At 59.7% G+C, this 129,061-nt stretch overlaps 2 protein-coding genes and 1 long non-coding RNA gene across 9 annotated transcripts in view; all 3 read right to left on the minus strand.

The window, feature by feature from the left end:
* The window catches only part of LOC141949234 (uncharacterized), a 3,884-nt gene extending 1,283 nt beyond the window's left edge, over positions 1-2,601 (minus strand). The window contains exons 1-5 of the mRNA XM_074882588.1: positions 2,250-2,601; positions 1,546-1,820; positions 1,255-1,371; positions 510-707; positions 67-214 (exon numbers count right to left, since the gene is read on the minus strand). Of these exons, the coding sequence (XP_074738689.1) occupies positions 67-214; positions 510-707; positions 1,255-1,371; positions 1,546-1,820; positions 2,250-2,283 (772 nt within the window). The 5' untranslated portion in view covers positions 2,284-2,601. The remainder of the gene's footprint in view (positions 1-66; positions 215-509; positions 708-1,254; positions 1,372-1,545; positions 1,821-2,249) is intronic.
* A 10,520-nt stretch (positions 2,602-13,121) lies between these two features.
* LOC141949235 (uncharacterized) lies at positions 13,122-95,902 on the minus strand. Of its 6 annotated transcripts, XM_074882589.1 has the most exons (15): positions 95,484-95,902; positions 95,240-95,330; positions 36,468-36,663; positions 19,241-19,303; positions 19,121-19,161; positions 18,965-19,028; positions 18,824-18,880; positions 18,700-18,740; positions 17,087-17,137; positions 16,942-17,004; positions 16,794-16,832; positions 16,668-16,695; positions 16,326-16,440; positions 15,978-16,004; positions 13,122-15,188 (listed from the first exon to the last, which is right to left on the minus strand). In XM_074882589.1, the coding sequence occupies exons 7-15, from the start codon at positions 18,845-18,847 to the stop codon at positions 15,145-15,147; spliced, it is 432 nt and encodes a 143-aa protein (XP_074738690.1). In that variant the 5' UTR covers positions 18,848-18,880; positions 18,965-19,028; positions 19,121-19,161; positions 19,241-19,303; positions 36,468-36,663; positions 95,240-95,330; positions 95,484-95,902; the 3' UTR covers positions 13,122-15,144. The 6 variants fall into 6 exon arrangements, 2 of the variants coding, with proteins under 2 accessions (XP_074738690.1, XP_074738691.1); XR_012630695.1 differs by lacking the exons at positions 13,122-15,188; positions 15,978-16,004; positions 16,326-16,440; ... (2 more) ...; positions 95,240-95,330; positions 95,484-95,902 and adding exons at positions 18,568-18,614; positions 20,374-20,466; positions 20,564-20,617; positions 22,923-23,005 and having other exon boundaries at positions 16,447-16,851; positions 17,087-18,475; XR_012630694.1 differs by lacking the exons at positions 13,122-15,188; positions 15,978-16,004; positions 16,326-16,440; ... (2 more) ...; positions 95,240-95,330; positions 95,484-95,902 and adding exons at positions 18,568-18,614; positions 20,374-20,466; positions 20,564-20,617; positions 20,697-21,601 and having other exon boundaries at positions 16,447-16,851; positions 17,087-18,475.
* A 13,257-nt stretch (positions 95,903-109,159) lies between these two features.
* LOC141949238 (uncharacterized) lies at positions 109,160-111,404 on the minus strand. Of its 2 annotated transcripts, none has more exons than XR_012630700.1 (2): positions 110,436-111,404; positions 109,160-110,258 (listed from the first exon to the last, which is right to left on the minus strand). It is a non-coding gene; the product is annotated as an uncharacterized LOC141949238 (long non-coding RNA). The 2 variants fall into 2 exon arrangements; XR_012630699.1 differs by having other exon boundaries at positions 109,160-110,261.
* Positions 111,405-129,061: the final 17,657 nt, after the last annotated feature.

Here is a 129,061-nt window from a genome sequence, read left to right on the forward strand (position 1 = left end):
AATGTGCTGGTGGTGTGCAAGCTTTGTGGAGAAATCCCCTTGCACCCCGGCTGGAGTAAAACATACCTGCTTTATAACTCCATTTCGAGTTGTAGAGTCTTTTTCCACGAATCAAAGGCCACTGCAGATCCATTGCAAGCAGCAGGGAAAACGACAGTACAGCGAGGCCTGTGCTGGTCATTATCAGCATCCCGTGGTGCTGACGGCTGCAGTCTCTGTTGTGGCATAACTTCGTCAGCCAGAGCTTTCTGGGGGGAGGCAGAGTAAAGTCCACGACCCCCACGGCTCCCGCAATGCCGACACAGCAGCTGAGGTACTGGCACCCACGGGCACACCGCCCCCCAGCCCGGGGCAGTCCCTTGCCAGCTCTAACCCGCCGCTTTCCTGCCTCCCTCCACCCTGCAAGGGCATTTCAGACACCTTCTCAGACTGTCCCTTCAAACCACCCAACCACGCAACCCACTGAGCACGACCACTGAGCCCTAAAAGCCCTGACCACTGCAAAATTATCTTCTCCTCTTCTTCAGGAGCGCTGCGGCCGGAGTAAAGCAGCAGGCGCTCGGGATGGCCTTGAAGCCTGGGGCAACTTTCTCACACCTGTGGTAGCTCACGGCCCTGGATGTGACAGTTGTGATTCCCGAACTGCAGAACGGTTTGAGGTGGGAAGGGAACTCTTGCAGGTCATCTGGTCCAACCATGCCCTGGAACTAAAAAGTAGCCACAGCGAACAAAAGAGGGGACGATTTAAAAAGACAGAGACGGCATTAAGGAAAGAGAATAACTCATTAAAAAGACACTGAAGGGAAAAAGAACATTTTAAAAGCAACAGGCATTGGTGAAATAAAGGAAAAAATGATCACACATGGACACCAAACTAGAACAGAGGTAGAAAAAAGAAAATTTAAAAAGTGACGGCCCTAAGGAAACACGAAATAACAACAGCAAACTAAAAGACGTAGAATGAAAATTTAAAAAGTGACGGCACTAAGCGCAGAGACAGAAGATGAAAAAAAGGAGGGAGAGGCAGGACAAAAGCGCAGAGAGAAATGAGAAAAGGGAGCAGTAGGACAAGAGAGAGAAAGTGAGAAAGGAAGGACGGAGGAGCAGGACAGAAGAATAAAGGAGAGGTATAGGAAAGGGGTGGGGGGGGGCAGAAATAACAGCAGCATGGAAAAGAGAGAGGTACAGGAGAGGGGCAGGAAGGGACCGGGACGCACAAGACGGGTGACAGGGCCCCGAAGGGCCAGGACTCACCGCAGCTCTCGCTCTCGGCACTGCCGGGAGAATTTGACGGGTCAGATGCTTCTTTCTCCTTCCTTCCTCCTGCCCCTCTTCTTCTTCTGAAAATCCAGTCGCCTGGCTGTCCTCCCCCTCAAAGAATACGCGGGTGTGTCTCACCTCTTACAAGACCAGCCTTCCGACACACGCAGCCTCGCTTGCTTGCGCACTACGCGGCCGTACTGCGCTTGGGGTGACGCACGCAGACCGTGGGTGCACGCTGGCGGCCTGGCCTGCTGCGGACTGTGAAGAGGGCTCCTTCCTCACCCAGAGAGGCAGGCTCTCTCTTCCTGCACTGGGAGGCAGGTGCTGCCCACATAGCCTTGATTTTCTCCTTCTTTCCCTTTCTCTGGCCTCTCCAGCTTCAGCTGCGGCAGCTCCTGGCCATGGTCCACAGCCGGGAAGGGCTCCGCCTGTCCCTTTTTGCCCCCGTGCTGTGAGAAGCACAAGGCCAGGCAGAGACACCCCACACAAGCCCGAGGTGGGTGCAGTAAACAGCATCCCCAGGACAGGAACAGACCAGCGCGGCCTCAGCACGGTCTCTGGAAGAGAGAAAGAAGCAGCACTGACCATTACTACCTTAGATCGCCCCCGGCCGGAGCCCCACCTTCCACAGAGGCTTCTGCAGGCGCACCGAGGACCAGCCTGCTGCCCTCACCACAGGGCTTGGCGGTGGCCTGGGGCTACGGGACAGGCTTCAGGGCAGGTGCTGGAGCTCGAGGCAGCTGCACTGGGTGAGCGGGGCCAAAGCCGGCTATGGGGGAGCTCTGGCGAGTTGCGGAGGCGCCCGGCAACTGCCCCTCTTCCCCTCTACCAGCTCTCGGGGAACTGCCCGGGGCTGCCCCGGCCCGCCTCACCTCCAGCGGAACAGGACCCTGCCGCAGCGGCGGAGTGAAGCTTCCCGTCCCGCCCCCACCAGGCGGCCGGCGGGCAGCAGACACCCCCGCCCCACCACTCCCCTCGGCCCTCACCCGCCGCCAGCAATCTCGCCCCTCCAGCCGCCATATTGCAGCGGCAGCACCGGGGCACCACTGCGCATGCGCACTGCTGGCGCACGGGCACACCGGTCCTCGGGGAGCCCCGGGCAGCCCGCGGGAAACCGCACGAACCCGCCACAAAACCGCCCCTCGCGCTGCGCCGCGGGGCCGCGCCGGTAGCGAGGACTGTGCCGTGCCGCGCGCGCCCGGCAGCGACGCAGCTGCCGGGCAGCAGAGTGCGCGAAAACTACAGCTCCCGCCGTGCCCCGGGGAGACAACATGGCCGACCGGAAGCCCCGATCACGTGACTACAGCACCCACACACACACCCCGCCACAGGCGGCCGTCCCGCCTTTCTGACCCTGCGGGGACACCGTCCTTCCCACCCCCCCCATCGCCCACGCACCCGGAAGCCCGGCCGAGCGCGGCCCCCGCGCGGCTCCGGGAAGCGCCGCTGCCGCCCGGCCCCGACCCGGAGCGGCTTCTGCCGCCGGTCCCGCCGCACCGCGCGGCCCCCCCGTCGCGGCTTTCCCCAGCAGCCGCCAGGCGAACGACCGCGCGGCCCCGCTCACCTTCTCTCTGCTGCTCCCTCGGCTCGCACCGGCTCCTCCTCCAGCACCGCCCGCTGGAGGTGGACAGGGAGGGGCCACTGCCCGCAGCCTCACTGCCCGCCCCGGGGGCTCCTCCAGCCCGGCCCACGCTCCCCCCCCCCCCGGTAACTATAGCGACCAGCACCGGGATTAACCGCGGCCGCTGGCAAGTGCAAAGCGCTTGGTAGCAATTCCCCCCCGAGAGGCTTACCCTGTTGTAAACAACGCAAGGCTCACACCGTTCTTTTCTAGGTTTTTTGTCTCCAAAGCGCCATACGCTGAATTAAGCAACAAGTTCCAATCACCAAGAACTGACGCTCAATACCATCTAATGGAAGCGCTCATAAACTTCCGAAGACTTTAATCTCCAACTCTGATGTCCATCCTTAGCACAGGTTAAATTCTCTGTACAAACAGGTTAATACGGCTATTCTCCCCACACTTGTAAGGATACAAACCAGAGATATTCCTTGTGTACAACCTAGATGAACCAATGTTTCAGCAGCATTGCAGGTGCGATTCGTTAACTGCATCTTAAAGTGAATTTCCAAGGTCCCTTAGGTACAGACGCCCCAGCCCAGGAGGTGTTTCCTTTACCCTCGTGTCATGGACCCAGGGTTCCACTCGTCCCAGCTTCACAGCAGCGCTCGCGGTTAGCAACACTCGATAGGGTCCCTTCCGCTGTTCATCAAGGGGATCGTCCTTCCACGTCCGTAGGCAGACCTGATCTCTGGCACAGAAAGAGTGTGCCGGGAAACCAAGGGGTACAGGTGCTCTTAAAAGGACACATTTGTGGATGGACCTCAATAACGTATTCGGTTCATACCTTTTCCCCTACGAGATGCAAGCGTTGGGGCCTCCCTGTCAGACTGACGTTAGAAGGTTTGCTGTATAGACTTTCACATGGGCTTATCCTTCCTCTAGTTCTAGGAGTCACTCTAATCCTCAGCAGGGCAAGTGGCAAAGCTTCAACCCATTTTCCTTGGACTTCCTGGCATAATTTAGCAATTTGTCAGTTTCGTGTTTGATTCATTCTTTCTACCTGTCCACTGGATTGGGGCCCCCAGGGGGTGTGTCGGTTCCACCCCATCCCTAGTATTTTGCTCATATTCTTGACAACCTCAGCTATAAAATGTGGACCTCTGTCAGAGGACATTCGTAAAGGAACCCCAAACCTTGGAATAATTTCTTTTAGTAAATGCTTTGTTACCTTGCTGGTTTGACATGGGAAAGCTTCAGGCCAACCGGAGAAGGCATCCACCAGTACCAATAAACATCAGTACTGGTTACACCTTGGCAATTCTGAAAAATCTACTTGCCAATACTCACTAGGAGTTATGCCTTTTCTTACCTCTCCCGGAGGGCGTCGGGCTTGTATCTTTGGATCGTTCCTAAAACAAATTTCACAGGGGTTACTCACACTTTTGGCAGTGAGCAACATTTTGACCCCGACTGCATAACGTCTTCCTGATCCGACCGCTGCTTCTGCTCCCACATGCGTTTCTTCACGGGTTTTAGTCGTTAACCTTTTCATGTTTTCAGGAGTCACTACGCATTGCCCGTGTGGGGTAATCTACCACCCTCCACCGTGCTTTTGTGCTTTAGTAACTCAGCCAATTTATTTTCTTTCTCTTTAGACCTCGGGGATTCTACTTGCATTTCCCTTGATGGAATTAGAACACAAGGAGCACTGAGCGTCACTGGTTTTGCAGCTTCATCTGCCCTCCGATTTCCTTTGATTACATCCGCATTTCCTCTCTGATGTGCTTTACAATGTATCACGGTGACTCCGGCTTCTGTACTGCTTCCAGCAAGTTTAAAATCTCTGCTCTGTGCTTTATAGGTGTGCCACTGGCAGATCAAAGTCCTCATTCTTTCCAAATAGCGCCATGGGCATGAACAACCCCAAAAGCATATTTAGAGTCTGTATAGATACTGACTCTTTTTCCTTTGGCTAATTCCAAAGGCCTGGTTGAGGCAATTATTTCAGCCTTTTGTGCAGAGGTATTTGGAGACAATGCTTTAGCTTCCCAATCCTCAGTTAGTGTCACCACAGCACAACCAGCCTTTCTTATTCCTTTCAAAACGCAACTGCTTCCATCAGTATATACAGTTCCTCAGCTGGAGTTTGGAGGGGAGCATCTCTCGGATCTGGTCTGCTGGCATATGCCTGTTCAATCACTTGTAAACAATCAAGGTTAGAGTCATTTTTCTTCTCTGTCGGCATTAAAGATGCAGGATTTAGTACCGTACTTTTTTCTAAGGTGATGTCGTCTTGCTCCAATAACAGGGCTTGATACCGTAACAAACGACTCGGCGCAAGCCAGTAACGTCCTTTGTGTTCCAGTGCAGTAAGTACAGCATGAGGGACGTGCATTGTTATCTTCTGCACCATAGTTAATTTTCTGGCTTCTTGCATAATGAGAACAGCAGCTGGGACTGCCCACAGACAGCCCGGCCATCCTGAACTCACCTGATCTAATCAGCTCCACATACAACACACCCTGGCAAGGCCGGAGCAATTTCAACTCCTCAAATCACCAGCAAGGCCAATCGATACGATCCCGAGCACATTCTGCCCATAAAAGCAAACGCTCTTGGTGGTGTTGGAATGTCTCATCCCGTCCTTACAGCAGGGCTGCAGGGAGGGAACCCTGTGAGGCTGCAGGACGAGGTCGTACCGTCATCACAACCTACAGCTGACGGATCCGCCGCGACAGCCGCAGCCCTTGCGCTGCTGCTGCTGCACATCCTGCTTGCTGGGTCAATAAAATCAGAAGTGAAGTGTAAAACTTTAAAGAGTAAAACAAACAATAAAGCTCAGTCCTTCACTCTTTAGTGTAAAGGTGGGCATACGCTTATAGAAGTGTTTTTATTAGATGTGTAAGTATTTGATTTTCCTTTTGCATTCCCTGAACTCGCCCAGCTGTGAGCTGATACCATTAGACTGTCTATCTCCAAAATACACCCGTACAACTTGACGGGGGGGGGGGGGGGTTTGGTGTGTTCCATAATTAGCAGGGATGTCGGGCCAGCTGCACCGCCCAAGAGTACTACTGCCAAATACATCATCTCTGAAGATCCACTCTGATGGAGAGTTCATAAAATGAAACTTCCTTGAGAAAGGTTTCCATTTTGTAAAGTCTCTTTATAACTGAAGTCAAGATTAGACACTGTAGGGCACTGGTCCCTCATCCCTCAACTCAGCTTTCAGAGGGCTGGGGGTCTGAATCCATCCTCAACAAAAACCACATCAGCTAACCGGGACATTCCTGCAGCTGCCAAGTTCCTCTTCATCATCTGCAAAAAAAACCAGTGCCAGCAGTCAGAATCACATCAGCTGACACACCTCTGCCACAACACCCTCCACCTCAACAGCCACGGGGCTTTCTGCTCAGCTGCTCTGCACAGAGTCCAGTGTTGGACGCTGCGGCCAGCGTGGCCCGTGGCACCTACGATACCAAAAGACACAGAGCTACCACTGTGCTTGTGAGAAATCACCAGCACCGTGCTCCTGCTCTCTACTACCCAGCTCACCTCAAACGCTCATCCGATTCCAAAGGCAGCCTGCCCGGCTCCTGCAAAACCAAAGAGAAATGCTTCATTGAGCTGCCACATGATTCTCTGCATGAAAACCCTGACCCAGCTGACAACCGCCTCATTGTCCTGGACTGCTCAGCGGCACACGGCTTCGCCCCTCCCAGCCTACATGTGGCACCTGCATAAACCAAAGCGAGAGGCACAAGCTGAACCTGCAGCCTGCCCACACCGACTGCCATCTCCTGCCCCGTTACCTTGGCCACTCACCCACCCTGCCTCTGACATTTACCGGTCGCCACGTCGAGGCCTGGGTACCACCTGTAAGACACAGACAACAGGAGATGCTTCTAGCTTCACCAACAGTACGACACATGAAAAATAACTGAAAAATAACTCAGCCGACTCATCTCACCTTGCCCGAGTCACCTCCGGTGCCGATATCCTGCTTTGCACCTTCAAAACAAAAAAACCCCCAAACCGATAAGCCAGTCATGTAGCAACCAGTCACGTCTTCTCCTCCGACACCACACGCTGACCCACCTTCTTACAGTGCCCTGCTCGCTGCCTCTGTCACTCTTCGGTGCATATATTGTCCCTCTGGATCTGAAAAAAACTTTTAAGCAAGTCACCTGGATGTTGAGTGACAGCTTAACAATTCCAGAGTTCTTGACTCCATGTAGGAACACCGTCTAGGGTGTCATTACAGCCTGCCATTAAAAAAAAACATAAAAATAAAACAGCATTAAGCCCTACACACAAGGAGCCTTAACACCTTTGAGATTCCATCTGTTCAACTACCACTCCCGCAGCCTCTCCCAGATAGCTCCTGTCATCCTCGTGACATCCTTGCCTGCTGCTGAGGGCTGCTTGCTGCGAGGGGGCTGTACGGGCTGTACCTAAACAGTCCAGGCAAATCAACATTAACTACAGACTCTTAGTGCTATTCTTCCCCTGACCGACATCGCTGTGCCCCCAGGCAGGGCAGTTCCAACCCACATACGTGTGCAGGCTGACACGCCAGAGAGTAAGAGTGCTCTGAACAGCGCCAAAAACCAAAATCCAAAGGGAGCTGAAGTGCCACAAGAGCGCGGTGGAGTACGCAAAAGGACTCGGAAGACACTGTTATACAGAATAGAGGAGTTAGGAGGAAGCACGGTAAGAAAAGAAGCCTTGCAGACACAGCGAGGGCCCTGGAGTCTCAGGAGGGCATCTGGGCAAACTACAGATGACTGAGAGAACAACCAAACGGAGACACCCTCGATGGCAGACAGAAAGAAAAAGGAGCGCTGCACAGCAAAGAAAGGAGGGAGGCTCTGACAGAACGAGAGAGAGAGAAAAGGAGATCGAGTGCCTCAAGGGGCTGCGGAGATCGAGGGAGGTCTCAGCAGGCACTGCGACTGTGAGGAGAGGGATCGTGGGGGCGGGGCTGATGGATAAACGAAGGCTGAGGGACAACCAGGAGGAACTCGGGTGATCACCTGAGCAGAGTACAGATGGTCTTGGGTGGCTGGGAACTAAACATGGGAATCCTGGCTAGCACAGAGGAACAAATGAGTTCGTGTGCGGCTCAAAGACGGCCCCACCTAAAGTGCTACAGGATGGAACCGGACCACAAGGAAGGTCTTGGGAGGCATCGTGACTGGGAGGAGAACTGTCCCAAGGGAGCCAGAGAGACAGAAAAAGGACTGGGGACATGACGATTAAATCCCGAGGGGATCTGAACCAAGTAAACACGTCATCAGAGGGCCAGGGAACGAACAGAGGCACGGCTAGAGGGAAGGGAGGACAGACTGACTGGGCTGGGTCACAGATAGCAGGAACACTCGGGAAGCCCTCTGAGGGAATGAGATGGCTGCGAGGTCTGCTACAAAGCTAGAAGTCTGCTAGGGGCATCCTTGAAGGCATCGATAGGCATCATGACACCCTTAGAGAGGTCCTGATTGGGCCAAAGACGCCAAAGAAGGCTCAGGGACATGAGAAAGGAAGTCTAGAGGGGATTTGAACAGTACAGATGTCATCGGGAGGCGGGGACCAAATGGAGACACCCTAGATGGCACAGAGAATGATTAAGAGTGCTCTGAGGTACAAACACACCTGAGGATGGGTTTCTGAGGGCATGAGAGAGAATCCAAGCCCGCTACAGAGCTAAAACAGGGCTGTGGTACACAAAGAAGGTCTGAGGAGGCATCCTAGGTGGCATAAAGAAGAAAAAGAATGCTCTTTTTTGGGAACAGAGATCTTAGGAGAGGTGCTATTGCGACAAAACAAGTCCAAAGGAGACTTACAGGGATAAAAGTGTGCTGCAGGGATCATCCAAGACCTCAGGAGGCATCGTGACAGCAGCAGAGGAGGACACCCAAAAGAATGCTCAAGGACATGATAAAGAAGCTCGGAGGGGATTTGAAGAAACTGCAGGTGTCCTCAGGGGACCAGGTAGGTATCCTAGCTAGCACAGAGGACAATGTGAGCGTTCTGCAGATGAAAGGTGGCATCAGGAAAGGGTCTCAGGGAGGAAGGAGGGTGCAGAGTGCGCCACGGTGCCAAAAGAGGGCTGCGGGGCACGAGGTTGGCCTCAGTAGGCGTGGTGACAGCAGGAGCAGGGTGCTGAGACTGAAAGAGAGACAGAAGGCGGCTCTGGGACACGGTGCAAAAGTCAAGGCGTTCCAGCAATGTACAGATGTCCCCAGGGGATGAGCGACTGAATGGAGACATCCAAGACAGCAGTGAAGACTGTGAGAGAGCTCAGGGGCACAGAGAAAGCCTGAGGAAGGGTTCTGTCTGAGTAAGAGAGACACCGAACCCCCAGCTGGGCTTCTTTTTAAACACAATTTTAAAAAAACATTTACTATCTCAACATTAAATACAACCTGAAATGAAAAAACCTTCACACGCACAAGGTTAGACACATTCAGAAACTGACGCTCATTCAACAGCCACTCGATCCACCCCTCACTCCAAACATCCGTTCCACTGCCTACCTGCCACAGTGGCAGATCACCCCCATTCTAAACCCACCCCTGGAACTGCCTCACCGTGCGCCTCGGCAGCGTCGCTGCTCCACACGCCCCCACGGTGTCAGCCTTCCTAACCAGGAGCCAAGGAAGATGTTTCGCAACGGGCCCCGCTCCCACTCCTCCTTCGCTTGCGTTTGTACGCTCCGGCAAACCTCGCTCAAGGATTTTCTCTGGGGATCCAGATGGCCCTGTGTCACCTGCAGAACACAAAGCCCTGCAAAGCAAGGCGTAGTCAAAACCGACAGCGAGTGCTGCAGTGCAATACACAACCAGAACAACCGACGTGGGAGGAGCCGGGCTTTAAGGCCGAGGCCCACAAGGACACGGGGGGTGAAGTGCTGTAGGGGAGGGACCTCTATGGAAACAGAACTCTGAAGAGCACAGCTGTCATTCTGGCCCAGATCTCCTCCACAAAGGCAACCCTCCACAAACATCTGTGATGCAAAAGACGCCGTAAGCTCCACTCACGAGACGGGGAGTGCTCAACGGGCTCTTTTCCAAAGCAGCAAGGCATCCGAGACCCTATGGACGCCTACCACGGTGCATGCGCCGTGCAGAGAGCCCGCGGGGCACCACAGAGACGTGGGGAAGGCACTGCATACAAGACAGAACACAGACACCACAAACGACACAAGTACACTGACACAGGCCAGAACATGCACGTCCTGTGCGACAGACCCTGCTCTCTTCCCACAGACTTAAGGAAGCTTAAATAGCCCTCTCCACAGCCCTGATGGTAGAGCCTCTGCTGGCCCCACCCTACCCACGGCTTTTGCCCCTTGACTTACCTTTCAGAGAGCATGCTCCAGAATCCATCCTCATCAGGAGCACGTCATCTCACTGGGATGCTCCCGCATTCACCAGGTTCCTCTCCATCACCTGCAAGACAGAGCGCCCCCAGTCACCGACATGCCAGCCAGCACTGACCTCTACTGCAACAGCACCCTCCTGGGAAGTGCTGTGCTGCCCCCAAAAAGCAGGTGTTGCAGCCGTCATCTCCCGTGGAAGCCAGAAAACCAGAGAGGTAAAGCATCCGTTGTACTCAGAAGCAATCACTTGCTCTGTGGCTCCTGCCCTACTGCTCCTCTCTCTCCCACCAACTCACCTCAAATCCTGCACTCTTTGAGAAGCCTCCGCCGTCGAGCCAAGGGGTGCTGCAGCCAGTCGGCAGTCCGGCTGCAGCTCCTGCTCCTCACAGCCGCAGAGAATCGTAGTTCTGGCTAATGCCGGCTCCAGACAGCGGACACCCTGTCTCATTCCAGCTCCTGCTGGCTACAGGTCTGGCTCGGTGACGCTTCAACTCTGCACTGAAACTCCGCTTGATTTCAGCTCTTTCTCCTCACAGGCTCCAGCTACCGGCAACAGCCTGAGCTTTTGACAAGGCTGTAAATCAATCACTGTCAGAGCTTGAGTATTAGGAGTAAACATCCACCTTGTACATTCTCTAAGCATTCATTACTTTGGATTATTAATCAGGTCATAATTATTCTAAGCAGCGTACAAATAATTGCTGAACTCAAAGAGGGCACGTAGGGTCTGAAAAGCGCGTTTCCCCCCCGAGACCACCTCAGACATGGAGTTTGGCCTGGTGCACGCCGGCCTCCCAAGCTTCGGGGTCCCATGCCACCCCAAACCCCACCCCCTCCTTTCCCCCGTAGCCCCCAGGGCCCTCCCACACCCCTCCGCCTCTCACCTGCCTGCAAAACCAGCCAAGCTGCATTCTGCTTTTGGCCCCCAAACCAGCTGCCTTAGTGCCTCTTTATGAGCCCAAAAACCTGCCTGCTGAGCCGCTTCTCAAGTCCCAAAAATTCACGACTTGACCTTTGTTTCTGAGCCAAAAGCCACACAACTCCGTCTGTTTCTGAGCCCCTCAATCAGCCACATGCGTCTGCTCTCAAGTCCCAGGAAGGCAAAACGTTGCCTCCATTTCTGGCCCACAGCACAGCTCACCCCGTCTGCTCTCTGACCCCCTCCGCAGTCCCCACGGGCGATGCCGAGGGTTGGGGGGGTGGGGTGAATGCAGCCACCCCACAGCCCTGCACTCCCAGAGCCCCACGGGCAGGTTTGGGGAGCGCTTGGGGATTGCAGCACTTCCGGGGGCCGCCACCGCGCATGCGCACTGCCGGGGCACGGGCACACCGGTCCTGGGAGAGCCGCGGGCAGCCCGCGGGAAACCGCACGAACCTGCCACAAAACCGCCCCTCGCGCTGCACCGCGGGGCCGCGCCGGTAGCGAGGACTGTGCCGTGCCGCGCGCGCCCCCGGGAGCGACGCAGCTGCCGGGCAGCCGAGTGCACAAAAACTACAGCTCCCGGCGTGCCCCGGGGAGCAAACATGGCCGACCGGAAGACCCGCTCACGTGACTACAGCACCTCCCACACCGCCACAGGCGGCCGTCCCGCCTTTCTGACCCTACGGGGACACCATTCTTCCCCCCCCCCACCCCGTCGCCCATGCACCCAGAAGCCCGGCCGAGCGCAGCGCCGCGCGGCTCCGGGAAGCGCCGCTGCCGCCCGGCCCCGACCCCGAGCGGCTTCTGCCGCCGGTCCCGCCGCAACGCGCGCCCCCACCCCGTGGCCGCTTTCCCCGGCAGCCGCCAGGCGAACGACCGCGCGGCCCCGCTCACCTTCTCTCTGCTGCTCCCTCGGCTCGCACCGGCTCCTCCTCCAGCACCGCCCGCTGGAGGTGGACAGGGAGGGGCCACTGCCCGCAGCCTCACAGCCCGCCCCGGGGGCTCCTCCAGCCCGGCCCACGCTCCCTCCCCCCTCCCCCCCCCCCCGGTAACTATAGCGACCAGCACCGGGATTAAGGCCAGGCAGCGTGTCCTCAGTGCAGCCTCTGGAAGAGGGCAAGAGGCAGAAGCACTGACCGTTATTGCCGTAGATCGGCACCGGCGCTGCCGTTCCGCGCTTTGCGCCCCGAGCACCCGCCGACAGCGCGCACGGGGGGGGGGGGGGGGGGGCGGCACTTCCCGAGCATGACCATCGGCACGGCCGTGCGCGGGGAAGGTGCAATTCCGAATAGGGTCCGGGCGGGAACAGTGACCCGCGGCAAGGTGCAATCCCGAATAGGGTCCGGGCGGAAACAGTGACCCGCGGCGAGGTGCAACCCCGAATAGGGTCCGGGCGGAAACAGTGACCCGCGGCGAGGTGCAACCCCGAATAGGGTCCGGGCGGAAACAGTGACCCGCGGCGAGGTGCAACCCCGAATAGGGTCCGGGCGGAAACAGTGACCCGCGGCGAGGTGCAACCCCGAATAGGGTCCGGGCGGAAACAGTGACCCGCGGCAAGGTGCAACCCCGAATAGGGACCGGGCGGAAACAGTGACCCGCAGCGAGGTGCAACCCCGAATAGGGTCCGGGCGGAAACAGTGACCCGCAGCGAGGTGCAACCCCGAATAGGGTCCGGGCGGGAACGGTGACCCGCGGCAGGTGCAACCGCGAATAGGGTCTGGGCGGGAACAGGGACCCGCAGCAAGGTGCAACTCCGAATACGGTCCGGGCGGAAACAGGGACTTGGGGGAGATAGTGTGGGAGGGGTGGGTGTAACTGATGTGGTGGGGTCGTGCGTGGGCGGTGAGGTTTCAGCTGTGAAGGGAGGTGAAGTTTTGTAGAGGGGGCTCGTTTGGGGGTGGTTCAGTGTGTAGTGGTGCAAGAGTTGTGTATGGAAAAGAATCAAAAATAGTAAGTCCCGAGCCATGGCCAAAATGCCTAGGACTAATCAGTTTTATTTTTTAAAACCAAAATTTTATTTATTTCATTACTCCCAGGCAACAACCATGTTACAGTGCTGCTAATTCCCTCTTAACTAAACAGACTGAAGGAGGCAGAGAGGGACTGAGGGAGGCAGATAGACAGAGAGGGACTGAAGGAGGCAGACAGACAGAGAGGGAGTGAGGGTCAAAGCGAGACAGAGAGATACAAATACAGACAAACACAAAGGCTAAGGCAGAGAGTCAAAGTCAGAGAGACTCTAAGACAAGAGTCAGACCTAGACAGAGAGAGAGTCAAACTCAGGCATAGAGGGGCAAAGTCAGACAAGGAGAAAGACAGAGGAGCAGAGTCAGACAGAGGTAGAGAGAGAGACCAAATCACACATCCAAAAAACCCACACTGGAGCCAACCCCAGCAACTACACCTTTTTTAAAGCTACATTACAAAACAGCTTTTACTTCTTTATTAGAGTTCGAACCAAGAGCACATACACTTTCATTGAGCCTACATTGCTCAAAACCCTTTATTTACTTTGGAAACCTTCCAAGCACTGCAAGCACCTTCGCTACATGCACATTACAAACCACCTTTTACATACTTATTAAACCTGGGAACCAACAGCAAATACACCTTTATTGAACCTACCTTACACAAAAACTTATGGACTTCAAAACCCCTACAACCATGATGAGTGCTTTACCTACCACTATTACCTCTCACAGCATTTATGGTCATTTCACACATGACCATTAGCATCATGTCTTTACTAACTAGATTCATAACTGTTTAGAGACTATGACATACATGACTCCAGCAACACCATTCCCAAGGACCACACAAAACCACCCTGCCTGCAAAAATGCCATCCCTAGACTGCTCCATGTCAAAACACGGGCAACAACTGTCACCTCGCTGAGTGGCTAGGACCCGGGTGAAAAATAAAATCCCCCAGTTAGGGTATTTTACTTTTTTCCTTAACTACTCAAAAAAACACCACCTGCAACAAAAAAACCCACATTACATTACGCAGTCATGCACAGGCAAACACATTCTAAACACACCATGCATTCACCTACCCCACTAACCCCCCCCTGCTCTCAGCAAAGCCATCCCCCTCCCTGACCGCCACAACACGCCCTCACCCCGTGGCTCCATGGCTCCTCAGGAATGCCGTTCCCAGGGGCCTCCAAAACCGCCCTGCCTGCAAAAACCCCATCCCTACACCGCTCTGCATCCAAACATTGGCGACGATCGTCACCTTGCAGAGTGGCCGGGACCGGGGAAAAAAAAAACCCAGCCAGGGGAAAAAAAAATCCCCCGGCTGGGGTTTTTTTATTCTGTTTTTTTGTTTTCTACCTACTCAAAAAACACCATCTGCAACAAAAAAAAACCCAGTTACATTAAACAGTCATGCACAGGCAGACACATTCTAAACACACCACTCATTCAGCTACCCCACTAACCACCCCCTGCTCTCAGCAAACCCACCCGGCCATCTGACCCCCACAACACTTCCTTGCCCCATTGCTGCGGCACTCCTCAGAACTTGCTTCCTGAAGGCCTCCAAAATCACCCTGCCTGCGAACACCACGGCCTGAGCCTAACCTCCACCCAAACGCTGGCCATGAACATCATCCGACAGAGCAGCCAGGACTAAGTGACAATAAACCAGGTCAGGGAGATAAAGAAGTCCCCCTGCTCAACAGTTTCTTCACTGTTTTTAAAAGACGCATTAACTCTCGCTACATTCAATATACCCTGAAATGAAAAACATCCTCACATACAAGGATAGACACCTTCTGAAACTAACACTCATTTAACATCTACTCTATCTAACCATCACCTGTCAGTGGGGCAGATCACCCCAATACCATAACCATGCTTGGAACCGCACCATCATACACCTCAAGCCATCACAACCGCTTCACGTGATTCCACACCACAGGCCCTCATAGCTGGAAGAAGAGGAATATGTTTCCCTCTGTGTACCCCTCCCGGTCCTTCTTTGCTTCATTTTGTACACTGCAGCAAACTTCATGGAAGGATTTGCTTCTGGAATCCCGGTGGCCCTATTGTACCTGCAAAAGACAAGAGAGGGAACTCTAGAGCCTGCTTACTGATAACTACTGGCCATCTCCAAAACCAACCTACACCACCTCCACCCCAACAGGCCACATTCACCAGCACATTATCATCCCCTTCTGGGACCTTTCCACCCCATCGAGAATGGCTACAAACACACAAATCAGCACCACCTCAAACACACACATCTACATGCTCACAAACATGGCCTAAGGATGCAACAGTACCACACAGGGTAGACTTAATGCCAGTCCAAAAGACACAGCCTGACAGTACACGCAACGATGCCGAGGTGACGTGACACAGACACCCCCGTGTGGCCTGCCGTGTGAGAATGCCAGAACACTGAATGATATATGGGCGATAACCCCCCAGTGAGCAGTCGAGACAAAATGCTGTGAAAGACTAAAGACTACAAAGACACAGGGAGGATTCCCTTGGAAGACCTCACAAGAAAGAGTCACAGAGGTGAGACCTGGTGGTTTAGTCTGAGACTAAGTTACATGAAAGACCAACCAAATACATCTACAATGCTGAACTGGATCAGTAACATTGAGCTTCTATATCACACTGACTACCAAGACAGAATGGGCACTGTGCCAATAACTCAAGGCTGCAAAATGCAATGGATGGTGACTGCACGCAGAGTAGGATGTGAGTATGCCAGAGGGTCCTCAACAGTGAAGGTCAAGACAAACATTGACACATCACATAACTAAGGCACACTAGGCATACTACACAACTCTACCAACTCATCTCAGAGCTGCTTTGCCAGTATCACTCACCATTTCTAGTTTCTTGCCACAAGGTGCCTGCAAGAAAAATATGAAAGCTATTGCTGATGTACAGGCTTCCCTCGTGCTACCTCACAATTCAGTTGAGATCTTCTCAGCTCCCACTCACATGAACACTGGCTTGACAAGGTCACACAATACAGATATAGAGCTACGCAATGCTCTTGCCACTTTAATGCCATACAGCGTAACACTCACATCAGACAAAACCAAACAGAACGCCCAGAGACGCACGCACTGCCATACACAGGCCCCAGGCCCACTATCTGCCCCCAATTTAACAAAACCTCAAGAGCCCTCCCACTGACCCTGATGTCCTACCCCCTCTTCTCACCCTACCCCACCCACTGAAAGGTAAGTCAAGGGACCAAAGCAGAGAGCACAGTCCGTAGTTCATCCTCATCAGCAGCACATTATCTAACTGGGGTTTCCCAGCATTCACCAGGTTCATCACCTGCAAGACAGAGCACCACGTGTCACCGACACGCCGACCTGTATCAACCTCTACCGCAATGACACCCTCCTCAGAAGAGCCGCACCGCTCCCAATAACTGTATGCTGCACCCCGCCCCATCTCTCATGAAAGCCACAAAACTGGAGAAATGCTGCCACCATCCTACTCAGAAGCAATTGCCCACTCGGCATCTCCGAGCCTGCTGCTCCTCTCTTCCACCAACTCACCTCAAATCCTCTGCTGTTTGAGCAGAGACTTCACAATGCATGCAAAAGCAAAGAAAATGGTCATTCCAATTGCCACGTGATCCTCAGCAATTCAGGTCTGATCAGACCGATTAACAACTCTCTCACCTTTTCTGAAACTGCCCTTGACTCTGCAACATCAACCCTCTGGGAACGAGAGTGGCACCTGCAAAATAAACAGACAAAAAAGCATGGAGTGAGATGCGGCCCGAATCCTCAGCTGGCTCACGGTGCTTCCTCTCCCCTGCTCATTTACCTCAGCCGCTCAGAGATGGATTCTTCCATCTGCTGTGCCAAGGCCTGATCACCATCGAAAGAACTAAAACAGGATATGATTTTAGCTACAATAATATTATGACACCTCAAAGAACTGCTGCATCAGCACACAGGTCATCACTCACCTTGCCAAACTCCAAGGGTGCAGGTATCCCACTTCGCACATTGATTCACACCTAGAAAATAAAACCCGAGTAAGCCCATCAGAGCCACCGGTCACACAGATGCTCTGTTATCTTCCACCACCCTCCAGGAAGCAGCTTCTCGCTTTGAGCCTAAACAACCCAAACAACATAAGGCAAGCCACCTCATTGTTAACCAAGACTTTTATGAGACCAAAGGTTTGTCCTCCATTTCTGTCTCCCTTCTAACTACTACCAAAATACCCGAAACCCTAAATATTGAGCCCCACATACAAGCTAAGAGTCATTCAATGTTCAACCCACTCAACTACTGCACAAACTGCCACTCCCAGCAAGTCCACCCTCCAGCACCTGCCAAACACAAGGAGATTAACTCTGTGGCAGCTGTCTACAGCTACTTGCCCGGAGATGGACTGTATGGATCTTTGCCAAAAGCATCTGGGCAGATCCAGGTTATTACTACACAACTACAAACCTACACTCCCCTCATCTTTACTACAGCTAAACTCCTGGGCAGGACAGCTGCACCCCTGGCACAGACCTACACCACACACAGACACCACAAGTGAAGCGACTGTGAGACACAAGAAGACCACAAGCGAGAAGAACGATGACTGTAGGGAAGATGCTGCCGGCAGAGAAGCCCTACAGCACCACGATAGCACAGACGCATTGAAGCGGCCCCAAAATGAGAGTCGACCGCTGCAGCCTGTGAGACAAAGCTACCATTGAAACCAGAACAACGGATACAGGAGAAGCCGGGCTTCAAGGCCTAAGACATGGGGATGAAATCCCAGAAGACTACCACGTGCCAAAAGAACTCTCAAAAACACACAGCTGCAGGTGCCATCTAGCTCGCCCACGCTAGAGACCACTGCTCAAGAACATCCTCGATGCAACACGCACCTGATGAATCCACGCTTCGAGTTACAATTGCAAGACAAGAAAGGCTCGACGGGCACTAAGCCGATGAGTTGATGCACGTGAGACTCTTGGGAGGGCTATTGAGATGCCAGCTGATCATAAAGAGCTACACAGACATCAAGACCTGAGGACTGCATGGTATAAGATACATAATACACAACACAGACACAGGCTGGAACTGCCCTGCCCAGCACACAGTATTCTGGTGCTGAGAATTAACTCGCTCCCTTTGTGGGCACAAAGGGCACTGCTCCTGCACAGTCCTCTCCCCTACGCTAACATGAGAAGGCCTCCCTGCAATTCCCAACCCTGTCCCTTCCACCCAGACCCTTCCCAACCCTGGACCCTCAACTTATCTTTCAGAGGACCAGGGGCCAGAGTCGTCTTCCACAATAACCACATGGGCTAACTGGGATGTTCCTGAGCCACCAGGTTCCTCTGCATCATCTGCAGGACACCCACAAAGAGTGCGACCAGTCAGCGTCATGCCAGCCGATGGCAACCTCTTTCATAACACCCTCCTCAGAAGCGCCGCTCGCCTCCTCGTTCCAGAGTCAGACACTGCAGCCATCATTGCTTGTGCTACCTAAGATACCAAGAGACACAAAATCACCGTTGCACTTCTGACAAGTCACCCGCCCCTGCTCCTCCTTGTTACCGCCCCACCTCACCTCAAATGCTCATCCGACTCCAAAGGCTGCCTGCACAGCACCTGCAAAACCAAAGAGAAACATTTTGCTTAGATGTCATGGGACGCTTTGCTCTTAAACGCAGACCCGGCCGATGCCGCCTCACCTTCTCAGACCGCTCGTCGAGCATGCGGCTTCACCCTTCCAAGGCTACGAATGTCACCTGCAAAAACCAAAGTAACACTTGGTGGGATGCTGCCCAAAACTACAGCCCACCCACACCAATAACCCTCTCCCACTCCTTCACCTTGTGTGCTCACCCACCCCACCTCTGCCAGTCACGGGTTCTCCTGTGGAGACTTGGATACCGCCTGTAAGACACAAACAGGGGATGCTTCTTACTTCACCAACAATACGATGCCTGAAAAATAACTGATATTTGAGCACACTGGTCATACCACACCTCATTCGACTCGCCTCTGGTGCCGCTGTCTTTCTTCACACCTTCAAAACAAGACATGCTTATAGCCTACTCACATAGACACCGGTCACGTCGTCCCTCTGACGCCACACATCGACCTACCTTCTCACGGTGCTCCGCTCACCTCCTCTGTCACCCTTTGTCCCACGGGTCACCCCTCTGCACCTGAAAAAATAGCATCGAACAAGTCACCTGCATGCCGAGTGACGGCTTAACAATTCCAGAGGTCTCCTTTAGGTATGCCATCTAGATTGTCATTGCAGCCTGCCATTAAACACAACCTGGTCATCCCCAGCATCTCTGCATAACACTACAGAGAAAAGTTTTACGCCTGCTGCATATATGGCTACTTGCTCTGAAACAGACTGCACACCTTGGCCTACAAAACCTAGCCTTATCACCCTATTAACTATAGATTCTTATTGCTATTCTTTTGTTGGCTATCACTGCTGTGCCCCCAGGCAGAGCAGCTCCAACCCAGACATAAACAGGCACAGACCAACACTGCACACATATAAGACAAATGCTGTGACCGACACATTAAAACAAGCTCTCTAAGAATGACCCCTCGGCCACAGACAGTGCCAGATGAGAAGACCTAGGGGGCCAAGAGGAAGAATCCATGGCAGGCTGAGAAGAGCCAAACACTGTGGCCCAAGACGAAAACAGACAGGAGCAACTGGGATGAGTCATATGCAAGACAGCTTACTTCAAGACCTAAGCATAGAAAGATGCAGGGAAGAACATCCAGAAAAGGTCTTTGCAATGATGGACCGCTCGAGATCAAAGATGTTAATACAGCCTAGAACAATGCTACAAAAGCAGACCGACCTGAAACTTCCGAGACCTATCCATGCTTTAGGCTTGTAACGCAATAAAAGAAGCACCTGACCGGCATTCTGCCGATGACTCCGGGCATTCTAGACCCTAGGGATGGTGCCTGAAGCGCACACTGCGCTACTTCGGCACAAAGAGCAACAAGGATGTCGTGACCTGAGGAAGCTCTAGGACACGTAAAACAGAAAACACAAACTACACAACAACATAGCCATAGGCTAGAACTGCCCTGCCTGGCACATGGCAGTCTTGGGCAGAAAGTTAACCTGCTCCCTTTCCCTGCCCAAAAGGCACTGTTCCTGGACGGTCCTCTCCCCTACGTTAACTTGAAAACCCCTCCCTCCCATTCCCAACCTTGGCTCGCCCCAGAGCCCTCTCCCAAACACCAGTCTCTCAACTTATCTGGGGGCTGGGGGTCTGAAGCCATCTTCAACAGCAACCGCATCCGCTATCCCAGATATTCCTATAGATGCCAGGTTCCTCTTCATCAGCTGCACAAAAACAGCACCAGGAGCGAACATCGTGGCAGCTGACGCGACCATCTCCCACAAAAAGCTCCTCCTCAAAAACATCGGACTTTCTGCTCACCTGCTCCATGCCAGTTTGGGTGTTGGACACTACGGCCATCATCACTTGTGACACCTATGACACCAAAAGACCAAACAGTCTAGTTGTGTTTCTGTGAAAACGCCTGGCCCTCCTCTCTGCTATCCTGACTCACCTCAAACACTCATCCTATTCCAAAGGCTGCCTAGACAGCACCTGCAAAACAATATGTTGCTCTGTGGACAATTAGGAAAACACTACCATCCCATATCCTGAAAGACACTGTGCCTTACATCCATGCTACTTTCTTAAGCAATGCTAAAACCCTATATACAGATACATACAAGATGCTCACTCTAACCCTTGCTCCATCACCTCAGCATTAGTCCTATTTAGACAGATAATATCAACGACTTCCAATGTATCCAGTAATACTAGGGAAAAAAACAAGATCCCCTCTTCATTAAAGACAGAAAAAGCCAGGAAAATGCAGTGCCTCTAGAAGGAAAAGAAAAACTGTAAGTGTACACTATTAAACCATTTTACCCACCCCACCCAATCAATACAAAAGTACTTACCTGAAAATAGACCTCTACAGACCAGTGTATTTCATATTATATACACTGCTGAACCTTAACTGATCCTGAAACTCTTATCTCACAGACATCTCTTTCTGTGATGATCAAAACACACCTACCTAAAGAGCTTCAACACCTCAAGATCTGCCACTAACTTAAGGAACACCAGAGCACTGACCTCAGAGATGCCCAAAAGCAGAATGACCTCGCTGAGGAGAGGCTGTGGCTCATATATGCCAGGCCCCACCCACCACCCTGACCACAATCACCTGGCAAAAGGGGAGGGGTGAACCACCAGAAGACATAAAAGCAGCCAGGGGAGCAGCAGCAAGTTTTCTCACCTGCCTTAAGTTTACAACCTGCAAAATACTGACTGAAGAAAGCAACCTTTATTGGAAACAACATCTGCTCTTTCACTACATCTATTGCATCAGTCACGTGACTACAGCACCCGCCACGCCGTCACAGGTGGCCGTCCCACCTTTCTGACCCTGCAGGGACACCGTCCTCCACCACACCCACCACCCCCCCACCACCCCCACACCCCCCCGTCACCCACCCACACCCCTCCGCCTCTCACCTGCCTGCAAAACCAGCCAAACTGCATTCTGCTTTTGGCCCCCAAACCAGCCGCCGTAGTGCCTCTTTCTGAGCCCAAAAACCTGCCTGCTGAGACTCTTCTCAAGTCCCAAAAATGCACAACTTGACCTCTGTTTCTGAGCCCAAAGCCACACAACTCCGTCTGTTTCTGAGCCCCTCAATCAGCCACACGCGTCTGTTCTCAAGCCCCAGGAACACAAAACATTGCCTCCATTTCTGGCCCACAGCACAGCTCACCCCGTCTGCTCTCTGACCCCCTCTGCAGTCCCCACGGGCGATGCCCAGGGGTGTGTGTGGGGGAATGCTGCCACCCAACAGCCCTGCACCCCCAGAGACCCACGTGCAGGTTTGGGGAGCGCTTGAGAATTGCAGAGGGCCCAGCCCCACCTCTCTGCGGGGCCGCACCAGCACAGGCAGGGCATCACTTCCTTAGTGCCGCTTCAGGTTTTCTTTCTCCAGCGCTGTCAGCACCACACCCCAAACCCCCCAGGCTGAAGGACTCCCGTGGGGAGCCGTGCCTGGCCACGTCCCCTCCAAGCACAGCACAGCCCGGCCCCTCTCCACGGCCATTTTCCCAGGGCCACGTTTCCATTTTTCCCACAGGCCGAGTTTCCCCTCGGTGCGCGGTCACCCCCGTTCCCTGCACAGTACAGCCCCCAACACGCGATCCCCCTACTCACGCAGCCTCGCTCACTCACTCACTACGCAGCCGCACCGCGCTGGAAGAGGAAAAGAGGCGGCAGCAGCACCGGCCATTGTTGCCGCAGATAGCACGCAACCGGAGCCCCACCGGCCACCTCCCACCGCTCATGCGCACTGCCGGGGCACGGGCACACCGGTCCCGGGAGAGCCGCGGGCAGCCCGCGGGAAACCGCACGAACCTGCCACAAAACCGCCCCTCGTCCTGCGCCGCGGGGCCGCGCCGGTAGCGAGGTCTGTGCCGTGCCGCGCGCGCCCGGCAGCGATGCAGCTGCCGGGCAGCAGAGTGCGCAAAAACTACAGCTCCCGCCGTGCCCCGGGGAGTCAACATGGCCGACAGGAAGCCCCGCTCACGTGACTACAGCGCCCGCCCGTCGCCCACGTACCCGGAAGCCCGGCCCCGCGCGGCTCCGGGAAGCGCCGCCGCCCGGCCCCGACCCGGAGCGGCTTCTGCCGCCGGTCCCGCCGCACCGCGCGGCTTTCCCCGGCAGCCACCAGGCGACCGACCGCGCGTCCCCACTCACCTTCTCTCTGCTGCTCCCTCGGCTCGCACCGGCTCCTCCTCTAGCACCTCCCCGGACAGGGAGGGGCCGCTGCCCGCAGCCTCACTGCCCGCCCCTGGCGCTCCTCCAGCCCGGCCCACGCTCCCCCCCCCCCCCCCCCCCCAGCGGTAACTATAGCTACCAGCACCGGGATTAACCGCCTGACATGCCCCTCAGGCCCCCGAACTTGCGCTCTATGAGCTGCCAGTCCTCCAGTCCCGGGACTGCCACCGCGCATGCGGGGGGGGGGGCGGGTGTGTGTGTGGCCAGCCGCAGCAAACAGGCGGAGGCGTGGCCAGCAGCCGCGAATGCGCGGTGGGCGGGGGCGAGGGTCTCCCCGCCAAGAGTCAGCCAGTCGCTCCAGACAGGGCGTTACAGCCGTCCCATCTGGGTCGCCAAAAAACTGTTATCCCAAAACAGGATTCCTGCCCGGCGTGCAATAAACCCATCTGAACACGCTCAGGAGAGATAGCGTATTTCTTCAGGCCTGGCTGCTTGGGGGACTTTTCCACAAATCACGTACACCAACAGCAGGTTTTCATGCTTCTCTTACACACAAAAATCAGATCTTAGTGCTTTTCCAAACACACCTATTAGATATTGATTGCTAGTGATTAACATGCATTTAGAATATGGCTTACGTAATGCTTCTATGACTACACATGCTCAGGGAAAGGGTCTTAACCTGGGCAGAGTTTTCATTCTTATAAGGAAGGTAGTTCACTGTCAGGACACTCAAAAATTAGTTTCATTGTCAAGTTAATTAATTGATTAGTCCGTTTGCCAGGTTGTCAAATAACTCATCCTCAAAAGTGCAGACAGAAAAAGAAAAGGGAACACCAGGATGAAAGAGTAAGGGGGAGCAGGACAGAATAATAGAAAGAAAAGGTATAGAGAAGAAAAAAAAATAAATCACAGAATGGGGAAGAGAGGGACAGGAAGGGACTGGGACATATAAGGGGGGCAACAGGGTCCCAAGGGCCTGGGACTCACTGCAGCTCTCGCTCTCAGCAGTGCCCGGAGAATTGGACAGGTCAGACGCTTCTTTCTCCTTCCTTCCTCCAGCCCCTCTTCTTCTCTCGAAACTCCAGTCGCCTGGCTGTCCTCCCCCTAAAAGAATAGGCGCACGATAGCGGACAACAGTGTGTGCTGCAGCCCGTTATTGGCGCATGCGCACTGGCGCCGCCACTTTCTTGCTCGCTGCTGCCGCCATCTGGCCAGAAGCCACTACTGCAGCCCGCGATTCGCACAAGCCCCAATCGTGGGCTGCAGTACCGGCTTTTGGCCACTTATCGGCAACAACGAGCACGGAAGCGGCGGCGACACTGCACATGCGCCAATAACGGGCTGCAGTACCCGTCTTTGGCCACAGGGCGGCAACAACGAGCACGAAAGCGACGGCACTAGTGCGCATGGGCCAATAACGGGCTGCAGTACCCGCTTTTAACCACAAGGCAGCAGCAGCGAGCAAGAAAGCGGTGGCGCTAATGCGCATGCACCAATAACGGGCTGCAGTACCTGCTTTTGGCCACAGGGCGGAAGAAACGAGCACGAAAGCGGCGGCCAGACTCCACATGAGCCAATAACGGGCTGCTATACCTCCTTTTGGCCGCCCTGTGGTCAAAAGCAGGTACTGCAGCCCGTTATTGAGCATGCGCACAGGCGCCGCCGCTTTCGTGCTCGTTGCTGCCGCCCTGTGGCCAAAAGCGTGTACTGCAGCCCTTTTTTCACGCATGCGCCCTGGCGCCGCCGCTTTCTTGCTCGCTGCTGCCGCCCTGTGGCCAGAATCGGGTACTGCAGCCCGTGATTGGCGCATGCGCATTGGCGACGCTGCCTTCGTGCTCGTTGCTGCCGCCCTGTGGCCAGTATCGGGTACTGCAGTCTGTGGATGGCGCATGCGCACTGGCGCCGCCGCTTTCCACCTCGTTGCTGCCGCCCTGTGGCCAAACACAGATACAGCAGTCCGTGATTGGCGCATGCGCACTGGCGCCGCCGCTTTCGTGCTCGCTGCTGCCGCCGTCTGGCCAGAAGCCGCTACTACAGCCCGCGATTGGCGCTTGTGCTAATCGCGGGCTGCAGTACCGGCTTTTGGCCACTTATCGGCAACAACGAGCACGGAAGCGGCGGCGACACTGCATATACGCCAATAACGGGCTGCAGTACCCACTTTTAACCACAGGGCGGCAGCAGCGAGCAAGAAAGCGACGGCACTAATGCGCATGAACCCATAACGGGCTGCAGTACCCACTTTTAACCACAGGGCGGCAGCAGCGAGCAAGAAAGCAGCGGCGCTACTCCCCATGTGCCAATAACGGGCTGCTGTACCTGCTTTTGACCGCCCTGTGGCCAAAAGCGTGTACTACAACCCGTTTTTCGCGCATGCGCACTGGCGCCGCCGCTTCCTTGCTCGCTGCTGCCGCCCTGTGGCCAGAATCGGGTACTGCAGTCCGTGATTGGCGCATGCGCATTGGCGGCGCCGCTTTCGTGCTCGTTGCTGCTGCCCTGTGGCCAGAATCAGGTACTGCAGTCTGTGATTGGCGCATGCGCAGCAGCGCCGCCGCTTTCTTGCTCGCTGCTGTCGCCCTGTGGCCACTATCGGGTACTGCAGCCCGTTATTGGCGCATGCGCACTGGCGCCGCCGCTTTCTTGCTCGTTGCTGCCGCCCTGTGGTCAAAAGCGTGTACTACAACCCGTTTTTCGCGCATGCGCACTGGCGCCGCCGCTTCCTTGCTCGCTGCTGCCGCCCTGTGGCCAAACACAGGTACAGCAGTCCGCGATTGGCGCATGCGCACTGGCGCCGCCGCTTTCGTGCTCGCTGCTGCCGCCGTCTGGCCAGAAGCCGCTACTGCAGCCCGCGATTGGCGCTTGTGCTAATCGCGGGCTGCAGTACCGGCTTTTGGCCACTTATCGGCAACAACGAGCACGGAAGCGGCGGCGAGACTGCATATACGCCAATAACGGGCTGCAGTACCCGCTTTTAACCACAGGATGGCAGCAGCGAGCAAGAAAGCGACGGCACTAATGCGCATGAACCCATAAGCGGGCTGCAGTACCCACTTTTAACCACAGGGCGGCAGCAGCGAGCAAGAAAGCAGCGGCGCTATACCCATGTGCCAATAACGTGCTGCTGTACCTGCTTTTGGCCGCCCTGTGGCCAAAAGCGTGTACTGCAGCCCTTTTTTCACGCATGCGCCCTGGCGCCGCCGCTTTCTTGCTCGCTGCTGCCGCCCTGTGGCCAGAATCGGGTACTACAGTCCGTGATTGGCGCATGCGCAGTAGCGCCGCCGCTTTCTTGCTCGCTGCTGCCGCCCTGTGGCCAGTATCGGGTACTGCAGCCCGTTATTGGCGCATGCGCACTGGCGCCGCCGCTTTCTTGCTCGTTGCTGCCGCCCTGTGGTCAAAAGCGTGTACTACAACCCGTTTTTCGCGCATGCGCACTGGCGCCGCCGCTTCCTTGCTCGCTGCTGCCGCCCTGTGGCCAAACACAGGTACAGCAGTCCGCGATTGGCGCATGCGCACTGGCGCCGCCGCTTTCGTGCTCGCTGCTGCCGCCGTCTGGCCAGAAGCCGCTACTGCAGCCCGCGATTGGCGCTTGTGCTAATCGCGGGCTGCAGTACCGGCTTTTGGCCACTTATCGGCAACAACGAGCACGGAAGCGGCGGCGAGACTGCATATACGCCAATAACGGGCTGCAGTACCCGCTATTAACCACAGGGCGGCAGCAGCGAGCAAGAAAGCGACGGCACTAATGCGCATGAACCCATAACGGGCTGCAGTACCCACTTTTAACCACAGGGCGGCAGCAGCGAGCAAGAAAGCAGCGGCGCTACTCCCCATGTGCCAATAACGGGCTGCTGTACCTGCTTTTGACCGCCCTGTGGCCAAAAGCGTGTACTACAACCCGTTTTTCGCGCATGCGCACTGGCGCCGCCGCTTTCTTGCTCGTTGCTGCCGCCCTGTGGCCAGAATCGGGTACTGCAGCCCGTCTTTAGCGCATGCGCACTGGCGCCGCCGCTTTCGTTCTCGTTGCTGCGCCATGTGGCCAAACACAGGTACAGCAGTCCGTGGTTGGCGCATGCGCACTGGCGCCGCCGCTTTCGTGCTCGCTGCTGCCGCCGTCTGACCAGAAGCCGCTACTGCAGCCCGCGATTAGCAGAAGCGCCAATCGCGGGCTGCAGTACCGGCTTTTGGCCACTTATCGGCAACAACGAGCACGGAAGCGGCGGCGAGACAGCACATACGCCAATAACGGGCTGCAGTACCCGCTTTTAACCACAGGGCGGCAGCAACGATCAAGAAAGCGACGGCACTAATGCGCATGAACCCATAAACGGGCTGCAGTACCCACTTTTAACCACAGGGCGGCAGCAGCGAGCAAGAAAGCAGCGGCGCTACTCCCCATGTGCCAATAACGGGCTGCTGTACCTGCTTTTGGACGCCCTGTGGCCAGAATCGGGTACTGCAGTCCGTGATTGGCGCATGCGCAGTAGCGCCGCCGCTTTCTTGCTCGTTGCTGCCGCCCTGTGGTGAAAAGCGTGTACTACAACCCGTTTTTCGCGCATGCGCACTGACGCCGCCGCTTTCTTGCTCGTTGCTGCCGCCCTGTGGCCAGAATCGGGTACTGCAGTCCGTGATAGGCGCATGCGCACTAGCGCCGCCGCTTTCTTGCTCGCTGCTGCCGCCCTGTGGCCAGTATCGGGTACTGCAGTCTGTGATTGGCGCATGCGCAGTAGCGCCGCCGCTTTCTTGCTCGCTGCTGCCGCCCTGTGGCCAGAATCGGGTACTGCAGTCTGTGATTGGCGCATGCGCAGTAGCGCCGCCGCTTTCTTGCTCGCTGCTGTCGCCCTGTGGCCAGAATCGGGTACTGCAGCCCGTTATTGGCGCATGCGCACTGGCGCCGCCGCTTTCGTGCTCGCTGCTGCCGCCGTCTGACCAGAAGCCGCTACTGCAGCCCGCGATTGGCGCTTGTGCTAATCGCGGGCTGCAGTACCGGCTTTTGGCCACTTATCGGCAACAACGAGCACGGAAGCGGCGGCGAGACAGCACATACGCCAATAACGGGCTGCAGTACCCGCTTTTAACCACAGGGCGGCAGCAACGATCAAGAAAGCGACGGCACTAATGCGCATGAACCCATAAGCGGGCTGCAGTACCCACTTTTAACCACAGGGCGGCAGCAGCGAGCAAGAAAGCAGCGGCGCTACTCCCCATGTGCCAATAACGGGCTGCTGTACCTGCTTTTGGACGCCCTGTGGCCAGAATCGGGTACTGCAGTCCGTGATTGGCGCATGCGCAGTAGCGCCGCCGCTTTCTTGCTCGCTGCTGCCGCCCTGTGGCCAGTATCGGGTACTGCAGCCCGTCTTTAGCGCATGCGCACTGGCGCCGCCGCTTTCGTTCTCGTTGCTGCGCCATGTGGCCAAACACAGGTACAGCAGTCCGTGGTTGGCGCATGCGCACTGGCGCCGCCGCTTTCGTGCTCGCTGCTGCCGCCGTCTGACCAGAAGCCGCTACTGCAGCCCGCGATTAGCAGAAGCGCCAATCGCGGGCTGCAGTACCGGCTTTTGGCCACTTATCGGCAACAACGAGCACGGAAGCGGCGGCGAGACAGCACATACGCCAATAACGGGCTGCAGTACCCGCTTTTAACCACAGGGCGGCAGCAACGATCAAGAAAGCGACGGCACTAATGCGCATGAACCCATAAACGGGCTGCAGTACCCGCTTTTAACCACAGGGCGGCAGCAGCGAGCAAGAAAGCAGCGGCGCTACTCCCCATGTGCCAATAACGGGCTGCTGTACCTGCTTTTGGACGCCCTGTGGCCAGAATCGGGTACTGCAGCCCGTGATTGGCGCATGCGCAGTAGCGCCGCCGCTTTCTTGCTCGTTGCTGCCGCCCTGTGGTGAAAAGCGTGTACTACAACCCGTTTTTCGCGCATGCGCACTGACGCCGCCGCTTTCTTGCTCGTTGCTGCCGCCCTGTGGCCAGAATCGGGTACTGCAGTCCGTGATAGGCGCATGCGCACTAGCGCCGCCGCTTTCTTGCTCGCTGCTGCCGCCCTGTGGCCAGTATCGGGTACTGCAGTCTGTGATTGGCGCATGCGCAGTAGCGCCGCCGCTTTCTTGCTCGCTGCTGCCGCCCTGTGGCCAGAATCGGGTACTGCAGTCTGTGATTGGCGCATGCGCAGTAGCGCCGCCGCTTTCTTGCTCGCTGCTGTCGCCCTGTGGCCAGAATCGGGTACTGCAGCCCGTTATTGGCGCATGCGCACTGGCGCCGCCGCTTTCGTGCTCGCTGCTGCCGCCGTCTGACCAGAAGCCGCTACTGCAGCCCGCGATTGGCGCTTGTGCTAATCGCGGGCTGCAGTACCGGCTTTTGGCCACTTATCGGCAACAACGAGCACGGAAGCGGCGGCGAGACAGCACATACGCCAATAACGGGCTGCAGTACCCGCTTTTAACCACAGGGCGGCAGCAACGATCAAGAAAGCGACGGCACTAATGCGCATGAACCCATAAGCGGGCTGCAGTACCCACTTTTAACCACAGGGCGGCAGCAGCGAGCAAGAAAGCAGCGGCGCTACTCCCCATGTGCCAATAACGGGCTGCTGTACCTGCTTTTGGACGCCCTGTGGCCAGAATCGGGTACTGCAGTCCGTGATTGGCGCATGCGCAGTAGCGCCGCCGCTTTCTTGCTCGCTGCTGCCGCCCTGTGGCCAGTATCGGGTACTGCAGTCTGTGATTGGCGCATGCGCAGTAGCGCCGCCGCTTTCTTGCTCGCTGCTGTCGCCCTGTGGCCAGAAGCGGGTACTGCAGCCCGTTATTGGCGCATGCGCACTGGCGCCGCCGATTTCTTCCTCGCTGCTGCCGTCGTATGGCCAGAAGCCGCTACTGCAGCCCGCGATTGGCGCTTGTGCTAATCGCGGGCTGCAGTACCGGCTTTTGGCCACTTATCGGCAACAACGAGCACGGAAGCGGCGGCGAGACAGCACATACGCCAATAACGGGCTGCAGTACCCACTTTTAACCACAGGGCGGCAGCAGCGAGCAAGAAAGCAGCGGCGCTATACCCATGTGCCAATAACGGGCTGCTGTACCTGCTTTTGACCGCCCTGTGGCCAAAAGCGTGTACTACAACCCGTTTTTCGCGCATGCGCACTGGCGCCGCCGCTTCCTTGCTCGGTGCTGCCGCCCTGTGGCCAGAATCGGGTACTGCAGCCCGTGATTGGCGCATGCGCAGTAGCGCCGCCGCTTTCTTGCTCGTTGCTACCGCCCTGTGGTCAAAAGCGTGTACTACAACCCGTTTTTCGCGCATGCGCACTGGCGCCGCCGCTTTCTTGCTCGTTGCTGCCGCCCTGTGGCCAGAATCGGGTACTGCAGCCCGTCTTTAGCGCATGCGCACTGGCGCCGCCGCTTTCGTTCTCGTTGCTGCGCCATGTGGCCAAACACAGGTACAGCAGTCCGTGGTTGGCGCATGCGCACTGGCGCCGCCGCTTTCGTGCTCGCTGCTGCCGCCGTCTGACCAGAAGCCGCTACTGCAGCCCGCGATTAGCAGAAGCGCCAATCGCGGGCTGCAGTACCGGCTTTTGGCCACTTATCGGCAACAACGAGCACGGAAGCGGCGGCGAGACAGCACATACGCCAATAACGGGCTGCAGTACCCGCTTTTAACCACAGGGCGGCAGCAACGATCAAGAAAGCGACGGCACTAATGCGCATGAACCCATAAACGGGCTGCAGTACCCACTTTTAACCACAGGGCGGCAGCAGCGAGCAAGAAAGCAGCGGCGCTACTCCCCATGTGCCAATAACGGGCTGCTGTACCTGCTTTTGGACGCCCTGTGGCCAGAATCGGGTACTGCAGCCCGTGATTGGCGCATGCGCAGTAGCGCCGCCGCTTTCTTGCTCGTTGCTGCCGCCCTGTGGTGAAAAGCGTGTACTACAACCCGTTTTTCGCGCATGCGCACTGGCGCCGCCGCTTTCTTGCTCGTTGCTGCCGCCCTGTGGCCAGAATCGGGTACTGCAGTCCGTGATAGGCGCATGCGCAGTAGCGCCGCCGCTTTCTTGCTCGCTGCTGCCGCCCTGTGGCCAGAATCGGGTACTGCAGCCCGTTATTGGCGCATGCGCACTGGCGCCGCCGATTTCTTCCTCGCTGCTGCCGCCATATGGCCAGAAGCCGCTACTGCAGCCCGCGATTGGCGCTTGTGCTAATCGCGGGCTGCAGTACCGGCTTTTGGCCACTTATCGGCAACAACGAGCACGGAAGCGGCGGCGAGACTGCATATACGCCAATAACGGGCTGCAGTACCCGCTTTTAACCACAGGGCGGCAGCAACGATCAAGAAAGCTACGGCACTAATGCGCATGAACACATAGCGGGCTGCAGTACCCACTTTTAACCACATGGCGGCAGCAGCGAGCAAGAAAGCAGCGGCGCTACTCTCCATGTGCCAATAACGGGCTGCTGTACCTGCTTTTGACCACAGGGCGGCAGCAGCGAGCACGAAAGCGGCGGCGCTAATGCGCATGCGCCAATAACGGGCTGCAGTACCTGCTTTTGGCCACAGGGCGGCAGAAACGAGCACGAAAGCGGCGGCCAGACTGCACATGCGCCAATAACGGGCTGCAGTACCCGTCTTTGGCCACACGGCGGCAGCAACGAGCACGAAAGCGGCGGCGCCAATACGCATGCACCAATAAAGGGCTGCAGTACCCCTTTTGGCTACACGGTGGCAGCAACAAGCACTACATTGCCGCCGCCAATGCGCATGCGACAATAACGGTCTGCAATAAGCCATTTTAACCACTCACCTGGGAGAACCCCAACAGATGATCCACTCTGGAGAACTGACCCTCACCGCATAATTCACACCAGAGAACCCCCAGCAATGCCCCTCAAACAGCCACCGTCTACACCCCAGATTTTCCCCAAATTGGGTCTGGGGTTTTTATTTCTGTAATAGAAACTGGAGGTTTTTGCTTTTCCAGAATACTCCACTTCGGTTTTTTTCAGCACTTCTCCACAACATCAAAATTGGTGATTTTTGGTTTTGTGCATGAAAAGGGTGGGTTTTCTGCTCTCCAGCTGCACCAAGCCAGGCAGGTTTGGCTTTCCCAGGAGCCCCAAATCGAAGTTTTTTTCCCCAAAAAACCCTGTATTTTTTTCCTCCCATTGCAGACCAGAATCAGGGTGCTTGGGGTATTTTTGTGCCGTGGCAGCGACACAGGGCTGGCCCCACGGTCAGGGGGTTAGCGGCTGCCAGGCAAACCTGGCCCGGGGGGACCTGTCGAGCATCAGAAGATGCTGACAACACACCTGAAAAACAAAAACCCCAAATCCTATTCCAGCATCTTGAAAAACTATCACAGAAGAAAGTTCTGTCAGAAGAAGGGACGGAATAGCAGTGGAGCTCAGGGAGGACTCTGCGTGAACAGGTCAGCTCCACATACAACACACCCTGGCAAGGCCGGAGCGATTTCAACTCCTCAAATCACCAGCAAGGCTGATCGATACGATCCCGAGCACATCGTGCCCATAAAAACAAACGCTCTTGCTGGTGTCGGAATGTCTCATCCCGTCCTTACAGCAGGGCTGCAGGGAGGGAACCCTGCGAGGCTGCAGGACGAGGTCGTACCGTCATCACAACCTGCGGCTGACGGATCCGCCGCGGCCCTTGCGCTGCTGCTGCTGCTGCTGCTGCTGCTGCTGCACATCCTGCTTGCTCGGTCAATAAAATCAGAAGTGAAGTGTAAAACTTTAAAGGCTAAAACAAAGAATAAAGAATAAAGCTCAGTCCTTCACTCTTTAGTGTAAAGGTGGGCATATGCTTATAGAAGCGTTTTTATTAGATGTGTAAGTATTTGATTTTCCTTTTGCATTCCCTGAACTCGCCCAGCTGTGAGCTGATACCATTAGACTGTCTATCTCCAAAATACACAAAGAAAACTTGACAAGGCGGGGGGCGGGTTTGGTGTGTTCCGTAATTAGCAGGGACGTCGGGCCAGCTGCACCGCCCAAGAGTACTACTGCCAAATACATCATCTCTGAAGATCCACTCTGATGGAGAGTTCATAAAATGAAACTTCCTTGAGAAAGGTTTCCATTTTGTAAAGTCTCTTTCTAACTGAAGTCAAGATTAGACACTGTAGGGCACCGGTCCCTCATCCCTCAACTTTCAGAGAGCCAGGGGTCTGAATCCATCCTCAACAAAAACCACATCAGCTAACCGGGACATTCCTGCAGCTGCCAGGTTCCTCTTCATCATCTGCAAAAAAAACCAGTGCCAACAGTCAGCATCACGTCAGCTGACACACCTCTGCCACAACACCCTCCACCTCAACAGCCACAGGGCTTTCCGCTCAGCTGCTCTGTGCAGGGTCCAGTGTCGGACGCTGCGGCCAGCGTGGCCCGTGGCACCTACGATACCAAAAGACACAGAGCTACCACTGTGCTTGCGAGAAATCACCAGCACCGTGCTCCTCCTCTCTAACACCCAGCTCACCTCAAACGCTCATCCGATTCCAAAGGCAGCCTGCCCGGCACCCGCAAAACCAAAGAGAAATGCTTCATCGAGCTGCCACGTGACTCTCTGCACAGAAACCCTGACCCAGCCGACAACTGCCTTGCTGTCCTGGACTGCTCAGCGGCACGCGGCTTCGCCCCTCCCAGCCTACATGTGGCACCTGCATAAACCAAAGCGAGAGGCACAAGCTGAACCTGCAGCCTGCCCACACCGACTGCCATCTCCTGTCCCGTTACCTTGGCCGCTCACCCACCCTGCCTCTGACATTTACTGGTCGCCCACGTCGAGGCCTGGGTACCACCTGTAAGACACAGACAACAGGAGATGCTTCTAGCTTCACCAACAGTACAACACATGAAAAATAACTGCTACTTCAGCCCACTCGTCTCACCTTGCCCGAGTCACCTCCGGTGCCGATATCCTGCTTTGCACCTTCAAAACAAAAAAAACCCCAAACCGATAAGCCAGTCATGTAGCAACCAGTCACGTCTTCTCCTCCGACACCACACGCTGACCCACCTTCTTACAGTGACCTGCTTGCTGCCTCTGTCACTCTTTGGTGCATATATTGTCCCTCTGGATCTGAAAAAAACTTTTAAGCAAGTCACCTAGATGCTGAGTGACAGCTTAACAATTCCAGAGTTCTTGACTCCATGTAGGAACACTGTCTAGGGTCTCATTACAGCCTGCCATTAAAAAAAACATAGAAACAAAACAGCATTAAGCCCTACACACACGAGCCTTAACACCTTTGAGATTCCATCTGTTCAACTACCACTCCCGCAGCCTCTCCCAGATAGCTCCGATCATCCCCGTGACATCCTTGCCTGCTGCTGAGGGCTGCTTGCTCTGAGGGGGCTGTACGGGCTGTACCTAAACAGTCCAGGCAAATCAACATTAACTACAGACTCTTAGTGCTATTCTTCCCCTGACCGACATCGCTGTGCCCCCAGGCAGGGCAGTTCCAACCCACATACGTGTGCAGGCTGACACGCCAGACAGTAAGAGAAGAGTGCTCTGAACAGCGCCAAAAACCAAAATCCAAAGGGAGCTGAAGTGCCACAAGAGTGGGGTGGCGTACGCAAAAGGACTCGGAAGACACTGTTATACAGAGTAGAGGAGTTAGGAGGAAGCACGGTAAGAAAAGAAGCCTTGCAGACACAGCGAGGGCCCTGGAGTCTCAGGAGGGCATCTGGGCAAACTACAGATGACTGAGAGAACAACCAAGCAGAGACACCCTCGATGGCAGAGAGAAAGAAAAAGGAGCGCTGCACAGCAAAGAAAGGAGGAGGCTCTGACAGAATGAGAGAGAGAGAAAAGGAGATCGAGTGCCTCAAGGTGCTGCGGAGATCGAGGGAGGTCTCAGCAGGCACTGCGACTGTGAGGAGAGGGATCGTGGGGGCAGGGTTGATGGATAAACGAAGGCTGAGGGACAACCAGGAGGAACTTGGGTGATCACCTGAGCAGAGTACAGATGGTCTTGGGTGGCTGGGAACTAAACATGGGAATCCTGGCTAGCACAGAGGAACAAATGAGTTCGTGTGCGGCTCAAAGACGGCCCCACCTAAAGTGCTACAGGATGGAACCGGACCACAAGGAAGGTCTTGGGAGGCATCGTGACTGGGAGGAGAACTGTCCCGAGGGAGCCAGAGAGACAGAAAAAGGACTGGGGACATGACGATTAAATCCCGAGGGGATCTGAACCAAGGAAACGCGTCATCAGAGGGCCAGGGAACGAACAGAGGCACGGCTAGAGGGAAGGGAGGACAGACTGACTGGGCTGGGTCACAGATAGCAGGAACACTCAGGAAGCCCTCTGAGGGAATGAGATGGCTGCGAAGTCTGCTACAAAGCTAGAAGTCTGCTAGGGGCATCCTTGAAGGCATCGATAGGCATCATGACACCCTTAGAGAGATCCTGATCGGGCCAAAGGCACCAAAGAAGGCTCAGGGACATGAGAAGGAAGTCTAGAGGGGATTTGAAAGGTATAGATGTCGTCAGGAGGCAGGGACCAAATGGAGACACCCTAGATGGCACAAAGGATGATTAAGAGTGCTCTGAGGTACAAACACACCTGAGGATGGGTTTCTGAGGGCATGAGAGAGAATCCAAGCCCGCTACAGAGCTAAAACAGGGCTGTGGTACACAAAGAAGGTCTGAGGAGGCATCCTAGGTGGCATAAAGAAGAAAAAGAATGCTCTTTTTTGGGAACAGAGATCTTAGGAGAGGTGCTATTGCGACAAAACAAGTCCAGAGGAGACTTACAGGGCTCAAAGTGTGCTGCAGGGATCATCTAAGACCTCAGGAGGCATCGTGACAGCAGCAGAGGAGGACAGCCAAAAGAATGCTCAAGGACATGACGAGGTTCAGAGGGGATTTGAAGAAACTGCAGGTGTCCTCAGGGGACCAGGTAGGTATCCTAGCTAGCACAGAGGACAACGCGAGCGTTCTGCAGATGAAAGGTGGCATCAGGAAAGGGTCTCAGGGAGGAAGGAGGGTGCAGAGTGCGCCACGGTGCCAAAAGAGGGCTGCGGGGCACAAGGTTGGCCTCAGTAGGCGTGGTGACAGCAGGAGCAGGGTGCTGAGACTGAAAGAGAGACAGAGGGCGGCTCTGGGACACAGTGCAAAAGTCAAGGCGTTCCAGCAACGTACAGATGTCCCCAGGGGATGAGCGACTGAATGGAGACATCCAAGACAACAGTGAAGACTGTGAGAGAGCTCAGGGGCACAGAGAAAGCCTGAGGAAGGGTTCTGTCTGAGTAAGAGAGACACCGAACCCCCAGCTAGGCTTTTATTTTAAACACAATTTTAAAAAAACATTTACTATCTCAACATTAAATACAACCTGAAATGAAAAAAACTTCACACACACAAGGTTAGACACATTCAGAAACTGACGCTCATTCAACAGCCACTCGATCCACCCCTCACTCCAAACATCCATTCCACTGCCCACCTGCCACAGTGGCAGATCACCCCCATTCTAAACCCACCCCTGGAACTGCCTCACCGTGCGCCTCGGCAGCATCGCTGCTCCACACGGCCCCACGGTGTCAGCCTTCCTAACCGGGAGCCAAGGAAGATGTTTCGCAACGGGCCCGGCTCCCACTCCTCCTTCGCTTGCGTTTGTACGCTCCAGCAAACCTCGCTCAAGGATTTTCTCTGGGGATCCAGATGGCCCTGTGTCACCTGCAGAACACAAAGCCCTGCAAAGCAAGGCGTAGTCAAAACCGACAGCGAGTGCTGCAGTGCAATACACAACCAGAACAACCGACGTGGGAGGAGCCAGGCTTTAAGGCCGAGGCCCACAAGGACACGGGGGGTGAAGTGCTGTAGGGGAGGGACCTCTATGGAAACAGAACTCTGAAGAGCAGAGCTGTCATTCTGGCCCAGATCTCCTCCACAAAGGCAACCCTCCACAAACATCTGTGATGCAAAAGACACCGTAAGCTCCACTCACGAGACGGGGAGTGCTCAACGGGCTCTTTTCCAAAGCAGCAAGGTATCCGAGACCCTATGGACGCCTACCAAGGTGCATGCGCCGTGCAGAGAGCCCACGGGGTACCACAGAGATGTGGGGAAGGCACCGCATACAAGACAGAACACAGACACCACAAATGACACGAGGACACTGACACAGGCCAGAACATGCACATCCTGTGGGACAGACCCTGCTCTCTTCCCACAGACTTAAGGAAGCCTAAATAGCCCTCTCCACAGCCCTGATGGTAGAGCCTCTGCTGGCCCCACCCTACCCACAGCTTTTGCCCCTTGACTTACCTTTCAGAGAGCACGCTCCAGAATCCATCCTCATCAGGAGCACATCATCTCACTGGGATGCTCCCGCATTCACCAGGTTCCTCTCCATCACCTGCAAGACAGTGTGCAGCCAGACACCGCAAACGTGGAGTTTGGTCTGGTGCACGCCGGCCTCCCAAGCTTCGGGGTCCCATGCCACCCCGACACCCACCCCCTCCTTTCCCCCGCAGCCCCCAGGGCCCTCCCACAACCCTCCGCCTCTCACCTGCCTGCAAAACCAGCCAAACTGCATTCTGCTTTTGGCCCCCAAACCAGCTGCCTTAGTGCCTCTTTATGAGCCCAAAAACCTGCCTGCTGAGACTCTTCTCAAGTCCCAAAAATGCACAACTTGACCTCTGTTTCTGAGCCCAAAGCCACACAACTCCGTCTGTTTCTGAGCCCCTCAATCAGCCACACGCGTCTGTTCTCAAGCCACAGGAAGGCAAAACGTTGCCTCCATTTCAGGCCCACAGCACAGCTCACCCCGTCTGCTCTCTGACCCCCTCCGCAGTCCCCACGGGCGATGCCGAGGGGTTGGGGGGGGAATGCAGCCACCCCACAGCCCTGCACTCCCAGAACCCCACGTGCAGGTTTGGGGAAGCGCTTGGGGATTGCAGCACTTCCGGGGGCCGCCACCGCGCATGCGCACTGCCGGGGCACGGGCACACCGGTCCTGGGGGAGCTGCGGGCAGCCCGCGGGAAACCGCACGAACCCGCCACAAAACCGCCCCTCGCGCAGCGCCGCGGGGCCGCGCCGGTAGCGAGGACTGTGCCGTGCCGCGCGCGCCCGGCAGCGACGCAGCTGCCGGGCAGCCAAGTGCCGACAAACTACAGCTCCCGGCGTGCCCCGGGGAGCCAACATGGCCGACCGGAAACTCCGATCACGTGACTACAGCGCCTCCCACACTGGCACAGGCGGCCGTCCCGGCTTTCTGACCCTACGGGGACACCGTGCTTTCCCACCCCCCCGTCGCCCATACACCCAGAAGCCCGGCCGAGCGCAGCCCCGCGCGTCTCCAGGAAGCGCCGCTGCCCCGCCTGGCCCCGACCCGGAGGGGCTTCTGCCGCCGGTCCCGCCACACCGCGCGGCACCCCCCGTTGCGGCTTTCCCCGGCAGCCGCCAGGCGACCGACCACGCGGCCCCGCTCACCTTCTCTCTGCTGCTCCCTCGGCTCGCACCGGCTCCTCCTCCAGCAGCGTCTCGGACAGGGAGGGGCCGCTGCCCGCAGCCTCACTGCCCGCCCCTGGGGCTCCTCCAGCCCGGCCCACGCTCCTCCCCCCCGCCCCCGCGGTAACTCTAGCGACCAGCACCGGGATTAAGGCCAGGCAGCGTGTCCTCAGTGCAGCCTCTGGAAGAGGGCAAGGGGCAGAAGCACTGACCGTTATTGCCGTAGATCGGCACCGGCGCTGCCGTTCCGCTCTTTACGCCCCGAGCACCCGCCGACAGCGCGGGGGGGGGCGGAATTATCCGAGCATGACCATCCGTACGGCCGTGCGCGGGGCAGGTGCAACACCGAATAGGGTCCGGGCGGGAACAGTGACCCGCGTCAAGGTGCAACCCCCAATAGGGTCCGTGCGGGAACAGTGACCCGCGGCGAGGTGCAACCCCGAATACGGTCCGGGCAGAAACAGTGACCAGGGAGAGCGTGCAACCTGGAATAGTGTCCGGGCGGAAACAGTGACCCGCGGCAAGGTGCAGTCCCGGAATAGGGTCCGGGCGGTGACAGTGACTTGGGGGAGATACTGGGGGGGGAGGGTGTAAGAGGTGTGTTTGGGTTGTGATTTTTCAGCTGTGAAGAAAGGTGAAGGTCACCTTCACACCACCCCCCCCTCCGTCGCACACGCACCTGGAAGCCCGGCCAAGCACGGCCCGGGGAAGCGACGCCGCCGACCGGCCCCGACCCGGAGCGGCTTCTGCTGTAGGTCCCGCCGCACCGCGCGGCACCCACCCCGTTGCGGCTTTACCCGGCAGCCGCCAGGCGACCGACCACGCGGCCCCGCTCACCTTCTCTCTGCTGCTCCCGCGCATCGCACCGGCTCCTCCTCCAGCACCTCCCAGGACACGGAGGGGCCGCTGCCCACAGCCTCACTGCCGCCGCTGGGGCTCATCCAGCCCGGCCCACGCTCCCACCCTCCCCCCTGCGGTAACTATAGCGACCAGCACCGGGTACTCGCGCTGTAGGAGCTGCCAGTCCGCCACTCCCAGGGCCACCGCGGCGCATGCGCAGACATGACTTTTTTCTTTCCCCAAAAGAGAATGAAATGCAGACATAGTATGAAGATCGTGAGCACTGCCAACTAACGAGGACAGTCCCTGCTCAGGCTGAACTGCCTCGACTGTTGTCAGTAACACGACAAGAAGCCATACGAGCATGTGATTTTGAACTGGGCAAAGACCCCAGAACTAGCGTGTGGCGACCACGAGTGCATGAACCTGAGAAAATACTTAAACAGAAATACAACAAACATGGGGAACCCGAGGGGTTACCTCAGGGATAAAGGACACTGTCGAACGCCTGCAAGGGGCAGAGGAAGAAACCAGAGAATACTGAAGAGCTGGTCGGAGCAGTGTAACCTTTACCACGGGAGCGCTAGTAACAGCACGCGCGCCTTTCTGCCTTGGCTCCCCAGCTGTCAAAAGGGTTTAACGACCCTTGTCTGGGTCTCGTGCATGTATGTCTTTAAGGACTTAGCACAGGGATGATCTCTGTAGGTGAGTCCATGTCAAATGGAACGTGGCACTGGTTTCCTCAGCGCTACCGCAATACGAATCGTAATTGGTATTTCTGAAGGGTAACTGAGTCTTCACCTGGGATTTTTAGCTACATACGAGATCTGAAGAAACTCTTGGAGAAAGACTGATCCTGGTGGAAGTGCAAGCTACTTCTCCACTGCGTTTGACATCATGAGGTGCTCGGGCGGCGGCCCGTCACTCACACCTGCAAGGCTTTCGGGAAAGAAGGAAAAAAGCCAGCCAGGCTCTGCAGCCTTTTAGGGAAAGAAAGCGTTAGCCTGACACGTGATTGTCGTTGGTTCCCGGGCATTCTCTGAGAGTTGCTCCCCGAGGGGGGATGTTGCCCCCCGAGGGGGGATACTGCCCCCGGCCACCTCCACTCCCACTCGCCAGCACTCACCTGCCAACACAACTTCTGAGCTGCAGATGAGCACAACGGGGCTCCGTTGCCTCAAGTTTGGGCACAGGCAGGGCAAACCCTTCCTGAACCGCTCAAGTTTTATTAGAGAAAGTTCAGGAGAAGGGGAGGGAGTGGAGGAAAACACTCCATGGTTGTGGAGTGGCAGCTGCTGCTGCTGCTTCACTTCCTTCACGGAGCTCACGGGTGTGCTGCACTTCTTGGCAACTCGCTCAGGCACGTTCCAGGGTCTGTCTCAAATTTAACGGCATTAAAATAGAAGGTTAAGAAGTGAAGCGGTCGTGCCGATCGTTTACACCTTTACCGGTAGCAGCACCTTGCATTTCTCAAAAGGAACCTTTCCTGCTTTTGCCCCCAACTGGGCAGCAATTTGACCCCAGTCCACTCCGACGAACACCTTCGCTGTGGAAGTGGCACTCAAACTCACAAGTTCGTGACGGTGACGCTTTCTTTTGACTTTCCTAAGGCGCAGGTTTGCAGCGCTTCTCGGAAGGAGATGGGAACACTGCAGTTACTGACGGCCTCCTCAGCCTCGAGATGCAGAAGGATGGAGGCCGAGACAGTCAGGGAAGGCCAGGGCCTTGTCCGCTCTCAGAAACCCTCCCCACTTTGCTCTGCACACCAGTCCCGTGCGGAACACGTGCAGCCGCGTCTCTGGCTGGCCCCGACAGCTCGCCCGTCCATCCCCTTGCCAGGAACTAGCGCCCCGCCGGCTACAGCTCAGCCCAAAGCCAAACCAACATAAAATCGCTCCTACGGCGACACCGTCCCACCACCAACCTCGTCTCTGGAAACCGCCACCTGATCTCCCCCTGTTTTGCTGATTAGGGGTATCAATTAAACTCAGACACCAGAATGAAAAGCGCAGGCATCTTTTACTAGAAATAACTAAATAATGTAACAGAATAATACAGAAAACATACAGTAAGAAAACACAGAATAGTGCACTCAAACAAACAGGAAAATACAGGGTAATGCATCAAATCATTACTACCCGAGAGAGAGGGAATAGCGATTAAGAAAGACCCATCACCACTTGCACCCGTTCCCATCATCCAGACCCGCAGGCGCTGGGCAGCCCCGGTTACAGCGAGGATTTGGAGAGCCTTTCCCGGCAAGTGGGAAGTCCTACGCGGTGCGTCCACCCGTAGGTGAGGCTTCCAAAGTCGCTGTGAGCGGGTCCAGCCTTATATACCCAAAAATCAGCAAGCCAGAATAGCTGGCACCTTTGATTTGAGCGGAAATATCTGGTTTCAATCTCACATTAGATTCCCCCAGAGCCTGGCCAGGGCTCAGGGGAGAAGCTAAGCGAGTTCCTCGGCTTATCTAATTCTAATTGCATTAGGCGCAAGGTCTCGCATCAGGCCACAGCGACAGACAACGGTCTCCATGACCCTGTTGTTTTATCCACACACAAAGAAAGATAAATATACATTCAAGATAGCTACGTCTTCCATACGTATCTCGCTAATGATTACATACTGAGTTAGCAGCTTCGGCTCAGGGCCTGCTGCTCAGGCTTCAACACTTCCACTTTTTACATCAGAACCGTGCAGGCGCTGAAAGAGAAGCATTCAGAACAGGGGAAACCACCTCCAAATCCCTGCTCCCGACTGCTCTTCCCCCGGCATGCCACACAGCCTCAAAGGACACTTCAGGTGGCTGCAGAGCCCTCCCTCTCCCCACAGCTGTTGCGGCCACAACAAACTAAAAAAAGGAGTTTCCTGACAACTTCAGGGAGTCGAGTCAACTTCAGGTGGATTTGGAGCAGTTTCTAAAACTCTGGGGAACTGCCAAGAACCAAGTACCTGCTTGAAAGGCACAGAAAACATCCCCAAACGGGCAGGGATGCTTGAGGAATTCTTTCTCTCGCTTCTTCGGCAGCTCGCTGCCGCTCATCCCCCCGCTCGCTCTTACCTTTGCAGGTCCTTCTGCACGCGAAGGTCATCTCTTCCTTGTTCACCACCAGCTGCTGCAACGGCAGAAGGACACCGGTCGGGTCTGAGAGGGACACCGGCCCCCGGACACAGCTCGCCACAGCACCACCCGAATCCCAGAGGCCCTCCCACCCGCAACCCCGTATAACCTAACACCACCACTCCCCCCCCCCCCCCCCAAAAAAAAAACCCTCACAGATCGGCTTTTCTCACCCGATCGACGCTCCGGGGCTGCCACGCGTGCAGTGCCGGCCGGCGCTGGAGCTGGGCTCGGAGTTGGGAACTCTGGACAAAGGGGAGCTGGGCACACAAAAGCGGCGGCCAAGGAAGCTGCGCCCCTCCTTACGGGGGGCTCGAGCCGCTGCCGGCACTGCAGAGTGCCCGGGCCTGCAGGTCACTCATTGGCCAGCCCCGGACTTACAGGGCAGCCTCTGCTGGCTGCCTACAGCAGCCCGCCCAGCCCTGATTACAGGGCGGCCGAGCGGCTCCTGGGGACAGAGGGCTCCACGGCTCGTGGCACTCGCCCCGAGTACGGGGCGGGCACGCTGGCAGGTCGCCAGCCAGGACAGGCGGCCACCCAGGCAGAGACCCGGGCCCTGAACACAGGCGGGTCGCACGCTGGCCGCGCTACAGCCACGGGGCTTCGCTCTCTCCTTCGAAAGGAGGGGCAAGGAGGGGCAAGCCGGGACTCGCCCTCCGCTCGCGGGCTCAGAGGGGACCGACCCCCTGTTGCTGCACAGAGCCCTTCTTTCCCTCCCGGGAAGTTTAAGCTAAGTACGCTGCAGTGATTTCAACAGGAGCCTAAACGAGAAGCTCATTCGCTCGCTCACTCACACCCACAGACACACACACACAGACACAGGCAGGCACACACAGACACACACACACACACAGACAGGGACAAACAAAACTTCCCGGAAGAGAGAGCGAGCTCTGTGCAGCCAGTGTCTGGGGAGCCATCCCTTCCCACGAGCAGGAGAGCAGAGCCCCAGACCTGCCCCCCAGGACGCACGCAGGCCACAGCGACTCAACGTGCCGCGGGGCTTCACGGGGTGGCCAAAGGACAAATGCCGTGACACGCCCCGACTCCAGGGGGTCACGCTGGCCAGGCCGCCAGCAGCCAGAAAGCCGCCGGGGCCGGGGAAACGGCCCTCCCCTGCTTACAGGGCGGGCGTGGGGTCCGGAGAGCCCCATTTCCCCCTCGGCGCGGAGACAGCGCCGCTCACTCTCCTGACAGGGCCGCCCTTCTCTCCGGGCAGCCAAACCGTGGGGCAAGGTGGCAAAAGACCAGAGACCCGAGCCCTGCTTACAGGGAGGTCACCCAGCGCAGCGCCGGCCAGGGCACCAGAAGTGCCGGCAACGGTCTCGTGCGACCGCAGCCCCGGTAACAGGGAGGTCCCCTTTGTCCAGAGCTTCCTTCTCTCGCCCCACTCCTCTCTTCAGCCCGCCGCTCCTCACGATGCCTCGCCTTTCTTCTCCAGGAGCTGCTGCTTGGAAGGGGGGCACAGTCAGGCGCCAGCTCCCCCACCCGGAGGATGGAGCAGAGGCCCCAGCCCTGCTTCCAGGGCGCTGGCCCAGCTCAAAGCACTGCCAGGCCTGCCCGGGCCGGACCTGGGCCCGGCTCGCAGGCACCGTTGCCTCCCAGCCTCCTGCCTTTCCCCGTGCCTCTCTTCCTCCCAAGCTGCTCCTGGGGCTGACAGCACACAGAAAGAGGGCTAGGGCAGGGCACGCCCAGCCCTGCACGTCTCAGCCCCACACCTCTGAAAGGCCGGGGCCAGGGACGCCGGCCTGCTCACAGGGGAGGGTCCCTCGTCCCTCCCAGCACCTCCCCTTAAGCACAGGGGATGCTCACGGCCTTCCTTACTTACAGGGGGTTCTCCCTTGGCTCGGCCCGCTCAACGAGCCCCGTGCACTTCAAGGCTCCCATCTACGCCCGAGTTATGGGCTGGCCGTCCTGACTGCAGCTCACCACCACGGTGGGCTTTAGGAGCCCCGCTTCCCGCCTCGGCTGTGGAGACGGTGCTGCTCACCCCCCTCAGACGCTTGCCACCTGCCCGGGCAGCCGAACCATGGGGCAACGTGGCAAAAGGCCGGCAAAAAAACAAAGACCCGAGCCCCGCTTACAGGGAGATCACCCGGCACAAAGCCGGCCAGGGCACAAAGCCGGCCAGGGCACCAAAGGTCCTGGTGACACCCTTGCACGACCAGAGCCCAGTGACAGGGTGGTCCTGTTGCCCAGAGCGCCCTTCTTTTGCCTCCACTTGTTGCCCAGACTTCCTCCGCTCCTCCCCCCGCTCTCTCTTGCCTTTGAAGGTCTTTCCGCACGCAATGTTTGGCTCTTCCTTCTTCTCCGCCAGCTCCTGTAATGGCAGAAGGACGCCGGTCGGGTCTGAGAGGGACACCGGCCCCCGGACAGAGCTCGCCACAGCACCACCCGAATCCCAGAGGCCCTCCCACCCGCAACCCCGTACAACCTAACACCACCACTCCCCCCCCCCCCCAAAAAAAAAACCCTCACAGATCGGCTTTTCACACCCGATCGACGCTCCGGGGCTGCCACGCGTGCAGTGCCGGCCGGCGCTGGAGCTGGGCTCGGAGTTGGGAACTCTGGACAAAGGGGAGCTGGGCACACAAAAGCGGCGGCCAAGGAAGCTGCGCCCCTCCTTACGGGGGGCTCGAGCCGCTGCCGGCACTGCAGAGTGCCCGGGCCTGCAGGTCACTCATTGGCCAGCCCCGGACTTACAGGGCAGCCTCTGCTGGCTGCCTACAGCAGCCCGCCCAGCCCTGATTACAGGGCGGCCGAGCGGCTCCTGGGGACAGAGGGCTCCACGGCTCGTGGCACTCGCCCCGAGTACGGGGCGGGCACGCTGGCAGGTCGCCAGCCAGGACAGGCGGCCACCCAGGCAGAGACCCGGGCCCTGAACACAGGCGGGTCGCACGCTGGCCGCGCTACAGCCACGGGGCTTCGCTCTCTCCTTCGAAAGGAGGGGCAAGGAGGGGCAAGCCGGGACTCGCCCTCCGCTCGCGGGCTCAGAGGGGACCGACCCCCTGTTGCTGCACAGAGCCCTTCTTTCCCTCCCGGGAAGTTTAAGCTAAGTACGCTGCAGTGATTTCAACAGGGGCCTAAACGAGAAGCTCATTCGCTCGCTCACTCACACCCACAGACACACACACAGACACAGGCAGGCACACACAGACACACACACACACACACACACAGGGACAAACAAAACTTCCCGCAAGAGAGAGCGAGCTCTGTGCAGCCAGTGTCTGGGGAGCCATCCCTTCCCACGAGCAGGAGAGCAGAGCCCCAGACCTGCCCCCCAGGACGCACGCAGGCCACAGCGACTCAACGTGCCGCGGGGCTTCACGGGGTGGCCAAAGGACAAATGCCGTGACACGCCCCGACTCCAGGGGGTCACGCTGGCCAGGCCGCCAGCAGCCAGAAAGCCGCCGGGGCCGGGGAAACGGCCCTCCCCTGCTTACAGGGCGGGCGTGGGGTCCGGAGAGCCCCATTTCCCCCTCGGCGCGGAGACAGCGCCGCTCACTCTCCTGACAGGGCCGCCCTTCTCTCCGGGCAGCCAAACCGTGGGGCAAGGTGGCAAAAGACCAGAGACCCGAGCCCTGCTTACAGGGAGGTCACCCAGCGCAGCGCCGGCCAGGGCACCAGAAGTGCCGGCAACGGTCTCGTGCGACCGCAGCCCCGGTAACAGGGAGGTCCCCTTTGTCCAGAGCTTCCTTCTCTCGCCCCACTCCTCTCTTCAGCCCGCCGCTCCTCACGATGCCTCGCCTTTCTTCTCCAGGAGCTGCTGCTTGGAAGGGGGGCACAGTCAGGCGCCAGCTCCCCCACCCGGAGGATGGAGCAGAGGCCCCAGCCCTGCTTCCAGGGCGCTGGCCCAGCTCAAAGCACTGCCAGGCCTGCCCGGGCCGGACCTGGGCCCGGCTCGCAGGCACCGTTGCCTCCCAGCCTCCTGCCTTTCCCCGTGCCTCTCTTCCTCCCAAGCTGCTCCTGGGGCTGACAGCACACAGAAAGAGGGCTAGGGCAGGGCACGCCCAGCCCTGCACGTCTCAGCCCCACGCCTCTGAAAGGCCGGGGCCAGGGACGCCGGCCTGCTCACAGGGGAGGGTCCCTCGTCCCTCCCAGCACCTCCCCTTAAGCACAGGGGATGCTCACGGCCTTCCTTACTTACAGGGGGTTCTCCCTTGGCTCGGCCCGCTCAACGAGCCCCGTGCACTTCAAGGCTCCCATCTACGCCCGAGTTATGGGCTGGCCGTCCTGACTGCAGCTCACCACCACGGTGGGCTTTAGGAGCCCCGCTTCCCGCCTCGGCTGCGGAGACGGTGCTGCTCCCCCCCCTCAGACGCTTGCCACCTGCCCGGGCAGCCGAACCATGGGGCAACGTGGCAAAAGGCCGGCAAAAAAACAAAGACCCGAGCCCCGCTTACAGGGAGATCACCCGGCACAAAGCCGGCCAGGGCACAAAGCCGGCCAGGGCACCAAAGGTCCTGGTGACACCCTTGCACGACCAGAGCCCAGTGACAGGGTGGTCCTGTTGCCCAGAGCGCCCTTCTTTTGCCCCCACTTGTTGCCCAGACTTCCTCCGCTCCTCTCCCTGCTCTCTCTTGCCTTTGAAGGTCTTTCCGCACGCAATGTTCGGCTCTTCCTTCTTCTCCGCCAGCTCCTGTAATGGCAGAAGGACGCCGGTCGGGTCTGAGAGGGACACCGGCCCCCGGACAGAGCTCGCCACAGCACCACCCGAATCCCAGAGGCCCTCCCACCCGCAACCCCGTATAACCTAACACCACCACTCCCCCCCCCCTCCAAAAAAAAAACCCTCACAGATCGGCTTTTCTCACCCGATCGACGCTCCGGGGCTGCCACGCGTGCAGTGCCGGCCGGCGCTGGAGCTGGGCTCGGAGTTGGGAACTCTGGACAAAGGGGAGCTGGGCACACAAAAGCGGCGGCCAAGGAAGCTGCGCCCCTCCTTACGGGGGGCTCGAGCCGCTGCCGGCACTGCAGAGTGCCCGGGCCTGCAGGTCACTCATTGGCCAGCCCCGGACTTACAGGGCAGCCTCTGCTGGCTGCCTACAGCAGCCCGCCCAGCCCTGATTACAGGGCGGCCGAGCGGCTCCTGGGGACAGAGGGCTCCACGGCTCGTGGCACTCGCCCCGAGTACGGGGCGGGCACGCTGGCAGGTCGCCAGCCAGGACAGGCGGCCACCCAGGCAGAGACCCGGGCCCTGAACACAGGCGGGTCGCACGCTGGCCGCGCTACAGCCACGGGGCTTCGCTCTCTCCTTCGAAAGGAGGGGCAAGGAGGGGCAAGCCGGGACTCGCCCTCCGCTCGCGGGCTCAGAGGGGACCGACCCCCTGTTGCTGCACAGAGCCCTTCTTTCCCTCCCGGGAAGTTTAAGCTAAGTACGCTGCAGTGATTTCAACAGGGGCCTAAACGAGAAGCTCATTCGCTCGCTCACTCACACCCACAGACACACACACAGACACAGGCAGGCACACACAGACACACACACACACACACACAGGGACAAACAAAACTTCCCGCAAGAGAGAGCGAGCTCTGTGCAGCCAGTGTCTGGGGAGCCATCCCTTCCCACGAGCAGGAGAGCAGAGCCCCAGACCTGCCCCCCAGGACGCACGCAGGCCACAGCGACTCAACGTGCCGCGGGGCTTCACGGGGTGGCCAAAGGACAAATGCCGTGACACGCCCCGACTCCAGGGGGTCACGCTGGCCAGGCCGCCAGCAGCCAGAAAGCCGCCGGGGCCGGGGAAACGGCCCTCCCCTGCTTACAGGGCGGGCGTGGGGTCCGGAGAGCCCCATTTCCCCCTCGGCGCGGAGACAGCGCCGCTCACTCTCCTGACAGGGCCGCCCTTCTCTCCGGGCAGCCAAACCGTGGGGCAAGGTGGCAAAAGACCAGAGACCCGAGCCCTGCTTACAGGGAGGTCACCCAGCGCAGCGCCGGCCAGGGCACCAGAAGTGCCGGCAACGGTCTCGTGCGACCGCAGCCCCGGTAACAGGGAGGTCCCCTTTGTCCAGAGCTTCCTTCTCTCGCCCCACTCCTCTCTTCAGCCCGCCGCTCCTCACGATGCCTCGCCTTTCTTCTCCAGGAGCTGCTGCTTGGAAGGGGGGCACAGTCAGGCGCCAGCTCCCCCACCCGGAGGATGGAGCAGAGGCCCCAGCCCTGCTTCCAGGGCGCTGGCCCAGCTCAAAGCACTGCCAGGCCTGCCCGGGCCGGACCTGGGCCCGGCTCGCAGGCACCGTTGCCTCCCAGCCTCCTGCCTTTCCCCGTGCCTCTCTTCCTCCCAAGCTGCTCCTAGGGCTGACAGCACACAGAAAGAGGGCTAGGGCAGGGCACGCCCAGCCCTGCACGTCTCAGCCCCACGCCTCTGAAAGGCCGGGGCCAGGGACGCCGGCCTGCTCACAGGGGAGGGTCCCTCGTCCCTCCCAGCACCTCCCCTTAAGCACAGGGGATGCTCACGGCCTTCCTTACTTACAGGGGGTTCTCCCTTGGCTCGGCCCGCTCAACGAGCCCCGTGCACTTCAAGGCTCCCATCTACGCCCGAGTTATGGGCTGGCCGTCCTGACTGCAGCTCACCACCACGGTGGGCTTTAGGAGCCCCGCTTCCCGCCTCGGCTGCGGAGACGGTGCTGCTCCCCCCCCTCAGACGCTTGCCACCTGCCCGGGCAGCCGAACCATGGGGCAACGTGGCAAAAGGCCGGCAAAAAAACAAAGACCCGAGCCCCGCTTACAGGGAGATCACCCGGCACAAAGCCGGCCAGGGCACAAAGCCGGCCAGGGCACCAAAGGTCCTGGTGACACCCTTGCACGACCAGAGCCCAGTGACAGGGTGGTCCTGTTGCCCAGAGCGCCCTTCTTTTGCCCCCACTTGTTGCCCAGACTTCCTCCGCTCCTCTCCCTGCTCTCTCTTGCCTTTGAAGGTCTTTCCGCACGCAATGTTCGGCTCTTCCTTCTTCTCTGCCAGCTCCTGTAATGGCAGAAGGACGCCGGTCGGGTCTGAGAGGGACACCGGCCCCCGGACAGAGCTCGCCACAGCACCACCCGAATCCCAGAGGCCCTCCCACCCGCAACCCCGTATAACCTAACACCACCACTCCCCCCCCCCCCCAAAAAAAAAACCCTCACAGATCGGCTTTTCTCACCCGATCGACGCTCCGGGGCTGCCACGCGTGCAGTGCCGGCCGGCGCTGGAGCTGGGCTCGGAGTTGGGAACTCTGGACAAAGGGGAGCTGGGCACACAAAAGCGGCGGCCAAGGAAGCTGCGCCCCTCCTTACGGGGGGCTCGAGCCGCTGCCGGCACTGCAGAGTGCCCGGGCCTGCAGGTCACTCATTGGCCAGCCCCGGACTTACAGGGCAGCCTCTGCTGGCTGCCTACAGCAGCCCGCCCAGCCCTGATTACAGGGCGGCCGAGCGGCTCCTGGGGACAGAGGGCTCCACGGCTCGTGGCACTCGCCCCGAGTACGGGGCGGGCACGCTGGCAGGTCGCCAGCCAGGACAGGCGGCCACCCAGGCAGAGACCCGGGCCCTGAACACAGGCGGGTCGCACGCTGGCCGCGCTACAGCCACGGGGCTTCGCTCTCTCCTTCGAAAGGAGGGGCAAGGAGGGGCAAGCCGGGACTCGCCCTCCGCTCGCGGGCTCAGAGGGGACCGACCCCCTGTTGCTGCACAGAGCCCTTCTTTCCCTCCCGGGAAGTTTAAGCTAAGTACGCTGCAGTGATTTCAACAGGGGCCTAAACGAGAAGCTCATTCGCTCGCTCACTCACACCCACAGACACACACACAGACACAGGCAGGCACACACAGACACACACACACACACACACACAGGGACAAACAAAACTTCCCGCAAGAGAGAGCGAGCTCTGTGCAGCCAGTGTCTGGGGAGCCATCCCTTCCCACGAGCAGGAGAGCAGAGCCCCAGACCTGCCCCCCAGGACGCACGCAGGCCACAGCGACTCAACGTGCCGCGGGGCTTCACGGGGTGGCCAAAGGACAAATGCCGTGACACGCCCCGACTCCAGGGGGTCACGCTGGCCAGGCCGCCAGCAGCCAGAAAGCCGCCGGGGCCGGGGAAACGGCCCTCCCCTGCTTACAGGGCGGGCGTGGGGTCCGGAGAGCCCCATTTCCCCCTCGGCGCGGAGACAGCGCCGCTCACTCTCCTGACAGGGCCGCCCTTCTCTCCGGGCAGCCAAACCGTGGGGCAAGGTGGCAAAAGACCAGAGACCCGAGCCCTGCTTACAGGGAGGTCACCCAGCGCAGCGCCGGCCAGGGCACCAGAAGTGCCGGCAACGGTCTCGTGCGACCGCAGCCCCGGTAACAGGGAGGTCCCCTTTGTCCAGAGCTTCCTTCTCTCGCCCCACTCCTCTCTTCAGCCCGCCGCTCCTCACGATGCCTCGCCTTTCTTCTCCAGGAGCTGCTGCTTGGAAGGGGGGCACAGTCAGGCGCCAGCTCCCCCACCCGGAGGATGGAGCAGAGGCCCCAGCCCTGCTTCCAGGGCGCTGGCCCAGCTCAAAGCACTGCCAGGCCTGCCCGGGCCGGACCTGGGCCCGGCTCGCAGGCACCGTTGCCTCCCAGCCTCCTGCCTTTCCCCGTGCCTCTCTTCCTCCCAAGCTGCTCCTGGGGCTGACAGCACACAGAAAGAGGGCTAGGGCAGGGCACGCCCAGCCCTGCACGTCTCAGCCCCACGCCTCTGAAAGGCCGGGGCCAGGGACGCCGGCCTGCTCACAGGGGAGGGTCCCTCGTCCCTCCCAGCACCTCCCCTTAAGCACAGGGGATGCTCACGGCCTTCCTTACTTACAGGGGGTTCTCCCTTGGCTCGGCCCGCTCAACGAGCCCCGTGCACTTCAAGGCTCCCATCTACGCCCGAGTTATGGGCTGGCCGTCCTGACTGCAGCTCACCACCACGGTGGGCTTTAGGAGCCCCGCTTCCCGCCTCGGCTGCGGAGACGGTGCTGCTCCCCCCCCTCAGACGCTTGCCACCTGCCCGGGCAGCCGAACCATGGGGCAACGTGGCAAAAGGCCGGCAAAAAAACAAAGACCCGAGCCCCGCTTACAGGGAGATCACCCGGCACAAAGCCGGCCAGGGCACAAAGCCGGCCAGGGCACCAAAGGTCCTGGTGACACCCTTGCACGACCAGAGCCCAGTGACAGGGTGGTCCTGTTGCCCAGAGCGCCCTTCTTTTGCCCCCACTTGTTGCCCAGACTTCCTCCGCTCCTCTCCCTGCTCTCTCTTGCCTTTGAAGGTCTTTCCGCACGCAATGTTCGGCTCTTCCTTCTTCTCCGCCAGCTCCTGTAATGGCAGAAGGACGCCGGTCGGGTCTGAGAGGGACACCGGCCCCCGGACAGAGCTCGCCACAGCACCACCCGAATCCCAGAGGCCCTCCCACCCGCAACCCCGTATAACCTAACACCACCACTCCCCCCCCCCTCCAAAAAAAAAACCCTCACAGATCGGCTTTTCTCACCCGATCGACGCTCCGGGGCTGCCACGCGTGCAGTGCCGGCCGGCGCTGGAGCTGGGCTCGGAGTTGGGAACTCTGGACAAAGGGGAGCTGGGCACACAAAAGCGGCGGCCAAGGAAGCTGCGCCCCTCCTTACGGGGGGCTCGAGCCGCTGCCGGCACTGCAGAGTGCCCGGGCCTGCAGGTCACTCATTGGCCAGCCCCGGACTTACAGGGCAGCCTCTGCTGGCTGCCTACAGCAGCCCGCCCAGCCCTGATTACAGGGCGGCCGAGCGGCTCCTGGGGACAGAGGGCTCCACGGCTCGTGGCACTCGCCCCGAGTACGGGGCGGGCACGCTGGCAGGTCGCCAGCCAGGACAGGCGGCCACCCAGGCAGAGACCCGGGCCCTGAACACAGGCGGGTCGCACGCTGGCCGCGCTACAGCCACGGGGCTTCGCTCTCTCCTTCGAAAGGAGGGGCAAGGAGGGGCAAGCCGGGACTCGCCCTCCGCTCGCGGGCTCAGAGGGGACCGACCCCCTGTTGCTGCACAGAGCCCTTCTTTCCCTCCCGGGAAGTTTAAGCTAAGTACGCTGCAGTGATTTCAACAGGGGCCTAAACGAGAAGCTCATTCGCTCGCTCACTCACACCCACAGACACACACACAGACACAGGCAGGCACACACAGACACACACACACACACACACAGGGACAAACAAAACTTCCCGCAAGAGAGAGCGAGCTCTGTGCAGCCAGTGTCTGGGGAGCCATCCCTTCCCACGAGCAGGAGAGCAGAGCCCCAGACCTGCCCCCCAGGACGCACGCAGGCCACAGCGACTCAACGTGCCGCGGGGCTTCACGGGGTGGCCAAAGGACAAATGCCGTGACACGCCCCGACTCCAGGGGGTCACGCTGGCCAGGCCGCCAGCAGCCAGAAAGCCGCCGGGGCCGGGGAAACGGCCCTCCCCTGCTTACAGGGCGGGCGTGGGGTCCGGAGAGCCCCATTTCCCCCTCGGCGCGGAGACAGCGCCGCTCACTCTCCTGACAGGGCCGCCCTTCTCTCCGGGCAGCCAAACCGTGGGGCAAGGTGGCAAAAGACCAGAGACCCGAGCCCTGCTTACAGGGAGGTCACCCAGCGCAGCGCCGGCCAGGGCACCAGAAGTGCCGGCAACGGTCTCGTGCGACCGCAGCCCCGGTAACAGGGAGGTCCCCTTTGTCCAGAGCTTCCTTCTCTCGCCCCAATCCTCTCTTCAGCCCGCCGCTCCTCACGATGCCTCGCCTTTCTTCTCCAGGAGCTGCTGCTTGGAAGGGGGGCACAGTCAGGCGCCAGCTCCCCCACCCGGAGGATGGAGCAGAGGCCCCAGCCCTGCTTCCAGGGCGCTGGCCCAGCTCAAAGCACTGCCAGGCCTGCCCGGGCCGGACCTGGGCCCGGCTCGCAGGCACCGTTGCCTCCCAGCCTCCTGCCTTTCCCCGTGCCTCTCTTCCTCCCAAGCTGCTCCTGGGGCTGACAGCACACAGAAAGAGGGCTAGGGCAGGGCACGCCCAGCCCTGCACGTCTCAGCCCCACGCCTCTGAAAGGCCGGGGCCAGGGACGCCGGCCTGCTCACAGGGGAGGGTCCCTCGTCCCTCCCAGCACCTCCCCTTAAGCACAGGGGATGCTCACGGCCTTCCTTACTTACAGGGGGTTCTCCCTTGGCTCGGCCCGCTCAACGAGCCCCGTGCACTTCAAGGCTCCCATCTACGCCCGAGTTATGGGCTGGCCGTCCTGACTGCAGCTCACCACCACGGTGGGCTTTAGGAGCCCCGCTTCCCGCCTCGGCTGCGGAGACGGTGCTGCTCACCCCCCTCAGACGCTTGCCACCTGCCCGGGCAGCCGAACCATGGGGCAACGTGGCAAAAGGCCGGCAAAAAAACAAAGACCCGAGCCCCGCTTACAGGGAGATCACCCGGCACAAAGCCGGCCAGGGCACAAAGCCGGCCAGGGCACCAAAGGTCCTGGTGACACCCTTGCACGACCAGAGCCCAGTGACAGGGTGGTCCTGTTGCCCAGAGCGCCCTTCTTTTGCCCCCACTTGTTGCCCAGACTTCCTCCGCTCCTCTCCCTGCTCTCTCTTGCCTTTGAAGGTCTTTCCGCACGCAATGTTCGGCTCTTCCTTCTTCTCCGCCAGCTCCTGTAATGGCAGAAGGACGCCGGTCGGGTCTGAGAGGGACACCGGCCCCCGGACAGAGCTCGCCACAGCACCACCCGAATCCCAGAGGCCCTCCCACCCGCAACCCCGTATAACCTAACACCACCACTCCCCCCCCCCTCCAAAAAAAAAACCCTCACAGATCGGCTTTTCTCACCCGATCGACGCTCCGGGGCTGCCACGCGTGCAGTGCCGGCCGGCGCTGGAGCTGGGCTCGGAGTTGGGAACTCTGGACAAAGGGGAGCTGGGCACACAAAAGCGGCGGCCAAGGAAGCTGCGCCCCTCCTTACGGGGGGCTCGAGCCGCTGCCGGCACTGCAGAGTGCCCGGGCCTGCAGGTCACTCATTGGCCAGCCCCGGACTTACAGGGCAGCCTCTGCTGGCTGCCTACAGCAGCCCGCCCAGCCCTGATTACAGGGCGGCCGAGCGGCTCCTGGGGACAGAGGGCTCCACGGCTCGTGGCACTCGCCCCGAGTACGGGGCGGGCACGCTGGCAGGTCGCCAGCCAGGACAGGCGGCCACCCAGGCAGAGACCCGGGCCCTGAACACAGGCGGGTCGCACGCTGGCCGCGCTACAGCCACGGGGCTTCGCTCTCTCCTTCGAAAGGAGGGGCAAGGAGGGGCAAGCCGGGACTCGCCCTCCGCTCGCGGGCTCAGAGGGGACCGACCCCCTGTTGCTGCACAGAGCCCTTCTTTCCCTCCCGGGAAGTTTAAGCTAAGTACGCTGCAGTGATTTCAACAGGGGCCTAAACGAGAAGCTCATTCGCTCGCTCACTCACACCCACAGACACACACACAGACACAGGCAGGCACACACAGACACACACACACACACACACACAGGGACAAACAAAACTTCCCGCAAGAGAGAGCGAGCTCTGTGCAGCCAGTGTCTGGGGAGCCATCCCTTCCCACGAGCAGGAGAGCAGAGCCCCAGACCTGCCCCCCAGGACGCACGCAGGCCACAGCGACTCAACGTGCCGCGGGGCTTCACGGGGTGGCCAAAGGACAAATGCCGTGACACGCCCCGACTCCAGGGGGTCACGCTGGCCAGGCCGCCAGCAGCCAGAAAGCCGCCGGGGCCGGGGAAACGGCCCTCCCCTGCTTACAGGGCGGGCGTGGGGTCCGGAGAGCCCCATTTCCCCCTCGGCGCGGAGACAGCGCCGCTCACTCTCCTGACAGGGCCGCCCTTCTCTCCGGGCAGCCAAACCGTGGGGCAAGGTGGCAAAAGACCAGAGACCCGAGCCCTGCTTACAGGGAGGTCACCCAGCGCAGCGCCGGCCAGGGCACCAGAAGTGCCGGCAACGGTCTCGTGCGACCGCAGCCCCGGTAACAGGGAGGTCCCCTTTGTCCAGAGCTTCCTTCTCTCGCCCCACTCCTCTCTTCAGCCCGCCGCTCCTCACGATGCCTCGCCTTTCTTCTCCAGGAGCTGCTGCTTGGAAGGGGGGCACAGTCAGGCGCCAGCTCCCCCACCCGGAGGATGGAGCAGAGGCCCCAGCCCTGCTTCCAGGGCGCTGGCCCAGCTCAAAGCACTGCCAGGCCTGCCCGGGCCGGACCTGGGCCCGGCTCGCAGGCACCGTTGCCTCCCAGCCTCCTGCCTTTCCCCGTGCCTCTCTTCCTCCCAAGCTGCTCCTGGGGCTGACAGCACACAGAAAGAGGGCTAGGGCAGGGCACGCCCAGCCCTGCACGTCTCAGCCCCACGCCTCTGAAAGGCCGGGGCCAGGGACGCCGGCCTGCTCACAGGGGAGGGTCCCTCGTCCCTCCCAGCACCTCCCCTTAAGCACAGGGGATGCTCACGGCCTTCCTTACTTACAGGGGGTTCTCCCTTGGCTCGGCCCGCTCAACGAGCCCCGTGCACTTCAAGGCTCCCATCTACGCCCGAGTTATGGGCTGGCCGTCCTGACTGCAGCTCACCACCACGGTGGGCTTTAGGAGCCCCGCTTCCCGCCTCGGCTGCGGAGACGGTGCTGCTCCCCCCCCTCAGACGCTTGCCACCTGCCCGGGCAGCCGAACCATGGGGCAACGTGGCAAAAGGCCGGCAAAAAAACAAAGACCCGAGCCCCGCTTACAGGGAGATCACCCGGCACAAAGCCGGCCAGGGCACAAAGCCGGCCAGGGCACCAAAGGTCCTGGTGACACCCTTGCACGACCAGAGCCCAGTGACAGGGTGGTCCTGTTGCCCAGAGCGCCCTTCTTTTGCCTCCACTTGTTGCCCAGACTTCCTCCGCTCCTCCCCCCGCTCTCTCTTGCCTTTGAAGGTCTTTCCGCACGCAATGTTTGGCTCTTCCTTCTTCTCCGCCAGCTCCTGTAATGGCAGAAGGACGCCGGTCGGGTCTGAGAGGGACACCGGCCCCCGGACAGAGCTCGCCACAGCACCACCCGAATCCCAGAGGCCCTCCCACCCGCAACCCCGTATAACCTAACACCACCACTCCCCCCCCCCTCCAAAAAAAAAACCCTCACAGATCGGCTTTTCTCACCCGATCGACGCTCCGGGGCTGCCACGCGTGCAGTGCCGGCCGGCGCTGGAGCTGGGCTCGGAGTTGGGAACTCTGGACAAAGGGGAGCTGGGCACACAAAAGCGGCGGCCAAGGAAGCTGCGCCCCTCCTTACGGGGGGCTCGAGCCGCTGCCGGCACTGCAGAGTGCCCGGGCCTGCAGGTCACTCATTGGCCAGCCCCGGACTTACAGGGCAGCCTCTGCTGGCTGCCTACAGCAGCCCGCCCAGCCCTGATTACAGGGCGGCCGAGCGGCTCCTGGGGACAGAGGGCTCCACGGCTCGTGGCACTCGCCCCGAGTACGGGGCGGGCACGCTGGCAGGTCGCCAGCCAGGACAGGCGGCCACCCAGGCAGAGACCCGGGCCCTGAACACAGGCGGGTCGCACGCTGGCCGCGCTACAGCCACGGGGCTTCGCTCTCTCCTTCGAAAGGAGGGGCAAGGAGGGGCAAGCCGGGACTCGCCCTCCGCTCGCGGGCTCAGAGGGGACCGACCCCCTGTTGCTGCACAGAGCCCTTCTTTCCCTCCCGGGAAGTTTAAGCTAAGTACGCTGCAGTGATTTCAACAGGGGCCTAAACGAGAAGCTCATTCGCTCGCTCACTCACACCCACAGACACACACACAGACACAGGCAGGCACACACAGACACACACACACACACACACAGGGACAAACAAAACTTCCCGCAAGAGAGAGCGAGCTCTGTGCAGCCAGTGTCTGGGGAGCCATCCCTTCCCACGAGCAGGAGAGCAGAGCCCCAGACCTGCCCCCCAGGACGCACGCAGGCCACAGCGACTCAACGTGCCGCGGGGCTTCACGGGGTGGCCAAAGGACAAATGCCGTGACACGCCCCGACTCCAGGGGGTCACGCTGGCCAGGCCGCCAGCAGCCAGAAAGCCGCCGGGGCCGGGGAAACGGCCCTCCCCTGCTTACAGGGCGGGCGTGGGGTCCGGAGAGCCCCATTTCCCCCTCGGCGCGGAGACAGCGCCGCTCACTCTCCTGACAGGGCCGCCCTTCTCTCCGGGCAGCCAAACCGTGGGGCAAGGTGGCAAAAGACCAGAGACCCGAGCCCTGCTTACAGGGAGGTCACCCAGCGCAGCGCCGGCCAGGGCACCAGAAGTGCCGGCAACGGTCTCGTGCGACCGCAGCCCCGGTAACAGGGAGGTCCCCTTTGTCCAGAGCTTCCTTCTCTCGCCCCACTCCTCTCTTCAGCCCGCCGCTCCTCACGATGCCTCGCCTTTCTTCTCCAGGAGCTGCTGCTTGGAAGGGGGGCACAGTCAGGCGCCAGCTCCCCCACCCGGAGGATGGAGCAGAGGCCCCAGCCCTGCTTCCAGGGCGCTGGCCCAGCTCAAAGCACTGCCAGGCCTGCCCGGGCCGGACCTGGGCCCGGCTCGCAGGCACCGTTGCCTCCCAGCCTCCTGCCTTTCCCCGTGCCTCTCTTCCTCCCAAGCTGCTCCTGGGGCTGACAGCACACAGAAAGAGGGCTAGGGCAGGGCACGCCCAGCCCTGCACGTCTCAGCCCCACGCCTCTGAAAGGCCGGGGCCAGGGACGCCGGCCTGCTCACAGGGGAGGGTCCCTCGTCCCTCCCAGCACCTCCCCTTAAGCACAGGGGATGCTCACGGCCTTCCTTACTTACAGGGGGTTCTCCCTTGGCTCGGCCCGCTCAACGAGCCCCGTGCACTTCAAGGCTCCCATCTACGCCCGAGTTATGGGCTGGCCGTCCTGACTGCAGCTCACCACCACGGTGGGCTTTAGGAGCCCCGCTTCCCGCCTCGGCTGCGGAGACGGTGCTGCTCCCCCCCCTCAGACGCTTGCCACCTGCCCGGGCAGCCGAACCATGGGGCAACGTGGCAAAAGGCCGGCAAAAAAACAAAGACCCGAGCCCCGCTTACAGGGAGATCACCCGGCACAAAGCCGGCCAGGGCACAAAGCCGGCCAGGGCACCAAAGGTCCTGGTGACACCCTTGCACGACCAGAGCCCAGTGACAGGGTGGTCCTGTTGCCCAGAGCGCCCTTCTTTTGCCTCCACTTGTTGCCCAGACTTCCTCCGCTCCTCCCCCCGCTCTCTCTTGCCTTTGAAGGTCTTTCCGCACGCAATGTTTGGCTCTTCCTTCTTCTCCGCCAGCTCCTGTAATGGCAGAAGGACGCCGGTCGGGTCTGAGAGGGACACCGGCCCCCGGACAGAGCTCGCCACAGCACCACCCGAATCCCAGAGGCCCTCCCACCCGCAACCCCGTATAACCTAACACCACCACTCCCCCCCCCCCCCAAAAAAAAAACCCTCACAGATCGGCTTTTCTCACCCGATCGACGCTCCGGGGCTGCCACGCGTGCAGTGCCGGCCGGCGCTGGAGCTGGGCTCGGAGTTGGGAACTCTGGACAAAGGGGAGCTGGGCACACAAAAGCGGCGGCCAAGGAAGCTGCGCCCCTCCTTACGGGGGGCTCGAGCCGCTGCCGGCACTGCAGAGTGCCCGGGCCTGCAGGTCACTCATTGGCCAGCCCCGGACTTACAGGGCAGCCTCTGCTGGCTGCCTACAGCAGCCCGCCCAGCCCTGATTACAGGGCGGCCGAGCGGCTCCTGGGGACAGAGGGCTCCACGGCTCGTGGCACTCGCCCCGAGTACGGGGCGGGCACGCTGGCAGGTCGCCAGCCAGGACAGGCGGCCACCCAGGCAGAGACCCGGGCCCTGAACACAGGCGGGTCGCACGCTGGCCGCGCTACAGCCACGGGGCTTCGCTCTCTCCTTCGAAAGGAGGGGCAAGGAGGGGCAAGCCGGGACTCGCCCTCCGCTCGCGGGCTCAGAGGGGACCGACCCCCTGTTGCTGCACAGAGCCCTTCTTTCCCTCCCGGGAAGTTTAAGCTAAGTACGCTGCAGTGATTTCAACAGGGGCCTAAACGAGAAGCTCATTCGCTCGCTCACTCACACCCACAGACACACACACAGACACAGGCAGGCACACACAGACACACACACACACACACACAGGGACAAACAAAACTTCCCGCAAGAGAGAGCGAGCTCTGTGCAGCCAGTGTCTGGGGAGCCATCCCTTCCCACGAGCAGGAGAGCAGAGCCCCAGACCTGCCCCCCAGGACGCACGCAGGCCACAGCGACTCAACGTGCCGCGGGGCTTCACGGGGTGGCCAAAGGACAAATGCCGTGACACGCCCCGACTCCAGGGGGTCACGCTGGCCAGGCCGCCAGCAGCCAGAAAGCCGCCGGGGCCGGGGAAACGGCCCTCCCCTGCTTACAGGGCGGGCGTGGGGTCCGGAGAGCCCCATTTCCCCCTCGGCACGGAGACAGCGCCGCTCACTCTCCTGACAGGGCCGCCCTTCTCTCCGGGCAGCCAAACCGTGGGGCAAGGTGGCAAAAGACCAGAGACCCGAGCCCTGCTTACAGGGAGGTCACCCAGCGCAGCGCCGGCCAGGGCACCAGAAGTGCCGGCAACGGTCTCGTGCGACCGCAGCCCCGGTAACAGGGAGGTCCCCTTTGTCCAGAGCTTCCTTCTCTCGCCCCAATCCTCTCTTCAGCCCGCCGCTCCTCACGATGCCTCGCCTTTCTTCTCCAGGAGCTGCTGCTTGGAAGGGGGGCACAGTCAGGCGCCAGCTCCCCCACCCGGAGGATGGAGCAGAGGCCCCAGCCCTGCTTCCAGGGCGCTGGCCCAGCTCAAAGCACTGCCAGGCCTGCCCGGGCCGGACCTGGGCCCGGCTCGCAGGCACCGTTGCCTCCCAGCCTCCTGCCTTTCCCCGTGCCTCTCTTCCTCCCAAGCTGCTCCTGGGGCTGACAGCACACAGAAAGAGGGCTAGGGCAGGGCACGCCCAGCCCTGCACGTCTCAGCCCCACGCCTCTGAAAGGCCGGGGCCAGGGACGCCGGCCTGCTCACAGGGGAGGGTCCCTCGTCCCTCCCAGCACCTCCCCTTAAGCACAGGGGATGCTCACGGCCTTCCTTACTTACAGGGGGTTCTCCCTTGGCTCGGCCCGCTCAACGAGCCCCGTGCACTTCAAGGCTCCCATCTACGCCCGAGTTATGGGCTGGCCGTCCTGACTGCAGCTCACCACCACGGTGGGCTTTAGGAGCCCCGCTTCCCGCCTCGGCTGCGGAGACGGTGCTGCTCACCCCCCTCAGACGCTTGCCACCTGCCCGGGCAGCCGAACCATGGGGCAACGTGGCAAAAGGCCGGCAAAAAAACAAAGACCCGAGCCCCGCTTACAGGGAGATCACCCGGCACAAAGCCGGCCAGGGCACAAAGCCGGCCAGGGCACCAAAGGTCCTGGTGACACCCTTGCACGACCAGAGCCCAGTGACAGGGTGGTCCTGTTGCCCAGAGCGCCCTTCTTTTGCCCCCACTTGTTGCCCAGACTTCCTCCGCTCCTCTCCCTGCTCTCTCTTGCCTTTGAAGGTCTTTCCGCACGCAATGTTCGGCTCTTCCTTCTTCTCCGCCAGCTCCTGTAATGGCAGAAGGACGCCGGTCGGGTCTGAGAGGGACACCGGCCCCCGGACAGAGCTCGCCACAGCACCACCCGAATCCCAGAGGCCCTCCCACCCGCAACCCCGTATAACCTAACACCACCACTCCCCCCCCCCTCCAAAAAAAAAACCCTCACAGATCGGCTTTTCTCACCCGATCGACGCTCCGGGGCTGCCACGCGTGCAGTGCCGGCCGGCGCTGGAGCTGGGCTCGGAGTTGGGAACTCTGGACAAAGGGGAGCTGGGCACACAAAAGCGGCGGCCAAGGAAGCTGCGCCCCTCCTTACGGGGGGCTCGAGCCGCTGCCGGCACTGCAGAGTGCCCGGGCCTGCAGGTCACTCATTGGCCAGCCCCGGACTTACAGGGCAGCCTCTGCTGGCTGCCTACAGCAGCCCGCCCAGCCCTGATTACAGGGCGGCCGAGCGGCTCCTGGGGACAGAGGGCTCCACGGCTCGTGGCACTCGCCCCGAGTACGGGGCGGGCACGCTGGCAGGTCGCCAGCCAGGACAGGCGGCCACCCAGGCAGAGACCCGGGCCCTGAACACAGGCGGGTCGCACGCTGGCCGCGCTACAGCCACGGGGCTTCGCTCTCTCCTTCGAAAGGAGGGGCAAGGAGGGGCAAGCCGGGACTCGCCCTCCGCTCGCGGGCTCAGAGGGGACCGACCCCCTGTTGCTGCACAGAGCCCTTCTTTCCCTCCCGGGAAGTTTAAGCTAAGTACGCTGCAGTGATTTCAACAGGGGCCTAAACGAGAAGCTCATTCGCTCGCTCACTCACACCCACAGACACACACACAGACACAGGCAGGCACACACAGACACACACACACACACACAGACAGGGACAAACAAAACTTCCCGCAAGAGAGAGCGAGCTCTGTGCAGCCAGTGTCTGGGGAGCCATCCCTTCCCACGAGCAGGAGAGCAGAGCCCCAGACCTGCCCCCCAGGACGCACGCAGGCCACAGCGACTCAACGTGCCGCGGGGCTTCACGGGGTGGCCAAAGGACAAATGCCGTGACACGCCCCGACTCCAGGGGGTCACGCTGGCCAGGCCGCCAGCAGCCAGAAAGCCGCCGGGGCCGGGGAAACGGCCCTCCCCTGCTTACAGGGCGGGCGTGGGGTCCGGAGAGCCCCATTTCCCCCTCGGCGCGGAGACAGCGCCGCTCACTCTCCTGACAGGGCCGCCCTTCTCTCCGGGCAGCCAAACCGTGGGGCAAGGTGGCAAAAGACCAGAGACCCGAGCCCTGCTTACAGGGAGGTCACCCAGCGCAGCGCCGGCCAGGGCACCAGAAGTGCCGGCAACGGTCTCGTGCGACCGCAGCCCCGGTAACAGGGAGGTCCCCTTTGTCCAGAGCTTCCTTCTCTCGCCCCACTCCTCTCTTCAGCCCGCCGCTCCTCACGATGCCTCGCCTTTCTTCTCCAGGAGCTGCTGCTTGGAAGGGGGGCACAGTCAGGCGCCAGCTCCCCCACCCGGAGGATGGAGCAGAGGCCCCAGCCCTGCTTCCAGGGCGCTGGCCCAGCTCAAAGCACTGCCAGGCCTGCCCGGGCCGGACCTGGGCCCGGCTCGCAGGCACCGTTGCCTCCCAGCCTCCTGCCTTTCCCCGTGCCTCTCTTCCTCCCAAGCTGCTCCTGGGGCTGACAGCACACAGAAAGAGGGCTAGGGCAGGGCACGCCCAGCCCTGCACGTCTCAGCCCCACGCCTCTGAAAGGCCGGGGCCAGGGACGCCGGCCTGCTCACAGGGGAGGGTCCCTCGTCCCTCCCAGCACCTCCCCTTAAGCACAGGGGATGCTCACGGCCTTCCTTACTTACAGGGGGTTCTCCCTTGGCTCGGCCCGCTCAACGAGCCCCGTGCACTTCAAGGCTCCCATCTACGCCCGAGTTATGGGCTGGCCGTCCTGACTGCAGCTCACCACCACGGTGGGCTTTAGGAGCCCCGCTTCCCGCCTCGGCTGCGGAGACGGTGCTGCTCCCCCCCCTCAGACGCTTGCCACCTGCCCGGGCAGCCGAACCATGGGGCAACGTGGCAAAAGGCCGGCAAAAAAACAAAGACCCGAGCCCCGCTTACAGGGAGATCACCCGGCACAAAGCCGGCCAGGGCACAAAGCCGGCCAGGGCACCAAAGGTCCTGGTGACACCCTTGCACGACCAGAGCCCAGTGACAGGGTGGTCCTGTTGCCCAGAGCGCCCTTCTTTTGCCTCCACTTGTTGCCCAGACTTCCTCCGCTCCTCCCCCCGCTCTCTCTTGCCTTTGAAGGTCTTTCCGCACGCAATGTTTGGCTCTTCCTTCTTCTCCGCCAGCTCCTGTAATGGCAGAAGGACGCCGGTCGGGTCTGAGAGGGACACCGGCCCCCGGACAGAGCTCGCCACAGCACCACCCGAATCCCAGAGGCCCTCCCACCCGCAACCCCGTATAACCTAACACCACCACTCCCCCCCCCCTCCAAAAAAAAAACCCTCACAGATCGGCTTTTCTCACCCGATCGACGCTCCGGGGCTGCCACGCGTGCAGTGCCGGCCGGCGCTGGAGCTGGGCTCGGAGTTGGGAACTCTGGACAAAGGGGAGCTGGGCACACAAAAGCGGCGGCCAAGGAAGCTGCGCCCCTCCTTACGGGGGGCTCGAGCCGCTGCCGGCACTGCAGAGTGCCCGGGCCTGCAGGTCACTCATTGGCCAGCCCCGGACTTACAGGGCAGCCTCTGCTGGCTGCCTACAGCAGCCCGCCCAGCCCTGATTACAGGGCGGCCGAGCGGCTCCTGGGGACAGAGGGCTCCACGGCTCGTGGCACTCGCCCCGAGTACGGGGCGGGCACGCTGGCAGGTCGCCAGCCAGGACAGGCGGCCACCCAGGCAGAGACCCGGGCCCTGAACACAGGCGGGTCGCACGCTGGCCGCGCTACAGCCACGGGGCTTCGCTCTCTCCTTCGAAAGGAGGGGCAAGGAGGGGCAAGCCGGGACTCGCCCTCCGCTCGCGGGCTCAGAGGGGACCGACCCCCTGTTGCTGCACAGAGCCCTTCTTTCCCTCCCGGGAAGTTTAAGCTAAGTACGCTGCAGTGATTTCAACAGGGGCCTAAACGAGAAGCTCATTCGCTCGCTCACTCACACCCACAGACACACACACAGACACAGGCAGGCACACACAGACACACACACACACACACACAGGGACAAACAAAACTTCCCGCAAGAGAGAGCGAGCTCTGTGCAGCCAGTGTCTGGGGAGCCATCCCTTCCCACGAGCAGGAGAGCAGAGCCCCAGACCTGCCCCCCAGGACGCACGCAGGCCACAGCGACTCAACGTGCCGCGGGGCTTCACGGGGTGGCCAAAGGACAAATGCCGTGACACGCCCCGACTCCAGGGGGTCACGCTGGCCAGGCCGCCAGCAGCCAGAAAGCCGCCGGGGCCGGGGAAACGGCCCTCCCCTGCTTACAGGGCGGGCGTGGGGTCCGGAGAGCCCCATTTCCCCCTCGGCGCGGAGACAGCGCCGCTCACTCTCCTGACAGGGCCGCCCTTCTCTCCGGGCAGCCAAACCGTGGGGCAAGGTGGCAAAAGACCAGAGACCCGAGCCCTGCTTACAGGGAGGTCACCCAGCGCAGCGCCGGCCAGGGCACCAGAAGTGCCGGCAACGGTCTCGTGCGACCGCAGCCCCGGTAACAGGGAGGTCCCCTTTGTCCAGAGCTTCCTTCTCTCGCCCCACTCCTCTCTTCAGCCCGCCGCTCCTCACGATGCCTCGCCTTTCTTCTCCAGGAGCTGCTGCTTGGAAGGGGGGCACAGTCAGGCGCCAGCTCCCCCACCCGGAGGATGGAGCAGAGGCCCCAGCCCTGCTTCCAGGGCGCTGGCCCAGCTCAAAGCACTGCCAGGCCTGCCCGGGCCGGACCTGGGCCCGGCTCGCAGGCACCGTTGCCTCCCAGCCTCCTGCCTTTCCCCGTGCCTCTCTTCCTCCCAAGCTGCTCCTGGGGCTGACAGCACACAGAAAGAGGGCTAGGGCAGGGCACGCCCAGCCCTGCACGTCTCAGCCCCACGCCTCTGAAAGGCCGGGGCCAGGGACGCCGGCCTGCTCACAGGGGAGGGTCCCTCGTCCCTCCCAGCACCTCCCCTTAAGCACAGGGGATGCTCACGGCCTTCCTTACTTACAGGGGGTTCTCCCTTGGCTCGGCCCGCTCAACGAGCCCCGTGCACTTCAAGGCTCCCATCTACGCCCGAGTTATGGGCTGGCCGTCCTGACTGCAGCTCACCACCACGGTGGGCTTTAGGAGCCCCGCTTCCCGCCTCGGCTGCGGAGACGGTGCTGCTCCCCCCCCTCAGACGCTTGCCACCTGCCCGGGCAGCCGAACCATGGGGCAACGTGGCAAAAGGCCGGCAAAAAAACAAAGACCCGAGCCCCGCTTACAGGGAGATCACCCGGCACAAAGCCGGCCAGGGCACAAAGCCGGCCAGGGCACCAAAGGTCCTGGTGACACCCTTGCACGACCAGAGCCCAGTGACAGGGTGGTCCTGTTGCCCAGAGCGCCCTTCTTTTGCCTCCACTTGTTGCCCAGACTTCCTCCGCTCCTCCCCCCGCTCTCTCTTGCCTTTGAAGGTCTTTCCGCACGCAATGTTTGGCTCTTCCTTCTTCTCCGCCAGCTCCTGTAATGGCAGAAGGACGCCGGTCGGGTCTGAGAGGGACACCGGCCCCCGGACAGAGCTCGCCACAGCACCACCCGAATCCCAGAGGCCCTCCCACCCGCAACCCCGTATAACCTAACACCACCACTCCCCCCCCCCCCCAAAAAAAAAACCCTCACAGATCGGCTTTTCTCACCCGATCGACGCTCCGGGGCTGCCACGCGTGCAGTGCCGGCCGGCGCTGGAGCTGGGCTCGGAGTTGGGAACTCTGGACAAAGGGGAGCTGGGCACACAAAAGCGGCGGCCAAGGAAGCTGCGCCCCTCCTTACGGGGGGCTCGAGCCGCTGCCGGCACTGCAGAGTGCCCGGGCCTGCAGGTCACTCATTGGCCAGCCCCGGACTTACAGGGCAGCCTCTGCTGGCTGCCTACAGCAGCCCGCCCAGCCCTGATTACAGGGCGGCCGAGCGGCTCCTGGGGACAGAGGGCTCCACGGCTCGTGGCACTCGCCCCGAGTACGGGGCGGGCACGCTGGCAGGTCGCCAGCCAGGACAGGCGGCCACCCAGGCAGAGACCCGGGCCCTGAACACAGGCGGGTCGCACGCTGGCCGCGCTACAGCCACGGGGCTTCGCTCTCTCCTTCGAAAGGAGGGGCAAGGAGGGGCAAGCCGGGACTCGCCCTCCGCTCGCGGGCTCAGAGGGGACCGACCCCCTGTTGCTGCACAGAGCCCTTCTTTCCCTCCCGGGAAGTTTAAGCTAAGTACGCTGCAGTGATTTCAACAGGGGCCTAAACGAGAAGCTCATTCGCTCGCTCACTCACACCCACAGACACACACACAGACACAGGCAGGCACACACAGACACACACACACACACACACAGGGACAAACAAAACTTCCCGCAAGAGAGAGCGAGCTCTGTGCAGCCAGTGTCTGGGGAGCCATCCCTTCCCACGAGCAGGAGAGCAGAGCCCCAGACCTGCCCCCCAGGACGCACGCAGGCCACAGCGACTCAACGTGCCGCGGGGCTTCACGGGGTGGCCAAAGGACAAATGCCGTGACACGCCCCGACTCCAGGGGGTCACGCTGGCCAGGCCGCCAGCAGCCAGAAAGCCGCCGGGGCCGGGGAAACGGCCCTCCCCTGCTTACAGGGCGGGCGTGGGGTCCGGAGAGCCCCATTTCCCCCTCGGCACGGAGACAGCGCCGCTCACTCTCCTGACAGGGCCGCCCTTCTCTCCGGGCAGCCAAACCGTGGGGCAAGGTGGCAAAAGACCAGAGACCCGAGCCCTGCTTACAGGGAGGTCACCCAGCGCAGCGCCGGCCAGGGCACCAGAAGTGCCGGCAACGGTCTCGTGCGACCGCAGCCCCGGTAACAGGGAGGTCCCCTTTGTCCAGAGCTTCCTTCTCTCGCCCCAATCCTCTCTTCAGCCCGCCGCTCCTCACGATGCCTCGCCTTTCTTCTCCAGGAGCTGCTGCTTGGAAGGGGGGCACAGTCAGGCGCCAGCTCCCCCACCCGGAGGATGGAGCAGAGGCCCCAGCCCTGCTTCCAGGGCGCTGGCCCAGCTCAAAGCACTGCCAGGCCTGCCCGGGCCGGACCTGGGCCCGGCTCGCAGGCACCGTTGCCTCCCAGCCTCCTGCCTTTCCCCGTGCCTCTCTTCCTCCCAAGCTGCTCCTGGGGCTGACAGCACACAGAAAGAGGGCTAGGGCAGGGCACGCCCAGCCCTGCACGTCTCAGCCCCACGCCTCTGAAAGGCCGGGGCCAGGGACGCCGGCCTGCTCACAGGGGAGGGTCCCTCGTCCCTCCCAGCACCTCCCCTTAAGCACAGGGGATGCTCACGGCCTTCCTTACTTACAGGGGGTTCTCCCTTGGCTCGGCCCGCTCAACGAGCCCCGTGCACTTCAAGGCTCCCATCTACGCCCGAGTTATGGGCTGGCCGTCCTGACTGCAGCTCACCACCACGGTGGGCTTTAGGAGCCCCGCTTCCCGCCTCGGCTGCGGAGACGGTGCTGCTCACCCCCCTCAGACGCTTGCCACCTGCCCGGGCAGCCGAACCATGGGGCAACGTGGCAAAAGGCCGGCAAAAAAACAAAGACCCGAGCCCCGCTTACAGGGAGATCACCCGGCACAAAGCCGGCCAGGGCACAAAGCCGGCCAGGGCACCAAAGGTCCTGGTGACACCCTTGCACGACCAGAGCCCAGTGACAGGGTGGTCCTGTTGCCCAGAGCGCCCTTCTTTTGCCCCCACTTGTTGCCCAGACTTCCTCCGCTCCTCTCCCTGCTCTCTCTTGCCTTTGAAGGTCTTTCCGCACGCAATGTTCGGCTCTTCCTTCTTCTCCGCCAGCTCCTGTAATGGCAGAAGGACGCCGGTCGGGTCTGAGAGGGACACCGGCCCCCGGACAGAGCTCGCCACAGCACCACCCGAATCCCAGAGGCCCTCCCACCCGCAACCCCGTATAACCTAACACCACCACTCCCCCCCCCCTCCAAAAAAAAAACCCTCACAGATCGGCTTTTCTCACCCGATCGACGCTCCGGGGCTGCCACGCGTGCAGTGCCGGCCGGCGCTGGAGCTGGGCTCGGAGTTGGGAACTCTGGACAAAGGGGAGCTGGGCACACAAAAGCGGCGGCCAAGGAAGCTGCGCCCCTCCTTACGGGGGGCTCGAGCCGCTGCCGGCACTGCAGAGTGCCCGGGCCTGCAGGTCACTCATTGGCCAGCCCCGGACTTACAGGGCAGCCTCTGCTGGCTGCCTACAGCAGCCCGCCCAGCCCTGATTACAGGGCGGCCGAGCGGCTCCTGGGGACAGAGGGCTCCACGGCTCGTGGCACTCGCCCCGAGTACGGGGCGGGCACGCTGGCAGGTCGCCAGCCAGGACAGGCGGCCACCCAGGCAGAGACCCGGGCCCTGAACACAGGCGGGTCGCACGCTGGCCGCGCTACAGCCACGGGGCTTCGCTCTCTCCTTCGAAAGGAGGGGCAAGGAGGGGCAAGCCGGGACTCGCCCTCCGCTCGCGGGCTCAGAGGGGACCGACCCCCTGTTGCTGCACAGAGCCCTTCTTTCCCTCCCGGGAAGTTTAAGCTAAGTACGCTGCAGTGATTTCAACAGGGGCCTAAACGAGAAGCTCATTCGCTCGCTCACTCACACCCACAGACACACACACAGACACAGGCAGGCACACACAGACACACACACACACACACAGACAGGGACAAACAAAACTTCCCGCAAGAGAGAGCGAGCTCTGTGCAGCCAGTGTCTGGGGAGCCATCCCTTCCCACGAGCAGGAGAGCAGAGCCCCAGACCTGCCCCCCAGGACGCACGCAGGCCACAGCGACTCAACGTGCCGCGGGGCTTCACGGGGTGGCCAAAGGACAAATGCCGTGACACGCCCCGACTCCAGGGGGTCACGCTGGCCAGGCCGCCAGCAGCCAGAAAGCCGCCGGGGCCGGGGAAACGGCCCTCCCCTGCTTACAGGGCGGGCGTGGGGTCCGGAGAGCCCCATTTCCCCCTCGGCGCGGAGACAGCGCCGCTCACTCTCCTGACAGGGCCGCCCTTCTCTCCGGGCAGCCAAACCGTGGGGCAAGGTGGCAAAAGACCAGAGACCCGAGCCCTGCTTACAGGGAGGTCACCCAGCGCAGCGCCGGCCAGGGCACCAGAAGTGCCGGCAACGGTCTCGTGCGACCGCAGCCCCGGTAACAGGGAGGTCCCCTTTGTCCAGAGCTTCCTTCTCTCGCCCCACTCCTCTCTTCAGCCCGCCGCTCCTCACGATGCCTCGCCTTTCTTCTCCAGGAGCTGCTGCTTGGAAGGGGGGCACAGTCAGGCGCCAGCTCCCCCACCCGGAGGATGGAGCAGAGGCCCCAGCCCTGCTTCCAGGGCGCTGGCCCAGCTCAAAGCACTGCCAGGCCTGCCCGGGCCGGACCTGGGCCCGGCTCGCAGGCACCGTTGCCTCCCAGCCTCCTGCCTTTCCCCGTGCCTCTCTTCCTCCCAAGCTGCTCCTGGGGCTGACAGCACACAGAAAGAGGGCTAGGGCAGGGCACGCCCAGCCCTGCACGTCTCAGCCCCACGCCTCTGAAAGGCCGGGGCCAGGGACGCCGGCCTGCTCACAGGGGAGGGTCCCTCGTCCCTCCCAGCACCTCCCCTTAAGCACAGGGGATGCTCACGGCCTTCCTTACTTACAGGGGGTTCTCCCTTGGCTCGGCCCGCTCAACGAGCCCCGTGCACTTCAAGGCTCCCATCTACGCCCGAGTTATGGGCTGGCCGTCCTGACTGCAGCTCACCACCACGGTGGGCTTTAGGAGCCCCGCTTCCCGCCTCGGCTGCGGAGACGGTGCTGCTCCCCCCCCTCAGACGCTTGCCACCTGCCCGGGCAGCCGAACCATGGGGCAACGTGGCAAAAGGCCGGCAAAAAAACAAAGACCCGAGCCCCGCTTACAGGGAGATCACCCGGCACAAAGCCGGCCAGGGCACAAAGCCGGCCAGGGCACCAAAGGTCCTGGTGACACCCTTGCACGACCAGAGCCCACTGACAGGGTGGTCCTGTTGCCCAGAGCGCCCTTCTTTTGCCTCCACTTGTTGCCCAGACTTCCTCCGCTCCTCCCCCCGCTCTCTCTTGCCTTTGAAGGTCTTTCCGCACGCAATGTTTGGCTCTTCCTTCTTCTCCGCCAGCTCCTGTAATGGCAGAAGGACGCCGGTCGGGTCTGAGAGGGACACCGGCCCCCGGACAGAGCTCGCCACAGCACCACCCGAATCCCAGAGGCCCTCCCACCCGCAACCCCGTATAACCTAACACCACCACTCCCCCCCCCCTCCAAAAAAAAAACCCTCACAGATCGGCTTTTCTCACCCGATCGACGCTCCGGGGCTGCCACGCGTGCAGTGCCGGCCGGCGCTGGAGCTGGGCTCGGAGTTGGGAACTCTGGACAAAGGGGAGCTGGGCACACAAAAGCGGCGGCCAAGGAAGCTGCGCCCCTCCTTACGGGGGGCTCGAGCCGCTGCCGGCACTGCAGAGTGCCCGGGCCTGCAGGTCACTCATTGGCCAGCCCCGGACTTACAGGGCAGCCTCTGCTGGCTGCCTACAGCAGCCCGCCCAGCCCTGATTACAGGGCGGCCGAGCGGCTCCTGGGGACAGAGGGCTCCACGGCTCGTGGCACTCGCCCCGAGTACGGGGCGGGCACGCTGGCAGGTCGCCAGCCAGGACAGGCGGCCACCCAGGCAGAGACCCGGGCCCTGAACACAGGCGGGTCGCACGCTGGCCGCGCTACAGCCACGGGGCTTCGCTCTCTCCTTCGAAAGGAGGGGCAAGGAGGGGCAAGCCGGGACTCGCCCTCCGCTCGCGGGCTCAGAGGGGACCGACCCCCTGTTGCTGCACAGAGCCCTTCTTTCCCTCCCGGGAAGTTTAAGCTAAGTACGCTGCAGTGATTTCAACAGGGGCCTAAACGAGAAGCTCATTCGCTCGCTCACTCACACCCACAGACACACACACAGACACAGGCAGGCACACACAGACACACACACACACACACACAGGGACAAACAAAACTTCCCGCAAGAGAGAGCGAGCTCTGTGCAGCCAGTGTCTGGGGAGCCATCCCTTCCCACGAGCAGGAGAGCAGAGCCCCAGACCTGCCCCCCAGGACGCACGCAGGCCACAGCGACTCAACGTGCCGCGGGGCTTCACGGGGTGGCCAAAGGACAAATGCCGTGACACGCCCCGACTCCAGGGGGTCACGCTGGCCAGGCCGCCAGCAGCCAGAAAGCCGCCGGGGCCGGGGAAACGGCCCTCCCCTGCTTACAGGGCGGGCGTGGGGTCCGGAGAGCCCCATTTCCCCCTCGGCGCGGAGACAGCGCCGCTCACTCTCCTGACAGGGCCGCCCTTCTCTCCGGGCAGCCAAACCGTGGGGCAAGGTGGCAAAAGACCAGAGACCCGAGCCCTGCTTACAGGGAGGTCACCCAGCGCAGCGCCGGCCAGGGCACCAGAAGTGCCGGCAACGGTCTCGTGCGACCGCAGCCCCGGTAACAGGGAGGTCCCCTTTGTCCAGAGCTTCCTTCTCTCGCCCCACTCCTCTCTTCAGCCCGCCGCTCCTCACGATGCCTCGCCTTTCTTCTCCAGGAGCTGCTGCTTGGAAGGGGGGCACAGTCAGGCGCCAGCTCCCCCACCCGGAGGATGGAGCAGAGGCCCCAGCCCTGCTTCCAGGGCGCTGGCCCAGCTCAAAGCACTGCCAGGCCTGCCCGGGCCGGACCTGGGCCCGGCTCGCAGGCACCGTTGCCTCCCAGCCTCCTGCCTTTCCCCGTGCCTCTCTTCCTCCCAAGCTGCTCCTGGGGCTGACAGCACACAGAAAGAGGGCTAGGGCAGGGCACGCCCAGCCCTGCACGTCTCAGCCCCACGCCTCTGAAAGGCCGGGGCCAGGGACGCCGGCCTGCTCACAGGGGAGGGTCCCTCGTCCCTCCCAGCACCTCCCCTTAAGCACAGGGGATGCTCACGGCCTTCCTTACTTACAGGGGGTTCTCCCTTGGCTCGGCCCGCTCAACGAGCCCCGTGCACTTCAAGGCTCCCATCTACGCCCGAGTTATGGGCTGGCCGTCCTGACTGCAGCTCACCACCACGGTGGGCTTTAGGAGCCCCGCTTCCCGCCTCGGCTGCGGAGACGGTGCTGCTCACCCCCCTCAGACGCTTGCCACCTGCCCGGGCAGCCGAACCATGGGGCAACGTGGCAAAAGGCCGGCAAAAAAACAAAGACCCGAGCCCCGCTTACAGGGAGATCACCCGGCACAAAGCCGGCCAGGGCACAAAGCCGGCCAGGGCACCAAAGGTCCTGGTGACACCCTTGCACGACCAGAGCCCAGTGACAGGGTGGTCCTGTTGCCCAGAGCGCCCTTCTTTTGCCCCCACTTGTTGCCCAGACTTCCTCCGCTCCTCTCCCTGCTCTCTCTTGCCTTTGAAGGTCTTTCCGCACGCAATGTTCGGCTCTTCCTTCTTCTCCGCCAGCTCCTGTAATGGCAGAAGGACGCCGGTCGGGTCTGAGAGGGACACCGGCCCCCGGACAGAGCTCGCCACAGCACCACCCGAATCCCAGAGGCCCTCCCACCCGCAACCCCGTATAACCTAACACCACCACTCCCCCCCCCCTCCAAAAAAAAAACCCTCACAGATCGGCTTTTCTCACCCGATCGACGCTCCGGGGCTGCCACGCGTGCAGTGCCGGCCGGCGCTGGAGCTGGGCTCGGAGTTGGGAACTCTGGACAAAGGGGAGCTGGGCACACAAAAGCGGCGGCCAAGGAAGCTGCGCCCCTCCTTACGGGGGGCTCGAGCCGCTGCCGGCACTGCAGAGTGCCCGGGCCTGCAGGTCACTCATTGGCCAGCCCCGGACTTACAGGGCAGCCTCTGCTGGCTGCCTACAGCAGCCCGCCCAGCCCTGATTACAGGGCGGCCGAGCGGCTCCTGGGGACAGAGGGCTCCACGGCTCGTGGCACTCGCCCCGAGTACGGGGCGGGCACGCTGGCAGGTCGCCAGCCAGGACAGGCGGCCACCCAGGCAGAGACCCGGGCCCTGAACACAGGCGGGTCGCACGCTGGCCGCGCTACAGCCACGGGGCTTCGCTCTCTCCTTCGAAAGGAGGGGCAAGGAGGGGCAAGCCGGGACTCGCCCTCCGCTCGCGGGCTCAGAGGGGACCGACCCCCTGTTGCTGCACAGAGCCCTTCTTTCCCTCCCGGGAAGTTTAAGCTAAGTACGCTGCAGTGATTTCAACAGGGGCCTAAACGAGAAGCTCATTCGCTCGCTCACTCACACCCACAGACACACACACAGACACAGGCAGGCACACACAGACACACACACACACACACAGACAGGGACAAACAAAACTTCCCGCAAGAGAGAGCGAGCTCTGTGCAGCCAGTGTCTGGGGAGCCATCCCTTCCCACGAGCAGGAGAGCAGAGCCCCAGACCTGCCCCCCAGGACGCACGCAGGCCACAGCGACTCAACGTGCCGCGGGGCTTCACGGGGTGGCCAAAGGACAAATGCCGTGACACGCCCCGACTCCAGGGGGTCACGCTGGCCAGGCCGCCAGCAGCCAGAAAGCCGCCGGGGCCGGGGAAACGGCCCTCCCCTGCTTACAGGGCGGGCGTGGGGTCCGGAGAGCCCCATTTCCCCCTCGGCGCGGAGACAGCGCCGCTCACTCTCCTGACAGGGCCGCCCTTCTCTCCGGGCAGCCAAACCGTGGGGCAAGGTGGCAAAAGACCAGAGACCCGAGCCCTGCTTACAGGGAGGTCACCCAGCGCAGCGCCGGCCAGGGCACCAGAAGTGCCGGCAACGGTCTCGTGCGACCGCAGCCCCGGTAACAGGGAGGTCCCCTTTGTCCAGAGCTTCCTTCTCTCGCCCCACTCCTCTCTTCAGCCCGCCGCTCCTCACGATGCCTCGCCTTTCTTCTCCAGGAGCTGCTGCTTGGAAGGGGGGCACAGTCAGGCGCCAGCTCCCCCACCCGGAGGATGGAGCAGAGGCCCCAGCCCTGCTTCCAGGGCGCTGGCCCAGCTCAAAGCACTGCCAGGCCTGCCCGGGCCGGACCTGGGCCCGGCTCGCAGGCACCGTTGCCTCCCAGCCTCCTGCCTTTCCCCGTGCCTCTCTTCCTCCCAAGCTGCTCCTGGGGCTGACAGCACACAGAAAGAGGGCTAGGGCAGGGCACGCCCAGCCCTGCACGTCTCAGCCCCACGCCTCTGAAAGGCCGGGGCCAGGGACGCCGGCCTGCTCACAGGGGAGGGTCCCTCGTCCCTCCCAGCACCTCCCCTTAAGCACAGGGGATGCTCACGGCCTTCCTTACTTACAGGGGGTTCTCCCTTGGCTCGGCCCGCTCAACGAGCCCCGTGCACTTCAAGGCTCCCATCTACGCCCGAGTTATGGGCTGGCCGTCCTGACTGCAGCTCACCACCACGGTGGGCTTTAGGAGCCCCGCTTCCCGCCTCGGCTGCGGAGACGGTGCTGCTCCCCCCCCTCAGACGCTTGCCACCTGCCCGGGCAGCCGAACCATGGGGCAACGTGGCAAAAGGCCGGCAAAAAAACAAAGACCCGAGCCCCGCTTACAGGGAGATCACCCGGCACAAAGCCGGCCAGGGCACAAAGCCGGCCAGGGCACCAAAGGTCCTGGTGACACCCTTGCACGACCAGAGCCCAGTGACAGGGTGGTCCTGTTGCCCAGAGCGCCCTTCTTTTGCCTCCACTTGTTGCCCAGACTTCCTCCGCTCCTCCCCCCGCTCTCTCTTGCCTTTGAAGGTCTTTCCGCACGCAATGTTTGGCTCTTCCTTCTTCTCCGCCAGCTCCTGTAATGGCAGAAGGACGCCGGTCGGGTCTGAGAGGGACACCGGCCCCCGGACAGAGCTCGCCACAGCACCACCCGAATCCCAGAGGCCCTCCCACCCGCAACCCCGTATAACCTAACACCACCACTCCCCCCCCCCTCCAAAAAAAAAACCCTCACAGATCGGCTTTTCTCACCCGATCGACGCTCCGGGGCTGCCACGCGTGCAGTGCCGGCCGGCGCTGGAGCTGGGCTCGGAGTTGGGAACTCTGGACAAAGGGGAGCTGGGCACACAAAAGCGGCGGCCAAGGAAGCTGCGCCCCTCCTTACGGGGGGCTCGAGCCGCTGCCGGCACTGCAGAGTGCCCGGGCCTGCAGGTCACTCATTGGCCAGCCCCGGACTTACAGGGCAGCCTCTGCTGGCTGCCTACAGCAGCCCGCCCAGCCCTGATTACAGGGCGGCCGAGCGGCTCCTGGGGACAGAGGGCTCCACGGCTCGTGGCACTCGCCCCGAGTACGGGGCGGGCACGCTGGCAGGTCGCCAGCCAGGACAGGCGGCCACCCAGGCAGAGACCCGGGCCCTGAACACAGGCGGGTCGCACGCTGGCCGCGCTACAGCCACGGGGCTTCGCTCTCTCCTTCGAAAGGAGGGGCAAGGAGGGGCAAGCCGGGACTCGCCCTCCGCTCGCGGGCTCAGAGGGGACCGACCCCCTGTTGCTGCACAGAGCCCTTCTTTCCCTCCCGGGAAGTTTAAGCTAAGTACGCTGCAGTGATTTCAACAGGGGCCTAAACGAGAAGCTCATTCGCTCGCTCACTCACACCCACAGACACACACACAGACACAGGCAGGCACACACAGACACACACACACACACACACAGGGACAAACAAAACTTCCCGCAAGAGAGAGCGAGCTCTGTGCAGCCAGTGTCTGGGGAGCCATCCCTTCCCACGAGCAGGAGAGCAGAGCCCCAGACCTGCCCCCCAGGACGCACGCAGGCCACAGCGACTCAACGTGCCGCGGGGCTTCACGGGGTGGCCAAAGGACAAATGCCGTGACACGCCCCGACTCCAGGGGGTCACGCTGGCCAGGCCGCCAGCAGCCAGAAAGCCGCCGGGGCCGGGGAAACGGCCCTCCCCTGCTTACAGGGCGGGCGTGGGGTCCGGAGAGCCCCATTTCCCCCTCGGCGCGGAGACAGCGCCGCTCACTCTCCTGACAGGGCCGCCCTTCTCTCCGGGCAGCCAAACCGTGGGGCAAGGTGGCAAAAGACCAGAGACCCGAGCCCTGCTTACAGGGAGGTCACCCAGCGCAGCGCCGGCCAGGGCACCAGAAGTGCCGGCAACGGTCTCGTGCGACCGCAGCCCCGGTAACAGGGAGGTCCCCTTTGTCCAGAGCTTCCTTCTCTCGCCCCACTCCTCTCTTCAGCCCGCCGCTCCTCACGATGCCTCGCCTTTCTTCTCCAGGAGCTGCTGCTTGGAAGGGGGGCACAGTCAGGCGCCAGCTCCCCCACCCGGAGGATGGAGCAGAGGCCCCAGCCCTGCTTCCAGGGCGCTGGCCCAGCTCAAAGCACTGCCAGGCCTGCCCGGGCCGGACCTGGGCCCGGCTCGCAGGCACCGTTGCCTCCCAGCCTCCTGCCTTTCCCCGTGCCTCTCTTCCTCCCAAGCTGCTCCTGGGGCTGACAGCACACAGAAAGAGGGCTAGGGCAGGGCACGCCCAGCCCTGCACGTCTCAGCCCCACGCCTCTGAAAGGCCGGGGCCAGGGACGCCGGCCTGCTCACAGGGGAGGGTCCCTCGTCCCTCCCAGCACCTCCCCTTAAGCACAGGGGATGCTCACGGCCTTCCTTACTTACAGGGGGTTCTCCCTTGGCTCGGCCCGCTCAACGAGCCCCGTGCACTTCAAGGCTCCCATCTACGCCCGAGTTATGGGCTGGCCGTCCTGACTGCAGCTCACCACCACGGTGGGCTTTAGGAGCCCCGCTTCCCGCCTCGGCTGCGGAGACGGTGCTGCTCCCCCCCCTCAGACGCTTGCCACCTGCCCGGGCAGCCGAACCATGGGGCAACGTGGCAAAAGGCCGGCAAAAAAACAAAGACCCGAGCCCCGCTTACAGGGAGATCACCCGGCACAAAGCCGGCCAGGGCACAAAGCCGGCCAGGGCACCAAAGGTCCTGGTGACACCCTTGCACGACCAGAGCCCAGTGACAGGGTGGTCCTGTTGCCCAGAGCGCCCTTCTTTTGCCTCCACTTGTTGCCCAGACTTCCTCCGCTCCTCCCCCCGCTCTCTCTTGCCTTTGAAGGTCTTTCCGCACGCAATGTTTGGCTCTTCCTTCTTCTCCGCCAGCTCCTGTAATGGCAGAAGGACGCCGGTCGGGTCTGAGAGGGACACCGGCCCCCGGACAGAGCTCGCCACAGCACCACCCGAATCCCAGAGGCCCTCCCACCCGCAACCCCGTATAACCTAACACCACCACTCCCCCCCCCCCCCCAAAAAAAAAACCCTCACAGATCGGCTTTTCTCACCCGATCGACGCTCCGGGGCTGCCACGCGTGCAGTGCCGGCCGGCGCTGGAGCTGGGCTCGGAGTTGGGAACTCTGGACAAAGGGGAGCTGGGCACACAAAAGCGGCGGCCAAGGAAGCTGCGCCCCTCCTTACGGGGGGCTCGAGCCGCTGCCGGCACTGCAGAGTGCCCGGGCCTGCAGGTCACTCATTGGCCAGCCCCGGACTTACAGGGCAGCCTCTGCTGGCTGCCTACAGCAGCCCGCCCAGCCCTGATTACAGGGCGGCCGAGCGGCTCCTGGGGACAGAGGGCTCCACGGCTCGTGGCACTCGCCCCGAGTACGGGGCGGGCACGCTGGCAGGTCGCCAGCCAGGACAGGCGGCCACCCAGGCAGAGACCCGGGCCCTGAACACAGGCGGGTCGCACGCTGGCCGCGCTACAGCCACGGGGCTTCGCTCTCTCCTTCGAAAGGAGGGGCAAGGAGGGGCAAGCCGGGACTCGCCCTCCGCTCGCGGGCTCAGAGGGGACCGACCCCCTGTTGCTGCACAGAGCCCTTCTTTCCCTCCCGGGAAGTTTAAGCTAAGTACGCTGCAGTGATTTCAACAGGGGCCTAAACGAGAAGCTCATTCGCTCGCTCACTCACACCCACAGACACACACACAGACACAGGCAGGCACACACAGACACACACACACACACACACAGGGACAAACAAAACTTCCCGCAAGAGAGAGCGAGCTCTGTGCAGCCAGTGTCTGGGGAGCCATCCCTTCCCACGAGCAGGAGAGCAGAGCCCCAGACCTGCCCCCCAGGACGCACGCAGGCCACAGCGACTCAACGTGCCGCGGGGCTTCACGGGGTGGCCAAAGGACAAATGCCGTGACACGCCCCGACTCCAGGGGGTCACGCTGGCCAGGCCGCCAGCAGCCAGAAAGCCGCCGGGGCCGGGGAAACGGCCCTCCCCTGCTTACAGGGCGGGCGTGGGGTCCGGAGAGCCCCATTTCCCCCTCGGCGCGGAGACAGCGCCGCTCACTCTCCTGACAGGGCCGCCCTTCTCTCCGGGCAGCCAAACCGTGGGGCAAGGTGGCAAAAGACCAGAGACCCGAGCCCTGCTTACAGGGAGGTCACCCAGCGCAGCGCCGGCCAGGGCACCAGAAGTGCCGGCAACGGTCTCGTGCGACCGCAGCCCCGGTAACAGGGAGGTCCCCTTTGTCCAGAGCTTCCTTCTCTCGCCCCAATCCTCTCTTCAGCCCGCCGCTCCTCACGATGCCTCGCCTTTCTTCTCCAGGAGCTGCTGCTTGGAAGGGGGGCACAGTCAGGCGCCAGCTCCCCCACCCGGAGGATGGAGCAGAGGCCCCAGCCCTGCTTCCAGGGCGCTGGCCCAGCTCAAAGCACTGCCAGGCCTGCCCGGGCCGGACCTGGGCCCGGCTCGCAGGCACCGTTGCCTCCCAGCCTCCTGCCTTTCCCCGTGCCTCTCTTCCTCCCAAGCTGCTCCTGGGGCTGACAGCACACAGAAAGAGGGCTAGGGCAGGGCACGCCCAGCCCTGCACGTCTCAGCCCCACGCCTCTGAAAGGCCGGGGCCAGGGACGCCGGCCTGCTCACAGGGGAGGGTCCCTCGTCCCTCCCAGCACCTCCCCTTAAGCACAGGGGATGCTCACGGCCTTCCTTACTTACAGGGGGTTCTCCCTTGGCTCGGCCCGCTCAACGAGCCCCGTGCACTTCAAGGCTCCCATCTACGCCCGAGTTATGGGCTGGCCGTCCTGACTGCAGCTCACCACCACGGTGGGCTTTAGGAGCCCCGCTTCCCGCCTCGGCTGCGGAGACGGTGCTGCTCCCCCCCCTCAGACGCTTGCCACCTGCCCGGGCAGCCGAACCATGGGGCAACGTGGCAAAAGGCCGGCAAAAAAACAAAGACCCGAGCCCCGCTTACAGGGAGATCACCCGGCACAAAGCCGGCCAGGGCACAAAGCCGGCCAGGGCACCAAAGGTCCTGGTGACACCCTTGCACGACCAGAGCCCAGTGACAGGGTGGTCCTGTTGCCCAGAGCGCCCTTCTTTTGCCTCCACTTGTTGCCCAGACTTCCTCCGCTCCTCCCCCCGCTCTCTCTTGCCTTTGAAGGTCTTTCCGCACGCAATGTTTGGCTCTTCCTTCTTCTCCGCCAGCTCCTGTAATGGCAGAAGGACGCCGGTCGGGTCTGAGAGGGACACCGGCCCCCGGACAGAGCTCGCCACAGCACCACCCGAATCCCAGAGGCCCTCCCACCCGCAACCCCGTATAACCTAACACCACCACTCCCCCCCCCCCCAAAAAAAAAACCCTCACAGATCGGCTTTTCTCACCCGATCGACGCTCCGGGGCTGCCACGCGTGCAGTGCCGGCCGGCGCTGGAGCTGGGCTCGGAGTTGGGAACTCTGGACAAAGGGGAGCTGGGCACACAAAAGCGGCGGCCAAGGAAGCTGCGCCCCTCCTTACGGGGGGCTCGAGCCGCTGCCGGCACTGCAGAGTGCCCGGGCCTGCAGGTCACTCATTGGCCAGCCCCGGACTTACAGGGCAGCCTCTGCTGGCTGCCTACAGCAGCCCGCCCAGCCCTGATTACAGGGCGGCCGAGCGGCTCCTGGGGACAGAGGGCTCCACGGCTCGTGGCACTCGCCCCGAGTACGGGGCGGGCACGCTGGCAGGTCGCCAGCCAGGACAGGCGGCCACCCAGGCAGAGACCCGGGCCCTGAACACAGGCGGGTCGCACGCTGGCCGCGCTACAGCCACGGGGCTTCGCTCTCTCCTTCGAAAGGAGGGGCAAGGAGGGGCAAGCCGGGACTCGCCCTCCGCTCGCGGGCTCAGAGGGGACCGACCCCCTGTTGCTGCACAGAGCCCTTCTTTCCCTCCCGGGAAGTTTAAGCTAAGTACGCTGCAGTGATTTCAACAGGGGCCTAAACGAGAAGCTCATTCGCTCGCTCACTCACACCCACAGACACACACACAGACACAGGCAGGCACACACAGACACACACACACACACACACAGGGACAAACAAAACTTCCCGCAAGAGAGAGCGAGCTCTGTGCAGCCAGTGTCTGGGGAGCCATCCCTTCCCACGAGCAGGAGAGCAGAGCCCCAGACCTGCCCCCCAGGACGCACGCAGGCCACAGCGACTCAACGTGCCGCGGGGCTTCACGGGGTGGCCAAAGGACAAATGCCGTGACACGCCCCGACTCCAGGGGGTCACGCTGGCCAGGCCGCCAGCAGCCAGAAAGCCGCCGGGGCCGGGGAAACGGCCCTCCCCTGCTTACAGGGCGGGCGTGGGGTCCGGAGAGCCCCATTTCCCCCTCGGCGCGGAGACAGCGCCGCTCACTCTCCTGACAGGGCCGCCCTTCTCTCCGGGCAGCCAAACCGTGGGGCAAGGTGGCAAAAGACCAGAGACCCGAGCCCTGCTTACAGGGAGGTCACCCAGCGCAGCGCCGGCCAGGGCACCAGAAGTGCCGGCAACGGTCTCGTGCGACCGCAGCCCCGGTAACAGGGAGGTCCCCTTTGTCCAGAGCTTCCTTCTCTCGCCCCACTCCTCTCTTCAGCCCGCCGCTCCTCACGATGCCTCGCCTTTCTTCTCCAGGAGCTGCTGCTTGGAAGGGGGGCACAGTCAGGCGCCAGCTCCCCCACCCGGAGGATGGAGCAGAGGCCCCAGCCCTGCTTCCAGGGCGCTGGCCCAGCTCAAAGCACTGCCAGGCCTGCCCGGGCCGGACCTGGGCCCGGCTCGCAGGCACCGTTGCCTCCCAGCCTCCTGCCTTTCCCCGTGCCTCTCTTCCTCCCAAGCTGCTCCTGGGGCTGACAGCACACAGAAAGAGGGCTAGGGCAGGGCACGCCCAGCCCTGCACGTCTCAGCCCCACGCCTCTGAAAGGCCGGGGCCAGGGACGCCGGCCTGCTCACAGGGGAGGGTCCCTCGTCCCTCCCAGCACCTCCCCTTAAGCACAGGGGATGCTCACGGCCTTCCTTACTTACAGGGGGTTCTCCCTTGGCTCGGCCCGCTCAACGAGCCCCGTGCACTTCAAGGCTCCCATCTACGCCCGAGTTATGGGCTGGCCGTCCTGACTGCAGCTCACCACCACGGTGGGCTTTAGGAGCCCCGCTTCCCGCCTCGGCTGCGGAGACGGTGCTGCTCACCCCCCTCAGACGCTTGCCACCTGCCCGGGCAGCCGAACCATGGGGCAACGTGGCAAAAGGCCGGCAAAAAAACAAAGACCCGAGCCCCGCTTACAGGGAGATCACCCGGCACAAAGCCGGCCAGGGCACAAAGCCGGCCAGGGCACCAAAGGTCCTGGTGACACCCTTGCACGACCAGAGCCCACTGACAGGGTGGTCCTGTTGCCCAGAGCGCCCTTCTTTTGCCTCCACTTGTTGCCCAGACTTCCTCCGCTCCTCCCCCCGCTCTCTCTTGCCTTTGAAGGTCTTTCCGCACGCAATGTTTGGCTCTTCCTTCTTCTCCGCCAGCTCCTGTAATGGCAGAAGGATGCCGGTCGGGTCTGAGAGGGACACCGGCCCCCGGACAGAGCTCGCCACAGCACCACCCGAATCCCAGAGGCCCTCCCACCCGCAACCCCGTATAACCTAACACCACCACTCCCCCCCCCCCCCCAAAAAAAAAAACCCTCACAGATCGGCTTTTCTCACCCGATCGACGCTCCGGGGCTGCCACGCGTGCAGTGCCGGCCGGCGCTGGAGCTGGGCTCGGAGTTGGGAACTCTGGACAAAGGGGAGCTGGGCACACAAAAGCGGCGGCCAAGGAAGCTGCGCCCCTCCTTACGGGGGGCTCGAGCCGCTGCCGGCACTGCAGAGTGCCCGGGCCTGCAGGTCACTCATTGGCCAGCCCCGGACTTACAGGGCAGCCTCTGCTGGCTGCCTACAGCAGCCCGCCCAGCCCTGATTACAGGGCGGCCGAGCGGCTCCTGGGGACAGAGGGCTCCACGGCTCGTGGCACTCGCCCCGAGTACGGGGCGGGCACGCTGGCAGGTCGCCAGCCAGGACAGGCGGCCACCCAGGCAGAGACCCGGGCCCTGAACACAGGCGGGTCGCACGCTGGCCGCGCTACAGCCACGGGGCTTCGCTCTCTCCTTCGAAAGGAGGGGCAAGGAGGGGCAAGCCGGGACTCGCCCTCCGCTCGCGGGCTCAGAGGGGACCGACCCCCTGTTGCTGCACAGAGCCCTTCTTTCCCTCCCGGGAAGTTTAAGCTAAGTACGCTGCAGTGATTTCAACAGGGGCCTAAACGAGAAGCTCATTCGCTCGCTCACTCACACCCACAGACACACACACAGACACAGGCAGGCACACACAGACACACACACACACACACACAGGGACAAACAAAACTTCCCGCAAGAGAGAGCGAGCTCTGTGCAGCCAGTGTCTGGGGAGCCATCCCTTCCCACGAGCAGGAGAGCAGAGCCCCAGACCTGCCCCCCAGGACGCACGCAGGCCACAGCGACTCAACGTGCCGCGGGGCTTCACGGGGTGGCCAAGGGACAAATGCCGTGACACGCCCCGACTCCAGGGGGTCACGCTGGCCAGGCCGCCAGCAGCCAGAAAGCCGCCGGGGCCGGGGAAACGGCCCTCCCCTGCTTACAGGGCGGGCGTGGGGTCCGGAGAGCCCCATTTCCCCCTCGGCGCGGAGACAGCGCCGCTCACTCTCCTGACAGGGCCGCCCTTCTCTCCGGGCAGCCAAACCGTGGGGCAAGGTGGCAAAAGACCAGAGACCCGAGCCCTGCTTACAGGGAGGTCACCCAGCGCAGCGCCGGCCAGGGCACCAGAAGTGCCGGCAACGGTCTCGTGCGACCGCAGCCCCGGTAACAGGGAGGTCCCCTTTGTCCAGAGCTTCCTTCTCTCGCCCCACTCCTCTCTTCAGCCCGCCGCTCCTCACAATGCCTCGCCTTTCTTCTCCAGGAGCTGCTGCTTGGAAGGGGGGGTACGGTCAGATGCCAGCTTCCCCACAGGGAGGACAGAGGGAAGGCGGCCCTCCTCGCCCATACCCCAACACCACCACCACCCCCACCCCCCCCCCCGAGAAAACCTCACAGATCAGCTTGTCTCACCCAGTTGGCGCTTCAATGATCCCTGCAGGGACGACTGCGACGGCCACTCATCTGCTCCGGGCTCCTGGCTGCATCCAGCGGGGCCTTGGACCCTCCTCAGCCCCTGCGGCAACGCTGCTCGCCCCCCCAAGCGGGTCCAGTCCACCCCCCGCCCGCCCCGCGGCGACGGTGCTCCCCCCACTCCCACCTCAGACGGCGATGTCGCTGCTCCCCCGTCCCGGACTGCGGCCCCCCCCCCGCGTCGGACGGCGACGGCGCTCTTCCCCCAACCCCTCCCCTCCTCCGGCGGCGACGGCGCTCCCCCCCTCCCCCCCCGGCGGCGGCGCTCCACCCCGCCCCAGACAGGTCCCACTACCCTTCCCCTCAGGTGGCCGCTCCGCCCCTCACAGCGGCGCTTTGCCCGGAGCGCCCTTCTCTTTCCTGCACTTGTTGCTCAGACTTCCTCCGCTCCTCCTGCCGCTCTGTCTTGTCTTGCGGGTCCTTCTGCACGCGATGTTTGTCTCTTCTTTCTGCTCCACCACCAGCTGTTGCAAAGGCAAGAAGACACCGTCGGGTCTGAGAGGGTCGCCGGCCCCCGGACAGAGCTCGCCACAGCACCACCCGAATCTCAGCGCCTCCCCCCCCCGCCCCGCCCCGCCAAAAACTCACAGATCGGCTTTACTCACCCAGCTGCTGCTCCAGTGCTTCCCGCAGAGACGACTGCGACCGCCACTCCTCTGCTCCGGACTCCTGGCCGCGTCTGGCGGGGCTGCACCGGCCCCCTTCCCCTCAGGCGGCCGCTCCGCCCCTCATCGTGACTTTCCCGCCCTTCCCCTTCCCACAGGCGGGTCCCGCCCCCTTCCCCTCAGGCGGCCGCTGCGCCCCCACATGGACTTTCCCGCCCTCACAGTCCATTACCTGGGCTACAGTACTTGATCTTGTCCAGAGAGTGGCGGTGTGGTTGCCTCTTGCCTCTCTGCCTATAAGCAGCGGATGCCATAATCCAATTGTATTGAAGGCAATTTTGTGTTTTATTAGCTGCTATTAAAAAAAAAATATTTTAGGGAAGTATACACGCAGGGATACTTTTGTAACTGAGTGATCTGTTTAACCATCCTCCAACCCTTAATATACAATACTATTAGAAGTAGTAAACATATTAAAGTTGGAATTAGGAAAATCAGACCGAGTCCTGTTTGTGGTGGTGACCATCCAGATAAGCTTTCCCACCATCGATGTTCTTCAAGGAAAGAAAAGAGAACTGTCTCGGGGTGGAGGGGGGGGAAGGCTGAACAGGTTACCCCTTAGGATACAGGATAAATCCATCTCGTACTGAGTTTCTTTTACTCCATTGTTGTCACTAGCATCCCATGCTAGAGGTAGAGGGGGTGCATCTAAAATTGGTGAAGGTTTAAATGGCTGCTGTAACGCTCGTGGGTCAAGTATTAATAGGCATTTGTAAGTTAGATATGTTTTTAATTCGAGTATCAGAGTTTTAATCGCTTCTTCATGTTCTGAATGCCAACTCCACCGTTTTCCTTTTTGTAAATGCAAATACAGTGGACAGGCAATGGAGAATCCAGGTACCTGTTTTCTCCAATACCCTAAAGTACCCATTACAAAGCTGCTGTAATTTTTTTTCTAGATTGGGGCATTTCTGATTGTTTCTACCCCCCTCTGGGAGTCTGGTAAAGGTATGCTGGCTACCCTCCCATGTAAATGCAAATTTTTGTTTTGCCTTCTTCCCCTAAGGGAAAAACCATGTCTTTGACATGTAGCACTGCCAGCCAAGGACGTGCAGGGACTTGCAGCCTAGTCGTTAAGGCTGCATTGTTGGGGACTGCCGCTGACAATGGGGCTCTATTTAAGCACTTAAATGCCCATAATGGCCTGTTCAACGCCACCTCCCCCTCTGGTTTACTGACTGGCCAAACAGGAAAATTGCGGGGGGGGGGGGGGGGGTGGGGGGTGGTGGAAGCGAGTTGTGGAAGTAATCTGTCGTTTTTCTAAATCTGCAATAGAAAGCTGCTTAGCAACTTATTTACTTACTTCTAGCAAGTTATAGTACTACTTATAGTAGTTTTTAATTTTGCTAAGAATCCTGCTTGCCCAGACTGTTCTGTGGAATTTTACCAAGGACTGCCGTGTTCATCAAAACAAAGCAGTTTACTGTGAAAATCTACCAAGAACTGCAGTGTTCAGCAAAATATCATGTTTTTGTCCTCGAGGAACAGGTGTGCTCTAACTAGTTGGGCCTCGGTAATGAGTAAAGATAGACATATACGGATGGTAGAAGTTTCATTGCTTCCCTTAAATAAGATAGCATGAGTAAACCGGCTGAAAAACATTTTTGTTTTTCAAGAAATTGGCTAAGAGAATCTGCGCATGCTCCGGGGAAAAAACAAGGTGAGAAAGACTACGAGCCTTCCTCCCAAAGACCCCGAAGACGCCCCCCAGGAGGCAATGCACAGGTGCAAAGAACATAAACTGCTGACACCAGCCTCTAGAACTAACCCAGCCTTACTCATGCATATGTATGTTTGTGTTATGTAATCCAGTGAATAAGTGTATCCACACTCTGTAACGTTTTGGTAAAATGTGCTGTTGGTGTGCAAGGTTTGTGGAGAAATCCCCTTGCACCCCGGCCGGAGTAAAACATACCTGCTTTATAACTCCATTTCGAGTTGTAGAGTCTTTTTCCGCGAATCAAAGACCACTGCAGATCCATTGCAAGCAGCACAAAACGACAGTACAGCGAGGCCTGTGCTGGTCATTATCAGCATCCCGTGTCGCTGCAGCTTCCAAGGTGCTGCTTGGAAGGAAAGTTCAGTCAGGCGCCAGCTCCCCGACACGGAGGACAGAGGGAGGCCGGCCTCTGGAGGGAGGTCCCCAGAGCGCTTCCCACACCCACCCCCCCACCCCACCCCCCCGCCCATACCCCAACACCCCCCCACCCTGAAAAGAAACTCACTGATCAGCTTTTCTCACTCTTCTCACTCAATCGGCGCTCCGGGGCTGCCACGTGTGCAGTACCGGCCGGCGCTGGAGCTGGGCTCAGAGTCGGGAACTCTGGACAAATGGGAGCTGGGCACACAAAGCGGCAGCAAAGCTCCCTTCTCTCGCCCCGCTCCTCTCTTCAGCCCGCTGCGCCTCAAGATGCCTTGTCTTCCCCAGGAGCTGCTGCTTGGAAGGAGAGTACGGTCAGGTGCCAGCTCCCCCACCCGGAGGACAGAGGCAATCCGGTCCCCCACCCATACCCCAACACCCCCCTCCCTCCCTCCCCGCCCCCCCCCCCAAAAAAACCTCACAGATCAGCTTTTCTCACCCAATCGGCACTCCGGGGTTGCCACGCATGCAGTCCCGACCGGCGCTGGAGCTGGGCTCGGAGTTGGGAACTCTGGACAAATGGGAGCTGGGCACACAAAGTGGCAGCCAAAGAAACTGCGCCCCTGCTTACAGGGGTCTCCAGCCGCTGCCGGCACTGCAGCGTGCCCGGGCCTGCAGGTCACCGGCCAGCCCCGGACTTACAGGGCAGCCTCTGCTGGCTGCCCAACGCAGGCAGCCCGCCCAGCCCTGATTACAGGGCGGCCAAGCGGCTCCTGGGGACATAAGGCTCCACGGCTTGTGGCACTCGCCCCGACTACAGGGCGGGCACACTGGCAGGTCGCCAGCAGGACAGGCGGCCACCCAGGCAGAGACCCAGGCCCTGAACACAGGCGGGTCGCACGTCGGCCACGGGGCTTCGCTCTGTCCTTCGAAAGGAGGGGCAAGCCGGGACTCGCCCTCCGCTCGCGGGCTCAGAGGGGACCGACCCCCTGTTGCTGCACAGAGCCCTTCTTTCCCTCCCGGGAAGTTTAAGCTAAGTACACTGCAGCGATTTCAACAGGGGCCTAAACGAGAAGCTCATTCGCTCGCTCACTCACACCCACAGACACACACACAGGCAGGCACACACACAGACACACAGACACACACACACACACACACAGGGACAAACAAAACTTCCCGGAAGAGAGAGCGAGCTCTGTGCAGCCAGAGTCTGGGGAGCCATCCCTTCCCACGAGCAGGAGAGCAGAGCCCCAGACCTGCCCCGCAGGACGCACGCAGGCCACAGGGACTCAACGTGCCGCGGGGCTTCACGGGTGGCCAAGGGACAAATGCCGTGACACGCCCCGACTCCAGGGGGTCACGCTGGCCAGGCCGCCAGCAGCCAGAAAGCCGCCGGGGCCGGGGAAACGGCCCTCCCCTGCTTACAGGGTGGGCGTGGGGTCCGGAGAGCCCCATTTCCCCCTTGGCGCGGAGACAGCGCCGCTCACTCTCCTGACAGGGCCGCCCTTCTCTCCGGGCAGCCAAACCGTGGGGCAAGGTGGCAAAAGACCAGAGACCCGAGCCCTGCTTACAGGGAGGTCACCCAGCGCAGCGCCGGCCAGCGTACCAAAGGTGCCAGCAACGGTCTTGTGCGACTGCAGCCCCGGTAATGGGGAAGCACCTTTGTCCAGAGCTCCCTTCTCTCGCCCCACTCCTCTCTTCAGCCCGCCGCTCCTCACAATGCCTCTTCTTTCTTCTTCAGGAGCTGCTGCTTGGAAGGGGGGGTACGGTCAGATGCCAGCTTCCCCACAGGGAGGACAGAGGGAAGGCGGCCCTCCCCGCCCATACCCCAACACCACCACCCCCCCCACCCCCCCCCGAGAAAACCTCACAGATCAGCTTGTCTCACCCAGTTGGTGCTTCAATGATCCCTGCAGGGACGACTGCGACGGCCACTCATCTGCTCCGGGCTCCTGGCTGCATCCAGCGGGGCCTTGGACCCTCCTCAGCCCCTGCGGCGACGGTGCTCGCCCCCCCAAGCGGGTCCAGTCCACCCCCCGCCCGCCCCGCGGCGACGGTGCTCCCCCCGCTCCCGCCTCAGACGGCGCTGTCGCTGCTCCCCCGTCCCAGACTGCAGCCCCCCCCGCGTCGGACAGCAACGGCGCTCTTCCCCCCCACCCCTCCCCCCCCCCGGCGGCGACGGCGCTCCCCCCCTCCCGGGCGGCGACTTCCCCCCCACCCCAGGCGGCGACGGTGCTCCCCCCCACAGACGGCTCCACACCACCCCCCGCCCGCCCCGCGGCGACAACGCTCTCCCCCCCACCACGGCGACGGCGCTCCCCCCCGCCCCAGACTGCGACCCCCCCGCGTCGGACGGCGACGGCGCTCTTCCCCCAACCCCTCCCCTCCTCCGGCGGCGACGGCGCTCCCCCCCCCCCCCCCGGCGGCGGCTTCCCCCCACCCCAGGCGGCGACGGTGCTCCCCCCCACAGACGGCTCCACACCACCCCCCGCCCGCCCCGCGGCGACGACACTCTCCCCCCCCCGGCGACGGCGCTCCCCCCCGCCCCAGACAGGTCCCACTACCCTTCCCCTCAGGTGGCCGCTCCGCCCCTCACAGCGGCGCTTTGCCCGGAGCGCCCTTCTCTTTCCTGCACTTGTTGCTCAGACTTCCTCCGCTCCTCCTGCCGCTCTCTCTTGTCTTGCGGGTCTTTCTGCTCCACCACCAGCTGTTGCAAGGGCAAGAAGACGCCGTCGGGTCTGAGAGGGTCGCCGGCCCCCGGACAGAGCTCGCCACAGCACCACCCGAATCTCAGCGTCTCCCCCCCCCCGCCCCGCCCCGCCAAAAACTCACAGATCGGCTTTACTCACCCAGTTGCTGCTCCACAGCTTCCCGCAGAGACGACTGCGACCGCCACTGCTCTGCTCGGACTCCTGGCCGCGTCTGGCGGGGCTGGACCCGCCCCCTTCCCCTCAGGCGGCCGCTCCGCCCCTCACAGCGGCGCGCGACTTTCCCGCCCTTCCCCTTCCCACAGGCGGGTCCCGCCCCCTTCCCCTCAGGCGGCCGCTCCGCCACCACAGCGACTTTTCCGCCCTCACCATCTATTACCTGGGCTACAGTACTTCATTTCTTGTGGCCTTTCTGAGATATAAGCATTATACGTCAGGCATCTTTTTAGAGCCAAAGGCACCTTCACACACACCAATAGCGAGCAAAACTCCTGGAGATGGGAAATTTAGAGCAATGCAGGTTAAGAAGATAAGAGAGAACATTATTACATAGCCACGACTGTTGCGAGTGCAGTGGAAATCATATGTCAAACAGTGAGCCAAAGTCAGACAAGTAGTGTAATGACAGCTCGCAAAAGCCCTGCAAAAGACACCGAGGACGAGGTGATTGGTTTATCTCCCCAGATCGGTGTGTAGCTCGGGGGGATGTGGGTGGAATCACACCTAGCACCAAGCAGCCCAACAAGGAGGAGCGGGGAGGGGTAAGAATTGCACCACCACAATCCACCCTGTGACTAAAGTCAATTTATCTTGTCCATAGAGTGGCAGTGGCAACTGAGGCGCAGACTCGCCATGAATATAATATTAAGAATATATAAAGCCATTGCTTATAGGTTATGTGGTCTTGACAGACAAGAGACACCGCATCCCAGTGTCAGCACCTTCTGTAAAAACTGCCGCTTTTGGGGGCGGGGGGGGGGGGGGGGCGGGGGCCTAGAGCCCGGTGCCGGGCTTGACCTGGTGCCGGGCTTGGCCGCAGGCAGTTGCCCCGCGGCAGGGGGGGGGGGCTCGGGGAGGCCCGGGGCGCTTGCAGGTGGGGGGGCGTGAATGCTGAGTACAGAGATCCACACAGTCGGTTTTCCAGATAGAACACTGTGCCGGCGTTAATGCCGTTTTTAAAAGTGCCAGCCAATCCCATGGGACCAATTGACATCCATGAGCAATTGCCTCCAGTATACCTGTTGTAAATGAGTTTAAGTCTGTCCTCATTAACGGTCTTCTGTAGTTCTTTAATAACAGAAAAATGCAGTCCTTCACAACGTGGCTGACGTCCTGGCTCATAAATTACAGGAGCAACAATCTTTCTTGCCATGTCCATATCCCCTTGCGCCAAGGCTTCTTGCCTCACTTTTACCCACGATCATCCCCAGCTAAGGGAGGACAGAGCCCAGGTTGTCTTTTAGGATTTACAGTGTCAGGGTCTAAAAGATTATCACAGTCTAGAGACCCAGCATATAAATCTTGCTCCCGGGGTTCAAAATATGCGTCCTTGCCCTCTGGGTTCTCATTCTCTGTGTTAACAGTCTGGCCGCGTTCATTATTTTGTCTTTTTATTATCTCAAAATCTGGATCTCAAAAAAAACCCACCTGCTTTATTATCTGCAACCTCATTCCCTCGGGTTGCACAGTCCCACAGTCTTACTCCTGCTTTATCCCATATCGGAACAGTGAATATAGTAACCGCGGCTGCTACCCACTTTAAAATTCTCTTCAAGGCATGCAGATTAATATGCACCTTATATTTAGCTAACAGTCTTTCCATCAGTGCAAGCACTGACTTTTCTTCCGAGGGTATTGACCTACCCATCGCTTCCCCACAGCTCACCTTGCTCACACTGCAACGGTGACTGATGCCGGCTCCTGCTTCCTTTCAGCAGCTACCTAAGTTCTGTGGGGTTTGCCACTGCAGTGATCCAAGCTAATCACACCTATCGCCGCCTCACACGGGGCACCATTTGAGGCAACTTGAGGCACGGACTCTCCATGAAGTCCAGAAGGAAAAAAGAGACTTTATTGTTACAACGGTACATACTTATGCTCTGGGATGCTGTCAGTAAAGCTCTTACTTCATAGTTACCAAATCAGCAATTAGACAGCTACCAACCTTTTCTCCTATCAGCATCAGACCACTCTAACATGCCCTGTGCAGACCAATCACCCTCTCGTTCACGCGCTGTTTTCGCAGCAGTAACTTCTCACAATTCAGTACTTTTCCACATTTCAGTGTTGCAGCTGTCTGTTGTTTTTCCCTGCCACCTTGGCACTACTCAGCAGTTTCTTATCTTTCTTCTAAGGCCTGTTTTTCATCAAAGCCTAGCTATTTCTCAGAGGCTGTGCAAGGCTGACAGGCCAATGCCTCCCACAAGCAACAGTGTGGTTGCCTCTTGCCTCTATGCCTATAAACAGAGAATGCCATAATCCAATTATAACTGAAGGCAAGTTTGTGTTTTATTAGCTGCTATTAAAAAAAAATTATTTTAGGGAAGCATACACACAGGGATGCTTTTGTAACTGAGTGATCTGTTTAACCATCCTCCAAACCTTAATATACAATACTATTAGAAGTAGTAAACATATTAAAGTTGGAATTAGGAAAATCAGACCGAGTGAAACATGGAATTGAACAGTCCTGTTGGTGGTGGTGACCATCCAGATAAGCTTTCCCACCATCGATGTTCTTCAAGGAAAGAAAAGAGAACTGTCTCGGGGTGGAGGGGGGGGAAGGCTGAACAGGTTACCCCTTAGGATGCAGGATAAATCCATCTGGTACTGAGTTTCTTTTACTCCATTGTTGTCACTAGCATCCCATGCTAGAGGTAGGGGGGGTGCATCTAAAATTGGTGAAGGTTTAAATGGCTGCTGTAACGCTCGTGGGTCAAGTATTAATAGGCATTTGTAAGTTAGATATGTTTTTAATTCGAGTATCAGAGTTTTAATCGCTTCTTCATGTTCTGAATGTCAACTCCACCGTTTTCCTTTTTGTAAATGCGAATACAGTGGACAGGCAATGGAGAATCCAGGTACTTGTTTTCTCCAATATCCTAAAGTACCCATTACAAAGCTGCTGTAATTTTTTTTCTAGATTGGGGCATTTCTGATTGTTTCTACCCCCCTCTGGGAGTCTGGTAAAGGTATGCTGGCTACCCTCCCATGTAAATGCAAATTTTTGTTTTGCCTTCTTCCCCTAAGGGAAAAACCATGTCTTTGACATGTAGCACTGCCAGCCAAGGACGTGCAGGGACTTGCAGCCTAGTCGTTAAGGCTGCATTGTTGGGGACTGCCGCTGACAATGGGGCTCTATTTAAGCACTTAAATGCCCATAATGGCCTGTTCAACGCCACCTCCCCCTCTGGTTTACTGACTGGCCAAACAGGAAAATTGCGGGGGAGGGGTGGGGGGGGGGGGGGGGGGGGGTGGGGGGGGGGGGGGTGTGTGGAGGCGAGTTGTGGAAGTAATCTGTCGTTTTTCTAAATCTGCAATAGAAAGCTGCTTAGCAACTTATTTACTTACTTCTAGCAAGTTATAGTACTACTTATAGTAGTTTTTAATTTTGCTAAGAATCCTGCTTGCCCAGACTGTTCTGTGGAATTTTACCAAGGACTGCTGTGTTCATCAAAACAAAGCAGTTTACTGTGAAAATCTACCAAGAACTGCAGTGTTCAGCAAAATATCATGTTTTTGTCCTCGAGGAACAGGTGTGCTCTAACTAGTTGGGCCTCGGTAATGAGTAAAGATAGACATATACGGATGGTAGAAGTTTCATTGCTTCCCTTAAATAAGATAGCATGAGTAAACCAGCTGAAAAACATTTTTGTTTTTCAAGAAATTGGCTAAGAGAATCTGCGCATGCTCCGGGGAAAAAACAAGGTGAGAAAGACTACGAGCCTTCCTCCCAAAGACCCCGAAGACGCCCCCCAGGAGGCAATGCGCAGGTGCAAAGAACATAAACTGCTGACACCAGCCTCTAGAACTAACCCAGCCTTACTCATGCATATGTATGTTTGTGTTATGTAATCCAGTGAATAAGTGTATCCACACTCTGTAACGTTTTGGTAAAACGTGCTGTTGGTGTGCAAGGTTTGTGGAGAAATCCCCTTGCACCCCGGCCGGAGTAAAACATACCTGCTTTATAACTCCATTTCGAGTTGTAGAGTCTTTTTCCGCGAATCAAAGACCACTGCAGATCCACTGCAAGCAGCAGCGAAAACGACAGTACAGCGAGGCCTGTGCTGGTCATTATCAGCATCCCGTGGTGCTGACGGCTGCAGTCTCTGTTGTGGCATAACTTCGTCAGCCAGAGCTTTCTGGGGGGAGGCAGAGTAAAGTCCACGACCCCCACGGCTCCCACAATGCCGACACAGCAGCTGAGGTACTGGCACCCACGGGCACACCGCCCCCCAGCCCGGGGCGGTCCCTCGCCAGCTCTAACCCCCCCCCCCGCTTTCCTGCCTCCCTCCACCCTGCAAGGGCATTTCAGACGCCCTCTCGGACTGTCCCTTCAAACCACCCAACCACGCAACCCACTGAGCACGACCACTGAGCCCTAAAAGCCCTGACCACTGCAAAATTACCTTCTCCTCTTCTTCAGGAGCGCTGCGGCCGGAGTAAAGCAGCAGGCGCTCGGGATGGCCTTGAAGCCTGGGGCAACTTTCTCACGCCTGTGGTAGCTCATGGCCCTGGATGTGACAGTTGTGACTCCAGAACTGCAGAACGGTTTGAGGTGGGAAGGGAACTCTTGCAGGTCATCTGGTCCAACCACGCCCTGGAACTAAAAAGTAGCCACAGCGAACAAAAGAGGGGACGATTTAAAAAGACACAGAGGGCATTAAGGAAAGAGAAAAACTCACTAAAAAGACACTGAAGGGAAAAAGAACATTTTAAAAGCAACAGGCATTGGTGAAATAAAGGAAAAAATGATCACACAGGGATACCGAACTAGAACAGAGGCACAGAAAAGAAAATTTAAAAAGCAGCAGCACTAAGGAAACATGAAATAGCGACAGCAAACTAAAAGACGTAGAATGAAAATTTAAAAAGCGACGACACTAAGCGCAGAGATGGAAGATGAAAAAAAGGAGGGAGAGGCAGGACAAAAGCACAGAGAGAAATGAGAAAAGGGAGCAGTAGGACAAGAGAGAGAAAGTGAGAAAGGAAGGGGGAGCAGGACAGAAGAATAAAGAAGAGGAGAGGTCTAGGAAAGGGGCGGGGGCGGCAGAAATAACAGCAGCATGGAAAAAAGAGGTCCAGGTGACGGGCAGGAAAGGACCGGGACGCACAAGACGTGTGACAGGGCCCTGAAGGCCCAGGACTCACCGCAGCTCTCGTTCTCGGCACTGCCGGGAGAATTTGACGGGTCAGATGCTTCTTTCTCCTTCCTTCCTCCTGCCCCTCTTCTTCTTCTGAAACTCCAGTCGCCTGGCTGTCCTCACCCTAAAAGAATACGCGGGTGTCTCTCACCTCTTACAAGACCAGGCTTCCGACACACACAGCCTCGCTTGCTCGCGCACTACGCGGCCGTACTGCGCTTGGGGTGACGCACGCAGACCCTGGGTGCACGCTGGCGGTCTGACTGTGAAGAGGGCTCCTTCCTCACGCAGAGAGGCAGGCTCTCTCTTCCTGCACTGGGAGGCGGGTGCTGCACAGATGGTCTTGATTTTCTCTTTCTTCCCCTTTCTCTGGTCTCTCCAGCTTCAGCCGCGGCAGCTCCTGTCCGCTGCCCACAGCCGGGAAGGGCTCCGCCTGTCCCTTTTTGCCCCTGTGCCGTGAGAAGCGCAAGGCCAGGCAGAGACACCCCACACAAGCCCGAGGTGGGCGCAGTCAATGGCACCCCAGGGCAGGAACAGACAAGCGCAGCCTCAGCACGGCCTCTGGAAGAGGGAAAGAAGCAGCACTGACCATTATTGCTGTAGATCGCACGTGACCGGAGCCCCACCTTCCACCTCCCACCGCGCAGCAAGGCATCACAGACCCCATGGACACCTACCAAGGTGCATGTCCCGTGCAGAGAGCCCACGGGGCACCACAGAGATGTGGGGAAGGCACCGCATACAAGACAGAACACAGACACCACAAATGACACGAGGACACTGACACAGGCCAGAACATGCATGTCCTGTGGGACAGACCCTGCTCTCTTCCCCCACACTTAAGGAAGCCTAAATAGCCCTCTCCACAGCCCTGATGATAGAGCCTCTGCTGGCCCCACCCTACCCACGGCTTTTGCCCCTTGACTTACCTTTCAGAGAGCACACTCCAGAATCCATCCTCATCAGGAGCACATCATCTCACTGGGATGCTCCCGCATTCACCAGGTTCCTCTCCATCACCTGCAAGACAGAGCGCTGCCAGTCACCGCAAACGTGGAGTTTGGCCTGGTGCACGCCGGCCTCCCAAGCTTCGGGGTCCCATGCCACCCTGACCCCCACCCCCTCCTTTCCCCCGCAGCCCCCAGGGCCCTCCCACAACCCTCCGCCTCTCACCTGCCTGCAAAACCAGCCAAACTGCATTCTGCTTTTGGCCCCCAAACCAGCTGCCTTAGTGCCTCTTTATGAGCCCAAAAACCTGCCTGCTGAGCCTCTTCTCAAGTCCCCAAAAACGCACTTGACCTCTGTTTCTGAGCCCAAAGCCACACAACTCTGTCTGTTTCAGAGCCCCTCAATCAGCCACACGCGTCTGTTCTCAAGTCCCAGGAAGGCAAAACGTTGCTTCCATTTCTGGCCCACAGCACAGCTCACCCCGTCTGCTCTCTGACCCCCTCCGCAGTCCCCACGGGCGATGCCGAGGGGTTGGGGGGGGGAATGCAGCCACCCCACAGCCCTGCACCCCCAGAGCCCCACGGGCGGGTTTGGGAAGCGCTTGGGGATTGCGGCACTTCCGGGGGCCGCCACCGCGCATGCGCACTGCCGGGGCACGGTTCTGGGAGAGCCGCGGGCAACCCGCGGGAAACCGCACGAACCCGCCACAAAACCGCCCCTCGCGCTGCGCCGTGGGGCCGCGCCGGTAGCGAGGACTGTGCCGTGCCGCGCGCGGGAGCGACGCAGCTGCCGGGCAATCGAGTGCGCAAAAACTACAGCTCCCGGCGTGCCCCGGGGAGCCAACATGGCCGACCGGAAGCCCCGCTCACGTGACTACAGCGCCCGCCCGTCGCCCACGCACCCGGAAGCCCGGCCAAGCGCGGCCCCGGGAAGCGCCGCCGCCGCCCGGCCCCGACCCGGAGCGGCTTCTGCCGCCGGTCCCGCCGCACCGCGCGGCCCCCCCGTCGCGGCTGTACCCGGCAGCCGCCTGGCGACCGACCGCGCGGCCCCGCTCCCCTTCTCTCTGCTGCTCCCTCGGCTCGCACCGGCTCCTCCTCCAGCACCGTCCCGGACAGGGAGGGGCCGCTGCCCGCAGCCTCACTGCCCGCCCCTGGGGCTCCTCCAGCCCGGCCCACGCTCCCCCCCCCCCCGCGGTAACTCTAGCGAGCAGCACCGGGATTAAGGCCAGGCAGCGTGTCCTCAGTGCAGCCTCTGGAAGAGGGCAAGAGGCAGCAGCACTGACCGTTATTGCCGTAGATCGCCCCCGGCACTTGTTCACGGGCGGCACCGGCGCTGCCGTTCCGCGCTTTGCGCTCCGAGCACCCGCCGACAGCGCGCACGGAGTGGGGGCGGCACTTCCCGAGCATGACCCCGGGCTACAGTTCCCGGCTTTAACCACAGGGTGGCAGCACAGAACACGGCAAACAGCCGCGCCGTTCCGCCAGCCCGGCCCCGCGCTGCAGTACCGACATTTGCCCGCCGGGCGGCGCCATCGCCCCATCCCGCCCCTCGGAGCAGTTCCCGGCAGCAGAAATGACGCCCGCAGCAGCCCCCTTCTACCATCCCAACGCGGCAACTGCTCCCCGGGCGGACAGGGCTCGCGTTCCCCAGCGCCGGCAGCGCGGCAGCAGACACTGCAGAGAGAGTTTTCACCCCGGCGGCAGCACAGCAGGTGCTGAAGGCAGCAGGGCACAGACGGAAAGCTGCTTTGTGCCAGGGCGGCGGCCGCGCTCAGCAGCAAACAGCACGGCCGAGCAGAGCCGGTGCCAGCGGCGGAGCTGCACAGCACCGATGACACCCTGGGGACCCGCGGGCTCTGCGGGGCTGTTTGCACCTTTCCTCACCTCTGGGCTACCGGTGCTCTGCTCTCCTCCCCCGGCATCCACACGAGGCTCCCTGGGCAGGGCCTGTCCCTTCGAGAAGAGACGCCGCACAAAGTTCCTCCCCAGCCTGCCCTCCAGCGCGCAGCGAGCCGTGCGGCAGGGAAAGCAGAGAGGCCCGTTGGGCTGGGAGATGTCCTCAGCAGGGACCGCAGAGCCCGGGAGGGTCCGTCTTTGCTCCGGGCAGCCGCGGAGCCCTGTGCTCCTTGCCGCTCCCACCAGCGAGCACTTTGCTGCCTGCAACACGCAATACTTGGTCGGCTGGAGGGGCTCTTCTGCCACTGGGTCAGGCGAGCAGCTCAGTGCCTTCGGCTGCCTGATTCACCTCCTTAAAACACGCACTTCAACCCTCGCTTTCTTTAATTGAGACCCCTCTAGCTATCTCCTGGCCTGCCAGCCATTTTCAGCTAGCAACACAGCCAACATACAGTGCTGGTGGAAATCGAGCAGTCATCTTGCTTTGATGGCAAAAGGCTTTTGTAACTCGGATGTCTGACCTGTCAGCAGGACTGCAAGGCAAGAAATATGCCTTTACTCGAACAAGCAAGACACCGGCCAAATAGCTGTGCACAGCCATACGCGGCTGCCTGGGACCGACACCTTTTTCTGCTAAAACCAGAGCACAGCTCCCTCGGGAAGAGCCATCGGCAGCGCAGAACGTCCCTCCGCTTGCCCTGCGCCTGGTGCCCGGAGAACAGCCTCTTCCTCTGACTGGAGCGGGCAGCGGCCTGTTGCGTACCAGCCCCTCGCCCCCAAGAAAGCGGCTGCCTGTAGCAGCGGCAGAACCGCTGCTGCCCAAAGGGGAGAGGAAGGACTTGGGCTAAAGCCTTACAGGCTGCCTGTGTCCCACGCGCAGTCGATGGCCTCGGCAGCCCAGACACAGGGCAAAGCCGACAGAAGGAACCTAAGAAGGAACCCCAGGGTGTGTAGCAGCTTCTGCAACAACCGTACTTTCCCAGCCCACCTGGGCAGAGGAAGGGGCAGGAGAAGGGCCGGCGGGTCCCTTCAGAGGCAGAACGGCTGCAGATTGTGCCGGGGCCGTTTAGCTCTTTCTCTTTGGCAGAGTTATGTCCCAGAGGTCGGCAGACGGGTCTGCGGGCACAGTGTGAGCACTGCTGCTTACAGAGCAACAGGCACTAGAAAGCAGCAGTGAAGAACGAGGACGGCCCATCGGGATGGTGGCAATAACAAGGAGAGACTAAAGCATCAGCCGGGCAGGGCTGGCAACTCACCTCATGTCATGGTTTGAGCCCAGCTGGACACTGAGCACCACACAACCGCTCACTCACACCCCCCACCAGTGGGACGGGGAAAGAACGGGAAGGGGAACGTGAGAAAACTCACGGGTTGAGATACAAATAGTTTAATAAAAGAAAAAACCACCACACACCCACCTTTTGTGGGGGGAAAAAACCTCACGCGGCGGGGAGGGGGGGGAACCTGGGGCAGACACGGCAGCGGGGTCTGCGTGTGGGTAGAAACGCGCGTGGGGGGACGCGGGTGGGGATGACCCGCACCAGGGAGTCCACCTGGGATAACCCGCAGCAGATCACTCACCTGGGACAACCCCAACAGATGATCCACTCTGGAGAACTGACCCTCACCAGATAATCCACACCAGAGAACCCCCAGCAATGCCCCTCAAACAGCCACCATCTCACCCCAGATTTTCCCCAAATTGGGTCTGGGGTTTTTATTTGCTTTTCTGCAATACAAAAATTGGGGTTTTTGCTTTTCCAAAATACTCCATTTTGTTTTTTTTCAGCACTTCTCCACAACATCAAAATTGGTGATTTTTGGTTTTGTGCATGAAAATGGTGGGTTTTCTGCTCTCCAGCTGCACCAAGCCAGGCAGGTTTGGCTTTCCCAGGAGCCCCAAATCGAAGTTTTTTTCCCCAAAAAACCCTGTATTTTTTTCCTCCCATTGCAGACCCAGAATCAGGGTGCTTGGGGTATTTTTGTGCCGTGGCAGCGACACAGGGCTGGCCCCACGGTCAGGGGGTTAGCGGCTGCCAGGCAAACCTGGCCCGGGGGGACCTGTCGAGCATCAGAAGATGCTGACAACACACCTGAAAAACAAAAACCCCAAATCCTATTCCAGCATCTTGAAAAACTATCACAGAAGAAAGTTCTGTCAGAAGAAGGGACGGAATAGCAGTGGAGCTCAGGGAGGACTCTGCGTGAACAGGTCAGCTCCACATACAACACACCCTGGCAAGGCCGGAGCGATTTCAACTCCTCAAATCACCAGCAAGGCTGATCGATACGATCCCGAGCACATCGTGCCCATAAAAACAAACGCTCTTGCTGGTGTCGGAATGTCTCATCCCGTCCTTACAGCAGGGCTGCAGGGAGGGAACCCTGCGAGGCTGCAGGACGAGGTCGTACCGTCATCACAACCTGCGGCTGACGGATCCGCCGCGGCCCTTGCGCTGCTGCTGCTGCTGCTGCTGCTGCTGCTGCACATCCTGCTTGCTCGGTCAATAAAATCAGAAGTGAAGTGTAAAACTTTAAAGGCTAAAACAAAGAATAAAGAATAAAGCTCAGTCCTTCACTCTTTAGTGTAAAGGTGGGCATATGCTTATAGAAGCGTTTTTATTAGATGTGTAAGTATTTGATTTTCCTTTTGCATTCCCTGAACTCGCCCAGCTGTGAGCTGATACCATTAGACTGTCTATCTCCAAAATACACAAAGAAAACTTGACAAGGCGGGGGGCGGGTTTGGTGTGTTCCGTAATTAGCAGGGACGTCTGGCCAGCTGCACCGCCCAAGAGTACTACTGCCAAATACATCATCTCTGAAGATCCACTCTGATGGAGAGTTCATAAAATGAAACTTCCTTGAGAAAGGTTTCCATTTTGTAAAGTCTCTTTCTAACTGAAGTCAAGATTAGACACTGTAGGGCACCGGTCCCTCATCCCTCAACTTTCAGAGAGCCAGGGGTCTGAATCCATCCTCAACAAAAACCACATCAGCTAACCGGGACATTCCTGCAGCTGCCAGGTTCCTCTTCATCTGCAAAAAAACCAACAGTGCCAACAGTCAGCATCACGTCAGCTGACACACCTCTGTCACAACACCCTCCACCTCAACAGCCACGGGGCTTTCCGCTCAGCTGCTCTGTGCAGAGTCCAGTGTCGGACGCTGCGGCCAGCGTGGCCCGTGGCACCTACGATACCAAAAGACAGAGAGCTACCACTGTGCTTGCGAGAAATCACCAGCCCCGTGCTCCTGCTCTCTAGTACCCAGCTCACCTCAAACGCTCGTCCGATTCCAAAGGCAGCGTGCCCGGCTCCTGCAAAACCAAAGAGAAATGCTTCATCGAGCTGCCACGTGATTCTCTGCACTGAAACCCTGACCCAGCCGACAACTGCCTCGCTGTCCTGGACTGCTCAGCGGCACGCGGCTTCGCCCCTCCCAGCCTACATGTGGCACCCGCATAAACCAAAGCGAGAGGCACAAGCTGAACCTGCAGCCTGCCCACACTGACTGCCATCTCCTGTCCCATTACCTTGGCCGCTCACCCACCCTGCCTCTGACATTTACCGGTCGCCCACGTCGAGGCCTGGGTACCACCTGTAAGACACAGACAACAGGAGATGCTTCTAGCTTCACCAACAGTACGACACATGAAAAATAACTGCTACTTCAGCTCACGCGTCTCACCTTGCCCGAGTCACCTCCGGTGCCGATATCCTGCTTTGCACCTTCAAAACAAAAAAAACCCCAAACCAATAAGCCAGTCATGTAGCAACCAGTCACGTCTTCTCCTCCGACACCACACGCTGACCCACCTTCTTACAGTGACCTGCTTGCTGCCTCTGTCACTCTTTGGTGCATATATTGTCCCTCTGGATCTGAAAAAAACTTTTAAGCAAGTCACCTAGATGCTGAGTGACAGCTTAACAATTCCAGAGTTCTTGACTCCATGTAGGAACACTGTCTAGGGTCTCATTACAGCCTGCCATTAAAAAAAACATAGAAACAAAACAGCATTAAGCCCTACACACACGAGCCTTAACACCTTTGAGATTCCATCTGTTCAACTACCACTCCCGCAGCCTCTCCCAGATAGCTCCGGTCATCCCCGTGACATCCTTGCCTGCTGCTGAAGGCTGCTTGCTCTGAGGGGGCTGTACCTAAACAGTCCAGGCAAATCAACATTAACTACAGACTCTTAGTGCTATTCTTCCCCTGACCAACATCGCTGTGCCCCCAGGCAGGGCAGTTCCAACCCACATACGTGTGCAGGCTGACACGCCAGAGAGTAAGAGAAGAGTGCTCTGAAGAGCACCAAAAACCAAAATCCAAAGGGAGCTGAAGTGCCACAAGAGCGCGGTGGAGTACGCAAAAGGACTCGGAAGACATCGTTGTAGAGAGTAGAGGAGTTAGGAGGGTAAGAAAAGAAGCCTTGCAGACACGGCGAAGGCCCTGGAGTCTCAGGAGGGCAGAGGAGGACAGCCAAAAGTATGCTCAAGGACATGATGAAGAATTCCGAAGGGGATTTGAAGAAACTACAGGTGTCCTCAGCAGACCAGGTAGGTATCCTAGCTAGCACAGAGGACAACGCGAGCGTTCTGCAGATGAAAGGTGGCATCAGGAAAGGGTCTCAGGGAGGAAGGAGGGTGCAGAGTGCGCCACAGTGCCAAAAGGGGGCTGTGGGGCCCGAGGTTGGCCTCAGTAGGTGTGATGACAGCAGGAGCAGGGTGCTGAGACTGAAAGAGAGACAGAGGGCGGCTCTGGGACACAGTGCAAAAGTCAAGGCGTTCCAGCAACGTACAGATGTCCCCAGGGGATGAGCGACTGAATGGAGACATCCAAGACAGCAGTGAAGACTGTGAGAGAGCTCAGGGGCACAGAGAAAGCCTGAGGAAGGGTTCTGTCTGAGTACGAGAGACATCGAACCCCCACCTGGGCTTTTTATTAAACACAATTTTAAAAAAACATTTACTATCTCAACATTAAATACAACCTGAAATGAAAAAAACTTCACACGCACAAGGTTAGACACATTCAGAAACTGACGCTCATTCAACAGCCACTCGATCCACCCCTCACTCCAAACATCTGTTCCACTGCCTACCTGCCACAGTGGCAGATCACCCCCATTCTAAACCCACCCCTGGAACTGCCTCACCGTGCGCCTCGGCAGCGTCACTGCTCCACACGCCCCCACGGTGTAAGCCTTCCTAACCGGGAGCCAAGGAAGATGTTTCGCAACGGGCCCGGCTCCCACTCCTCCTTCGCTTGCGTTTGTACGCTCCAGCAAACCTCGCTCGAGGATTTTCTCTGGGGATCCAGATGGCCCTGTGTCACCTGCAGAACACAAAGCCCTGCAAAGCAAGGCGTAGTCAAAACCGACAGCGAGTGCTGCAGTGCAATACACAACCAGAACAACCGACGTGGGAGGAGCCGGGCTTTAAGGCCGAGGACCGGGTGAAGTGCTGTAGGGGAGGGACCTCTATGGAAACAGAACTCTGAAGAGCAGAGCTGTCATTCTGGCCCAGATCTCCTCCACAAAGGCAACCCTCCACAAACATCTGTGATGCAAAAGATGCTGTAAGCATCACTCACAAGATGGGGAGTGCTCAACGGGCTCTTTTCCAAAGCAGCAAGGCATCCGAGACCCCACGGACACCTACCAAGGTGCATGCGCCGTGCAGAGAGCCCACGGGGCACCACAGAGACGTGGGGAAGGCACCGCATACAAGACAGAACACAGACACCACAAATGACACGAGGACACTGACACAGGCCAGAACATGCATGTCCTGTGGGACAGACCCTGCTCTCTTCCCACAGACTTAAGGAAGCCTAAATAGCCCTCTCCACAGCCCTGATGGTAGAGCCTCTGCTGGCCCCACCCTACCCACGGCTTTTGCCCCTTGACTTACCTTTCAGAGAGCACGCTCCAGAATCCATCCTCATCAGGAGCACGTCATCTCACTGGGATGCTCCTGCATTCACCAGGTTCCTCTCCATCACCCGCAAGACAGAGCGCCGCCAGTCACCGACACGCCAGCCAGCACTGACCTCTACCGCAACAGCACCCTCCCGGGAAGTGCCGTGTTGCCCCCAAAAAGCAGGTGTTGCAGCCAGCATCTCCCGTGGAAGCCAGGAAACCACAGAGATAAAGCATCCGTCGTACTCAGAAGCAATCACTCGCTCTGTGGCTCCTGCCCGGCTGCTCCTCTCTCTCTCACCAACTCGCCTCAAATCCTGCGCTCTTTGAGGAGACTCCGCCGTCGAGCCAAGGGGTGCTGCAGCCAGTCAACAGCCCGACTGAGCGCAGCTCCTGCTCCTCACAGCCGCAGAGAATCGTAGTTCTGGCTAATGCCGGCTCCAGACAGCGGACACCCTGTCTCGTTCCAGCTCCTGCTGGATACAGGTCTGGCTAGGTGATGCTTCAACTTTGCACTGAAACTCCGCTTGATTTCAGCTCTTTCTCCTCACAGGCTCCAGCTACCGGCAACAGCCTGGGCTTTGACAAGGCTGTAAATCAATCACTGTCAGAGCTTGAGTATTAGGAGTAAACATCCACCTTGTATGTTCTCTAAGCATTCATTACTTTGTATTATTAATCAGGTCATAATTATTCTAAGAAGCGTACAAATAATTGCTGAACTCGAAGAGGGCACGTAGGTCTGAAAAGCGTGTTTCCCCCCAGAGACCACCTCAGACGTGGAGTTTGGCCTGGTGCACGCCGGCCTCCCAAGCTTCGGGGTCCCATGCCACCCTGACCCCCACCCCCTCCTTTCCCCCGCAGCCCCCAGGGCCCTCCCACAACCCTCCGCCTCTCACCTACCTGCAAAACCAGCCAAACTGCATTCTGCTTTTGGCCCCCAAACCAGCTGCCTTAGTGCCTCTTTATGAGCCAAAAAACCTGCCTGCTGAGCCTCTTCTCAAGCCCAAAAAATGCACGACTTGACCTCTGTTTCTGAGCCCAAAGCCACACAACTCCGTCTGTTTCTGAGCCCCTCAATCAGCCACACGCGTCTGTTCTCAAGCCCCAGGAAAGCAAAACGTTGCCTCCATTTCTGGCCCACGGCACAGCTCACCCCGTCTGCTCTCTGACCCCCTCCGCAGTCCCCACGGGCGATGCCGAGGCGTGGTGGTGGGGGGAATGCAGCCACCCCACAGCCCTGCACTCCCAGAGCCCCACGGGCAGCTTTGGGAAGCGCTTGGGGATTGCAGCACTTCCGGGAGACGCCACCGCGCATGCGCACTGCCGGAGCACGGGCACACCGGTCCTGGGGGAGCCGCGGGCAGCCCGCGGGAAACCGCACGAACCCGCCCCAAAACCGCCCCTCGTGCTGCGCCGTGGGGCCGCGCCGGTAGCGAGGACTGTGCCGCGCACGCGCGGGAGCGACGCAGCTGCCGGGCAGCCGAGTGCGCAAAAACTACAGCTCCCGGCGTGCCCCGGGGAGCCAACATGGCCGACCGGAAGCCCCGCTCACGTGACTACAGCGCAGCCACGCCGCCTACGCACCCGGAAACCCGGCCCCGCGCGGCCCCGGGAAGCGCCGCCGCCGCCCGGCCCCGACCCGGAGCGGCTTCTGCCGCCGGTCCCGCTGCACTGCACGGCCCGCCCCGTCGCGGCTTTCCTCGGCAGCCGCCAGGCGACCGACCGCGCGGCCCCGCTCACCTTTTCTCTGCTGCTCCCTCGGCTCGCACCGGCTCCTCCTCCAGCACCGCCCCGGACAGGGAGGGGCCACTGCCCGCAGCCTCACTGCCCGCCCCTGGGGCTCCTCCAGCCCGGCCCACGCTCCCTCCCTCCCCCCCGCGGTAACTCTAGCGAGCAGCACCGGGATTAAGGCCAGACAGCGTGTCCTCAGTGCAGCCTCTGGAAGAGGGCAAGAGGCAGCAGCACTGACCGTTATTGCCGCTGATCGCCCCCGGCACTTGTTCACGGGCGGCACCGGCGCTGCCGTTCCGCGCTTTGCGCTCCGAGCACTCGCCGACAGCGCGCACGGAGTTGGGGGGGGGGGGCGGCGGCACTTCCCGAGCATGACCCCGCGGGGGAAGGTGCGATCCCGAACAGGGTCCGGGCGGAAACAGTGACCCGCGGTCAGGTGCAACCCGGAATAGGGTCCGCGCGGAAACAGTGACTTGGGGCAGATACTAGGGGGTGGGTGGGTGGAAGGGGTGTGGTTGCGTTGTGCTTGGGTTGTGATTTTTCAGCTGTGAAGGGAGGTGAAGTTGTTTTGTGGAGGGGGGGTTGTTTGGGGGTGGTTCATTTTGTAGTGGTGTAAGACTTGTGTATGGAAAAGAACATGTGGCCAAAATGCCTAGGAGTAATCAATTTTATTTTTTAAAATCAAAATTTCATATATTTCATTACTCCCAGGCCACAACCACGGTCCTGTGCTGCTAATAATTCCCTCTTAACTAAATAGAGGGGGACTTAACTAAACAGAGAGGGACTAAGGGAGACAGAGAGAGACAAAGAGTCAAAGCGAGACAGAGAGAGACAAATACAGACAAACACACAGACGGAGGCTAAGGCAGAAAGAGAGTCAAAGGCAGAGAGACTCAAAGACAAAAGTCAGACCCAGACAGTCAGAGAGTCAAAGTCAGACACAGAGGGGCAAAGTTAGATAAGGAGTAAGACAGAGGAGCAGAGTCAGACAGAGGTAGAGAGAGAGCGACCAAGTCACACATCCAAAAAAACCACACTGGAGCCAACCCCCCCACCCACACCTTTATTAAAGCTACATTACAAAACAGCTTTTACTTCTTTATTAGAGTTCGAACCAAGAGCACATACGCTTTCATTGAGCCTACATTGATCAAAACCCTTTATTTACTTTGGAAACCTTACAAGCACTGCAAGCACCTTCGCTACATGCACATTACAAACCACCTTTTACATACTTATTAAACCTGGGAACCAACAGCAAATACACCTTTATTGAACCTACCTTACACAAAAACTTATGGACTTCAAAACCCCTACAACCATGATGAGTGCTTTACCTACCACTATTACCTCTCACAGCATTTATGGTCATTTCACACATGACCATTAGCATCATGTCTTTACTAACTAGATTCATAACTGTTTAGAGACTATGACATACGTGACTCCAGCAACACCATTCCCAAGGACCACACAAAATCACCCTGCCTGCAAAAACGCCATCCCTAGACTGCTCCATGTCAAAACATGGGCAACAACTGTCACCTCGCTGAGTGGCTAGGACCCGGGTGAAAAATAAAATCCCCCAGTTGGGTTGTTTTTTTTTTTTTCCTAACTACTCAAAAAACAGCACCTGCAACAAGAAAACCCACATTACATTACGCAGTCATGCACAGGCAAACACATTGTAAACACACCACGCATTCAGCTACCCCACTAACCACCCCCTGCTCTCAGCAAAGCCATCCCGCTCCCTGACCGCCACAACACGCCCTCACCCCGTGGGGGCATGGCTCCTCGGGAACGCTATTCCCGGGGGCCTCCAAAATCACCCTGGCTGCAAAAACTCAGTCCCTACACCGCTCCGCATCCAAACATTGGCAACGATCGTCGCCTCACAGAGCAGCCGGGACCAGGGAAAAAAAAAAAAAAACAGCGGAGGGGGAAAAAAAAAATCCCCCCGCTGGCATTTTTTATTCTATATTTTTTTTCCTAAGTATTCAAGAAACACCAACTACAACAGAAAAAACCATTACATTGCGCAGTCATGCACAGGCAAACACATTCTAAACACACCACTCATTCAGCTACCCCACTAACCACCCCCTGCTCTCAGCAAACCCACCCGGCCATCTGACCCCCACAACACTTCCTTGCCCCATTGCTGCGGCACTCCTCAGAACTTGCTTCCTGAAGGCCTCCAAAATCACCCTGCCTGCGAACACCATGGCCTAAGCCTAACCTCCACCCAAACGCTGGCCATGAACATCACCTGACAGAGCAGCCAGGACTAAGCGACAATAAACCAGGTCAGGGAGATAAAGAAGTCCCCCTGCTCAACAGTTTCTTCACTGTTTTTAAAAGACGCATTAACTCTTGCTACATTCAATATACCCTAAAATGAAAAACATCCTCACATACAGGGATAGACACCTTCTGAAACTAACACTCATTCAATATCTACTCTATCTAACCACCTGTCAGTGGGGCAGACCACCCCAATACCATAACCATGCCTGAAACTGCACCACCATACACTTCAAGCCATCACAACCGCTTCACGTGATTCCACACCACAGGCCCTCATAGCTGGAAGAAGAGGAATATGTTTCCCTCTGTGTACCACTCCCGGTACTTCTTTGCTTTATTTTGTACACTGCGGCAAACTTCATGGAAGGATTGGCTTCTGGAATCCCGGTGGCCCTATTGTACCTGCAAAAGCCAAAAGAGGGAACTCTAGAGCCTGCTTGCTGATAACTACTGGCCATATTAAGAAAATACTTAAACAGAAATACAACAAACATGGGGAACCCGAGGGGTTACCTCAGGGATAAAGGACACTGTCGAACGCCTGCAAGGGGCAGAGGAAGAAACCAGAGAATACTGAAGAGCGGGTCGGAGCAGTGTAACCTTTACCACGGGAGCGCTAGTAACAGCACGCGCGCCTTTCTGCCTTGGCTCCCCAGCTGTCAAAAGGGTTTAACGACCCTTGTCTGGGTCTCGTGCATGTATGTCTTTAAGGACTTAGCACAGGGATGATCTCTGTAGGTGAGTCCATGTCAAATGGAACGTGGCACTGGTTTCCTCAGCGCTACCGCAATACGAATCGTAATTGGTATTTCTGAAGGGTAACTGAGTCTTCACCTGGGATTTTTAGCTACATACGAGATCTGAAGAAACTCTTGGAGAAAGACTGATCCTGGTGGAAGTGCAAGCTACTTCTCCACTGCGTTTGACATCATGAGGTGCTCGGGCGGCGGCCCGTCACTCACACCTGCAAGGCTTTCGGGAAAGAAGGAAAAAAGCCAGCCAGGCTCTGCAGCCTTTTAGGGAAAGAAAGCGTTAGCCTGACACGTGATTGTCGTTGGTTCCCGGGCATTCTCTGAGAGTTGCTCCCCGAGGGGGGATGTTGCCCCCCGAGGGGGGATACTGCCCCCGGCCACCTCCACTCCCACTCGCCAGCACTCACCTGCCAACACAACTTCTGAGCTGCAGATGAGCACAACGGGGCTCCGTTGCCTCAAGTTTGGGCACAGGCAGGGCAAACCCTTCCTGAACCGCTCAAGTTTTATTAGAGAAAGTTCAGGAGAAAGGGAGGGAGTGGAGGAAAACACTCCATGGTTGTGGAGTGGCAGCTGCTGCTGCTGCTTCACTTCCTTCACGGAGCTCACGGGTGTGCTGCACTTCTTGGCAGCTCGCTCAGGCACGTTCCGGGGTCTGTCTCAACTTTAACGGCATTAAAATAGAAGGTTAAGAAGTGAAGCGGTCGTGCCGATCGTTTACACCTTTACCGGTAGCAGCACCTTGCATTTCTCAAAAGGAACCTTTCCTGCTTTTGCCCCCAACTGGGCAGCAATTTGACCCCAGTCCACTCCGACGAACACCTTCGCTGTGGAAGCGGCACTCAAACTCACAAGTTTGCGGCAGTGACGCTTTCTTTTGACTTTCCTAAGGCGCAGGTTTGCAGCGCTTCTCGGAAGGAGATGGGAACACTGCAGTTACTGACGGCCTCCTCAGCCTCGAGATGCAGAAGGATGGAGGCCGAGACAGTCAGGGAAGGCCAGGGCCTTGTCCGCTCTCAGAAACCCTCCCCACTTTGCTCTGCACACCAGTCCCGTGCGGAACACGCGCAGCTGCGGCTCTGGCTGGCCCCGACAGCTCGCCCGTCCATCCCCTTGCCAGGAACTAGCGCCCCGCCGGCTACAGCTCAGCCCAAAGCCAAACCAACATAAAATCGCTCCTACGGCGACACCGTCCCACCACCAACCTCGTCTCTGGAAACCGCCACCTGATCTCCCCCTGTTTTGCTGATTAGGGGTATCAATTAAACTCAGACACCAGAATGAAAAGCGCAGGCATCTTTTACTAGAAATAACTAAATAATGTAACAGAATAATACAGAAAACATACAGTAAGAAAACACAGAATAGTGCACTCAAACAAACAGGAAAATACAGGGTAATGCATCAAATCATTACTACCCGAGAGAGAGGGAATAGCGATTAAGAAAGACCCATCACCACTTGCACCCGTTCCCATCATCCAGACCCGCAGGCGCTGGGCAGCCCCGGTTACAGCGAGGATTTGGAGAGCCTTTCCCGGCAAGTGGGAAGTCCTACGCGGTGCGTCCACCCGTAGGTGAGGCTTCCAAAGTCGCTGTGAGCGGGTCCAGCCTTATATACCCAAAAATCAGCAAGCCAGAATAGCTGGCACCTTTGATTTGAGCGGAAATATCTGGTTTCAATCTCACATTAGATTCCCCCAGAGCCTGGCCAGGGCTCAGGGGAGAAGCTAAGGGAGTTCCTCAGCTTATCTAATTGCATTAGGCGCAAGGTCTCGCATCAGGCCACAGCGACAGACAACGGTCTCCATGACCCTGTTATTTTATCCACACGCAAAGATAAATATACATTCAAGATAGCTACGTCTTCCATACGTATCTCGCTAATGATTACATACTGAGTTAGCAGCTTCGGCTCAGGGCCTGCTGCTCAGGCTTCAACACTTCCACTTTTTACATCACAACTGTGCAGGTGCTGAAAGAGAAGCATTCAGAACAGGGGAAACCACCTCCAAATCCCTGCTCCCGACTGCTCTTCCCCCGGCATGCCACACAGCCTCAAAGGACACTTCGGGTGGCTGCAGAGCCCTCCCTCTCCCCACAGCTGGTGCGGCCACACCAAACTAAAAAAAAGGAGTTTCCTGACAACTTCAGGGAGTCAACTTCAGGTGGATTTGGAGCAGTTTCTAAAACTCTGAGGAACTGCCATGAACCAAGTACCTGCTTGAGAGGCACAGAAAACATCCCCAAAGGGGCAGGGATGCTTGAGGACTGCTTTCTCTCGCTTCTTCGGCAGCCCGCTGCCGCTCATCCCCCCGCTCGCTCTTACCTTTGCAGGTCCTTCTGCACGCGAAGGTCATCTCTTCCTTGTTCACCACCAGCTGCTGCAACGGCAGAAGGACACTGTCGGGTCTGAGAGGGACACCGGCCCCCGGACAGAGCTCGCCACAGCACCACCCGAATCCCAGACGCCCCCCCACCCGCAACCCCGTATAACCTAACACCACCACCACCCCCCGCCTCCCCCAAAAAAAACCTCACAGATCAGCTTTTCTCACCCAATCGACGCTCCGGGGCTGCCACGCGTGCAGTGCCGGCCGGCGCTGGAGCTGGGCTCGGAGTTGGGAACTCTGGACAAAGGGGAGCTGGGCACACAAAAGCGGCGGCCGAGGAAGCTGCGCCCCTGCTTACACAGGGGGCTCGAGCCGCTGCCGGCACTGCAGAGTGCCCGGGCCTGCAGGTCACTGGCCAGCCCCGGACTTACAGGGCAGCCTCTGCTGGCTGCCTACAGCAGCCCGCCCAGCCCTGATTACAGGGCGGCCGAGCGGCTCCTGGGGACAGAGGGCTCCACGGCTCGTGGCACTCGCCCTGAGTACGGGGCGGGCACGCTGGCAGGTCGCCAGCCAGGACAGGCGGCCACCCAGGCAGAGACCCGGGCCCTGAACACAGGCGGGTCGCACGCTGGCCGCGCTACAGCCACGGGGCTTCGCTCTCTCCTTCGAAAGGAGGGGCAAGGAGGGGCAAGCCGGGACTCGCCCTCCGCTCGCGGGCTCCGAGGGGACCGACCCCCTGTTGCTGCACAGAGCCCTTCTTTCCCTCCCGGGAAGTTTAAGCTAAGTACACTGCAGCGACTTCAACAGGGGCCTAAACGAGAAGCTCATTCGCTCGCTCACTCACACCCACAGACACAGACAGGCACACACACACACACACACACACACACACAGGGACAAACAAAACTTCCCGGAAGAGAGAGCGAGCTCTGTGCAGCCAGTGTCTGGGGAGCCATCCCTTCCCACGAGCAGGAGAGCAGAGCCCCAGACCTGCCCCGCAGGACGCACGCAGGCCACAGGGACTCAACGTGCCGCGGGGCTTCACGGGTGGCCAAGGGACAAATGCCGTGACACGCCCCGACTCCAGGGGGTCACGCTGGCCAGGCCGCCAGCAGCCAGAAAGCCGCCGGGGCCGGGGACACAGCCCTCCCCTGCTTACAGGGCGGGCGTGGGGTCCGGAGAGCCCCATTTCCCCCTCGGCACGGAGACAGCGCCGCTCACTCTCCTGACAGGGCTGCCCACCTCTCCGGGCAGCCAAACCGTGGGGCAAGGTGGCAAAAGACCAGAGACCCGAGCCCTGCTTACAGGGAGGTCACCCAGCGCAGCGCCGGCCAGGGCACCAGAAGTGCCGGCAACGGTCTCGTGCGACCGCAGCCCCGGTAACAGGGAGGTCCCCTTTGTCCAGAGCTCCCTTCTCTCGCCCCGCTCCTCTCTTCAGCCCACCGCTCCTCACGATGCCTCGTCTTTCTTCTCCAAGAGGAACTGCTTGGAAGGAGAGTGCAGTCAGGCGCCAGCTCCCCCACCCGGAGGATGGAGCAGAGGCCCCAGCCCTGCTTCCAGGGTGCTGGCCCAGCTCAAAGCACTGCCAGGCCTGCCCGGGCCGGACCTGGGCCCGGCTCGCAGGCACCGTTGCCTCCCAGCCTCCTGCCTTCCCCCGTGCCTCTCTTCCTCCCAAGCTGCTCCTGGGGCTGACAGCACACAGAAAGAGGGCTAGGGCAGGGCACGCCCAGCCCTGCACGTCTCAGCCCCACGCCTCTGAAAGGCCGGGGCCAGGGACACCGGCCTGCTCACAGGGGAGGGTCCCTCGTCCCTCCCAGCACCTCCCCTTAAGCACAGGGGATGCTCACGGCCTTCCTTACAGGGGGTTCTCCCTTGGCTCGGCCCGCTCAACGAGCGCCGTGCACTTCAAGGCTCCCATCTACGCCCGAGTTATGGGCTGGCCGTCCTGACTGCAGCTCACCACCACGGTGGGCTTTAGGAGCCCAGCTTCCCGCCTCGGCTGCGGAGACGGTGCTGCTCAACCCCCTCAGACGCTTGCCACCTGCCCGGGCAGCCGAACCATGGGGCAACGTGGCAAAAGGCCGGCAAAAACCCAAAGACCCGAGCCCCGCTTACAGGGAGATCACCCGGCACAAAGCCGGCCAGGGCACAAAGCCAGCCAGGGCACCAAAGGTCCTGGTGACACCCTTGCGCGACCAGAGCCCAGTGACAGGGTGGTCCTGTTGCCCAGAGCGCCCTTCTTTTACCTCCACTTGTTGCCCAGACTTCCTCCGCTCCTCCCCCCGCTCTCTCTTGCCTTTGAAGGTCTTTCCGCATGCGATGTTTGGCTCTTCCTTCTTCTCCACCAGCTCCTGTAATGGCAGAAGGACGCCGCCAGGTCTGAGAGGGACACCGGCCCCCGGACAGAGCTCGCCACAGCACCACCCGAATCCCAGACGCCCCCCCACCCGCAACCCCGTATAACCTAACACCACCACCACCCCCCGCCTCCCCCAAAAAAAACCTCACAGATCAGCTTTTCTCACCCAATTGACGCTCCGGGGCTGCCACGCGTGCAGTGCCGGCCGGCGCTGGAGCTGGGCTCGGAGTTGGGAACTCTGGACAAAGGGGAGCTGGGCACACAAAAGCGGCGGCCGAGGAAGCTGCGCCCCTGCTTACACAGGGGGCTCGAGCCGCTGCCGGCACTGCAGAGTGCCCGGGCCTGCAGGTCACTGGCCAGCCCCGGACTTACAGGGCAGCCTCTGCTGGCTGCCTACAGCAGCCCGCCCAGCCCTGATTACAGGGCGGCCGAGCGGCTCCTGGGGACAGAGGGCTCCACGGCTCGTGGCACTCGCCCTGAGTACGGGGCGGGCACGCTGGCAGGTCGCCAGCCAGGACAGGCGGCCACCCAGGCAGAGACCCGGGCCCTGAACACAGGCGGGTCGCACGCTGGCCGCGCTACAGCCACGGGGCTTCGCTCTCTCCTTCGAAAGGAGGGGCAAGGAGGGGCAAGCCGGAACTCGCCCTCCGCTCGCGGGCTCCGAGGGGACCGACCCCCTGTTGCTGCACAGAGCCCTTCTTTCCCTCCCGGGAAGTTTAAGCTAAGTACACTGCAGCGACTTCAACAGGGGCCTAAACGAGAAGCTCATTCGCTCGCTCACTCACACCCACAGACACAGACAGGCACACACACACACACACACACACACACACACAGGGACAAACAAAACTTCCCGGAAGAGAGAGCGAGCTCTGTGCAGCCAGAGTCTGGGGAGCCATCCCTTCCCACGAGCAGGAGAGCAGAGCCCCAGACCTGCCCCGCAGGACGCACGCAGGCCACAGGGACTCAACGTGCCGCGGGGCTTCACGGGTGGCCAAGGGACAAATGCCGTGACACGCCCCGACTCCAGGGGGTCACGCTGGCCAGGCCGCCAGCAGCCAGAAAGCCGCCGGGGCCGGGGACACAGCCCTCCCCTGCTTACAGGGCGGGCGTGGGGTCCGGAGAGCCCCATTTCCCCCTCGGCACGGAGACAGCGCCGCTCACTGTCCTGACAGGGCCGCCCTTCTCTCCGGGCAGCCAAACCGTGGGGCAAGGTGGCAAAAGACCAGAGACCCGAGCCCTGCTTACAGGGAGGTCACCCAGCGCAGCGCCGGCCAGGGCACCAGAAGTGCCGGCAACGGTCTCGTGCGACCGCAGCCCCGGTAACAGGGAGGTCCCCTTTGTCCAGAGCTCCCTTCTCTCGCCCCGCTCCTCTCTTCAGCCCACCGCTCCTCACGATGCCTCGTCTTTCTTCTCCAAGAGGAACTGCTTGGAAGGAGAGTGCAGTCAGGCGCCAGCTCCCCCACCCGGAGGATGGAGCAGAGGCCCCAGCCCTGCTTCCAGGGTGCTGGCCCAGCTCAAAGCACTGCCAGGCCTGCCCGGGCCGGACCTGGGCCCGGCTCGCAGGCACCGTTGCCTCCCAGCCTCCTGCCTTCCCCCGTGCCTCTCTTCCTCCCAAGCTGCTCCTGGGGCTGACAGCACACAGAAAGAGAGCTAGGGCAGGGCACGCCCAGCCCTGCACGTCTCAGCCCCACGCCTCTGAAAGACCGGGGCCAGGGACACCGGCCTGCTCACAGGGGAGGGTCCCTCGTCCCTCCCAGCACCTCCCCTTAAGCACAGGGGATGCTCACGGCCTTCCTTACAGGGGGTTCTCCCTTGGCTCGGCCCGCTCAACGAGCGCCGTGCACTTCAAGGCTCCCATCTACGCCCGAGTTATGGGCTGGCCGTCCTGACTGCAGCTCACCACCACGGTGGGCTTTAGGAGCCCAGCTTCCCGCCTCGGCTGCGGAGACGGTGCTGCTCAACCCCCTCAGACGCTTGCCACCTGCCCGGGCAGCCGAACCATGGGGCAACGTGGCAAAAGGCCGGCAAAAACCCAAAGACCCGAGCCCCGCTTACAGGGAGATCACCCGGCACAAAGCCGGCCAGGGCACAATGCCGGCCAGGGCACCAAGCCGGCCAGGGCACCAAAGGTCCTGGTGACACCCTTGCGCGACCAGAGCCCAGTGACAGGGTGGTCCTGTTGCCCAGAGCGCCCTTCTTTTACCTCCACTTGTTGCCCAGACTTCCTCCGCTCCTCCCCCCGCTCTCTCTTGCCTTTGAAGGTCTTTCCGCATGCGATGTTTGGCTCTTCCTTCTTCTCCACCAGCTCCTGTAATGGCAGAAGGACGCCGCCAGGTCTGAGAGGGACACCGGCCCCCGGACAGAGCTCGCCACAGCACCACCCGAATCCCAGACGCCCCCCCACCCGCAACCCCGTATAACCTAACACCACCACCACCCCCCGCCTCCCCCAAAAAAAACCTCACAGATCAGCTTTTCTCACCCAATTGACGCTCCGGGGCTGCCACGCGTGCAGTGCCGGCCGGCGCTGGAGCTGGGCTCGGAGTTGGGAACTCTGGACAAAGGGGAGCTGGGCACACAAAAGCGGCGGCCGAGGAAGCTGCGCCCCTGCTTACACAGGGGGCTCGAGCCGCTGCCGGCACTGCAGAGTGCCCGGGCCTGCAGGTCACTGGCCAGCCCCGGACTTACAGGGCAGCCTCTGCTGGCTGCCTACAGCAGCCCGCCCAGCCCTGATTACAGGGCGGCCGAGCGGCTCCTGGGGACAGAGGGCTCCACGGCTCGTGGCACTCGCCCTGAGTACGGGGCGGGCACGCTGGCAGGTCGCCAGCCAGGACAGGCGGCCACCCAGGCAGAGACCCGGGCCCTGAACACAGGCGGGTCGCACGCTGGCCGCGCTACAGCCACGGGGCTTCGCTCTCTCCTTCGAAAGGAGGGGCAAGGAGGGGCAAGCCGGAACTCGCCCTCCGCTCGCGGGCTCCGAGGGGACCGACCCCCTGTTGCTGCACAGAGCCCTTCTTTCCCTCCCGGGAAGTTTAAGCTAAGTACACTGCAGCGATTTCAAAAGGGGCCTAAACGAGAAGCTCATTCGCTCGCACACTCACACTCACACTCACACTCACACAGACACAGACACAGACACAGACACAGACACAGACACAGACACAGACACAGACACAGACACAGACACAGACACAGACACAGACACAGACACAGACACAGACACAGACACAGACACAGACACAGACACAGACACAGACACAGACACAGACACAGACACAGACACAGACACAGACACAACTTCCCGGAAGAGAGAGCGAGCTCTGTGCAGCCAGAGTCTGGGGAGCCATCCCTTCCCACCAGCAGGAGAGCAGAGCCCCAGACCTGCCCCCCAGGACGCACGCAGGCCACAGCGACTCAACGTGCCGCGGGGCTTCACGGGGTGGCCAAGGGACAAATGCCGTGACACGCCCCGACTCCAGGGGGTCACGCTGGCCAGGCTGCCAGCAGCCAGAAAGCCGCCGGGGCCAGGGAAACGGCCCTCCCCTGCTTACAGGGCGGGCGTGGGGTCCGGAGAGCCCCATTTCCCCCTCGGCGCGGACACAGCGCCGCTCACTCTCCTGACAGGGCTGCCCACCTCTCCGGGCAGCCAAACCGTGGGGCAAGGTGGCAAAAGACCAGAGACCCGAGCCCTGCTTACAGGGAGGTCACCCAGCGCAGCGCCAGCCAGGGCACCAAAGGTGCCAGCAACGGTCTCGTGCGACCGCAGCCCCGGTAACAGGGAGGTCCCCTTTGTCCAGAGCTCCCTTCTCTTGCCCCGCTCCTCTCTTCAGCCCGCTGCTCCTCACAATGCCTCTTCTTTCTCCTCCAGGAGCTGCTGCTTGGAAGGAGAGTACGGTCAGATGCCAGCTCCCCCACAGGGAGGACAGAGGGAAGCCGGCCCCCCCTGCCCATACCCCAAAACCCTCCCTCCTCCCCCCCCCCCCCCAGAAAACCTCACAGATCAGCTTTTGTCAGCCAGTTGATGCCTCAGTGCTTCCTGCAGGGACGACTGCGACGGCGACTCATCTGCGACGGCCACTCATCTGCTCCGGGCTCCTGGCTGCACCCAGCGGGGCCTTGGACCCTCCTCAGCCCCTGAGGCGATGGCGCTCGCCCCCCCAAGCGGGTCCAGTCCACCCCCCGCCCGCCCCGCGGCAACAGTGCTCCCGCCCCCGCTCCCGCCTCAGACGGCGACGTCGCTGCCCCCCCCCTCCTATACTGCGACCCCCCCCGCGTCGGACAGCGACGGCGCTCTTCCCCCCACCCCCCCCCGCCCCCGGCGGCGCTCCCCCCACCCCCCGCCCCCGGCGGCGGCTTCCCCCCACCCCAGGCGGTGACGGTGCTTCCCCCCACAGACGGCTCCACACCACCCCCCGCCCGCCCCGCGGCGACGACGCTCTCCCCCCCCACCACCTCCACGGCGAAGGCGCTCCCCCCCGCCCCAGACAGGTCCCACTCCCCTTCCCCTCAGGTGGCCGCTCCGCCCCTCACAGCGGCGCTTTGCCCGGAGCGCCCTTCTCTTTCCTGCACTTGCTGCTCAGACTTCCTCCGCTCCTCCTGCCGCTCTCTCTTGTTTTGTGGGTCCTTCTGCACGCGATGTTTGTCTCTTCTTTCTGCTCCACCACCAGCTGTTGCAAGGGCAAGAAGACGCCGTCGGGTCTGAGAGGGACGCCGGCCCCCGGACAGAGCTCGCCACAGCACCACCCGAATCTCAGCGCCTCCCCCGCCCCGCCCCGCCCCGCCAAAAACTCACAGATCGGCTTTACTCACCCAGTTGCTGCTCCAGTGCTTCCCGCAGAGACGACTGCGACCGCCACTCCTCTGCTCGGACTCCTGGCCGCGTCTGGCGGGGCTGCACCGGCCCCCTTCCCCTCAGGCGGCCGCTCCGCCCCTCACAGCGGCGCGCGACTTTCCCGCCCTTCCCCTTCCCCTTCCCACAGGCGAGTCCCGCCCCCTTCCCCTCAGGCGGCCGCTGCGCCCCCACAGCGACTTTCCCGCCCTCACTTTTACCTGGGCTACAGTACTTGATCTTGTCCAGAGAGTGGCGGTGTGGATGCCTCTTGCCTCTCTGCCTATAAGCAGCGGATGCCATAATCCAATTGTATTGAAGGCAATTTTGTGTTTTATTAGCTGCCATTAAAAAAAAAAAATTATTTTAGGGAAGCATACACACAGGGATGCTTTTGTAACTGAGTGACCTGTTTAACCATCCTCCAAACCTTAATATACAATACTATTAGAAGTAGTAAACATATTAAAGTTGGAATTAGGAAAATCAGACCGAGTGAAACATGGAATTGAACAGTCCTGTTGGTGGTGGTGACCATCCAGATAAGTTTTCCCACCATCGATGTTCTTCAAGGAAAGAAAAGAGAGCTGTCTCGGGGCGGAGGGGGGGGAAGGCTGAACAGGTTACCCCTTAGGATGCAGGATAAATCCATCTCATACTGAGTTTCTTTTACTCCATTGTTGTCACTAGCATCCCATGCTAGAGGTAGGGGGGGTGCATCTAAAATTGGTGAAGGTTTAAATGGCTGCTGTAATGCTCGTGGGTCAAGTATTAATAGGCATTTGTAATTTAGATATGTTTTTAATTCGAGTATCAGAGTTTTAATCGCTTCTTCATGTTCTGAATCCCAACTCCACCGTTTTCCTTTTTGTAAAAGCGAATACAGTGGACAGGCAATGGAGAATCCAGGTACCTGTTTTCTCCAATATCCTAAAGTACCCATTACAAAGCTGTTGTAATTTTTTTTCTAGATTGGGGCATTTCTGATTGTTTCTACCCCCCTCTGGGAGTCTGGTAAAGGTATGCTGGATACCCTCCCATGTAAATGCAAATTTTTGTTTTGCCTTCTGCCCCTAAGGGAAAAACCATGTCTTTGACATGTAGCACTGCCAGCCAAGGACGTGCAGGGACTTGCAGCCTAGTCGTTAAGGCTGCATTGTTGGGGTCTGCCGCTGACAATGGGGCTCTATTTAAGCACTTAAATGCCCATAATGGCCTGTTCAACTCCACCTCCCCCTCTGGTTTACTGACTGGCCAAACAGGAAAATTGTAGGGGGGGGGGCGAGTTCTGGAGGTAATCTGTCGTTTTTCTAAATCTGCAATAGAAAGCTGCTTAGCAACTTATTTACTTACTTCTAGCAAGTTATAGTACTACTTATAGTATTTTTTAATATTGCTAAGAATCCTGCTTGCCCAGACTGTTCTGTGGAATTTTACCAAGGACTGCTGTGTTCATCAAAACAAAGCAGTTTACTGTGAAAATCTACCAAGAACTGCAGTGTTCAGCAAAATATCATGTTTTTGTCCTCGAGGAACAGGTGTGCTCTAACTAGTTGGGCCTCGGTAATGAGTAAAGATAGCCATATACGGATGGTAGAAGTTTCATTACTTCCCTTAAATAAGATAGCATGAGTAAACCGGCTGAAAAACACTTCTGTTGTTCAAGAAATTGGCTAAGAGAATCTGCGCATGCTCCGGGGGAAAAAACAAGGTGAGAAAGACTACGAGCCTTCCTCCCAAAGACCCCGAAGACGCCCCCCAGGAGGCAATGCACAGGTGCAAAGATAACATAAACTGCTGACACCAGCCTCTAGAACTAACCCAGCCTTACTCATGCATATGTATGTTTGCGTTATGTAATCCAGTGAATAAGTGTATCCACACTCTGTAACGTTTTGGTAAAATGCGCTGTTGGTGTGCAAGCTTTGTGGACAAATCCCCTTGCACCGTGGCCGGAGTAAAACATACCTGCTTTATAACTCCATTTCGAGTTGTAGAGTCTTTTTCCGCGAATCAAAGGCCACTGCAGATCCATTGCAAGCGGCAGCGAAAACGACAGGACAGCCAGGCCTGTGCTGGTCATTATCAGCATCCCGTGGTGCTGACGGCTGCAGTCTCTGTTGTGGCATAACTTCGTCAGCCAGAGCTTTCTGGGGGGAGGCAGAGTAAAGTCCACAACCCCCATGGCTCCCACAATGCCGACACAGCAGCTGAGGTACTGGCACCCATGGGCACACCGCCCCCCAGCCCGGGGCGGTCCCTTGCCAGCTCTAACACCCCCCCCCGCTTTCCTGCCTCCCTCCACCCTGCAAGGGCATTTCAGATGCCCTCTCGGACTGTCCCTTCAAACCACCCAACCACGCAACCCACTGAGCACAATCACTGAGCCCTAAAAGCCCTGACCACTGCAAAATTACCTTCTCCTCTTCTTCAGGAGCGCTGCGGCCGGAGTAAAGCAGCAGGCGCTCGGGATGGCCTTGAAGCCTGGGGCAACTTTCTCACGCCTGTGGTAGCTCACCGCCCTGGATGTGACAGCTGTGACTCCAGAACTGCAGAACGGTTTGAGGTGGGAAGGGAACTCTTGCAGGTCATCTGGTCCAACCACGCCCTGGAACTAAAAAGTAGCCACAGCGAACAAAAGAGGGGACGATTTAAAAAGACACAGAGGGCATTAAGGAAAGAGAAAAACTCACTAAAAAGACACTGAAGGGAAAAAGAACATTTTAAAAGCAACAGGTGTTGGTGAAATAAAGGAAAAAATGATCACACAGGGATACCGAACTAGAACAGAGGCACAGAAAATTTAAAAAGCGGCAGCACTAAGGAAACATGAAATAGCGACAGCAAACTAAAAGATGTAGAATGAAAATTTAAAAAGCGACGATACTAAGCGCAGAGATGGAAGATGAAAAAAAGGAGGGAGAGGCAGGACAAAAGCGCAGAGAGAAATGAGAAAAGGGAGCAGTAGGACAAGAGAGAGAAAGTGAGAAAGGAAGGGGGAGCAGGACAGAAGAATAAAGAAGAGGAGAGGTCTAGGAAAGGGGCGGGGGCGGCAGAAATAACAGCAGCATGGAAAAAAGAGGTCCAGGTGACGGGCAGGAAAGGACCGGGACGCACAAGACGTGTGACAGGGCCTTGAAGGCCCAGGACTCACCGCAGCTCTCGTTCTCGGCACTGCCGGGAGAATTTGACGGGTCAGATGCTTCTTTCTCCTTCCTTCCTCCTGCCCCTCTTCTTCTTCTGAAACTCCAGTCGCCTGGCTGTCCTCACCCTAAAAGAATACGCGGGTGTCTCTCACCTCTTACAAGACCAGGCTTCCGACACACGCAGCCTCGCTTGCTCGCGCACTACGCGGCCGTACCGCGCTTGGGGTGACGCACGCAGACCCTGGGTGCACGCTGGCGGTCTGACTGTGAAGAGGGCTCCTTCCTCACGCAGAGAGGCAGGCTCTCTCTTCCTGCACTGGGAGGCGGGTGCTGCACAGATGGTCTTGATTTTCTCTTTCTTCCGCTTTCTCTGGTCTCTCCAGCTTCAGCCGCGGCAGCTCCTGTCCGCTGTCCACAGCCGGGAAGGGCTCCGCCTGTCCCTTTTTGCCCCCGTGCCGTGAGAAGCGCAAGGCCAGGCAGAGACACCCCACACAAGCCCGAGGTGGGCGCAGTCAACGGCACCCCAGGGCAGGAACAGACAAGCGCAGCCTCAGCACGGCCTCTGGAAGAGGGAAAGAAACAGCACTGACCATTATTGCTGTAGATCGCACGTGGCCGGAGCCCCACCTTCCACCTCCCACCGCGCAGCAAGGCATCACAGACCCCATGGACACCTACCAAGGTGCACGCGCCGTGCAGAGAGCCCACGGGGCACCACAGAGACGTGGGGAAGGCACCGCATACAAGACAGAACACAGACACCACAAATGACACGAGGACACAGACACAGGCCAGAACATGCACGTCCTGTGGGACAGACCCTGCTCTCTTCCCACAGACTTAAGGAAGCCTAAATAGCCCTCTCCACAGCCCTGATAGTAGAGCCTCTGCTGGCCCCACCCTACCCACGGCTTTTGCCCCTTGACTTACCTTTCAGAGAGCACACTCCAGAATCCATCCTCATCAGGAGCACATCATCTCACTGGGATGCTCCTGCATTCACCAGGTTCCTCTCCATCACCTGCAAGACAGAGCGCCGCCAGTCACCGCAGACGTGGAGTTTGGCCTGGTGCACGCCGGCCTCCCAAGCTTCGGGGTCCCATGCCACCCCGACACCCACCCCCTCCTTTCCCCCGCAGCCCCCAGGGCCCTCCCACAACCCTCCACCTCTCACCTGCCTGCAAAACCAGCCAAACTGCATTCTGCTTTTGGCCCCCAAACCAGCTGCCTTAGTGCCTCTTTATGAGCCCAAAAACCTGCCTGCTGAGCCTCTTCTCAAGTCCCCAAAAATGCACGACTTGACTTCTGTTTCTGAGCCCAAAGCCACACAACTCCGTCTGTTTCAGAGCCCCTCAATCAGCCACACGCGTCTGTTCTCAAGCCCCAGGAAGGCAAAACGTGGCCTCCATTTCTGGCCCACAGCACAGCTCACCCCGTCTGCTCTCTGACCCCCTCCGCAGTCCCCACGGGCGATGCCGAGGGGTTGGGGGGGGGGCGGAATGCAGCCACCCCACAGCTCTGCACTCCCAGAGCCCCACGGGCAGGTTTGGGAAGCGCTTGGGGATTGCGGCACTTCCGGGAGCCGCCACCGCGCATGCGCACTGCCGGGGCACGGGCACACCGGTCCTGGGGGAGCCGCGGGCAGCCCCCGGGAAACCGCACGAACCCGCCACAAAACCGCCCCTCGCGCTGCGCCGCGGGGTCGCGCCGGTAGCGAGGACTGTGCCGTGCCGCGCGCGCCCGGCAGCGACGCAGCTGCCGGGCAGCCGAGTGCGCAAAAACTACAGCTCCCGGCGTGCCCCGGGGAGCCAACAGGGCCGACCGGAAGCCCCGATCACGTGACTACAGCGCCCGCCCGTCGCCCACGCACCCGGAAGCCCGGCCGAGCGCGGCCCCGGGAAGCGCCGCCGCCGCCCGGCCCCGACCCGGAGCGGCTTCTGCCGCCGGTCCCGCCGCACCGCGCGGCCCCCCCGTCGCGGCTTTCCTCGGCAGCCGCCAGGCGACCGACCGCGCGGCCCCGCTCACCTTCTCTCTGCTGCTCCCTCGGCTCGCACCGGCTCCTCCTCCAGCACCGCCCCGGACAGGGAGGGGCCGCTGCCCGCAGCCTCACTGCCCGCCCCTGGGGCTCCTCCAGCCCGGCCCACGCTCCCCCCCCCCCCCCGCGGTAACTCTAGCGAGCAGCACCGGGCTTAAGGCCAGGCAGCGTGTCCTCAGTGCAGCCTCTGGAAGAGGGCAAGAGGCAGCAGCACTGACCGTTATTGCCGTAGATCGCCCCCGGCACTTGTTCACGGGCGGCACCGGCGCTGCCGTTCCGCGCTTTGCGCTCCGAGCACCCGCCGACAGCGCGCACGGAGTGGGGGCGGCACTTCCCGAGCATGACCCCGGGCACGGCCGTGCGCGGGCGCCGTACGCGGGCTGCAGTACCCGGCTTTAACCACAGGGTGGCAGCACAGAACACGACAAACAGCCGCGCCGCTCCGCCAGCCCGGCCCCGCGCTGCAGTACCGACATTTACCCGCCGGGCGGCGCCATCGCCCCATCCCGCCCCTCGGAGCAGTTCCCGGCAGCAGAAATGACGCCCGCAGCAGCCCCCTTCTACCATCCCAACGCGGCAACTGCTCCCCGGGCGGACAGGGCTCGCGTTCCCCGGCCCCGGCAGCAGACACTGCAGAGAGAGTTTTCACCCCGGCGGCAGCACAGCGGGTGCTGAAGGCAGCAGGGCACACACGGAAAGCTGCTTTGTGCCAGGGCGGCGGCCGCGCTCAGCAGCAAACAGCACGGCCGAGCAGAGCCGGTGCCAGCGGCGGAGCTGCACAGCAGCGATGACACCCTGGGGACCCGCGGGCTCTGCGGGGCTGTTTGCACCTTTCCTCACCTCTGGGCTACCGGTGCTCTGCTCTCCTCCCCCGGCATCCACACGAGGCTCCCTGGGCAGGGCCTGTCCCTTCGAGAAGAGACGCCGCACAAAGTTCCTCCCCAGCCTGCCCTCCAGCGCGCAGCGAGCCGGGCGGCAGGGAAAGCAGAGAGGCCCGTTGGGCTGGGAGATGTCCTCAGCAGGGGACCGCAGAGCCCGGGAGGGTCCGTCTTTGCTCCGGGCAGCCGCGGAGCCCCGTGCTCCTTGCCGCTCCCGCCAGCGAGCACTTTGCTGCCTGCAACACGCAATACTTGGTCGGCTGGAGGGGCTCTTCTGCCACTGGGTCAGGCGAGCAGCTCAGTGCCTTCGGCTGCCTAATTCACCTCCTTAAAACACGCACTTCAACCCTCGCTTTCTTTAATTGAGACCCCTCTAGCTATCTCCTGGCCTGCCAGCCGTTTTCAGCTAGCAACACAGCTGACATACAGTGCTGGTGGAAATCGAGCGGTCATCTTGCTTTGATGGCAAAAGGCTTTTGTAACTCAGACGTCTGACCTGTCAGCAGGACTGCAAGGCAAGAAATATGCCTTTACTTGAACAAGCAAGACACCGGCCAAATAGCTGTGCACAGCCATATGCGGCTGCCTGGGACCGACACCTTTTTCTGCTAAAACCAGAGCACAGCTCCCTCGGGAAGAGCCATCGGCAGCGCAGAACGTCCCTCCGCTTGCCCTGCGCCCGGTGCCCGGAGAACAGCCTCTTCCTCTGACTGGAGCGGGCAGCGGCCTGTTGGCGTACCAGCCCCTCGCCCCCGAGAAAGCGGCTGCCTGTAGCAGCGGCAGAACCGCTGCTGCCCAAAGGGGAGAGGAAGGACTTGGGCTAAAGCTCTCCAGGCTGCCTGTGTCCCACGCGCAGTCGATGGCCTCGGCAGCCCAGACACAGGGCAAAGCCGACAGAAGGAACCTAAGAAGGAACCCCAGGGTGTGTAGCAGCTTCTGCAACAACTGTACTTTCCCAGCCCAGCTGGGCAGAGGAAGGGGCAGGAGAAGGGCCGGCGGGTCCCTTCAGAGGCAGAACGGCTGCAGATTGTGCCGGGGCCGTTTAGCTCTTTCTCTTTGGCAGAGTTATGTCCCAGAGGTCGGCAGACGGGTCTGCGGGCACAGCGTGAGCACTGCTGCTTACAGAGCAACAGGCACTAGAAAGCAGCAGTGAAGAACGAGGACGGCCCATCGGAATGGTGGCAATAACAAGGAGAGACTAAAGCATCAGCCGGGCAGGGCTGGCAACAAAACCACCACCCACCCAGCACACACCCACCTTTTGTGGGGGAGAAAAACCTCGGGGGGGGGGGGGGGGGGGGCGGAACCTGGGGCAGACACGGCAGCGGGGTCTGCGTGTGGGTAGAAACGCACGTGGGGGGACGCGGGTGGGAATGACCTGCACCAGGGAGTCCACCCAGGATAACCCACAGCAGATCACTCACCTGGGACAACCCCAACAGATGATCCACTCTGGAGAACTGACCCTCACTGGATAATCCACGCCAGAGAACCCCCAACAATGCCCCTCAAACAGCCAGCGTCTCACCCCAGATTTTCCCCAAATTGGGCCTGGGGTTTTTTTTTGTTTTTCTGTAATACAAAAATTGGGTTTTTTGCTTTTCCAAAATATTCCATTTTGGTTTTTTTCAGCACTTCTTCACAACATCAAAATTGGTGATTTTTGGTTTTGTGCATGAAAATGGTGGGTTTTCTGCTCTGCAGCTGCACCACTCCAGGCAGTTTTGGCTTTCCCAGGAGCCCCAAATTGAAGGTTTTTTTCAAAGGAAACCTGTTTTTTTTTTTCCTCCTGTTGCAGACCCTGAATCAGGGTGCTTGGGGTATTTTTGTGCCGTGGCAGCCACACAGGGCTGGCCCCGTGGTCAGGGGGTTAGCGGCTGCCAGGCAAACCTGGCCTGGGGGGACCTGTCAAGCCTCAGGAGAGCTTACAACAACACACCTGAAAAACAAAAACCCCAAATCCTATTCCAGCATCTTGAAAAACTAACACAGAAGAAAGTTCCATCAGAACAAGGGTCAGGATAGCAGTGGAGCTCGGGGAGGACTCTGCGTGAACAGGTCAGCTCCACATACAACACACCCTGGCAAGGCCGGAGCGATTTCAACTCCTCAAATCACCAGCAAGGCCGATCGATATGATCCCGAACACATCGTGCCCATAAAAGCAAACGCTCTTGCTGGTGTCGGAATGTCTCATCCCGTCCTTACAGCAGGGCTGCAGGGAGGGAACCCTGCGAGGCTGCAGGACGAGGTCGTACCGTCATCACAACCTACGGCTGACGGATCCGCCACGACCGCCGCGGCCCTTGCGCTGCTGCTGCTGCTGCACATCCTGCTTGCTCGGTCAATAAAATCAGAAGTGAAGTGTAAAACTTTAAAGGGTAAAACAAAGAATAAAGAATAAAGCTCAGTCCTTCACTCTTTAGTGTAAAGGTGGGCATATGCTTATAGAAGTGTTTTTATTAGATGTGCAAGTATTTGATTTTCCTTTTGCATTCCCTGAACTCGCCCAGCTGTGAGCTGATACCATTAGACTGTCTATCTCCAAAATACACACGGACAACTTGACGAGGGGGGGGTTTGGTGTGTTCCATAATTAGCAGGGACGTCTGGCCAGCTGCACTGCCTAAGAGAGACGCTGCTTAACTGCCAAGGTAACGTGCCACTGAAAGTGAGACAGAAATAAAGTACTTAAGACCACCCCAACAAAATATCAGGAAAAAACCCTGTAACATTCATTTCCCTCTCTCTTTAAACATTTAGAACAAATAGCTAACTGCTTAAGTACACCTAACAAATTATATGCTATAGCTATTTGGCAGTTCCTGTTTAAACAATGCAAGTCAATTCTTAAATTATATAATTTTACCTTTTTTTTAAAGTTTCATTTATAATAGCAAAATCAGTGAGATAAAAGACGCCCCATATGGTTTTAGTTTGGGGGAGGGAAAAAAAAAAAAAAATCAAGTCCCCAGTGCTGCAATGCACAAGGCTACCAAAAAGGACTGGCAGATTTGCTAATGCTTTTGGGTGCACTGCAGGGGAACATGTTTTTATGGTATCTCAACTGTTACAACTGAGAACCCAAAGACTAGCGACACCATCAACTTTTGGAAGACGTACGGTGCTTGGATCTTTGGAAGGAAAGTGACTTTTTTTGGTGTTTTTTAAAGATAGCGAAAAGTCTTGTTGCTGATGACTTCTACTGCCAAGTACATCGTCTCTGAAGATCCACTCTGATGGGAAGTTCATAAGAAGAAATTTCTTTGAATGAGAAAGATTTCCATTTTGGAAAATCTCTTCCCAGCTGAAGTCAAAATTACACACTGTAGATTAAGGAAAAAGGACATTACTGAAGCAGTAACTCACTAAAACCACATCAGGACTCACAGTCACTAGTTACAAGGCTGCTAATGCTTCTTGGGAAAGCCTGGAAAACAGGTGGAAGCAATGCCAACTTGTCCCTTTTGTCCATGTCTCCTCTTTGACCTTGACTGCTTTTTGTACAGATAGTAGTATCTTAGTAAGGTTTTCAAGTAGCACGATAAAGTTTTTTTAAAACACATTTACTGAAAAAGTATAAAGCTTTTATCGTGAAAAGTGTTTCTTCTGAACATCTGAACTCCTAGTTTTTTTCCTTTTTTATTACAAAATTATTTTCACTGTATTATTTAATAGTAAGTGCACAGAAAGAGATTATCCCTTCAGGAAGAGAAAATAAACGGAGGGAAGCAAGCTTTGCACAGGTGCGACATGCTCCAGAACAGACTTTATGTGTTGGGTTTGTGTGTGATGGGGTTTTGGTAGTGGGGGAGGGGACTACAGAGGTTGGTCCTGTGAGGTTTCTGGAAGCTTCCCCAGCTCCAAGTCAGACCTGCCTCTGGCCAAGGCCCAGCCAGCTGGCAACAGTGGCTGCGCCTCTGTGATAATGTATTTAAGAAGGGGAAACGGGGAAGAGGAGTCGTCGTGAGGGAAATACCTCTGCAGACATCCAGGTCAGTGAAGAAGAAGCAGGGGAGGTGTGCAGGATCAGAGCCCCCTCAGCCTGTGGGGAGAGGGCAGCTGCGCCCATGGAGGGCACCGCGGGGAGCAGATGACCTCCTGCAGCCTGAGGAGGGCCCCACGCCGGAGCAGGGGCTGTGCCAGGAGAAGGCCGGGACTCTGGGGGCAGCCTGCACTGGGGCAGCCTGTTACTGGGAGGGCTGCACCCCACGGCAGGGACCCACGCTGGAGCAGTTCCGGAAGAGCTGCAGCCTGTGGGAAGGGCCCACGTGGGAGACGTTTGCGAAGGACTGTCTCCCGTGTGAGGGAGCCCACACTAGAGCAAGGGAAGAGTGCGAGGAGTCCTCCCCCCAAGGAGGAAGGAGCAGCAGAAATAAGGTGTGACGATCTGAACACAACCCCCATCCCTGCCCCCCTGAGCCACTGCACAGGGCTGGAGGTAGAGAAATCAGGAGCAAAGCTGAGCCCGGGAAGAAGGGAGGGGTGGGGGGAAGGTGTTTTTAAGATGTGGTTCCAGGGTTCCAAGGCAGGGAATCTGTGGCGGGTAGAAAGCAGAAAGCAGGAAGCTCAGCAAAAGCCTATTTATGGAAATATTTTGGATTATATCAGTAATGTATGAATGTTTTCTGTGAGAAAAGAAAGTCTGGATGTTGACACCTGCCAGTTTGAGTTTTAACTGTACCACTCACTTTAGTGTAGGTAATTCTGGCAGCTGGTTTTCCAGCTTGGTCCATATAGCTTTCTCCTGATGCACAATATTATCTTCAGCTCTGATTGGTAAATTAAGTGGTGGTGGTGTTCAAATTCAACTGATGTTTAGAAGCAGACTCAGCACATTCTAAATGTTAAAGTCCATACCACCAGTACCTTCGGAAAAATGCAGACACACATCGTAGACGTACCTTGTATTTCCAGACCGCTATGGATTCTTTCCATCTGTCTTGTACTTTCACAGCAGAAGAAAGGGCAACCACGGTGAAATGGTGGCAGTCGACATCCAGCTGACAGAGGAAAAAGCCCAGCATAAAGCTGGGTAGGAACCTAAAGCTTTCTTTTTTGTGAAGATTTGTGAAGACTACATCTGAGTGGAGCAAAAAGTATTTTGCATCATCTTTGGTGCGGTTGTTGATACAGGCCACTAGAGCTTTTACATTTTTTAGACAACTGTGCCTTTTTTTTTTTTTTGACTTATTGGCCATTTTAGTTTCACTAGAACTCACTTTCCTAGATACACACAGGCGACAAGGAGATATCTACATACACTTGCTCAAGCCTACGTATAGCCAAGATTACCTCACCCTATACGTCCCAAGTTGAGTATTTTGTTAAAAGGTACAGCAACACATCTGTCCTTCTAAATTGCCTCAGTGCAAAAAAGGAATTATTTTTTCCAGGTTGTTTCTCCAAACAGTCAAGATCTTTTAAAACTACAGTTGTGCCACCAAACCTGCTTAGGGTCCCTCCCAGCTTTTGACTGTCCTTAGATTTAACAGGAACGTGCTCTATTCCACCTTCCAACAGCAAAAACATCAAATGCTCTCAGACCCAGAGCACAACCCTGTGGATGTCCACACACACCTCACTGTTTTGAAGAGGAGCC

Source organism: Strix uralensis, chromosome 13 (assembly GCF_047716275.1).
Source record: "Strix uralensis isolate ZFMK-TIS-50842 chromosome 13, bStrUra1, whole genome shotgun sequence".
In the NCBI taxonomy this organism is placed as follows: Eukaryota; Metazoa; Chordata; class Aves; order Strigiformes; family Strigidae; genus Strix; species Strix uralensis.

What these genes read in the sequence shown, in the direction of transcription:
- LOC141949235 (XM_074882589.1), bottom strand. Translation starts at nt 18,847, where the DNA reads ATGCTCGACGAGCGGTCTGAGAAG. An exon ending in CACCCTTGGAGTTTGGCAAG is followed by an intron (nt 17,005 to 17,086) that starts GTGAGTGATGAC and finishes ATCCTGTTTTAG; the next exon opens with TTCTTTCGATGGTGATCAGG. An exon ending in CAAACAGCAGAGGATTTGAG is followed by an intron (nt 16,441 to 16,667) that starts GTGAGTTGGTGG and finishes TCTGTCTTGCAG; the next exon opens with GTGATGAACCTGGTGAATGC.